The sequence below is a fragment of the Protopterus annectens genome, chromosome 4.part1 (genome assembly GCF_019279795.1).
Source record: "Protopterus annectens isolate FY-2018-M chromosome 4.part1, PAN1.0, whole genome shotgun sequence".
NCBI classification, from domain to species: Eukaryota; Metazoa; Chordata; order Ceratodontiformes; family Protopteridae; genus Protopterus; species Protopterus annectens.
In genome coordinates, this window is record NC_056734.1 from 633987814 (window position 1) to 634131992 (window position 144179).

Sequence of the window (144179 nt, forward strand, 5' to 3'; positions counted from 1 at the left end):
GGCAAGGCCAAAAAGACTACCCACCACCCTAGAAAACATAAGTGGTAGGAAACATAAGGGTAATGCTGACCAATGCCAGATGTGTAAACTGCAATATGCATGCCCCTGAGGCACTTCCCATTATGGAGAACATTGATGTCTGTGCAGTGACAGAAGCCTGCTGCAAGCCTAGTGATAGCACACCAGCACTACTAGGTTATACCACATATCATGTGTTATGGCCCCAACACCTGCACCAAAACATCAAAGGAGGGGGGTATCCATATGCAGCACAGACACCCATATTGCCAGGTAACTGACAATGCACAAAGCAGCGGAGACCACCCATGTGCACATAACTGTAGTCAAAACTGCTGTACAGTCTGTAGCATGCGACAGACCACACTCTCACACACAAGAACTCCACCCAGACATCCTGAAGACACTGGACAGTATGAATGTCCCACCAAATACCAGACAAGGTACACACAAATTACCACATAGGTGTCAAACCATTATGTATGCAAGGAGTAATCAGGGACCTAGGGACACAGGTCAACATTAATCTGTCTTGTGACACCCACAATGCCAATGTGGCTATGAAGATTGTCGATACTGGACACCGTATCATGAAAGGATTTGCATCAACATCAACAGAGGTCACTGTGCTGCTGTACTGTTCCCTTATCAGACCCATAATCTAGTACAATGACTCATATGGGATGTACCGTACATGACACCTGCAGTGGTTCGGAAGACCTCATAGTTACCCCACCAACAGGATAAAGGGTGTGAAATATATGTCATATGCTGCCTGGCTGTAGACACCTCAGCTGACTGCAGTCACAGACTGCCTACACAGAGGCATTGTATGTCTGTTGTACAAGGCCATGTCCAACACAGGAGTAATGGACATGCTCCACCACAGGAAATCAAAGCCATTGGAGCTGTGAGAGTCACAGATGTCAGCCTCAACACATAATGAAATAAGATGTGCTGGAGGGACAGATACATAACCCAGAGGCTCCCCACACCCAGAAACAGGATCCCAATCCATGGTAGGCAGAGCCCCTCATTTACACCCCTCAACAGGAATATTGCCAAGTGGATGGATGACCGTACATGTATACTGGGGGTCCTCACTGTGTCACGACCAGACAGAGGCACAGTGAAGAACTTCATAAATGGCCATAATTGAACATAGCAAGGTGGCGAAAGACACACACACTCTGGCTAGGCTTACTAATGGCCTAGGGTGTATAGCCTAGTATGAACCCATGAACATATGAAGATACAAAATGTACAGGACACTAAGGATAATCACAAGGGTTACCCAACTGATGGTAGGAACCATGTTGGGCATCCACAGATATGCTCTGAATCACACAGATATTACAAACAACATACCAAACACACACACATATTGCTAACATACAACCTGTCAGGTGCAGTGCAAACACCCCCAGAGTGCAAAATCCCCTGACATTGCAGATGCTGAGGTAACAGCCATCATCTGCAAAGCAGAACACACAGCAGCAAAGGTGGTATGTGATGTCCTGTGCTGAGGCCAACATGGACTCCAAGAATAATGGAATGCCAAATCACACTACTGCCCAATGTCAGCCTTACCACAGGATATGTACCCAAAGAGCAGTGTACAACAACAGTGGTCCATCACAACAAAGGTGTTGCCTGAATGGATACTCCAAACTACCACCCCAGGATCCTGACAAGCTTGTTCTGCACAGCTATCGAAAGGATCAGTATGTACCGCAGACAGAAGGCTATTGTGGACCTACTGATACTGGACCCTACACAGTGTGTCTGTCGTAACTGCAGAACCTGCCCCTAAACATGTCTGACCCATTTGAAGCAGTCATTAAGGTCATTGATGAGGGCAATGTGGTCCACACAGTGTAGCTGGACCGTGCACATGCTTCTAGACAATACCGTACGAGTTCAGTATGGATATGTTCACCAGCTTAAATATATACCCCTATGTCAGTAGAGGGGTTGCAAACCAGACCAAGGACAGAACTGACATGGTCAGACATGCTGCATCCATGTCAGACTACAAAGCGGATATGAGTGGCATCCCACAAGGCCTGGTCTTGGCCCCCCACCCCATTCTGTATATATGTCCCATAGGTATAGGCCAACATGGAAGGACTGTGACTGAACATGTATGCAGAGGAGTACAAACAGCCCACCATATCCGACCCCCAGCTGACACAAGCAACCCACAAAAGGGCCACCTACAAACAGACAACTGTAGCCATAGCCATGTCAGCAAACTAATTGCAGAACTGTGTATAGACAACCACCGTGGATATACAGTAAGTGCCCACAAATTACCACACAGGTGTTAACCCATGAGGTACCTAACATGTAATGTGAGACCTGGGTACAAAAGGTGATAGATATCCTGCACTGGACAAACATGTGGCTGTAGTGTTCGCAGAAACATATACTATATACCCACCCAAACATGAAGGTTGGCAGATGTAGATAAGGGGAACTCACTGTGGCTCTGCAGTCATCCTCCATCAGCATCACAAGTGACTACAATAGCCCCTGTGGGATATACCGCAGCAGACACCTCCATCAACTGTAAAGTCCACAACAGTACCCCACCAGGAGTAGCAAAGAGCATGAACAGATGCCATGTGTTGCCTGAGTAAACAAACTGCAGCCCCACACACCGCCATACTTCCCAGCTACAGGAAAGCTGTGCCTGATGTATGAAGCCATGTCCAACCTGGAATGAATGAACATGTTGCACCTTGTACAATCTGAATGGCAGTGAGCTACGCACATGAGAGACCTGAACCCCAGCACTGACATACATAGGACAAGCTGTACAGAATGATCCATAACACAGAAGGCACCCCCACTCTTCATTAAACTCCTGGTACAGGTCAGCCTGAGAGTCACATATCGACACCCCTCAAGAGGAATCCTGATGAGTGGATGGGAGATGGTAGGCTAACCCTGGGTATCACTGTTATGTCAGAGGTAGATGGAGGCACAGTATACTAACCATGGCATATGTCATGGCAAACTCCAGTTACAATGTGTGTCGAAGGACAAACACACCCTGTGACTAGCATCAGAAATGGCCTAGGGAACATCGCTAGTGTTTGCCAATGTCCACCCATGTTGTGGAATACACTAGCAATGTTGGACGAGCCTGGTGTAGGTAGTCCATATCTGAACATATTGCAACATGGTCATATGTGCACAACTGGCCCCTACACAGTCTGTTGTGCTCACTATGAAGATGTCAAGCAGACATAGGACTAAAGCCCAGGATACTGTCCACCACAGTGAAAGTACTGAACCAGTACACTATACGGTACTACAGTGTTAGGTCATTATGAAAGTATTTTGACAACTGTCTGCAAAGTATCCCATGCAATCCCTGCAGGCACAGTATAATCCCTGTTGTGGCAGACACAAAGCAGTTGGCCAGTTAGTACACAACATGACACCCAACACACAACCATAAACGTGAGATATTGTTGAAGTTCACACACACCCAAATATGTGGTGGACTTCAGAGTGCAACATATGGAAATCTCACACTGGGCATGCTCGCACACTTTGATAAATGAGGCATATGTCAGACAACATGCCATGGAAAGGCTGAACTGGGCATGCTCACACACTTAGGCCATATCTCCGTTTAGCAGTTGGCCACACATATCTGGTATTTGTACGTGTCAGTCCAGGAACCAACCACAACACAGCAATCAGCCCAGTGCACACAGTAAATGACTACAGAGACATAAGTGATATAGTGGATCGCCGTCATATGCAAACATCTTCCACAGATACACAAGTTGGTCATAGGAACAGGGAATGCTATGGCAATAAAGACCTGCAAACAGTAGAACAGCACAACAAATATTGTGCATCCGACAATTGAGCATATGGGTGTAGAGGTCAATACTAGGATTGTTGCCCTAGGGAATGACAGCTCAGCCAGAGTGTGCTTGGCATCTGCATCCCCAGGACAGTAGGCTACTGTGCCACTGTAAAGTAGGTCACAGAAGGCAACATGTGAGGCTAGTGAGCTGTGCCTCTGTCAAGCAGGGGCACCGTGGAGGTCCCAGGGATTGAATGTGCTAAGCCACAGCCATGTTGTCGGTGTGTGCTGTGAGAGGGTTGCTGAGGATCTCTGACAGTAGGTGTCCATCAATAACAGACCGAGGGGAGCCCTATCTGCATTATCTGGATGATTTCACTGTCAACACTGTGTTGTAATGAGTATGTGTGAATGAAGTGCCGTGCCGGAACTGTTCACAGATGTCCTCCCTCTGTGGGCTACAGCTCTGCAATGTATTAGGTCACTCTGTCTGTTTTACGATGCATATATGGCTGGTGTACAGCTGACAGGTGTCTTGTTGTGGAGCAGTCATGGGTATATGTGGGATAGCATGACCAATGCAAACTGTACACATTCTCATAGAATGCAATTGTCAAGGATTATGCTGAGTGGCCAGTATAGTCCCCCAGCATGGGTCCTCTGAAGTCGTCCACCCCAGTCTACACAAGTGTAGAGTTTGCTTGTGCTAAATACAGTTTGTGTGCAGTGACAACCTTGCCTGGGGGTGGAGATGGGATATGGATGTCCAGGGAAAGGTGGGTATGGTCAGATATCAACAATGGTGGTCTACCTCTGGTGTGGAACAGTGAGTACCCACGTTGCAGATGGACAGGTGCAATATGTATTCCCCCATGTGGCTGTGGTGTGTGGTTCTGCCATAGCACATGGACCCACAAATTGTAGTGGCTGTAGGGTAAAGTGGTAGAGGCCTGAGTAGTTCTCACACACAATATGCCTGTACCTGATGTTAACAACTGGAATGGTGTATGTGAACACCTGCATATCCTGGCACTGTTCCCAGGGAAGCTAAGTGTGTGTCCTGGATGTGGGTGTGGTGTTCTGGACTGGTTGTGTTGTGTGTTACAGGTCCTGTGGTCCCAAAGCATGGTATAGAACATAACCTGCCAGTGCAATGTGCATATCTGACCCTGACGTAGGTGGCTGCAAATGCATATATATGCTATCCCCCACCTGACAGGTAGTACTACATGTACATACCTCTGTAGAAATAAAGATGTCAGCACCCTGTAAATACTACAGGTGCAGAACAAATGCTCAGTAATTCGTATAGTGCGCTCTGCTAATGCATCTCCCTCAAGTGTCATAATATAGTTAGGTAGGGGTTTGAATTCTGTACATGCTCAGTGTGTGTGGAGGGGGTTAGTGTGTGTTCAAGACTGTTTGAAAGAAGTATCCCTTTTGCCAACTAGGAGAATACACTACAGGATGCACATTCCCCTTTCTAAACACTGATGATGTCAGCACCCTATAAGTACAGCAGGAGAAGAGAAACCTTCCAGTAATGTGAATAGCGTGCTCTGCTAATGTGTCCGTCTCGAGTGTCATAACATAGTTAGGTAGGGGTTTGAATCCTGTACATGCTCAGTGTGTGTGGAGGGGGTTAGTGTGTGTTCAAGACTGTTTGAAAGAAGTATCCCTTTTGCCAACTAGGAGAATACACTACAGGACGCACATTCCCCTTTCTAAACACTGATGATGTCAGCACCCTATAAGTACAGCAGGAGAAAGGATATCTCCCAGTAATGCGAATAGCACACTCTGCTAATGCGTCCGTCTCGAGTGTCATAACATAGTTTGGTAGGGGTTTGAATCCTGTACATGCTTAGTGTGTGTTCAAGACTGTTTGAGAAAAGTATCCCTTTTGCCAACTAGAAGAATACACTACAGGATGCACATTCCCCTATCTAAGCACGGATGATGTCAGCACCCTATAAGTACAGCAGGAGAAGAAAAACCTCCCAGTAATACAAATAGCGCACTCTACTAATGCGTCCGTCTCGAGTATCATAACATAGTTTGGTAGTGGTTTGAATCCTACAAATGGCAAGTGTGTGTGTTTGGATGAGGGGGTTAGTGTGTGTGCGATTTTGTGTGAGGGAAATGTCCCTTTTGGCAACTGGGAGAACACACTACAGGATACACATTCCCCTTTCTAAACACAGATGATGTCAGCACCCTATAAGTACAGCAGGAGAAGGAAAGCCTCCCAGTAATGCGAATAGCGCAGTCTACTAATGCGTCTGACTTGAGTGTCATAACATAGTTAGGTAGTGGCTTGAATCCTTCAAATGGCACGTGTGTGTTTGGATGAGGGGGGTTAGTGTGTGTGCAATTTTGTGTGAGGGAAATGTGTCTTTTGGCAACTGGGAGAACACACTACAGGATGCACATTCCCCTTTCTAAACACTGATGATGTCAGCACCCTATAGGTACAGCAGGAGAAGAGAAGCCTCCCAGTGATGCGAATAGCGCACTCTGCTAATGCGTCTCTCCCGAGTGTCATAATATAGTTAGGTAGGAGTTTGAAACCTGTAAGTGGCATGTTTGGATGTGGAGACTCTGTGTGTGTGTGTGCAATTCTGTATGAAAAACATGTGCTTTTTTGAAATCAGGGGATCACACTACATGATGCACATTACCCTTGCCAAACAGTGATGATGACAGCACCCTATACATACAGCTTGAGAAGAGACATCTGCCGATACTCAGAATAGTGCAACCTGCTACAGCGTCACTCTCAAGTGCCATTACATATTTAGGTAGGGGTTTGAAACCTGCAAGTGTGTGTGTGTTTGGATGTGGGGAGTTTGTGTGTGTGCATTTCCGTATGAAAAACATGTTAGTTTTGGCAATCAGGAGATCACACTACCTGATGCACATTACCCTTTCAAAATACTGATGTTGTCAGCACCCTATAAGTACAGCCAGAGAAAAGGAACTATCTAGTAATCCAAATAGTGTACTTTGCTAATGCATCTCTCTCACGTGTTGTGACCTAGTTAAGTAGGGGAATGAATCCTGCAAATGGCAAGTGTGTGTGTGTGGGGGTAGTAGGGTGTGTGTAAATGCAAGTGTGAGAGAACAGATTCTTTTGGCAAATACTACAATACACCAGATGCTGCATATTTCCCCAGTAAACACAGGGGATGCCACCACACTATCAGCACAGCCAAACAGGGCTAGTTGGCTAGTAATGCCAATAGTGTGCTCTGCTACTGTGTCTATTACCATTGTCAGAGTAGAGATAGGTATGTTTTGGTAACCCACAACTGCCACGTGTGGTTGTGTCACACAGTATGACCTTGTGTGGGTCTTTGTACATAACAATGCATGCCATTGCCTAAACCAGCAATGGCATTGCACACATGATGTATGTGTGTGACACATACACATAAATACCTGTGACCTGCAGTAGTTACCATGTCTGACACATGCCTCGAGTGGATAAATGGTATTTGCAATGTATACCAATATGACTGTGTCTTACTGTGCAGGGTCCACGCAGTATGTGTCTATACAGTGTGGGTGTATATGGTAAAATACCTACAGCAGGGGATACACATCTGGTCTGGGCCATATAGTGTACATGTAGTCGATGAACAGGTGCTGCATGTTCCCACCTGTTGTGGTAGTGGTAACATGTCATTCCACTGCAATTCAGTGACCACATGCTGTGAACCCTTCAACTAGTGTGTTGTAGCTACAGTAATGCTCATGCACAATGTTTGGCTGGATGCAGTCCAGCCATATAAACACAGTTCTTGAGACTGTCATATTGCCAGTGTTGTTATGGAGGATAGGTGGTCTTCCTGTGTATGGGAGGGTTGTGTGTGCCAGGCTATGAACCAGATGGCAGTCCAACACACTGTTAGCTGCACATGATTAGGCCCTGATGCTTTGTGCTGTGCCAACAACCTGGAGGTGTGTGTATCTGTGGTACCTTGGGATACCACCCCCTGTCCATGTGTGTTACATGTGTAGGGGACGACAGGCATGGTATGGGGCATAACCTGTCAGTGATGGGTAACACCTGTGAGCCATGAATCAGGAATCTGGTACTGCACAGACATTGCAGTTCACCGTGCTGAGGACAGTGTCCGGTGCATGCATCTTCCAGTGTACACTGCTGTTGTTGTGTAGCAGCACTGTTAGTGTCCTAACCTGTGAGATACCCATGGAGGTGGCTATGTAAACTGTGTCCTGCAGCATAAGGCAGTATGTGTGTACCAAGGAGCTTTGCTATTATACATCGGGCCATGGGTGTCACGTGCAAGATGACTCTTGCACATCATTGTGGCTTCCCTAGCATGTAAGCACACATTGACAGCCAGCAGATACCCTATGAATGACATTGGAGACTGAGCATAATGTAGACATACAACACCCTTCCCACATATAGTGGTAGCATACCTGGTGAGGGTATGTTGGCAACCAAGATCAGGCTCATACTGGCCTGTGCCACATGCTGAGAGATCCATTCTATGTTCCCTATCATGTAGTCCAGGGAGGTATGTCTCAGGTCAGCCATACTGGCATGGTCAATGAGTGAGTCATATGTGTCCATGCCTCTGACTGACCTGTATGCATGTGTTCTGTGGTGGACCATAGTGCCCCTGAGGCATATCACTGTGACCTTCACCAGATACAGCCTGTTGAGCGGGACCCCAGTGCAGCACCCAAGACAGGTACCTGACACGTCTGTAGCAGGTGTGTTGTGTAGCCCTACAGGCTGTGAGTGTGTGGCACAGGGGATGTGTGTGCCATGTGTGGCATGTGCTCTGTTCTGACGGAACATATGCCTGTGTGCCAGCTGCGGAGGTGTGTGATGCTCAGGCAGGATGCTATTCTGAGTCCCCACATATGCCCCAGTGTGTTCAGCATGCTGTCAGTGCGTGTCAATGTCTGACTTGTATTGTAGTCACTGTAACATATTTTATTTATTTATTTATCCTACATTTGTTGACCGGGATAGTCCGACTGGATGCATGTCCATTTCCAGGGGTGGCCCGGGGAGAAAAGCTACATGGGTAAGCAGATACAGCATTACATAATACCAGCATTACATATTACAAACAGATTATTTACAGAGATTACATAAGTAAGCAAGTTAAACATGTTCCACAGGTTAATGTTAGTCCTGAGCACAAGTCAGGATTAAATTAAATTACACAGTAAACTGGTTAACAGATTTTACACATTCGAGTTAGCCAGGCTTGATACATTGACATAGCCAGTTAAGTGACAAATGTTGTTTGAGTCTAGTGTTAAATTGACCTAAGGTGGAAAGTAAGGTAATATCAGCTGGAAGTGAGTTCCAGGATCTACTTACAGAGTTTGCAAAGAGAGAATCACCGGCTGTGTTATTAAATTTGCTAGTCTGAATTAGTAGTTTGTTAGAGGATCGAAGCGGTCTAGGATTGTTATAGGGGGTGATAATATTTGAAGTGCAGGAGTATTGTCCAGATTATAGTGGATTTTATAGGCCATAATCGGTTAGTTATACTGTATTAGGCTGGGTATTTCAAGCCAACCAAGCTGATTTAGATTGATGCAATGATGTGTCCTAAAAGGCAGCCCAGTGGCAAACCTGGCAATGTGGTTGTAGCGAATTGAGTGTTTGTTAAGGACAGTCTTGTTCATATTCGAGAGTAGAGGAGATGCATACAGAAGGGTTGAAAGAAGGTGTGAGCGAGCTATGGCACCTTTAGCTGGAGGGGTTAGGAAGGCTTTTATTCTGTAAAGTGACCCTAGTTTTTTATTGATGGCTTTGATAATTTGGTTAACATGTAGGTCACATTTGAGATTATTGTCTATGATGACACCTAATAGTTTAGTAGATGGGTCAGGGGAGATTATTGTGCCATCAGTTGATGTTATGGTAAAGGTGAAAGCGGTAGACCTATGTGTTGGTGAAATAACAGCAGTCTAGTTTATTTGGGATTTAGGATCAGATGATGTTCAGAAAGCCAGTTTTCTATTGTATTAAAGGTGGTCTGGGTAGCTGACCATAACTCTACTGGAGATGTGGCTGAGCAGATCAGAGTAGAGTCTTCAGCATATTGGATACAGCTGACTTTTGGGATGACAGTATAAAGGTCGTTAATGAAGATGGAGAACAGCAAGGGCCCTAGTATAGAGCCTTGTGGTACTCTGAGGGTGTTAGGTAGAAGGTTAGAGAGTTTGTTCTGCCAGAGGCCAGCCTGCTGTCGACCATGCAGGTAGGATTGAAACCATTGGAAGGCTCCAGTATCTAGACAGAATGTTTGCAGGGTGTGGATTACAAGTTGGTGATCAACCATATCGTATGCCTTGGAAAGATCCAAAAAGAGGGCTGAGGATATATAATTAGTGTTGCAAGTATGGTTTATGGTGTTAGTAAAGGCTAGGAAGCCTGAAGTAGTGCTGTGATGAGGACGGAAGCCATGCTGAGTGTCTGCCATAAGGCGATTTTGGATTAGGTGGTGCATGAATTGTCTATGAATAAAGTTTCCATAATCTTTGCAAGTGGAGAGAGTATAGCTATTGGCCTATAATTGGAGAATTCAGTAGAGCTGCCTCCTTTGTGAAGTGGGATTACATAGGATATTTTCCAGATGGTGGGAAATTTAGATTCTACCATGGTTCGTTTGATTAGTTTTGAGACGGGGTAAGCAATAGCATCATCTGATTTTTGTAGGTACTCAGCAGGGAGTTGATCAGCAGAAAGTGTAGTGGGTTTCACTTTTTCAATCAAGGTACGGAGAAGTGAAGTGGCTACTGGTTGGCAGCTGAATGCAAGTAGGTTTCTAGGGGTGCTACTTTCAGGACCAGGGCAGCTAGGAGGTAGATGGCTAGCTAGGGCTTGAAATGTCTCAGTAAAGAATTGGTCAAAACTATCAGAAACATCTTCAGGGTTTTATCAATAGTAGCAGCAGGGATTGGGGTTGAAGTTTGTCCAGGATGTAGTATATATGACATGCCACCTGACAGGGTATGGCATTACTGGGTTCAGAGAGCTCAGTCCCCAGATTGGCTGTGTGGTGGCATCCCACACATGTGTTGTACATTCCTGGCCAAGGGTGATGGCTGACTGCATACATGTGGCAGCTGTGACATTGCCACATGACTCACATAAACCACAACTGGACCATAGAGGTGATTCACAGGTTACCTTTGCACATGCTACCCTAGTAGTGTGATTGCCATGGTGAGTACCAACACATAGGGCCAATGGGGAACAACATACTGAAGGTGTGTATGTGTGGGTGTACTGCTAATGTTTCATAGCACTGGCATATATGACTGCACACGTGGGTAAATGCCAGGTAAGACATGTGCAATGTGTCACAGGCAACGACATGCATACAGGACAGACAGTGACGTTCTGTCATGTGTAAAGTTGACATACGTATCGACGCTATGCAGATGTCACTAGGAGTCTACAGAAGCACTGTAACTCTGCATTGCAGGTGTAAGCAGTGTTCCAGGAACCCCAAGCGAACATGCATGCAAACAAAGCTACAGTAAGCAGGGCTGGAAGTAGTGCATTGTACAACAAAGAAGGGGTAACAATAACAGTAAGTAACAATGCAAATATGTAGGCACTATCAACATGTACCCAGGAATACACACAGCGCAGATGCCCATGGTAGAACTGATATTATGTCATAGTTATTTGTGATTTGGATTACATTGGTACTGCACACATATCTACATGGGCGAACATCCACATTGCATAGTCGTTGTGGACAACTTGACACCATTACTGTACATGTCCACCATTGCATATCACTACTTGCATTAGCTTCCCCCCTGTGCTACCCATGTATGCGGCTATCTGTTGACAACCTTACCACCGGCATGCAATTATGTGCAGCTGTTACACTTTGGTATGTACTATGGGTGCAGATAACAATTCAGGACATTCATACAGTTACTGCAGCAGGCATGCTGGGATATACACACAGTCATAGCAGCACACTGTACTGTTACCAACATGATACTACTAATACACTTCTATGTAGTCACCCTGTGCATCAGCAATGTGTTTACCTGTTGCCGCAATGATGTTGGAGATTGCAGGAGGTGGCACAGTGTCATCATATGCACAGGGTGTGAATTAGGTATGCCTGAGTCAGCCACTGATACCACCAATTGACATGTGTGTGCATGTGTGTTGGTGAGGGGCAGCAGTACAGGGTGGGGCAGTGTTGGTGCAGTGTGTGCGTGTATGTGGTCACCCTAGGTGTTAACATTTCGCATGTGTGTATGCACGCACACAGTTCCACCTCATGGCTGCCATATACAGGGGTTTGTGGACAGCCACAGACTGCACCTGGCAGGTCATACTGATCAGTGTCTGTGGGCACGGACACGGTACCTGTGCCTGGCAGGGGTGCTACGGACCATATCCAGTACTAAGCCAGACTGGGTACTGTCATCAGACGCGGGAGTGTGTTGACTGGACACAGGTCCCTGTTGGGACTGTCCAGAGCCACGTGCGTTCCGATGACAGCACAGACCCAGCATTGCTGGGGCTGCTGCTGGCACTATGGGGGCGTGCGCGAGCCTGTTGTCATCCGTGCCGACTGCCAGCTGCTGCTGTTGCCGGCATACGGCCACGTCGACACCGCAAACGCCCACCATTGCCCTGGCTCATGGACATTTGGTTGTGGAACTGTTGTAATATGTCCCCACAACGTCTGTCTATGACATCGGTGAAATTACGGATAGCATCCGCAATGTCACGCATACTGTCTGTCATGGCTGTGCGACATGCTCTCAGCTCCCTCAGACCCTGTCTGGTGTACCTTTCCATACGCGACTGTGCCTGCATGACAGTTCGAAACATAGCTGAGGTTGACAGACCTCTTTGGGCACGTCGGCCAGAGGCAGTATGCCCACGGATGCTCCCACGAGAATCCATAGGCAACTGTCTGTGTGGTACCATCGGAGGACCCTGCCCATGGCTGCTGTGTGGGGACGCATGTGCCACAGGTACCACATTACCCTGGTCTATGCCCACTGTATCCTGTCCATCACCTAGGGACAATGGTGACAAAGGATGTACTGGCAGGATGACTGTGCGCAATGATGGGGTTGACAGCTGTGTACTGTAAATTGGCTGACCAATGGCAGACCCTGACACACCTTCCTGTACCATTACACAAATATCATCATTACCAGTACCCATGGCACAAGATTCAGGTTCCCTGCTGCAGGTCACCAGAGCAGCACCAGAACCTGTGGGAGGAAGACAGGAAACACAGTTTACAGTCTCCAGGCATTGTTACCAGTGATGCACTTCTGCACACATGCACACATGGACACATGCACACATGCACACATGGACAGAGGCACACATGCACACATGGACACAGGCACACATGCAGACATGCACACGTGGACACATGCACACAGGCACACATGCACACATGCACACATGCACACATGCACACATGCAAACATGCACACGTAGACACATCCACATGGACACATGCACACATGCACACATGCACACGTGAACACATGCACACATGGACACATGCACACATGCACACGTGGTCACATGCACACATGGACACATGCACACATGCACACATGCACGTGGTCACGTGTACAGATGCACACATGCACACATGCACACATGGACACAGGCACACATGCACACATGCACACGTGGACACAGGCACACATGCACACATGCACACATGCACACGTGGACACAGGCACACCTGCACCCATGCACACATGGGCACAGGCACACCTGCACACATGCACACCCCGCAGTATACACACAGAGCACTACTGAGTTACACTACTGTTGCTAGCATTATCAGGACTATTATAGATTATGTTAAACACACTCACCAGCATGGATGGCCTGCCTTGCTGTAACCCCGGAGGGACCTGCAGAAATGATGAGATTAATGTCAGTGGGCACAACTGTGCCATTGATATTGCATATGATACAGTGTACAGAACAGTCAAGTGTACATATGGCATATTACCTGCACGCTCCATGTCGTGCTGCTGTGTGGATCCAGCCTCCATCATGATGCAGGTGTACTGCTGTTGCTGTTCTGGGGCTGGAGCCACAACACTTAGGAGTAGCCCCTCCAGTCTGGTGAGGGGGGGATGTGTGGCCACCCCACCTCCTGTGGCAACCTGTTGCCTGTGGATATCTGATGCACGCTGATGGACACTTTGGATTAAATCACTGCAGTGATGTCGCACCTGCTCATATGTCCTGTTATGCGTGCCAATATCATTTACCCTACGGACAAGGTCTTGCCACAGTGCAGCCCTCTCCTGCTGATTCTGACTGGTGCGGGAAAACAGGAAGTCATACTCCCGCACCAGGCTCTGGTGGATCTCCTCGTCTTCCGCTGCAGAGTAGGCGGGATTATGCTGACGCCATCTCCTGGAAGAGAACACAAACAGGATATCAGCAGACTATGTCAGCAATATATGGCACACATACTATACATGATACTCATGTGTAGTGATATACTACTACTCCCATATGTTGCATGTGTGTGTGTCGTGGTGGATACACAGGTACATGGCCAGATATCAGTGCTCAGCCAACACCTGTGCAACAATACCTGCCACATTCCACACAACATAGTAGCATGCCCCATTGGTCAGCACACACTGACAGGTCCAATGCACAACCTCACTCTGGGGGTTCATCCCAAGGTACTGTATGTGAGACGCCATCCACTACTGTGATGTGGACAGAAGTTACTCGGCCTGGATATACATATCCCACCACCACCACCAGCACAGTAGACTACTTTGATATGTATGTGATTAGACAGTTATTCACTTGCTGGGACTGAGATGGTATCCATGCAGCACACTGGGCCAGTGGAAGCCACAACCCACACTGCTGACCCCTTTGCAAATGCTTACCACGGACATGCCACAGATTGCATGGAACTTGCACACACATTTCTAACCCAGACCCTATGCACAAAGGTTAGGCATCCTGTCTGGTGGACCCCAGACAGAGGCAGATTGTATAACAATAGCAGGAGGCTACTGCAGGACAGAGCACATTCATATTAAGGGAAGGCATCTGTGGTCAGCACTGGTACTACGCTATGGTCCATCATAACAACGGCCACGGCCTACTCTGGGAGGGAAATGGCCACAAACACTATGGATGACCACAAGGCCTTCTTCAGTTATGTTACACATATGGACCACATGCATCAGATATGCTCTGTGTTAATACACACCTACTTAACATTCACCAAACACACGGATATTGGCAACAGTCTTGCAGACAGGTTCGGTGCACGTATCCCCCCTCCTTCTCCCCCACCAGTTGAAATATTTATCACAGCTGTATGTAACCTCCCTATAATCTCACATGTCCCGGTGAGGGCCGCCTCAGCAGAGCAGAACACACAGCATCACTGTGACCTCATGGTATCCCTGGATGTGTGCTACCTGCACTCCAAGAGGACATACAACCGCATATAACACTGATAATTTATCTTGGCCATACTACAGGATATGTACCTGGACAGTGGCATACAGCGACAGTGGTCCCACACCACTAAGGAGGCACCTCGACTGACCCTGAGAACTACCACATCATATGCATAACCGGCCTGGTCTGCTAAGCTATGGAATTATGCAGTATGGGATGCATATGCAGTGATATCAGGTACCTGCAGACACTTGTTCCCAGCCAGTGTGCCTTTGTGATGGGCTGATCCTGCCTTTTGAACCTGGCTGACCTTTCAAAGCAGTCACTACAGCCATTGCTGAGGGCAACGCACAGACAACTGCTGCCAGGATCATGGCCTAAAACTGATTGACATGTAATGTATGGTCATCCCCTTTTGGTGGAACTACGTACACACAACATATCACATGGACATGCCTATAGATACAGACCTATGACACATTTGGAGGGTTCACAGTATGCACACTATTAACCTGCTACTTTGCATTACCTGTGTTTGTTGCAGCTGGTTGCATTACCACTGCTTCTGATTGCTGCTGCTACTGTCACTGCTGACAGCTTAGAGTCACAGAGTCACAGTGTGTAGGTTTTTTTTTTTTTGTTCTCTCTCTCTCAGTTTTCTCTCCCTCTGTCTGCTTCCAGACAGTGCAATGAATGTATTGCATGTGTGGAGTGTTAGTACTGGATGCTTTTGTAGGTATCTGCATAGGTCCATGTGATGGCCTCTGCACCAATTGTAAGCCAGCATTTGCTAATTGCATACAGCCAGTTGTGTACTGATTGCAGTTCTCACTGTGATTTCAGGTCAGTGCTATAAAAGGGTATGTGGGATAGGTGTTGCCCTTTCAGATTGTAAGGGCGGGGACCATGCTGGTATGCTGTGGACACTGTTCTGTGAGTGTAAAGGTTAGTATCTCTCTCATGATTCAGGCTGTGTTGTAGACTCACATTTCTCCATTCCTCTCTCCTGTTCCCTGTAGTAAGTGTGTATGCACAATGACACCTACAACTATATATAGATATATATTTATATATATATATATATATATATATATATATATATATATATATATATATATATATGTACATATACATACATTTATATATGTACTTTAACTGACATTATTACCTACAAGCTAACAACTAGCATGGCTGTTTCTGTTCACACACTACTATTATGGGAATCCAGTAGTTTTGACAGTAATTCTACATGACATGCTTTGGGTACTACACATCCTATATTCCCTTTACATTCATCCCTACTATTACATGTTATATTTATTTTAGCACAATGTTCTTGTATAAGAGTCATGGCTTAGTGGTAGGTCATACAGACTAGTGTTTCCAAGGTCCTGGGTTCGGGACTGACAGTGGGATTTTATTTTGCTTTTGAACTGAGTACAGGACCTGTCAATCAAAGTGACTAAGGCACTTTTAAGCAGTTGTAACCGGGTTAGCACTGGTTTGCGCGGAGCTCATGCATGCGCACTGGCGGTTAGCTCCACGCACACACGCGAGCACCCGCTTACAACTGCTTACCAGTGCTTACTCTGGCGCACACCAGCGCTATTTTCTTTGAAAGAAATGAAAATGGGGAGACAGGAAAGTGGTGAAAAAGGGGTCACAAAGAGGGTAAGACAGTAGGGAAACAAGCTTGGGATTTGCAGGAGGGATGTAGGTAAGGCCCATAGCTGCCCATTTCTTCATCAGCAACAGCTGTGCATATGTATGTAATTTGGTGTGACATTTGAAACCTTCCACCCCTGAGAGAGGTGTCAGGACAACAATAATACTTGTTGTACAGCCAATTGTAATTGATAGATTCCATGTCCAGCAGACATGTGTGCGGAATGGGCAGCTATGAATGGGGCGTAATTTTTTTGTGGGTACAGAGTGCCCTTTTTTTTTTTTCAGGTGAGAGTGGTATGTCAGGTGAAGGAAGTCGGTACAGCTGGGGAGGTAGGTTGGGTAGGTAAACAGACAAGACAAACAAGACGCATACAGGGCGTGTATGACATGTGTGGGGGTTACACAATTGACGGGACGGAGGTTTGGATATCCAGAGCCCATGAGCCCACAGATGGCAACAGTGGAACTGATATCTCCACCCATAGGCAGTTGCCACTGTTCCTTCACTGCCCAGGATGGGGCTGTGCTGGGGGCTGTGTAGGCCGGGCAACAGGCATGCCCGTAAGTTGTGCCACCCATGCCTCAAGCTGGCATAGGGGCTCGAGAACAGAGTCCCGAATCTCCCTACGCGCCACAGTCCGGATGCTACGGAGGGTGAGTGGTTGTTCTCCTCCGGCCACACTTGCAGAGGGGGGGCAAGCCCCATCCCCTGCAGTGCTTCCACCCACAGGTGGCACAGGGCCACCGGAGGAGGGTCCAGACTCGGCACTAGTGCCAGGTGCACTCGCCAGCTGAGGTGGGAGAGGTGGGTCCGCTGGAACCCGCCTTCCCTGTCGTCCTATGTTTTGCATTATGTCATGACAGTTTGGGTTAGTGACATATAATACCATTCACAATTAGTTGTAACAGCATGCATTAGTATTCCCATTAACCAAACACCCAGATATTCACACCATTGAACAGCGTGCATAACACATGCATAATTTGAACAGCAATACACAGTCCAACAACATGCAGGGTTAATTGATGGCAACAGGCCATCAGGTTTGGATGTATGAACAGGGCAGATGCATCAACGGACATGCAAATATATATGACCCAACAGGACAAACATCCAGGGGTGTTAATTGTGATTGCACATACCATTTTCACGTGGAATGGGTTATATGTGGTTATAGGGTGGGGTGAAGAAAATAATATTAACACCTTCAAATACCAATACATATGCTGTACATTTCTAATAGCTACAGATATATACACACTACTGTTCTAACTACAGTTTCCTATATGATAACTATTTCAACTTGGTGATAGGACTGTTACTGCAACATCAATATACATTTTATTGTTCTTCATACACATTCATATCTAGCTTTGTTCAGCTATATCATCCTGCTACATTTGCTTTATATAGCTGTAGACAAGTGTGGATGTTTGGTATATCAGACAATCATCCTATCTGCATATTGCAGACTGAGAGCAACATATCCAGATTTTGGGATACACATTCCAGATGCAGCAACACTTTGAACAGATTTCGCTGTTTGGTTTTGATTCTCACATGCATTTCATTCTGTCTTGACTGCAGTATACTTTATTCAGGGGTTATTACTACTGTATTGCTGGATTCATGACACTTTCTCACACTCTCTCACTTGCTTTCATTTTACTATTCAGGATGGTACTTACTTCTAGGCTTTATTGACATGTTTTACCTGTAGTTATTACAGTCCTTTCCAGCAGTCTCACTTCTGTCATGTTTCAGTATTTCAACAGGGATATATTTCACACATGTGATTTCATCATCTTCTGCAGCTATACTTTTCAGCCTGCTGCAGGTTGTGTACTATTTTCTTACAGGTGGGGCATTTTTATTTCAGAATTTATGTCAGACATTTTCATTTTTCTGTTTGGCTTACAGGCTGCAACACACTTTTGTAATCAAGCAATACTTGCAGACACTTTCACACTGTTACTTGCACATTTTATTCCTTAGTGACTACACTGCACTCTTTTGCTGACTGTCATACTTTTATATTTCTTTACAGTTACTGGTAGTGGATTACTGACCTGCCTGGTGGCGCAACTGCACCAGCCTATCTCCATAGGCTCTGCGGTTCACAGAATGGACACCTGCAGCTGTAATATAAATGAAGTAATATTGGAATACACATCTCCATAATATCAGCTAGTTTAATTTCTTACATACATAATTAAATGTAACTTACTCAGTAGTGGGGCGTTGGGCATTTGCCGGGCCTCCTGGATCCAAAGGTTCAGTTGGTCCTGCTTGCGTCTCTTCAGGTCCGCATGGTGGTGATGAACCTGCTCACCAGTCCTTGGAATCCCTGTGGCACTGGTGAGATCATGAGCCAACCGGTCCCACGCCTCAGCCCTGTATGCTCCCCAGAGGACCTGGCCCTGCATGAGTTGGGCCTCATGATTGTGGACTAGGAGCCAGACCATGTACCTGGACTCCTCAATGCCCCACCTCTGTGCTCGAAAGCAACTACCCTCTCCTACTCCTGTCATTCTGCCTGCAGTTCAGCTCTACAATCGTTTATGCTGTGTATTCCCGCCTATGGGGCTTATATAGTCCGTTTTTCCTGCACATATCTGTGATTGGCCATTTTGGAATTGTATCAACTTCAGTAAACCTGCATTGTCATGCTCCAGTTTGTATTCATTCCTATATATTAGCTATTATTGCATTTCTAGGTACTGCTGTCATGGCTTAGTGGTTTGGTACCTTGACTATGGTGTATAGTATCCTGGGTTCGAACCTAGCCACTACTTTTTATTTTTTATGACTGTCTAGACATGCTGAGGGGTGTGTCTGTGTAAAGGCAGTTTTGATACGGCTTGCTCAACGTTGCCCTTCGGTTACCTTGTTTGCGTGGTCCGCAGCTCCGCGCAAATGGGGTACGCTGGTTTAAGCCTCATTTGGCTATCAGCACGCATATTACGCTCAGCTCAGTTAGGGGCACATAGCTTTAGCGTGTTAAACCACTGCTCAGCTACGGGCACTCATTTTGCACCAGTTAAACCACTGCTCACCTACGGGCAGATGCACTCACCCTCTTAAACTGTAGCTCAGCTATGGGCACATCTGGCATTTTTTATTGTTTTGTTACCTCACATTTCTTCAATATAAATGGGCTATTTCATTACATTTTACATAAAATGTGAATTTATGTGTACATATTTGTCAGGGACTTGTTTCGTGCTTATTTTGCTAAAAATAAAAATTGGTGTTGTGGGGGTTCGAACCATGAATGCCTGTTCTTCAGCCAACATCTCTACCACTATGCTATTGCTTCTTGGCTTACTTTGCATATTTAGTTCTTATATGCTTTCCCACTGACTGCTAACTGTAGCTGCGCTACGGGCACGCCCACGCAAACGAGCGCACTCACGGTTAAACATCTTTACAATTTAAAAAAAAATTATGAGATGTTCATTTGTACATTTTATGTTCGTAGTCTGTGGGGGCATGTGTTGTGTTGTGTTTATTCACATTTCCATGGACTCTATCGTGGGTGTTTACTTTGGGCACTTTTCCTCTTCTGGGGGCGTGTCCGCTTACAGGGCTCGGCCTATGGACACGCCCCCTACTGTCTTACACGGACCATGTTAGCCTTAGGTGTGATTCAGCATGCTCTCATGAATATGCAGAGCATGCTGACATCACTCCGTTTAACTGCAGCCTCCGTGTATGAGTTATAACTCTTACACTGAGGCTTCGTGAATCCTGCCCAGAGTCTTTTCTGTTTGCCTGACATTCAGGTATAAAAGCAATTTAAGGAAAACTGGCAAGTGATACTGTACAGCATACAATATTAACAATGAAAATCTTTATTTTTTTTAGTTTTTTGTGATTATTTGAATGTGGTTATATCTAATTTTGCTGCTCATTAGACTGCCAATGTATCATCTGACTTATAATATCAGTACTGTCTTATTGTTTATTGCTGTAAATTCATTTTATAGTTACATGTTGTATTTATTTTTTCAAAATTACTGAAACAATTTCTTTCTGTGACTTGTCTATTCTGTTGTTTGCTATCTTTAGGGAAAGGGAATGCTATCAAAATATTTCTTTACCTAAGTGAATATGACGTTGGAGAGTATAGTCCTCATATGGCAGTGCATGAGGGTTGCCACACACAGAAAAAAAATGCTACCAAAGAGATTTATTTCTTTACACTGTTTATACTTGTAACTTATTCTGCTGTCATATATTTCCAATATGCTGGACTCAACATAATGAGTGAGGCATGATATCTAAAAGTACTTCACAGTATTTATATAATATGGATTCATCTACATCAGAATATATTAAAGAAAGAATGGCATTGACATCTTCAGTAGGAAATTTGTACTAAGCTTCAGTAGGAAATTTGTACTAAGCATTATTTGGAGAAAATAATACACTTACATATTTGTATAGAGCTACTTCCTCTCCCATTCCTTTAATTAGTAAAGAGGGGAGAGACTATTTTATCATTAAATGAAAAGTTAAAAAAAGAGATCCTGGCAGCATTATTAACAAATATATTTTGAATCTATCTTCAGATTTAATAGGCCATCATTATAATATTGTTAATATATCTTTAATGAGTGATACTTTTTTTGAGAAAATGTAACATCATTACTATTTATATGGGGAAAAGGCATCCTCAGTGCAAAAGATAGTTACCAAACTATAAGAAATCTGAGCAATTTTGCCAAATTTATGGAAAGCTGCATTTTTATCAGCTAGAAGAAAATCACCCATTTCTAAAATGGTCAGCTAGAATCAGCAAGTTTTCTTGGAACTTAATTAATTTTCTTTGTTTACGCGGGGAGGCCCAGGGAGAAAAGCTCCGCATATTAGTCCAGTTTATTTAAAGACAAAAAAATGACATTTTGGAAAATACATTGTTTACATGAAAACACAATTATATGAATACACCTGGAACACATTATATATCATACAGTAGCCTCCAAATTTAAGGAACTATATATATATATATATATATATATATATATATATATATATATATATATATATATATATTTTTTTTTTTTCTTGTAAGGTAGTTGGTTATAGAGAAATTGCACATATAGACAGTGGACATATTATGTACTGTGCTTATCAGTTGGAAGTACAGAGAAGGGTAGCAAAGGCAACAAGAGATTTATCAGGAGGTAGAACTTAAGAGGACAACTAGTTATAAAAACATTAGGTAGACTGAAGTAGAGAACTTGTATAGACATGCATTAAAGGAAATACAGATAGTGGTAGGTACCTGGGAAATGGAAGTTTTGTAGGAGAGAAAGCAACTAGAGGATGGAGTAGCAGGCTATAGAACAGTGTAAATGACAGTTGTGGGACAATATACAGTAATATTTCTTAGTGATAAAGATATAAAGTTACATGCTAAGACAAGGGTACTTATTTGATTTTCTGATGGACAGAAAAACTTTGTTGTTGGATTCTAGGGCTCAGTTAGTGTTATATGGTAGAGTATTCCTTTTAGAGCCGGACATTTTTCCAGGTAGTTTATTAGTTTATGGGCTGTAACAAGACAATGGTAGCTGAGGTGATTTTAAGTTCTAGCCAGCTAAGTCTTTTTTGCGCTAGACAATGGTGTTTTTTTAAGATTATTTGTTGCAAATTTTGCAGTTTTGTTATGCGCTTTCTCTAGTTTATTTCTGATGCTTAAGTTAAGATTTGTAAAGATGGATGAAGCACAGAATATGGATAGATGTAGGTATTTTGTGCTATGTTTTTTCTTGAGTTATTAGTGAGAAATTTCTTAGCTCTGTAGAGGGAATCTAGTTTCCAGTTTGATTTTTCGATGGCTAGAAGTAGGGTATTGGTTTTATCTGAGATTATCATCAGGGGTTAGTTCAAGGAGTTTTGCCTGTGTGACATATTCTATGTTTCTTTTGCTGATTGATAGGGTATGAAAAGACTGTTTTTGGATTGAGTAGTTTTTAGGGGTAGAAAACATCAGTTGTGTTTTTTTGCATTTAAGAGCAAGTCTGAGCTATTTACCCAGGATTATATGGCTAGTAAGGCCTTTTGGATGTTTTTTTTTGTAGGGAGACTAGTGTTGGGGTGAGCAGATGAGAGTGGCAATATTTGCATATTATACCAGTTTAGCTTGGTTAGTGGAGGAGTGCAGATTATTGATAAAGATATTGAAAAGTATGGTCCTAGAATTGATCTCTGAAGGGCACCCTGTGTGACTGTGAAGAAATCAATATAGCCTTGTTTCCATTTCACAGCTTATTTTCAAGTAGATAAGTAACTGTGGAACCAGGTAAGTTATGGGGTATTGAGACAGATAGGCTAGTTCCTCAAGGAATTTCTAGTGTGAAACTTTATCGAACACTTTAGATAGATCTAAGAAGACTGCTGAGACTAGGTTACTATTGTTTCAGAGTTGATTAACTGTGTTTGTAAAGTTTAAAAGGGCATTAGTTATGCTATGATTAGGCTGAAAGCCATGATGAGTCAAGGAGAGCAGGCTATGGTTTGTGAGGTATTTCAGCAACAGGGTTTGGATACATTTTTCTAATATCTTGGATAGGGAATGGAGAATGGCTATTGGAAGGTAGTGGGTTAGGGTCGGTAGAAGTTCTGCCTTTAGGCAAAGGTATGGTACATGATATTTTCCAGATGTTGGGACATGATTTTCTTTTATGGATCTATTGATAAGTATGGAGACTGGGAATGCTACAGTTTCTGCTACTTATCTGAGGTACTCTGCTGGTAATTTGTCAAGTGCCAAGGTTATTGGTTTTACTGTTATTTGTTTTTATTGTTGAAGTGGGTACAATAAGAGTACTTTGCTGTTGGTACAGGGATGTGGAATAGTGAGGGGTGAGACTGAGTTTTGCATGGTTAGTGATAAGACAGAATTTTCATAGTGGATGTTGAACTGAGTTACTGTATTACCTGGGTATTTAGAGATTAGGGTGGGTTGGGGGGTAGAGGGCTGCCTGGTTTTGAGCAGTGACTTTAAGGACTCCCAGAGCAATTTGGGGTTATTTCGGTGGTTATTTTGTAGGCTTGTAAAATATTCTTTCTTGTCATAAATTTTTGTTTTACGTGAGATTTCTGAGATAGCTATAATTCTGTAGGGTTAATTGAGATTTATTTTTTGTACATTTTTTCCAGGTCCAGTCTCTATTTAATTGTAGATGCTTAGTAGTCTTTGTTAGCCAAGGTGCTGGAATGGATTTGAGTGGGCCTGCTTATTTAGGATGTTTAGGAAGATATGATTAAAATGAATACCTGCTTCATCTGGTGGTAACGTGTTTAGGCAGTTCCAGTTATGTTGCTTAGAGTTGTTATAAAGTGTTCAGGGTTGAAATTCTGGAGATTACGAATTTGTTTGCATGTTCCTTGCTTCTGAATGTTTAGCTGCTGTCTAATAGTGTAGGTGGGTAAATGGTCACCAGTACTGTCTGGTAAGGTTCTGATGGCATTGATGTTAAGGGGTTTATTTGAAAAAATCCAGTCTAGTGTGGTTTCTTTGCTAGATGTTTTTGGGTCGTGGTAGTGATGTTTAATAGTTGTGAGAATCTGTCAGATGAAGTGTTTGTTATTTGTTTTCAGTTAATGTTTGCATCACCTAAGATTATGGTCTCTTTTTTATATATTGTGATACAGCCACTGAATGACTTCTTCAAGTGTGGTTTGATTATTTCTGGGGGGAATATATAGCATACTAGATAGATTGATTTATTGAGTTTGAGTTGGGTAATGAGAATTTCAGTGTTTTGAAATTTTGAGATAATTTGAAGATGTTGGATTATTTCTAGGGTGTTTTTAAAAATAATGCTACTCCATCTCCTCTTTTTGTCAGTCTGTCTGAACTGATTATATTATATTTGGGGGAGTTTATTGTTAGTAGTTATTTCTGGTTTTAGCCAGGTTTCAGTAGCTATAAGTACATCAGGGTTATAGTGTGAGAAGGTTGTGTGGGGATCAGGAGTCTTTTTGCATTGCGCTTTGAAAATTTATGTTTAGGAGAAATAGGTTGTGAATTGAGTTGCAGTTTGGGAGAGGAGATGTGTACTTTCTGAAGGGGTGTGGTTGGTTCTGACTGTATATTGGTGCTTGGGCCAGGGATAGGGTGGATGTCCCCACTTTGGACCAGCTTAGTTATGGTATACAGATATGTGTAGAAATACCTAGCCTTTTTATGTGTAGGTAGGTAGGCAGAGAATGATGAGTTACTTTGTTCTTTAAAGTGTTTGTGTTTAGTAGTGAATGTGGATATAGTCCAGGAGATATGGCTGAGAAATGTAATGTGTCAGAGTACTGTTGTGGTTGTGGATATGTGGGAGAGAAACTTGGCTGAAGTAAGTGGGATTGTAAGATTGTGTGTGAAAAGGGTGATTAGTGTCATGGTGACTGCAAAAGAAAGTTTTGTTTTGAAAGGAATGCAAGATAGGTCATGTACTTCATGATACTGGGAATAGTGTTTGTTGCAGTGTAGAATGGCTAGGTTATTTTGTAGTGTATGTTTAGGGTGGTTAGGGTGTATTATTGAAGGCTGCAAGAGTATTAGGGTAGAGGTCTTAATAGTAATGGAAGATGGGAGAGGTATTGCGAGAGGCACTTATTAGTTAACTGTGAGAGCAGGGCTTGGGTTGGGAAGTATAACTATAGGTGTAGTCGGGGTGTGTGGGAATTGGGGTCAGGGTAGGGAAGCGTAGTGGAGCCCAAGTGGGGAAAGACTGGAACTGAGTGGGGCTCATGCACAGAGTATTGTAGTCTCAAGAGAAACAATCAGTGGAGCTGCATTTAAAAGAAAGGAGAGCTTATTAAGACAATGTTACAAAGATTACTCTACCACAAGGAAAACGTATTTTGTGCCAACATGTTGATAGTAAAGAAAATAGCAGCAGACAGTATCAGCTAATATAATATATTGTCTTATTAAGCTTGATTTTTGTTAATAGACTGACTTGTCCACAAGTATTTAGGGACTTTAATGCAAGTGTGTATGTATATATATATATATATATATATATATATATATATATATATATATATATATATATATATATATATATATATATATATATATATATAGTACAGTACTAAATACAGTCTGTTTTTCTGAATACACTCACAAAGTAACTTGCACTATTACAATTACTTTACAGGGATAGTTACAAGAAGTATGTATTATAAAAAATAAAAAAACCCAGGTTGACAGCAGCACAGCAGCAGTTAGTAGTATAGTGATAGTAGAGAGAGAGAGAGACCCTAGAAATAACTTTCAACTTAACAACACAGTTGTTGTTCATTTCAGAAAGAAAAATGAAAAAGTCTCTCAGTCTTTAATATATACTCAGTGTACTATAAAGAAAACTTCCATACAACACAATTAAAACATGGTTCATCAGTATCACATCTGAAAGAAGCTATGCCTATGTGTATGTTCGGCAAAAAGCAAGTTAACTTAGAATAGTACAGCCTTTATAATTTCTCCAAGATATTTGGGTTTCTAATACCATGGCAGGAATGGACCCCATTCCTAAGTCCAAGTATGAATAACATTCATGAAATTAGTATTGTTTCAGTCTTTGATATTAGCCAAAAGTGCTCTTCACAGCACCGCAATGTGCTCAGAAATGATACTTCTGCAATTCATATGGAGTTACATGTATCGGTAACATATCTAAATACGACTGTAAATTATTTTTTATAAGACCCGTTGCATCTACTACTATTGGAACTGTTTGGGTATTCTTCTTCCACACGTCTCTCGTTTCTTGCCTGTAAATCCTGGTATTTTATTACTTTGTGTCTCTATGTATGAAGATGCTGTAGTCACTGGGTGTAGCAATTTCAATGATCAGTGCTACTTTTGTCTTCTTTTCATGGACCACTATATTTGGTTTTCTCACATCTATTTTTTGAACTGTTGGCAATGGGTGATCCCGTATGATATAAACTTCATCATTTTCTATAATGCTTTGTGGCTCATGTTTCTGATGATTCTCAGCTTCTTCAATATTATAATGTTTGCACAATCCCCAATGCAACAGTCTTGCCACATTATTATGCATTTCAGTGTACAGGCCTTCTGCCATTAGTGTATCACACCCAGCAACAAGAAATGTGACTATTTCCAATTCTGTTTTACAAAACCTCCATTTGTCTGTTTCTCTGACATGTTCAATGGATTTTGTAAACCAGTGTGTACATAGTCCACTGTCCTGGTCTGCCAATATTAACCTTTCATATTTTGGTTCAAATTCACCTCTCCTTAACCATTCCTGTGTTAGATCCTGATCGACATGAGGTTGTTCCAGGAATTTTCTGGGCTTGCAACTATAGTTATCCATTTTCCACATTTCTTGTATTCTCATCTGATCCTTCAGCTTATATTCTCTTTTGTTTTTGGCACTTTCATTTTCTGTCTGATTTTTATCTACTTCTGGTTTGATTTCTATTCCCGCTTGATACTGATATACTTCTGTTAAACTAAGCAGAGAAGTCATCTTAGACTTGTCCTTCTCATGTTTTAAAACTTTTACTGTGTTTGGATTTTGTGAGGTCAGCAGATATGTATGCAGTACTACAACTCCACATCTACACATGTAATCAATTTTGAGGGGGCCCATACATCTTTCAAAATGGGGAATATATAATCTTGGTGTACACTAATTTTTATAAATCATTTGATAAGCATGAAGCATTTTTCTTGTTTTTCTGTCTGACTGATCCAGTACCTTTTGGGGCCAGTCAAACACCCAAAACTATAAGTTAGAACAGGAGGAGCAAATTGATTTATAGTTTGGACTCTGCTCCTAGATTTCAAGGCTGCTTTAAGGATTAATTTTAGTCTTCTAAAATATTCCTTACTGTTTCATTTGCATTTCTTCATGTTTTATTGCTGATCCTTCATCAGTTCCCAAATATTTATTCACTGCCTCTTGCTCAAGTTCTTTTATATCACATTTCTGTCCCAGACTGATATTTTCTTGGTGCTGTAGCTTTCCTGCTTTAAAGGTTGGTTTTGCACATTTATCAAGACCAACTGATGTTCTTATGCCATCTGGGAATGTTTTGACCACTTGCAGTTGTGCTTTCAATTCCTCAGTTGATGAACTACACAGTTTTAAATCATCCACAAAAAGAAGACGAGACGTCTTTACACTTTGCTGTTTTCTGGGAGACAAATTGCAGCTATGACCTAACCTGTTAAGTAGATAGCTTAATGGGTTAAGTGCCAGACAAAAGAGCAGCGGTGACAGATAGTCACTCTGGAATATCCACCTTTGAATTTTTATCCTTGGAATAATAATTTTTCCTTTATCACAGCTTAACTGCAAAGTGGTTTGCCACTGTTTCATGGTCACTGTAATGTAGCTGATCAGTGTAGGGTGTATCTTATACATTTGTAAGCACTCTTTTATCCACGAATGTGGGATACTGTCAAATGCTTTTTTGTAGTCTATCCATGCCATAGTTAGATTCTTCCCTTTTTACAATTCTCCATTATGATGTTAACAAATGAGTCATTGCTTCATATGACTTTCTTTTGTTATCCTTTTGTTCTATTGCCACAATTGCATTTTCTTCTAAATGACTATAAACTCTGTCAGCATCAATTCCAGTGTATAGTTTATACATTGTTGGAAGGCAAGTTATTGGCCTATAGTTTTTTGGGTATCTTACAGGTTTGAGCTTAAGGAGTAGTATAATTTTTCCTGCTGTTAACTAGGTTGGCATCTATGCGGGGTGCACATATAAATAGTTCTTACTCATTGCTAAATATTTATCTAAAAATGTTAATATTATTAACCAGAAGTTAAGTTCTGCATCTGGGCCTGGGGTTTTCCCGTTAGGAGCTTTTCTTAATTTTGTTTCAATTTATCTGCCAGTTACTTCATCCCATTTCATATCCTGTACATTTAAACTTCATATTCTTTCTTTTACTCTTCTGTCCATTCAGTATCTTTGTTTTGTTCCACAGGATCTTCATAGATATTTCTCTAAAATGTGAGTATTTCTTCTTTTTTTGGTGGTGTTTCTATTCCTTTTGCCTTGCTTCACAATTCTCAATAAAACGTTTTTGGGTCATCAATAAATTGCCTGTTTTGTACTTTTCCTTTATATTTATTTGAATATCTTCTAAGTTTTTCTGCCTGTGCTGATGTCTTTAGTTTATTATTTGCAATAGTGTAGATATATCCTGGTCTGTTCTGATACTATGCTTTGCTTTATCACATCTATCTTTCTGAATATTTTTGTTGAGCTGTTCCCTCTTTTGTACTCTTCTAACAATGACACTTCTTGTATTAATTGCTTTATAGTTCTCTCTATTCGATACTTCCATAATGGCATTTGATTTCTCCCATTCCTTTCCCTTACTGCTTTAAGTTTATATGGTAAGACATTATCTGTTATTAATTTATCTGCACAGTAATATATCCTATTTACTTCTGTTATATCACATACATTTCCATCAACAATCATGATTACTGTGTTCATTTGTTTTATCAATCTTTTAACATTTTGGGTCTTATTAACTTTTTGTAGTCTATGGGGGGGATTCAGTAATCCTCCATGTAGGACGAACAAAGTCCTACTCGGAGACTGCCGTCTAAGAGTTAGATGTCAGCGCGTCATGCATATGCATGAGGGCACGCTGACTCAACTCCCAAGCGTGTAGGAGTGCAGGGGGCGTGTCAGACTGCCGAGCCATCCAAATATCCACGCCCCTGCAAGTGCCTAACTCTGCAAATGTCAGCAGATATGAGCGAGTCTGCTCAAATGTGTATACCCCCAAATACCCCCAACACTACACTCCCCCACATTAAAAAGCTTGTGTAAATGAAATAAAATGTAAAACAATTTTTTTTATTATTCATGATATAGCTGCCTGTATTTGTGTGTGTGTGCGCGGGTGTGCCCATTGCTTAGGTACAGTTAGCAGTTTAGACATCTAAGAGGATAATAAACCACAAATATGCAAATTAAGCCAAATAGCAATAGTGTAGTGGTAGAGCCTTCACTCAAAGAGGAGACATTCCCGGTTTGAGTCCCACCAATACCCTCTCCTTTTTCAGTAGGAAATCTGTGCATAAAAATAAATCCTGACATTTACCTTTTAAATCATATTAAAATGCATCGAAATGGCCTATGAAGTAGTGAACGATATTATAAATATATATAAGAAAGTGAAACGTTCATGCATAATAATGAATGGATAAGTAACCTATCTTAAGCAATGTGAAGCACTGCTAAGCAACATTTACCAGTATTAAGCACATTTAAGCATAATTGCCCATAGCTAAGCACTACTTTAATTAGGGCAATATAATTGCTTATAGCTAAGCACTGCTTTAACTAGCGCAATAGTTTTGTACGGAGCTGCGCATCGTGCCAACTAGCGAAAACCAAGCATGTTTGCGCGGTGGTGTACACCACGCTAACTAGCGCAACATCGGGCAACGTAGGGCAACGTAGAGCAACATCGAGCAATGTTGGGAAAAGCTGAGCAAAGCCAGCTAAACACAGCCACACCCCCTACTGGTCAGGCCAGTAGTAAAATAAAAAAGCAATGACAGGTCTTGAACCCAGGATTGTGTGCACCATAATCACAGTACTAATCCACTAAGCCATGACAGCATTTGATGCTCATGGACTGTCAACACACATATACAAATGAATCAAAGTTTACCCAGTGCTAAGCAGGTGTGCACTCAGTTGAGAACTTTCAAATCCGGCCAATCACAAATAAGTGCAGGAAATGAGGCATATTTAAGCTCTATAGGCAGGAATACTCACCATAACTGGTTGCAGCTCCCATCTGCAGGCAGCAATGGCTGGTGTCGGAGAGGACTCTCGCTTCCAAGTGCAACGATGAGGCATTGAGGAGTCAAAACTGATGGTTTGGCTCCTCGTCCATCGGCATGATGCTAGACTCCTGCAGGGCCAGTTCCAGGGCATGGAATACAAAGCAGAATCCTGGAACCGTCTTGCACATGAACTCACCAGTGCCACAGGTGTCCCTCGGACTGGTGAGCAGGTCAGACATAACCATGCAGACCTGAAGAGACACAAGCAGGACCTACTGAACCAATGGATACAGGAGGCCCGTGGGATGCAAAATGCCCCACTACTGAGTAGGTAGCCATGGACTGAAATATGTAAAAATTGCTAGTGTAGTCGATAGTATGGATAGGTATATGTCTCAATATCACTTCATTTACTTCACAGCTGCAGGTGTCCGTGCTGCGAATCAGCAAGCCTATGCAGATAGGTTGCTAAGGCTGCGCCACCAGGCAGGTTAGTAATTTTTCTGCATGTACTGTTTTATAAAATAAGTGAGAGAGCCTGGCTAAAAGTGTCTCAGCCCAATAATAAAGGCATAATAAGGCTTGAATAACCTCTCTGCATGAACTGTTATGTAAAATAAGTGAGGGAGCCTGAAAAAGAGTGTTTTTGAAAATACATTGTTTACATGAAAACACAATTATATGAATACATCTGGAACACATTATACATCATACAGTAGCCTCCAAATTTAAGGAACTATAACCCATTAATAAAGGTATAATAAGTCCTGAATTATTTCCCTGCATGTACTGTAATATAGAATAAGTGAGAGAGCCAGAAAAAGAGTGTTGTAAACCATAAATGAAGGTATAATACATCCTGAATAAGATGTCTGCATGCCATGCACTGTAATAACAAATAAATGAGAGAGCCACTAGAAAAGTGTGTAATGTAATTAATAAAGGTATAACACCTGTAGTGTGTCCGTGTCACTTTCTTTGAAATGTTGATGTACTCTTGCAGTATAGAAATAGTAGTGTTGCATTAAGCGCTGTCAACTCACACTTCGGTAGGCCCATAGAAAGAGTACGAAGGGAGTGCCGGTATCTCTTAAGCATATATACAGTCCAAAACTGTAGTTTCAAGCCTGGCATGTATAGGTAAATCTGGCACATGAGTAGCTTGTAATTGTGTGCACCGGAAATGTCAGAGTGCTGCTAGAAATGTAGGGGGCTGTTAAAATATAACTGGTAATGTCACCTGAACACATCCAGATATGCAGACATATGAATATAAATAAAATATATAAATACATAGCAGTAACATCTGCATCCTGGACAGTTTGTATATTAGATACAGGTCAGGTACATAATTAACTAGTAAAACACATCCCACAATGTACTGGACATTGCCCAGTGTAATAATACATGTAGTGGATATATACCTGCAGTCAATAGGAATGTAGTGTAAACTATAAGTTCATATAAGTTGTTAATGGAGGTATCTTTTTACACCCTACTGTATGCGCATAAACAATGCAATTCCACACCTCAATGGGTATGTGTAATCTCAAAACATTTGTTGGGACATATGTCCAATTGGTTTATAAATATCTGCATATATTTGATGCATGTGCCCTGTTCAAACTCCACAATCTTGGTGGCCTGTTGCCACCAATCATTCCTGCATGCTGTTGGAATGTCCACTGTCGTTCAATATATGCATGTGTTATGCTTGCTGTTCAACTGTTGGAACTCTGGTGTGTTGGGTTAATGGGAATATTACTGCATGCTGTTACAACTAATTTGGAATGCTGTTGGCTATGTTGTCATTAAATACACCTAAACACAGAACGTATGGGAAGGCCGGTCCCAGCGGACCCACCTGTCCCTCCTCAGCTGGCAATTGCACCTGGCACCAGCAGGTCCGGTGCTCAGCCTGGGACCCCCTATTCCATTGGTCCTGTGCCACCTTCAGGTGGAAGCGCTGCAGGGGATGGGGCTCATTCCCCCATGCAAGCATGGCCGGAGGAGGGCCACCTGTCACCCTCCAAAGGGTCCGGGCTGTGGTGCGTAGGGAGATCCAGTGTTCAGTCGCTGATCCCCTACACCAGCTTGAGGCAAGAGTGTTGCGACTCACGGGTGAGCCTGCCCCTCCTATGCAGCCCCCAGCACAGCCACCTTCCGGGCTGTGAAGGTGCAGTGGTGACTGCCCATGGGTGGGGATCTCAGTTCCACTGTTACCATCTGTGGGCTCATGGGCTTGCGATTTCCAAACATCCTTCCCCGTCAATTGTGTTCACCCACCCCATGTGTCATATTTTGCCCCTGTATGCTTCTTGTTTGTCTTGTCTGTTTACCTCCCCAACCTACCTCCCACAACATACCTACTTCCCCTACCTCACATTCCACTCTCACTTGAAAAAAAAATAAAAATGAGCAATCTGCTCCCACAAAAAAATTACGCCCCATACATAGCTGCCCATTTTACACAAATGTCCGCTGGACACAGACACTGAAATTCAATTGGCAGTACAACATACTTTGTTGTCCTCACCCCTCTCTCAGGGGTGGAAGGCTTCAAAATTCCCTCCAAATTACTAGTATACACACAGATGTTGCTGTTAAAGAAATGGGCAGCTAATAACCTTCCCTACACCCGTCCTGCACATCCCGAGCTGTTTTACCTACTGTCTTTCCCTCTTTGTGCCCCTTTTTCACCACTTTTCTATCTCCCCATTTTCTTTTCTTTCAAAGAAATGAGCATGAGGGTTAGCGAGAGTAAGCATTTGTAAGCAGTTGTAAGCGGGTTTGAGCGAGTGTGCGCATGTGTGCACTTAGCTAAGTATTGCTATGTGTCACGCAAACCCACGCAAACCCACTTACAACTTCTTAAAAGTGCCTTAGTCACCTGCATATGAGTTGCCTTGTTCTCCTCAGCAGCAAAATAAAACACCACTACCACTCTCGAACCCTGGACCTTGGACACACTAGACTGCATGAAGTACCATTAGGCCACAGTAGATATACAGGAAGATGTTGCTGAAATATATATATCATGCATCAGAATGTGTGAATATAAAGGAAAGGTAGGAATGCCATAATACAAAACCTGTTCAGTGGAACTATACCAGCAGTTGTTGTGGAATTGCATTACATGACTGTGATAACAGAACCAGACATTCTAGCAGTAAATACTGTTACAGCAGCACTTCACAACTCCCACACTGTATCATAGCAGGACAATCCCCACACAAATGTACAAAATACTAGTGTGTTCAAGGTACAGCAAGGATGTAGGTAGGCATACTCAGTACTGGAACTGTCCAGTTTCATGAGCATCCTGTGATAATGTCAACAAAATTAAAAGCACAAACACTGCAGAAGTGAGTACATTAATATCCACAGTATAGATGTTCCCAAACAGTTCGTGTGCCAAATGGAAACATCTCAGTAACTACATATGTATGGCAGCTAATTGTAGATGTTGTAAAGAAACTCCATACTCCCATGTATCTTGTGTTAGCATTTCTAGGGGTGAGTACAATACTACACTGTCAACTGTGTACTGGAAGAGGCAACATTCAGGTCTGAGTACAACATACAAATAACTGGCTACACCCTTATCAACATTTGGAAGAAGTATACCAACCTTCTGACTTACACTACGGTGTCCACAGCAAACAAGCATGGGCCCCACTTTGGAAAGCTGAAAGGCCTACACCTACCTGACCTAGCAATTTATAGCATTGGGTTGCTATGACAGTGAGTACTGCAATTACCACACAGCAGGCTGCATGCAATTACCAAATGGTGGCCACCAATTGGTGCAGAGGCCAACACATGCACATGTGCAGATACCTCTAAAAGCAGGCTGTACTTGCTGTCCACACATGCAATCATTTCATTTCAGCCACGGAGAGAGAGAGGCAGAGAGAGAGAGAGAAAGCAAGCAAGAAAGAGAGACACAGAGACACACACAGACAGACATACAGACAGACACCAGCAACAACAACAGCAACAGCCACAGCAACAGCAAATAAAAAATCAGCATAAAAAAATATATATATATTACTATGCACACGGAACTTAATAATACAAACCCATACAAAGTAAAGGTATGTAACTGATATGTATTTACTGGCATGTAGTAGATGTTTTTGAAGAGTACTCTACATACTTTGAATCATCCATATGTGGCAGCAGTATGTATCTATGCACAGATGCCCTGCATAACTACTGCCATGGAGAAATCAGTGTGTAGGTGTGTGCAGTGGGATATGACTGTGATATATGTAGTTCAGCATTAAATGTGAAACATCTGATCCATGTTATCTGTGTTCTGTACAATAGTGTGTACAATGTCTGTTTGGGGGAGTAGCTCATACAGTTATATAAACAAGGATGTGACAGAGTAACAAATGCATGATAGTCATATTAATGTGTAGCTTAGCATTGGCAACAGCTGTACTAGGCTAGTATGCTAATCTAGCATTTTCAGCTATATATACACCCTATAATAATACTGTGTGCTCACATGTGACACCTGTCCATGTTGCAGCAAGGCCCAGCAGGTCAGCTGTGAGGTTCATGGACTTAACAGTGTGGACCTTGTGTGTGTATGGCACACACATACGGAGAGATCTGTCTGTGTCAGATATATTAGCATCTGTACATGTGCATAGAGCAAGGGACATACTGCAATTGTTTGTGAAGGGTGGACATATATATGTTGTTGAAGGTTGTTATGTGCATACTTCTATGTAGGTTGTAGTGTGTGGCAAACAAGACAGCATACAGTGCTGGTATATGACATGTGGTGGTTAAACGCTGTGGGTATGAATTGTCAGGTTTGCAGTGTTGCAGCCAGTGAGGCCTGCTAAAGCTACATGTGCTAAGAACACCTTCAATGCATTCCGCACAACACTGTGCAATATTAGTACATAACAGTATACCTTGCAACCTTCGCATAATTGATATTCCCGCCATGAAAGGTGGGCCTTATATGTGCCTATATGGATATCTATATGTACACCAATGTATGTTTATATTTATGTGTGTGTGTGTGTGTGTGTGTTAGAGAGAGACAGGGTCATATTTACTGCGACAGATGCCTGGTGACAAAGTCATGGACTCAAGCTCAATGTTGAAACTGCATTGGCATCCCTTCTGGCAAAAACTCCATACCCATGACCTACCACATAGGTGGTAGTCTACTTAAGACCGAAAGTGTGATAAGAGACCATGGGACACAGGTGGACTGTAGTCTCCCTTTTGATAATCACAGTGACACACTAGTCATGTAATCTGTCTACCTGCCACACCTCATCACAAAAGGTGTGTCATCCAGGGAAATATAGGTCAGTGTTCCCCTCTACTCATCACACATAAAGCCCATTATAGAGTATAATGCCCCATGTGGTATGTACCTCACAAGACATCCACAGCAACTGGAAATGACAAAGACATACCTCACAAAGAGTAATACCAGCCTCAAACAGATGCCCTATGCAGACCATCTCACAAACCCACAAGTACACTGTGTCGCATACCGCCTACCCAGAGGTGACCTCTGCCTAACATACTAAGCTATGTAAAAAACAGAGCTGTTGGACATGCTGCACGTAAACAGATCACAATCTCTATGTGCTACACACTCTAGGGACTCAAACCTTTTGACCACAATAAACAGCACATGCTGGAGGGATAGATTCCCATCTCAGAGACATCCCATACTCTGGAACAAACCAACTATCCATAGCAAACAAAGCTCCTAATTAGCAGTCATCATAAATAATCATGAAGATTGCATGGGAGATAGTGAATACACCCAGGCAATCACCTCTGTGTCTCTGCTTGACAGGGCCACGTGAAATGCAATGACCTGTGTGTCAAAGGCCAGGGTAGTGTATGGATAAGCTTCTATAGGCCCTAGGGCCAATAGCCTCTTACCTACCTATGAAGTGATACACACCCACATGTACTTGTTGCAATAATTGCTATGTGAGTTTGACTGAGTGTGATGGTGAATGTGTTGGTGAATGTGGCAGAGTTTGGTTTATGTGTGATAGCTTAGTGTGAAACTGTTTCTGTCATGGTATTATGTGTCCTAGCTTGATCCCAGCAAAAGATGTGTAAACAATTGCTAGGCTGAAAAAGCAGTATGCCATACGTTCTGACATAGTCCCTTGTTGTCGACTGGGATGCCCATTGTAGGCTAAAGCAGTACATGAATGCTTATTGAGTGTTACTGCTGGCAAATCCAAACCCTGTATGAACTGTAGTACTACCTGAAGCTGTATGCCTAAACAGCATAGTATGGTGTATGTCCACATTGATTGGAACCACTGTTCCATGTGTTCCCTGTATTCCTCACAGATTACATACCTCAGGCATACGGTCTCGTAACTACCGACACACAGTACTGTAAGGTACACAGGTAAAGGTCACCTGTGTTGCCATACCTATGTGTCTGGTATGTATGTCTGATGTGTGTGTGTGTGTGTGTGTGTGTGTGTGTGTGTGTGTGTGTGTGTGTGTATGCCTGTACCATGGCCTCGGTCATATGTGTGTTACAGGATATAACTGCGTATCTAGCAACATGTATAGTGTAGTACAGCAGTATGCCACCTATATTCACGAATGTGCACATATGTTAGGCAGGGATCTGCCATCAACGACTAGTGTGGTATACCGGTGATACTGTCACTGGACTTTACAATCATTGCAATGGATTACACTTTTCATGATGCATTAGCATGATATATACCTCCTGTGTCTAGGTTATGCATTGTGTCACATACAGTGTGCCATGTACTGTTGTATAGTATTACATACTGTTGTAAGTTTGTTGCTTTGCAAAACGTGGTTTGATATATAGTGTGCCAGGCACTGTCAGGCAGTTGTGGGTTGAGTACTGACATGTGGTATTGAAAGTGTGTATCTTCTGACAGCCAGTAGGTTGCTATATATGGCAGTTAATTGATATCTGTACATTAGAAATATACGTGTGCCTCATGACTTGCTCACACATATTGTTTCATTGTCTTCCAGGGTTATGTCCCACCATCATAATCCCGCCTATAGCACGGCGGAGGAAGAGGTTATAACATCCAGCTTGGTGCAGCAGTATGCCCTGCTGTTCTCTAGAACCAGCCAGGACCAATATGAGCGGACTGCACTGTGACAAGAGCTTGTCCGTCGGGTAAATGACATAGGCATGCATAACCAGACATATGAGCAGGTACGCCATCATTGCAGTGATTTAATTAGACATGTCCAGCAGTGTGCGTCTGATATCCACAGACAGCAGCTTGCCACAGGTGGGGGGTAGCCATCCACCCCCCCCACCAGAGTGGAGGAGCTGCTCCTGAGCCTGGTGGCTTCTGGCCAACAACAACACCAACAACTAACATGTGTCATCATGGAGGCTGGAGTCACCCAGCAAGCTGACATGGAATGTGCAGGTAACATGGCATAGCTGTAGACTACTGTTACCTCTATTGTTAGAGCATGCTTATGTGAGATGTGTACTGTGTAGTTAGACGATGTGGTGCCTAGTGTTGTGCAATAGTAATAATTAGGAATACAATCTGTAGGCCTGTGACTGTCAACCGTTGTACTACTGTACGATTGCAAACACACAGTAGCAATGCCACAGTTGTTGCCACTGACAAAATGTCTCATATCCTTGTAGGTCCCTCTGGTGTTACAGCAAGGCAGCCGACCCATGCTGGTGAGTGTGTTCTACCTTTAATACTGCTAATTAAATGTGCATGTCATAGGTGAGGTGTAGGCCATGTACACGTAACACACATATGCATAATGCATGCTGTGCATGTTTGCTGAGAGACTATGCACATCCCAGTAATGTGGGTAGCTGCCTAAAACACATACAATACACAGAGCATTCCACACAATTGTGGCAACACTGATGTGGACATTGGATAGGCAGAGTCGATACACATGCACACAACATACACAACACTGTCATACACAGTACACATTAACATGCTACACATGGCGTATTCAGACGCCTGCTGTAAGGTCACACTGCAGTATCCCACACTTCATCCACACAGCACACATAATATACCTGAGGGGTAGATGCCTCACATGTGGCTGTGCGACACTCTTCGACACATTACACATTCATGGTAGGCAATGCCCCCTATTGTGCACCTTACAAACCCGTGTAACATCTGGCTGTGAAATGGTGAATGTAGCCATGGTACTGCAGTTCCGGTACAGCATGGTATGTGCCGGTCTGGCACAAATTAGTAACCTTGAGTGACCACATGATGCTGCATGATGATGGCTCATGGTAGTACACCCCATCCAGTTACAGTGACCACAGTACTACACATAGCATTACCTGCTATGCACCTCAGTGTTGTGTGTGTGCAAACATAGGCACCTATACACAATATGCATAGCAATCACCATTTGTACAAAGTGACACATATATGTCTTGTAATGCTATTGTGTGTATAGGTCACATGACACATACTGTGTCTGTGTGATGTTTAATGTTGCAGTTGTGTTGTAGCATGCCATGTCATGTCTGGCACTGGCATGTCCACAATATGTTCTACACTCACCATAACCACTGTACAATGGCCATGTTGAGCAATGGTATTCCATCAGGTAAACATGCACCACTCACCCTGTGTGTATACATAGCATGCATGTGCTAGTCCTGTGTCCACAATTATCTGCTGAAGACACAGATGCTCTAATCAGAAATGGATATCTATGTGACACACAGATACACATCCAGCCATGGTATGTATATCTGTGAGAGATGGTGCACAGAACATTGCAGAGCTTATAATACTTGCACAGCACTGTCACGTCCATGTACACAGTGCATTCCAGGGTGAGGCCAATCACTGAACAACAGCACACATGCATCAACATTTTAGAAAAAACACTGCTGAGGTGGAATTTACCATAAACTCTTTATTAACAAATAAAAATTACTTGATTGAGCGCTTTCTTCCCTTTACATAGGGATTTCATCAGAATCAAAAAAACAATCCCATTGTCCTTCTTTTATACCATATGACTATTACATCATAATAAGTTAATTAATATTTAAAACTTCTTGACCAACAATATAAGACATTTTAAACTCTATTAAAAATGTATAATAACATAAATTACATTAATTATTTAAAATCTTTCTAAAACTATTACAACAATCATATTTACTGCTTTTAAATTCATTTTACATTTAAAACATTCTTATTTAAAATAGGTTTAATGGAAATCACTTCATTCAACCCGGGTGTTTGCCCAGCTTGTAATTTAATTTGCCACCATGTTTCCCTTTCTTCTATGTGGCTTCTGTAATCACCGCCTCTCAGTTGATGTGACACTTTTTCTAAAATGGCAAAATTAAATTCAATGAAATTGTTAAAGCTTAAAGAGTGTTTATATAAGGCATTATTCAAGTTCTTTGTGGCAATCTGATAAGTGTGTTCATAGCCCAATTTACTACTAAATACAAGCCCCTGTTAGGTAATTATGAAGGTATGGAGCAAGTTAAAAATGTAAGAGAACTTGAAAATACTAGATTTGAAAAGGCCATGGTAATACCATATGGGAGTAAAGCACAAGAGGTTGAAAAAATAATAAACAGAAATTGGGCTATTCTCAAAAATTATGGGTTATAGGGGGAAATAAACCCAATTTCATTTACAAAGTGGGGCCTAACTTAAAAAGAAGCTTTGAAAATGTGCAAAGAACAAAAATATATGGTGGTACCAAAAAATGTGGACACTGCTCACAATGTAAATACATTTACATCAAAGAAACTACAACAATAAATACTATTTTATTATCCAAAATTAATTTGGTGAAGGGTAATTGTCAAACTAAAGGAATAGTTTACCTGGCTATCTGTAAATCCTGCCCTGCCTTTTATGTAGGAAAAACGGAGAGAAGGCTTAGGGACAGGATTTACGAACACACTTATCAGATTGCCACAAAGAACTTGAATAATGCCTTATATAAACACTCTTTAAGTTGTAACAATTTCATTGAATTTAATTTTGCCATTTTAGAAAAAGTGGCACATCAACTGAGAGGCGGTGATTACAGAAGCCACATAGAAGAAAGGGAAACATGGTGGCAAATTAAATTACAAGCTGGGCAAACACCCGGGTTGAATGAAGTGATTTCCATTAAACCTATTTTAAATAAGAAGGTTTTAAATGTAAAATGAATTTAAAAGCAGTAAATATGATTGTTGTAATAGTTTTAGAAAGATTTTAAATAATTAATGTAATTTATGTTATTATAGCAATAACCCACGCCTGGGTGTGGGTAATGCAGGATTTACCCATGGTTGGCGTGGTTTGGTCCTGAGGGCGAAGCCCGAGGGACCAAATAAAGACAACCGTGGGTAAATCCCACATTACTCACACCCAGAAGTGGGTTATTGCTATTATACTATGACATTATTTAAGAAAAGAAATAATTACTTTTCTTAAATAATGGCATTGTATAATGCCTCTTTGCTGCCCTTCCGCAGCTGTCTGGCATCCGCGGCAGTTCTGATGTACTGCGTATGCCTACGCAGTACATCAGAGCTGTGGCCAAAAGCAAAGGAGAAAGCAAGATCTCCGTTGCCTTTTACTGTTTTGCTATGCTAAATGGGTTTAACATAGTGAGACAGCTTTAAAATAAGCAACGGAGATGTCTGTTGCTTATTTTAAAGCTGTCTCGCTATGTTAAACCCATTTAACATAGCGAGACAGGTTTAAAAAAAAAGCAACGGAGAAAGCAAGATCTCCGTTGCTTTTTACACACTGTGTCACTATGTTAAAGGAGTTTAACATAGCGAGACAGCTTTAAAAAAAGCAACAGAGGTCTCCATTGCTTTTTTTAAACCTGTGTCGCTATGTTAAACTCTTTTAACATAGTGAGACAGTGTTTTAAAAGAGACTTATAGTAATGGAAAAAGTCCGGGCGACTGGACCTTTTTCCGTTAGTATAAGTCGATTTACAACGTGCACGCTGGCCAATCAGCGTGCACGTTTTGGAATATTAATGGGGGGTCATGGTATAATATACATTTTTAATAGAGTTTAAAATGTCTTATATTGTTGGTCAAGAAGTTTTAAATATTAATTAACTTATTATGATGTCATAGTCATATGGTATAAAAGAAGGACAATGGGATTGTTTTTTTGATTCTGATGAAATCCCCATGTAAAGGGAAGAAAGCGCTCAATCAAGTAATTTTTATCTGTTAATAAAGAGTTTATGGTGAATTCCACCTCAGCAGTGTTTTTTCTAAAATTATAGTGGACTTTGGCACTGTTGGGTTCATTTATTTATTATTACACATGCATCAAAGACATGTATAGTGTTATTGGCAAGGGCTGTCAACACCTGCACTGCATGCTGTTGGGAAACACACATCCTGCATGCTGACACGTGTGATATAACTGTTTGCCTTGTGATACTGTACCCCACCATCACCCGCTATTGAGTATGTTCTGGATTGCTGGTGGTGAGTGTGTGTGTGTGTGTTTTAGTGATGAGTGCATTTGTGTGCATGTGTGCATATGTGCATGTTTGCATGTATGCATGTGTTCATGTGTGCATGTGTGCATGTGTTCATGTGTTCATGTGTGCATGTGTTCATATGTGCATGTGTTCATGTGTTCATGTGTGCATGTGTGCATGTGTTCACATGTTCATGTGTTCATGTGTTCATGTGTTCACGTGTTCATGTGTTCATGTGTGCATGTGTGCATGTGTGCATGTGTGCTGACATCATGTACAAGTCGGAAAGTGTGTTTCCTGTCTTCCTCTCACAGGTGCTGACCTTGGGCTGGTTCACTGCAGCGGGGAAACTGATTTCACTGAGCAAAACAGTGATACTGATGATAGGTGTGTTGAGGCACAGGCATGTTGGCCAGGGTCTGTCGTTGGGCCACCAATCGACAGTACACAGCTGCCCACCCCATCCATGCATACAGTCATACTGCCAATACATCCATCACCAATGCACATAACTGAGGGACAGCGTACAGTTGACATTGGCCAGGACAGTGTGGTATCCATGTCACATGCATCCCAACACAGCAGCCATACCCAGATGTCTGGAAGGGTACCACATAGGCAGATGTCCAGGGGTTCTCATAGGAGCACTGCTGCACATCATACCACTGACAGACATGCCACATGTCTGAGAACGTTACGCATGTTCCAGGCTGTCATGGAGGCACAGGCATGTATGGAATGGTACACCAGACAGGGACTAACAGCACAGAGGGCACATAACACTGCCGTCATTGACAGTATCCATGAACTAGCAGGTGCCATCCATCATTGCACTGAGGTCACTGATAGACATTGGGGAGAGACATTAGATATCCTCTGCAATGTCATGTCCATGTGTCAGGACAGTGCGGGACAGTTGAGTCATCGACGTGGATGTATGCCAGCAACATCAGTAGCTGGCAGTCACAGCAGATGTCCCTCAAGCCACAGCCACTCCCTTAGTGCCAGTACCAGCCCCAGCAATGTTGGGGGTGGGCTGTCCATAGAACATCCTAGAAGACCACATGCACGTGGCTCTGGACAGTCCCAGCAGGAACCTGTGTCCAGGGTACATTCATCCACCTCTGGGGATAGTACCCAGTCTGGCTTAGTACCTGATAGTGTCAGTAGCACCCCTGCCAGGCACAGGTACCGTATCTATGGCCAGAGATGGTGATCTGTGAAACCTCGCAGGTACAGTCTGTGGCTGTCCCACAAATACCCATATATGGCAGCCACATGGTGGAACTGTGTGCATGCAGACACACACATGCATGCAGACACACACACATACTCCAGACACCTAGAGCTAACACATACCCACATACATTACATCAACATTGGCCCATTCCAGTATTCTTGCCCCCCCCCCACACACACACCATGCATGTCAATTGGATGGCTCACTGTAGGCCTCTGGCAAACCAACAACACACCCTGTGCATATGATGAAACCTGTGCCACCTCCTGTCATCTGTAACATCGATGCAGGAACAGCTACCATGGTGCTGATGCACAGGGTGTCTTTATAGCAGTATAGCAATGTTAGCATGTTGTTAGCAGTACAGTGTAATGATACGCTTGAAGGTGTAGCTGAGCAGGCATGATGCATTAATGCTATGATTGTCATTGTAGTGTCGTTTACACCAGTGTTGGTTCCAATTGTGTATTGTCCGGCCACGTGCCACTTGGCTGATGTGTGCAGTATTGGCAGCATGTGTTACAGAGTGGACAGTATGTGTGGGATGTGTGTAGCACAGACTTGCAGGTGTACAGTTGTGAACATGGTGGAGGTGCACTGTCTGCATGTACGTGCATAGTGGACACATGGCCAGGGTGACAGGCTCTGTATTACACAGTAACACTCCATAGTTTCTGTTGGTGGCCAGTATGCATTGTACTACACACATTTCAGAACCTGACTACATATGTGTGTATGACATGGTTTGACACTGTGCTGTGGGTGATACTGTTACTATCTGTCATTGTTTTGCATTCTGGCAGTATACATCACTTCCATAGCCTGACCATAACCAATCGTTAGATGATGTCTTGACAACCGACACACAGATGTAGGACACACAGCAACATTTGGATCCTTCAGGTGCTATACTATGCCAGGAACCACTGGTATTCACCTGCACCAATTACTGACACCACTCCTGTTTGGCATATAGCTCTCTTAGGTACAAGCAATCACAGTAGGGATATGCCCGTCCACGTCTGGTAATGCATACTGTCGCCTATAATGCGTTCTCCAGATGACACACACATCCTGCACAAGGGTATCATGCAGACAGATGCCTGTTGTCAAACCCATGCTGTAAAGCTATAAGCCAAACTAAGCATAGTCATCCACCTTTACGGAACATATTATCCCCACAGTACCACATAGGTAGTAGCCACCAACATGATGAACAGGTACTGACGTGTACATGCAATAAAGTGTTACTTCATCTGTCCTTTGTTAATCACATTTCCAAAGGTATTTTGAAATCCCTCGGTGGATCACATAAGCAATAAGCGGTCTGCATGCATATCAACAAAGGTTGTTCAACACCTGTTATGAATAGTCATCATTGACAGACTTTGCTGCGTTTGAACAGGTCTGACATATACCTCGGCCATAGACCCTCACACACACATTCCAATACGAACTGTAATGACTTTGTGTGACACAGATGACCTAGGCCAGGGATCACTGCAGTGGCTGGGATTGTCACAAGCATACAGATGTCACCTAAGGTCTGGGAAGCAGCAGCACAGTCTGGCAAGGATGACAGCTGTGTTCTTGGAGAAAGCAGGGTTCCCACACATGCATTCATTGAGGTAACATGTACATATATGTATTTGCCACACAGATAGCTCACATGTGCAATGCATAGTGATATGTCATACAGTAGTAAAAGCAAAACCCACAACACATTGACCAACAGTGTCACACACATACAGCACACACACTCACCAAATGCAGGATTCAAACCCCTACCTAACTACTTCATGATACTAGAGGAGCATGCATTAACACGATGCGCTATACATATTACTGGGAGCTCTCTTTTCCACAGGTATATTTGTAGGATGGTGACATCATCAGACTTGACAAAGGTTAGTTTACCACTTTTGAGGTGTTTTACTACTCTCCTAAAAGGTTGCTCCTTCCCAAGGAGACCACACACACACAGTTGTCCAGTGCACGATTCAAACCCCTACCTAACTACTTCATGAGACTACAGGAGTATGCATTAACACGACATGCTATACACTTTAGTGGGAGTTATCCTTTCCACATGTGTATTTGTAGGATGATGACATCATCAGACTATACGAAGTGGGTTACATTAGATGGCCTACATTGAAGGAATGTCTAAACAGTTTGGCCATGTGATCATCAAAGATGAATTTACTATCTACCTGTGTCCCCAGGGCCATAATGACTTTCTCTGTACATGCTGGATTACCACCTATGTGGTAATTTGTGTGCACTTTGTATTACCCAAAGGGGATGACTATGCATTATTTGCCATTCAGCTTGAGGGCATTGTTTTGACTCCAGGTATCTGTCTCTGTAAGACACTTCTGGTGGATGTCTGTGTCAGCTGTACAGTCAATTATGGACCACAGTTACCATTCGTCTGCAAACCTGTTCAGCCATACACCTGCCGTGCTTGCCTGTACCTTTGAGCAGTATCTACTGAACAGATGGGGTCCCAAGACCAAGACCTGTGTGATACTATTTGTGACTGGCTTAGAGTTGGACATGGCACCCGCAACTATGAACGTGTGTTTGATCTGTGAGCTACTTGGCCACCCATCCTGTGACATAGCTGTTAATGTTCAAGCTGGCACACTTGTCCATGATGACAGAGTGGAGAATGGTGTGGTAAGCCCTTAGTGAGGTCCAGGTGGGCTGTGTGGACTACTTTCACCTCCATCTATGTTCATGGTAACTGTTTTAAATAAGTCAACTAGGTTTGGGATCCAGGCTCTGCCTTTAACAAGGCAAAGTTGTGTAGAGTCCAGTGTCTGGAGATCTCCAATGTCTCAGTGTATGGGTTCCATGACAATTTGCTCAATAGCTCTGTAGACCTGGCTGAGTATTCATATTGGGCAATGGTTTCCAGGTTCTGTTTTGGCACACCCTTTGTGGAGCTGGATGACTGTTAGTGTATGCCATTCTTTGGGTACATAGCCTGTGGTACGCTTGAGTCTGGACAGTGAATGTAGGTGAGAGTGTAATTCCTTATGGGCCTAGTGTAAGACGCAGCCTGGGACAACATACAGTCACACTGATGCTATGTTCTTAGCTTTGGTGAGGGCTGTCTTTACCTGCATGTCCATGACGTCTGGGTCTCTGCATCCTTCTGTGATGGACACAGGCCCTTTTGGAGGTGATGGGGGGAGTTTACACTGAACTTGTCCCCCTGGGTGTGGGCAATAAAAGTTGGTTTGGTGTATGTCATTCCTTTTTTCAGTAGCTGACAGCATATTTGGAAGTTGACACCTACACGTCTGGTATAGCTACCAAAGGCTTTGTGGTTGTTATTCTTACATTCTTTGGCTATTTGTCTTTAGAAACCATCCTTGGATTATTTTATGAGTGATCATTGTTTCTTCCTGATAATGATCAGTGATGCCTTTCCTTTAGTGAAGTTGGATCTATCATGTGTTCGTTTCCTCCTTCTCTTACCTAGCTTATTTATGGACAACAAACACCTGCTTGTTGTCCTATTTTTGGAGTGCATCTTGGTTTTATTTGTGATGTCTCATTCCATGCATCCCTGTAGATGCTCATAGGATGAACTTGTAAATGATTCTGCAGATTGCATACCATTATCCTATAGCAAGGGGTGTTCGGAACGTTCCACTTTGATCTTGGGAAGTGTGCAGTTTGCTTTTGCAAATGTCTTCACAGTGGTTTCATTGACTGGGTGTGGGGGCAGGATGTGGATGTCCAGTGTGATTACTTAATGATCTGGTATTACTAGCGGGGGGTTTATCTCTGTTGTGGAACACTGGTACCCCATGTTGGTGATGATCATGTCCAGTATGTTGTCACTTCTAGTGGGTGTGCTGACCAACTGTTCCAGGGTGTTAGAGTTTCTTAACTCTAGGACACATTGGGCAAAGGACATTGTATACGAGTAATTCACCCACTCAATGTTTGGGTAGTTGTAATCTCCTCATATAATGGTGTTTGATAGGACCTTTATATTTGCCATTGTTCTCCAGAATACTGAGTGAGGTTCTTGAGACAAGGTACGTGATCTGTAGCAGGCTACAATCTGATGGGCAGCTTTGCCCAATGTTAGTTGCACTTGCATGATCTCCAAGGCCTCATGCTGTGCCAGTAACCTGAAGGTGTGGATATCTATAAGGTAAATGGCTACACCCCCTTCCTTTTGTATTTCACTCGTGGTCTTGGGTCCAAAGGTCAGAATGATTGTGAGTGTTTTATGTGGATCATATCCAACAGCTCTATGTTTGACATAGCTTTGTATGTTAGGCAGTGAACACCTCTGAGTAGGTGATATGCAAGGGAGTATGGATGGAGCATTTTGCGATGGTCTGTGTATGTCATGTATTTCAGGCCACTAATGCTCTTTGTGAGGTATTGCTCCTGGCTTTCCAGTTGTTGTAGTTGTCTTGTGAGGTACATAGCAGCAGTGGCGTTGTACTCTTTTATAGTTCTAGTGAGTGGTGTGTAGAGGGGAACAATGTCCTCTTCTATTCTGCATGAGACACATTTTGTGATGAGGTGTGCCACATAAGAGGGTTTCCTGACTACTGTGGGAATGTACTTATCACAGTTGTATCCACTGTCCACCTGTGACCCAGGGTCTTTTGTTACAGTGTGAAGTATACTACCACCTATGTTGTAGTTCTTGGCTACAGTGTTTTTAACAAAGGTGCGGATAATGCACCTTTTCACATTGAGCTACAGCCCATGGCTTGGACAACAGCCATCTGTCTCAGTGAGGCCCTTTTGTAGGATGTCCACATCTTTAGTGTTTACAATGATGGCTCCTAGTTTGCAGTCCTCTGGAAACTTCAGTAGCCACAGGCCTTCCATGTTAATGTTTACTTCAGAGAAGTAGATACTATACAGCCTGGGAAGTTATCTAGTCCCATGGCTGCTGTGATAGTGGCTTTGGAGAGTGTTTTTTACCTGTGCAGCCGTGATGACAGCAACTTTGCAGTCTTCCATTATAGACATGTGCCCTTTCATGGGTGAGAGGGGGGGCAAAGTTAACACTGATCCTATCTGCCAGGATGTTGGCAATATCAGTTGGCTCTGTACATTTAGTGCCATTGAGCTGTAACTCAGAACAGATCTGAGTGTAACCATGACATGGACCTGTCTGTTGGGCAGAAATCTCCTGAGTAGACAGTATGCAACAGAGTACAGATTGGGTTACATTTCAGTCTTGTTGCATGAGGCAACTATTTGAGACCAGTAATCCTCTTGTTAAGGTACTTCATTGGTGTTTCTAGCTGCTGAACGTGCCTAGTCAGATTCATCGCAAGTGTGTTGTGGTACTCTCTGACAGGTCTGATGACTGCTGAGTAGCCGCAACCTCCTTTGACCTACATGCACAGACCTTGGCAGTTTGTGTGAACACATAACAGGATTTTCAGACCACTTTGTGAATGTGTTTCTGGAAGTAGAGATGACTATACACATTTGTCCATAGATCCCTTATTATCACATCTGTATTTATCCTAAGTGTGTGAGCATGCCCAGTATGACCTTTCAGTGTGATGCTGAATGAAATCCACTACATTTGTTAGAGTGTGTGAGCACGCACAGTATACACATTTATACTATATGTGTATGGAAAATCAAGTTGTATTCTTACAGTAGGGCTCACCTTTGTGTCATAAATCAACAGGGATCATGCTGTGCCTGCAGGGCTTCCATGAGACACTTTGCATAGACTTATCAACATTTCTACATACAGGGGGGACAGCTATTCTTTGTACATTTCTACCCGTGGGCACACCGGATTGTTACTGTGGGTGTACATAGGATGTGGGTTTCACCTGACACTTATACACATTTGCTGTGCCTGCACTGCTATGTACAGGACACCATTAAAGTCTGTACTGTTGCCTATCGTACTGGCTTGATGCATACTACTGTACTACAGATCTTAGTGTCCAATGTCATGTATATGAGCTTGAGACTTCATAGCCTACACAACCCACAACACAATGCCTGGCCTGATGTTCTCTGTCTGCATAGAAGTGTGGGGAAGGTTACCCATTTGCCTCTTTAGGGGCATGATACAGCATTGCTTTGTGTTTGCATTAGTGTACAATTGTCCTGCTGTGTTTGTGCCATTGAAATGCTATCATGGCTTAGTGGTTCAGTACTGTGACTATAGTGCACAGTATCCTGGGTTCAAGGCCTGTCACTGCTTTTTATTTTCATGCTGGCCAGACCAGACTGCTTAAGGAACAGTAAAGCAGATATGAGCATGTTTAACTGACTTTGCTCAACTTGCCCTGACCTTGCCCAACATTGCACGAGCAATTTTGTTTACATATACTAGATATTGGTGAAAGCTGCTTAGCACTGCTTTATATTGCTTAAAACATGGCAATCATGACTCAGGTGGTGCTGCAGGGCTGCCTATGTTGGATGCACAAACTACACTGCCTATACATGTTTGGAAACAGGTAGTGTCAACTTAGGCATCCCTTTTATTTTATGTGCGAGTCAGAGAGAGGTATAATTTCCATGGTTCCTACTGAGCCAGTGTATGTGCTATGTGTTGCCTCTTTGCCAAGGACAAAGCACACTGAGCATGCCTCCTTCTGCCTACTGGGGCAGGCTCAGGTTGACCCTCCTCCGAGTCATGCTGTGCCTGTGCAGGCCTTGGCAATGGTGGGAGGCTGTTTGGCCCTGCCCCATACTGATCCTGCTGCAGCTGTTTTTGCAGGATCATATTGTGTAGCATGGCACATACCATGACAATTTGGGTACATGTAGTTGGTGAGTATTGCAAGGCTCCACCAGATGTGTCCAGGCACCGGAACTGTGACTTCAGCATCCCAAACACACGCTCGGTTACATTTCATGTTTGTGCGTGTGCCTCATTATGGAGTTCTTGTTCAAGTGTGTGTGCATTTCTGATGGGTGTCATCAGCCATGGCTCCAGTGCATATCCAGCATCCCCTATTAGGTGACCGTCAGGGATGTCCCCATTGGCAAATGTCTGGTACAGCTGTGATAGATGCCAGGTATGGGAATCGTGGTAGCTTCCAGGGCAGCCAGCACACACATTCAGTATTATGCCCTGGGCATCACACACGACCTGGCAGTTGATGGAGTGGAAGCCCTTGCAGTTGATGTAGGCCCTACCCCGCTCACCAGCTGGTGCTTTGATGTGTATGTGTGTGCAGTCAATTGCACCCAATACCTCAGGGTATTCCGCTATTTGCTGGAAGAGAAGCATATTGCTGGCCAATACCTCATGGGAATTGGGGAAATATACATGATCACCGACATGTGCTGACATGGCATTCAGGAACTGGTGCAGTACCCTTGATGCTGATGCCTGTGAAATCCCCATCATATCACCAGTTGGTCTCTGAAAGGTACCTGCTGCTAGTATTCTTAGGCCAACACATACCTTGGTTTCCACTGGGATTGGTTCCCCTCTGTTGGTTCTGTGTGTGAGGCGTGGCCTGCACAGCTCAAAAATTTGCTGCAGGAGGTCTCTGTCCACTCTATAGCACTCCACTATCTCCAGCTCATGTAGCCCCTGGGAGGTTACCCTGGGTCTGTACACTCTTCTCTGTCTCCTCACTGTGGGTTGCTCAGCAGCATTCACAATGGCACCACCCTCAGCATCTTGCACATGTTGCGTTATAACAGCTATGGCAGCCCCTAACATTCTTATGTCTCAGTTTAAGCTTTTTAAGTTTTCACTTCTCTTTGTTGACTGCAGTGTTGCAGCGTTTCTGAGAAAAACATGGGGGAATGTTGTTTGCAGAGTTTTAAGTGCTGGGCTGGGCTAGTGTACTGCCTGTATAATTGGCTGATTCTGATTGATTTCACCTGGCAGCTCTGCTAGTTCTCCTTGGTTAACTTCCTACTACTTCTTTTCCTTCCTTTTCCCTTTCTGTTTCCACAGGGGGCAGCGCCGCGCAAACAAGCACAAACACGCGCACATGAGTGCACATGCGCGCATACAGGCTTACACAAGCTTACAAAGCTTTGGTGGGTGCACATTCGTGTATACAAGCTTAGATGGCCTTACACGGGTGCACACACATGCACACAGGCTTAGTCGGGTTTACACGGGCGCACACACGTGCGCACACAGTGTAAGCCACTTTGCAAGAAACTTTAGTGATAGCCACGGCATACACCTTCGGTTTCTGGATTTCAGTTTAGACAACTGTAGACACACCTCTTTTAGTCCTGAGTAACTCACAGCAAACACATGCCACTCTGCTCCAATAAGCTTACAGTCTTTTTGATACATACCCCCTCTTGATGTCACCCATCTTCTACTCTGTTACTCCCCTTATCCTATTCTTACACTCTAGGGACATGGTTCACATAGCAGGAAAAATTGGGATTTGCTATCCTTATCCTCATTTGCATAGGATTGCCTACTAATGCTTGGTTACATCTCTCAGACTGAGCTTCCCCCCTTAGCAACCTCTACTCAGTAGCCATGTTGTCTTCAGCCTGCCATTCACTTGCATGGCAAATGAATATTTTGAATTATATCCATATTTGTGGCTTTTAAATCTTTGATTTTCTGATTTTTGGTGCGCTGCACATTTGCGCAGCGCTACGCTACGCTTAAACATCAAAAATTGAGGGAAAAAATATTTTTTATTATTTTGCAACACATACAAATGCCAACGGCCATATATTTGCCCTTTGGCATGCTTCATCAACTGGATGCATCCTTTATTTGGAGCTGTCATAGCCCCGTTTTGCTATTTGCAGAATGGAACTCAGTTGCCAACCGAGTACATTTCTGCAAATAACACTACTCTTACTCGGACAGGTTAGTGTTTCCTGGATCACAAATTTACCTAATTTGCATAGTTTTCAGCAGCAAATGAGGTAATTTGCATAAACTAACCCTGTCCGTGCAAGAGTCGTTTTAGGAGCTCTCTTGCATGCCCCTGCCAGCTGTTCCTGGATTGCTCGGCAGACATGTTGGCTGCATGAAGTCTTACTCTATTCTTAGACTCCATACAAGCCTTCGGGAATCCGGCCCTATGTCTTTCATTGATCTCAATATGTCTGTCTATCTCTATTAAATCAAGCAGCTCTTCCCTTAGATCATTTTCTTCTAAACCGAGGGCACATTCCTAGTTCTCCATGTCCTGTGTGCATTCTACAGAAAGTTCCAGAATATCTTCCTGTGCCCTATTTTCTGCAGCTTCATCCTTTGTCAACCATTTTTCTTTTATATGGGAACTCACTGGCCTATCATTCCAAAACATTGACTATCAGAGTTACCACAGTGTTCTGTTCCTTTCCTTGCTGTGCAACTCCAACTGAACGTTTGTACCGGTTTCCTACTGAAGGAACTAAAATATCTTCATATGCAACTGATCAGATGTTTTCCTCTCCACTGGTTTCTCCTTAATTTCAGGATTCATTATTCTAAAAAACACAAATTCACCAGTAGGACTAGTAGTCACAAGTTTATTTTTCAGGTTAAGTGCTTTCATCAAAGTAAAATTGACTTCCTCAGGTTCTGAGGAAGTAAATTTTACTTTGATGAAAGCGCTTAACCTGAAAAATAAACTTGTGTCTACTAGTCCTGCTGGTGAATTTGTGGTTTTTAGTTTTTATTTTCACCAGTTTGCTACAATTATTTGGTTTTAGATTCATTATTCTATCATGTTGTGATGTTATCAGAGTTAGATTTTCTACACTAAATCATTAACTTTGCAGGTAATCCATAACTTCCGTTTCTATTTCTTTAACTTCTTCATTACTAATCCTATTTTCTATTTCCCCCCTTTGTTTTCTTATTTGTTTGTATTGTAAAATTTTCCATATCTGGATGCCTTTGCCTGTATTTCTCTAAAAAATATCTTTGGTGCTGCGCTTTTGTATTGATTAGTTTTGCTTTCTCCTTTGCATAAATATTGCACAATATTAAATCTTTTTTTGTTTCCCATGTCCATATTTCTTCTTCAGATGTCTCCTGGTCCACCTGTTTCTCCTCACTTGGGGGATTCACTCTTCTATCATGCTGTGACAGAACCTGTGTTAGACTTTCTATTCTAAATCCTTCACTTCGCAGGTATTCCATAACTTCAACTTCTATTTTCTAACTTCTACTTTACTAATCTTCTGTTCTGCATTTTCCCTTTGTGATCTTATTTTTTGTATTGTGAAATTTTCCATATCCGGGTGTCTTTGCCTTCATTTCTCTTCAAATATTTTTGCAGTGGCTTTTTTTTTGCATTGATTAATTTGGGTTTATGTTTAATCTTCAAACAGCACGTTCATCGAATGGCTTTTTGTCAAATACTACCTGTCAACATTTCCTTTAATCGAATGGCCATATCATTATAACTATTTTTATTGAAAGATGATAGTTGATCAACATAAAGGAAACACAAACAAATACTTACTTACTGGTAACTGAGCTATAAAGGAAACCTGCCTTTTCATCACCATAGTGTAATCTTGGAGTTAGTATATATAATTAGAGGGGATGGGGGGCATAGCCCCCCCCCACAAAAGGAACATTATGTAAACACTGAACACTTATTATGTGGAGCACTGTGCCCCCATGCCCCCCATGTGGGGGGCTGTGCCCTCCACACCCCCACTAATTATATATACCAAATATGAGTTTACACTACAGTGTGGAATTATTCTCAAGAGTTACTATACAAACACATGAAAGGTTACATAGAGGCTGCTGGACCAACCAGAAGTAAACCAGAAACAAACACTAAAAACAAACCCCAATGGTAAAATCTTCACCTAAAAAGGGTATATAATAAAAGAGGAAAACTCATGGCCAAAATCAGGAATAATAACTCTCTTAAATACAAGTGTTCTCTTATTCAATGAAACAAGAAACTAAGAGGCCTAATTAAGTCCAACAAAGCGAACTATGAGGTCAGGATAGTCCTGCAGGCTAAGAACAATCACAAGACCTTCTTCAGCTATGTTCTGAACCTTAAAGGTAACGCACAGCAGTGTGCTGAACTGGTGGTGAACAGTACCACCTTCACCAGTCAGGATGACAGAGCAATTCTACAGGCTGATAAGTTCACCTCAGACTTCAACCCCCAATCCTCCCCAGCTCCAGCAGGTAAAATCCCCTCCAACATACTATCCCCAACTATTATATCACAACCACCAAAAGTCTTTAAAATAATAAGCAACCAAAATCCGAGTGGAATAAACTTCACAAGAGTCTTGAAAAAACATATAAAAAAGCACAGATTTATTCGAGTGCCTCGGTGTAAAAACACCTACATGGAATACAGATTCAATCATAAATACTATTTAAATACACATTTTGATAATAATTAAACAATAAAACAATAAAATAATTAAATAAATTTAATTACTTCTTAAAGCAAACATCTCCAATTGATTTCACCATTAAGTCCTTTAGGGACCATGGTGTTGCATTTCAAGATGTAAATGCTTTCTTTATATAAAAGTTTATCTTTTAAAATATTGTCGTCTCCACAAAAAGAAATGATTTGTTCTAAAACACATCATTTTAACAATGAATAGTCACTATTATGTTATTCTATAAAATGAGCAGCAATAAGTTTTTCTTTTCTTCTATTTTTAGTGTCTCTAATATGTTCCATAAAACGTGAGCAGAACATCCTCTTTGTTTCCTCCACGTAAAACATATTACAGGGGCAGCTTAAACATACACTACCCCCTTAGTTTCACATGAAAATTTTTTTTAGATGTAAAGGGTACATTATTAATGTATTTGAAACAGTTAACAATATGTGGACACACCGAACATTTACCACATTTAAATGTACCTGTTTGAAATAAACAATTAGGTACTACACAATTCGGCATACTGAAACGTCCCCGTACTAACATATCTTTTATACTTCTACCTCTTTGATATGCTTTAGAAAAGTATTTCAGTAGGACACCAGACAAAAAGTCATCCTTCAACAAAAACTTCCAATAATGAGTTAACATCTCAAATATTTCTGAACTTCTTATGTTATACATAGATACAAAATAAATAGTTTCATAGTTTCATAGTATAGTACTAGGCTATCTGCCCTGGGGCATTTGTAAGCCTAGCCATAGTGATGTGGCTTTTGCCACCCCATGAAATGGTACAAAAATGTACAGAATAAATCTAGAATACTGTGCCTCTGTCTAGTAGTGACACAGTGAAGGTCCCCTTATATAATAGAATTAGTTTACTGTGCCCCTGTCTAGCAGTGACACAGATTTGACCCCTGGGGTAAACTTACAATCTCCAATCCACTCATCAAGATTTCTCTTGAAGAGAGTCAGTGAGGGGCTCTGCCTAATATGAACTGGGATCCTGTTCCAAAGCACGGGAAGCCTCTGGGTTATGAATCTATCCCTCCAGCATGTCCTATTCATATTTGTGCCGAGGTTTAAGTCTTTAGCTCTCGTGGTCCTGATGGATTTGGATTTTTTGAGGTAGAGCATGTCCATCAGATCCTGATTGGACATAGCCTTGTACGTCAGGCAGAGATCACCTCTGAGCAGGTGGTATGCTACTGAATAGAGCTGAAGTTTCTTTAGTCTGGCAGAATAAGACATATGTTGGAGACCCTTGATCCTTTTGGTGAGGTACTTTTGTGGTCTCTCCAGCTGTTGCAAGTGCCGGGTGAGGTACATACCAAATGGGGCATTGTACTCAATCATGGGCCTGATGAGGGAGGAATATAGGGGTACAATGACATCCTTGGATCTGGATGTGAAACCCTTCATGATGAGGTGTGCAAGGTAGAATGTTTTTCTAACCACTTTGGCAACATGGGTGTCAAATGAGAGGTCGCTGTCTACTTGGGTCCCTAGGTCTCTGATTACATTTTCCGTACTCAGTGGGTTGCTGTCTATGTGATAATTTGTGGGTACTTTGTTTTTCCAAAGGGATGACTATACATTTTTTGGCATTTAGTTTAAGGCCGTGACTATGGCACCAGTTGTCCGTTTCAGTGAGGCCTTTTTGCAGGATGTGTGTATCTGCTGGTGTATCGACTATGGCGCCTAGTTTGCAGTCATCTGCGAACTTTGTCAGCCACAGCCCTCCCATGTTTGCTTTAACATCTGAGAAAAAAATGCCGAACAAGAGGGGTCCCAGGACAGATCCCTGTGGGACACCACTTGTGACTGGCTTTGAGTCTGACATTGCTCCAGCGATTTTAACTTTATGGGTTCTGTCCTTTAGCCAGTTTGCAACCCATCTAGTGACATAAGGGTTTACTTTTTAGCTTATCTATGATGCCTGAGTGGGGTATTGTGTCGAAGGCCTTAGCCAAGTCCAGGTATGCTGTATGGACTGCTTTGCCCTCATCAATGGCTCTAGTGACTGTTTCGAAAAAGTCAACCAGGTTTAAAAGGCAGGATCTGCCCTTTACAAAGCCAAACTGGGTGGGGTCAAGCGTCTGTAGGTCCCCTATGTCTCCGTTTATGAGTTCCATAATGATTCTTTCCATAGCTTTGCAGACCAGGCTAGTCAAGCTTATGGGGCGGTAGTTTCCAGGGTCTGTAGAGGCACCCCCTTGTGGAGTGGGACCACTGTTGCTGTACGCCAGTGTTCAGGTACATATCCCGAAGTAAGGCTAAGGTTAAATAGCATTTTTATGTATGGGTTTAGCTCCTCTTGGAGTTCACGTAACACACACCCCGTCAGGTCCCATTGATGCTGTGTTTTTTGCTTTGTTTAGGGCAGTTCTCACTTGGACATCTGAGATGACAGGGAGATTACATTCAGCTGGGATAAGTATTTCTTCTTTTGGGGGTGAAGGAGGCGAGAAATTTGCACTGAACCTGTCGGCCAGAATGTTAGCAATATCTGTAGGTTCAGTGTATTTTTTGTTGTTGTGAACCAATTCTGAGCATATCTGAGGGTTTCCGCCCAGGTTTCTAACATAGCTGAAGAAGGCTTTGTGGTTATCTTTAGTGTCCTTAGCGATTTTTGTCTCAAAGTTTGCCTTGGATGTTTTTATGAGAGAATGTAGTTTTCTGCTAATGTTGATCAGAGATGTCTTCCCTTCATGGGATTTCGCTCTGACGTGCAGTAGCTTCCTTCTTTTGTTATAAAATTTGTTTATGGCTGAGGTCCACCAGACAGGATGCTTACATTTGGTAAAGAGGGACTTGGATTTGTTTGGGATTGCATGATCCATGCATTCTTGGAGATGTCCATAGAAAGCATTTGTGAAGGATTCGGCATTGTGGGATGTGGTATCCACTGGCACAGTGGGCTTAAAGGATACCATCTCAGTCTTAAGAAGAGTGAAGTCTGCTTTTGAGAAGTTTTTCACTGTGGTATTTTGTGCTGGGGGTGGAGGTGGGATATGTATATCCAGGGTGATTAGTTTGTGGTCAGATCTCACTAGTGAGGGGTATACTTCCAGTGTGGAGCATTTTGTCCCCATGTTTGTGATGATCAGGTCTAGTATATTATCTCCTCTAGTGGGAGAGGCGACTAGTTGTTCCAGTGCATTTGAATTTATGAATTCCAGGAACCTTTGGGCTAGGGTATTAGGGCTAGAATAATGTACCCAATCTATGTTTGGGTAGTTGAAGTCTCCCAGTATGATGGTATTTTGTGATACATTCATATCCTCCAATGTCTTCAGGAAGGCTGAGTGGGGTTCTTGAGATTGGGAGAGTGGTCTCTAACATGCTACCAGTTGTATAGCAGTTTTGCCTATGGTTAGTTGCACCTGTATGGTCTCTGATGCTTCATGTGTTGCTACTAACCTGGAGGTGTGGGTGTCCTTTATGAATATGGTCACTCCCCCTCCCTTTGTGGTTTGGCCCGAGCTTTGGGGCCGAAAAGCATGATATGAGGTATAGCCTGGTAGCGCTGGGGTGCTCTCTGGAGCCTTGAACCAGGTTTCAGTTACTGCACAGACGTCGATGTTCTCCATGCTGAGGAGTGCATCAAGTGCCTGCATCTTGAGATTTAGACTTCTGGCGTTGAGCAGCATTACCCTTAGTTTTTTTCCATTTTTGTTTTCTAAGGAGGTGGGTTTGTCTTTTGAGCCTTGCCTAAAAAAGGCACTATGGGGGTGGCAAGAGCCTTAGCCAATATCCGGAAGCCCAGTGGTGACAGGTGTAAGCCATCCCTTGCGTGGCTTGTCCAACATATCATCCCAGGCAGACAGACATTGGATCCCCTTAGAATGACACCAGTACTTGAGCCATTTGTTAAAGCTGATCATCTTGTCTTTGTATTGTGGTATCATTCTTGGTGAGGGCAATCTGTTGAATTCAATCCTGATTCAAACTTCTTCAGCTTTTTTCTTTCTTTATTTTTCCCATTAAAATCTTTATTCTTATTATATACTTTTTGACTAGCCTCCCTTATTCTATTAACATCATACCCTCTCTTTATAAAAATCTCCATAGACTTGCAAATTTCCTTTTCCCAAATCTCTGTTTCATTACAAATCCCGGATAACCTTAAAAACTCATTATAAGGGAGTGCATCTATTGTATAGGGAGGATGGCAACTGGATGCATGTAAAAAATGATTGGCATCCTCAAACTTCCTATGTACCCCTGACACAATTGTGCCATTTATTTTACCTTCTAACTCTAAATCCAAGAAATGAACTTTAGTTCCCTGCTGCAAACCATCAAAACTAAGATCAAAATGGTTTTGATTAATAATGTACCCTTTACATCTAAAGAAAATTTTTCATGTGAAACTAAAGGAGTAGTGTATGTTTTAAGCTGCCCCTGTAATATGTTTTAGGTGGGGGAAACAAAGAGGATGTTCTGCTCACGTTTTATGGAACATATTAGAGACATTAAAAATGGAAGGAAAGAAAAAATGTTTGCTGCTCATTTTATAGAATCACATAATAGTGACTATTCATTGTTAAAAGGATATGTTTTGGAACAAATTATTTATTTTTGTGGAGACGACAATATTTTAAAAGATAAACTTTTATATAAAGAAAGCATTTACATCTTGAAATTCAATACCATGGTCCCTAAAGGACTTAATGGTGAAATCAATTGGAGATGTTTGCTTTAAGAAATAATTAAATTTATTTAATTATTTTATTGTTTAATTATTATTAAAATGTGTATTTAAATAGTATTTGTGATTGAATCTGTATTCCATGAAGGTGTTTTTACACCGAGGCTCTAGAATAAATCTGTGCTTTTTTATATGTTTTTTTCAAGACTCTTGTGAAGTTTATTCCACTCAAATTTTGGTTGTTTATTATCCCCAACTATTAGCAGACACCAGGAGCTGGCAGCACTCAGTAAAGCCCAAAACACTGCCTCCATGGGTCCATACTACTTCCCCTGTTGCTTCCTGAACACTCTATAACATTACTTATCAGGACCACTTGAGGTGCTAATTAACTACAGTCTTGAAACAGGCTACATTCCAAGTGAATGAAGGACCACAACAGTCATTCATGAACTAGGCATAAATCCTTACATAACTCACTGGATTGCTGGATTGCTCACAGTCAGGAACCAAGTAGTCAGGATTGGTGAGACCACCTCCACCAAGAGACTGGTCACCTGTGGAGTACCCCAGGGCTCCATGCTGGGCCCGGTCCTGTTTTCATGTACTTCTAAGAAGTCAAGGCAAAAGATTGAGGCCTCTGGCTCAACAAGTATACAGATGACTGTAAATTAGGAGCCATTATAGATTCCCCCAAGTCATCAACATCTTCCAAGAGGGTTTAACACAGACAAATGGCTAGTGCCAAAGCCATGGCTTAAAATTCATGCCAAAAAAATGCATTATAATGCCTTTTTGGAAACTGTCAACCTAAGTTAATTAATCCATGGTTAAAACACCTCTAAGAGTCGACTCATTAGTAAGGGATCTGGAAGCATAGAGTGGATATAAAAAGTTTGCACACCCCTGTTAAAGTGCCAGGTTTTTGTGATATAAAGAAAAGAGACCACAATAAATCATTCTGAAACTTTTCCCACCTTTAATTTGACCTATAACCTGTGCAATTCAATTGAAAAACAAGCAAATCTGTTAGGGGGAAAATATAAAAAATAAAAAAATGCACAATAAGCTGATTGCATTAGTATGCACACCCTTAAACTAATACTTTGTTGAAGCACCTTTTGATTTAATTACAGCATTCATTCTTCTTGGGTACACACCTGCCTTCAATTAAAGAGACTCTGATTAACCCCAAATAAAGTTCAGCTGTCCTAGTAGGATTTTCTTGACATTTATTCAGTTCCCTACTACAGCAAAATCCATGGTTCACAGAGAGCTTACAAAACATCAAGGAGATCTCACTGTTGAAAGGTATCATCCAGGAGAAGGCTACAAAAAAACTTCCACAGCATTGGATATACCATGGAACACAGTGAAGACAGTCAGCAAAAAGAGGAGAAAATATGGGACAACAGTGACATTGCAAAGAACTGGATGTCCCTCCAAAACTGATGAAGAGACAAGATGAAAACTTGTCAGGGAGGCTGCCAAGAGACCTACGGCATCACTGAAGGAGCTGCAGGAATTTCTGGCAAGTACTGGTTGTGTACTACATGTGACAACAATCTTCCATATTCTCCATATGTCTGGGCTATGGGGTAGGGTTGCAAGGCAGAAGCCTTTTCTTATACACATAAACATCCAGGCCCAGCTAAAATTTTCAAAATAATACATCAAGTCTAAAAACTCAAATCTACAAACAAAATAAAAATGAAAAGGATGTCCAAACAACCACCCACAAGGTACTGCTTTAACGTATAAAAAGTTTATTACAACTAAACATGTTTTCGTCACTCTACTAGAGTAACTTCTTCAGAAACAAACCAACTACAATGTTGCAGTTTATTTAAAGCCGGCCGCACTAAGTTACATGTGATTGTGCTGGCCAATCAATATTCACCATTTAGTGGGAAACAAATTCAAAGCAACAACGCAAATCTTAATAATTGTTTAGGTTGTTCAAACCATCAGCTGAATAAACGTATATTCTAAAAAGTGAAATCACAATATCAAACTGTGTCAATACATTATAAAAAGCTTTGTAAAAGCTACAACTTTAAAAACCATGAGTGTCCGTGCATAAGAAATTGTAGTTACTCACGGGCCATTTAGTGTCAACATTACACATAAGAACCATAAAACGAAAAAACAAAACTCATATTTGGTACTCAGTAGTAGTGTGTTAAAAGTTAAAATATAATAGCAGCATCTCTAAATAATCTTTTATCTCATACAACTCTTAAGTTTCAGTAAGCAAGCTATGTTGCAATTGTCATTGAGACCAGGATGGAAAATGCATTCAATGCCAATTGCCATTCAAGTTCTCGAGTTTCTAAAAGTAATGAAATAGGACCACCCCTAATGTCTTGTGCAAGTAGATCTATCGCTTGAAATTGGAAAGTATGACCTACATTCAAGTTAATATGTTTAACAAGAGCATTATCATTTTTAGTTTTAGAAATACCATATATATGTTCATAAATTCTTTCACGAAATCTTCAGTCCATTTTACCTATGTAAAACGCTGAACAATTTTTACAGCTTGCTAAGTAAATAATACTTTTGGAATTACAATTAAGCTTGTATGAAATATAGTATATTTTATAATCTATTTCAAAGGAGCTCCCTACTTTTATATACTTGCACATCTTGCAAGCTCCACAGGTAAAGCAACCACTGAGCCTTGTGTTAAGTCTAAACTTTTTAGCTTCAAGTAAACTTTTCAAATTGACACCTCTTCTATAAACAATTGTAGGGTGGGGGCCTATTCTCTCCATTAACAAGTTATCCTTGTGTAAAAAGTACCAATTCTTATATAAAATAAGTCTAACTTGATCACTATCAGTACTGAAAGTAGTGATAAAACACGAACTATAAGAGTGACTATGGTCGTGGTGGTTAAACATAACTGTATTGTGTCTCAAAGGTGTCATCTCATTAGTTGCACTTAGAAATTGATAGTCATTGTTAGTTGTGTTAACAATGATCATAGAGTCACCTTCTGAAAGTACCATATGATTGGGAACCGTCGGGGTTAATATTGGAATAAGGGTACCCACACTACGTTTGTGTTTTACTTCCATAGTTAATTCCTCCAACATTTTTGATTGTTTTGCAAACCAAAATGTGTCTTGCGGGTACTTGGCACAATATAATGGCCTTGGCGCAGATAGAAAACAGACTGGTTTGTCGTCTAACTCTGGAATGATACCTGATTCAAATATGATGGACAGAGCTAATCATGCCACCAAAATAATGGTAACTAGCTTATTGCAGAAGTCTTGCTAGATAGCAACTCCAGATGAATACTCCTCTGCTTTCTCTCAAGCATCCAATTTCTTATCTGTGCAGTATTCTAAGAACCAACCCATATTTTAGTTTCTCCACCAATAAACTTAGACATGGTGGTGATGACTACTGGAATGATGTATTTAAGCCTTGGTCCCTTGTCCTGATGTAGCTACAACAGAAGTGAAAAATAAACTGAATATCATCTATTCAAATGATTTTCTAACCATTACATATAACGGCCAAGTCATATATTTTTGCTTTATCTATTTAAGTTTGAGATATATAAACATACTGCCTGATGCCATTGTTAATAAGCTGTATACAGATTATTATAGAGCTAAAGATTTAGAATACATTTCACAAATATAATGTGGAGTTCCAACACAAAATTATGAAAAATAAAGCTAATGACAAGTTAATCTAACTTGACCATGTGCAATATGTACAAAATGTGACATAGTCATTCTAGTAAAATCAGTACCATAACTCTATAATCAAAGTCACTTTATGAAAATCTGTTCATATATATCGTATTGCCATGTAATAATGTACATTTAATAATTCTGGTATCTTTTTTGTTTGAGAATATTCTATCTATTCATATGTTAAATTCTGCTTTTTGTACTGTAATACTATTCTTGGGAGATTTTCTCCCCAAGCATCTGCTGAAAAGAGCTTTTTAACTCAGTCACACTATCCTATTTAAAGCAAATAAATAATAAAATAAACTTCATTTATGCTTTGTTAGCAGGGTTAGTCCTACTCCTACTAGGCCCTTGGTCTTGTTTTAGGGAAGATTTGAAATGGTAGTCATACTGACTGGGAGAAATTATGCCACAACCCCAGAGAAATTCCCTTTTTCCATAGGTAACACTGTGGTAGTGTAGACCAGGTGTAACTGAGAGTTGTATGGAAAGTGTTTCTTTGGATTCTGTGCCTACTGCAATGCTAATAATGTTAATACACTATAAATAATGACATTAAGAAGATAGTTTATTTGGTGAGTACAACTGAAAGTGATGGGCAAAGCAAAAGTTACCAATTCGAATTTTAGAGACTGGAGTGATGTTCTGGAAGCAGTTGGTAAATAAGTCCATTTCCCTGCTAGCCCAGCAGGTTTTTCTTTTCTGAAGAGGGAAGTGATTAAGTGCAGCACAGAGAAGAAACAGTTTAAGTTAAGACTCCTCCAGCCTTTGTAATGGCATCTGCACTTCATTTTTCAGTTGTAGAGTACAGAACGGTAGAAATTGTTCAGAGACAGTATAACAGCAATGCAATTAGATTCTGAAGAATTGTTAGCCTAACACCAGAGTTGTTGTGTGGGACATATTTGTAAAACCAATGGGAATTTTTGTTAGAGTCAAGTGATGTGACCTAAGGGGTAAAAGGTACATTCTGCTTATTTAACTAAAGGTGATTTTTAGTAGAGAATAGAACTTGGAATAAGTGGATGAGTCTTTAATTTCAGGTGAGAGAGGCTCTTAGAATTTATGCCTGAGAATGCATAGTCAAGAGATATGTAGCTTGGATTGCGAGATTTGTGTTTTAGGGCCTCAGTGGTTCAGATTTTCTTAGGTTGTATGTGGGGGCATGTCTTATTAGTTTTGAGGTTAGAAGAGGGATAGTATAGCTATGTAGGAGGTTGAAAAATTCTGATAATAAGAGCAGGTCTGCTCATTGATTAACTGGAAGCTATTTTGCTTTTTTAATGTTATACAGTGGTGTTCATTTCTTGGAAGCTGTGTAATAAATTGACATATTTTGCTTTTAGTGTTGGAATAGTGGCAGAATTTTTAGTAGAGACAGCTGATATAAGAGGGATGCTGCATTTGAGTTGAGGAAGTAAGATATTTCTTTTCCTATTGCAGATCTGGTGGAGCATGAAGAGAAAATGATATTTTTGTGCCCCCAAAAAGCAGGGGGTTATTTTTTTTTATGTGTAATATCAAGATTCAGGTGGAAGTTGAGTGAGGGGGTCTAACCAGAGTCCAAGAGACTTGAAGGAGGAGAAGACTTGTTCTAAGGAATGGTTGTTGTGGTCATAGATTGTCAATGTTTTCTTTGATCTGATGAGTTTGGATGTATTTACTATACAGCTTTTAATGATAATCCACTCACTGAGGTGATTGAAGTCAGATTGTAGATCTTGCTATAAGGTAGTTAGGAAGTGATTAGAGTGGTAGAGTGCCATGTCATCTGTGCAGGACGGGAGAAAGGTAAGAGACATCAAGTGGAAGCTTATTGATGAGAACAGAAGAGAAGGGGGCAAGAATAAATAGTTGAGGTACTCCTTTGAGTAGTAAAGATGAAAGAGAGGTGCAGGAGATATAGTTCACTGAGTGGTGGTTAGTCAGATAACTTTGGAACTAAGGGATGGCATCAGTGCTAATGCTTAGTTATGAAAGACAATTATAAGAGACGAGTAATTGACAGTCTGGTGAGGTCTATAAAAATTGTACAAGAGAATATATAGACATCAAGAAAATGTATACACACACACACACATATACATATATATCTATATCTGTCTATCTATATATATATATATATATATACACACACACACACACACACACACACACACACACACACACACACACACACACACACACACACACACACACACACACACACAGATATATACTCATGCGAACTATGTACAGGCTTTGTTTCTAAATGATGTTTATGTAAGCAACTGCAAAGTTGTTTCTCTCATGTATGTACACTTATATTTTGTATTCTTTCTCCCTGGGCCTTTGTTGAAAAAGTTTTTTTTCCCCAGTCGGACTTGCCCTATAAACAAAGATAAATAAATAAATAAATAAACATACCTTTGTCCACTGACATGAGAATTTAATTGGTCAGAGACAAGATGGCTGTGACCATGCTCCTATCTGATTTCTAAACAAGTTATAATTGCTTGATTACTCTGAAGTTTCAACTGATCTTGTCTTCAGTGCATAATTCTTTTTTCCTGATTCTTTTTAGGATTCTCAACCAGCAGCTTTTTTCTCACAAGTACTAGTTGCCCCTGTGGTCTATTATTTTTCCTTATGGGAGCGAGACATCTTACCCCCTGCATGTAGGGAAATATTGCCAGCCCAGATATCTAGAATTTTGTAAATAATTCTATGTCATTTGTGAATATTGATATGATTTATATAGGACTGTATGTTATGTACTGAGCTAAAATATAACCACAGCATGCCCTGCAGACTTAGAAAAGAAATGCATATAAACTATAGCTGTGCAAATGTATGTCATAACAGTAGAAACTAGATCATAAAAGGGTTAACTTGCAAAACTTCAAGAAAATAAGCTGAAATTAAATTGCTTTACAATTTTTCTATAAAAGTTCTCTCTCAGTTTCAGTGTAGCAGACACAATGTCTAGAGCTAGACGTTTTTGTATTGTCTTGAAAGAGAAGTAATTACTAGGTTTAAAATGTAAAAGTGTTTTATTGTTTTATGACTTCTAAGATCTGCACATCTGAGAGATATGTATTTTTCACACCAAGATGTTAAAATTCTGTTAGTTTCTGTTTTAGTCTGGGAATTTAAGTCAGGTGAAAAAAAAGTGATGTCATCCAAGTTAACCCATCAGTAATTCTTCTTCTTCCGGCTCTTTCCCGATTAGGGGTCGCCACAGTGGATAACCTTGTCCGCACATTGATTGGCAATGGAGTTTTACAGTGTCGAGTTGCCAGCCCAGCGCCCAACCTTCCACAGAAGGCACACACACACGCACACCTAGGGCCAATTTAGAGTGTCCAATCCACCTGCAGCATGTCTTTGGGATGTGGGAGGAAACCAGAGCACCCAGAGGAAACCCACGCGACCACAGGGAGGACATGCAGACTCCGCACAGAAGGCACCCCAGCTGAGGATCGAACCGGAGAACCTCTTGCTAAGAGGCGGCAATGCTAACCACTGCATCACCATGGCCACCTTAACCCATCAGTAATATTTGATATTAATTTAAGAACTCTGTCAGAGAGAGGCTGTGCATTTTGTATTTTGTCTTGGACCTAGCAGGAACATCCACTCATCATCACCATCTGCACTTGTCTTGCTGTAAGAAAGATGTAAGGCATAGTATCTCTTCTAGGTATAGATAGGAATATACTAAAGGTTAGTTTAGATGTTTTCTGTATTTATTTGAGACTGCCCAGCAATGTTGTTTTAAAATATTTCCTGTGAATTTGAACTCTGAAATTACTGTGTTGATTTACTGATTATTGTCTTGTTCTTTTATTATTTATTATTAGATATATTTAGGCCTATCATTGTGGCTATTTGTGAGACATATTTAAGCTCTTAGAGTACTTGCATATGTATTTGGTGACACAGTACGGGCCACCATACCTCTCAAGTGTACCTCATTGTGAGGAATGTACCTCATTTGGGGTCTTAAAAATTTCATGTTCCTAGAAGTTCCATATTGAAAGGCTGTGTCACACATTCAGTGTTAGCAATTTTTTAACTTATATCCATGGAAAATAGAAAAGAATCATATTGATTCATTAAAATACCCTTTTCATAAGTATAAACTAGCATATTTTAACCATCCTATGACCTTCCTAGTTGAAGTTGTTAGTAAGCTATTAGTATGTGTTCCACATTTTGCCCATTTGTTCCACATTATGATGGCTGGTGTTCCTCATTTTGGACATGGAAGGTTGAGAACTATGCAGGCCACTCCAAAATAGCTTTGCAAGTCTTGGTCAGACTACCATTTGGATTAATAGTAACATTACACAGTAGGATTGGGCACCCTTTGTTAAGGGCTTTAAAAGTAGCTGATAAGGAGTAATGGTGGCAGTGATGACTACCTTATAGTCTGGGCAGAAGAGGGCATAGCTAGTAAACCTGTGCCAGTCTTTTCCAGGTGTGTGTGTGTGTGTGTGTGTGTGTGTGTGTGTGTGTGTGTGTGTGTGTGTGTGTGTGTGTGTAAAACAAATCTCCAAGAGTGTGTGTCAGCTACTTGGGCAGGGACATGAAACAGAGAGAGTGTGGGAGGACTTGGCTTGGAATCCTGGCTAAGGACTCAACTTTATAGCTGTGCCAGTGGGGAGTCTTATTGGGGATCTGGAGAAAGAGGGAGAAACCAGCCCCTGATGGACTGTGATCTCTGTGTGCTCTTAAGGGAAATTTCTCTTTACTGTTTGTGTACTTGTCATCCTTCCAAGTGTATGTCCCCCACTGGTGCTAGTGGTGAGGAGTGAGGCTTCTTGATTACTGGGCCAGTGCAGGGATGTCACATATTAATTGGTTGGCAGTGGTGGGATAACTACATCACATATTATTTGGCTTGCAGTGGTGAGGATATTGAATACATTTAGCCTGTGAACAGTAGTCACTGAAGGTGTTTGTACTGTCAATCAGCTATGCAGTGAACATTCAGGGTTTCATATCACAATTGTTTTATTTTTTTTTGTTAGCTTAGATAGTCAGGGAGAGCAGGCAAGCATGTCAGCAGAGGAGTATGGCAAGCTGACAAGGATCCAGTTGGCTGAAATGTGCCAGGCTAAATGACTGGTGCATGCCAACCTGACTAAAGCAGACATGATTGGAGCTTTAGTCACAGCTGCATCACAGAATAGCAACCAGGAGGACAATCAGGCTGGCCTTGGGTATGTACAATGCACAGAAAATGGACAGCTTAACCTTTCCACAGAGGACTTAAAAATCCATTTGGAGATAAAGAGACTTGAGCTGGAGGCAAAGCTTTTGGAAATAGAACCAGCAGAGAGACTGGAGACGTCTGCAGGCTGAGGAAAATGAGAAATTGTGACACCTGAAAGTTGAGGAGAATGAGAGGCAGAGACAACATGAAAAGCAGATGTTGACTCTCAGAGTCATGGAGGTAATGGGGAAGGGAGTAACCAAACTCCAGAAGCAACAAAGGTCAGTAAATTTCTTCCACAATTTACAGAGGAGGATAATTTTGATAGTTTCATTCATATGTTTGAAAGGGTATGTAAATAGTATAATGTTGACCAAGGGCTCTGGGTATGGTTCCTGACCCCCTTACTCCATGGTAAAGCTGTAACTGCTATTTCTAAATTGTCTGATACTGATTGCTTAAATTATAATATTGTAAAAAAACTGCCTTTTAGAATATTTTAAGTTGATACCTGAAGCTTATAGGAAAAAGTTTTGTGAGCATAGACACAAGGCAGATGAAAGTGTGTGTGAATATATTGCTGAACTAAGCACTTGTTTTCATAGGTAGGTGAGTGGATGTCAGGTCATCACTTTTGAAGGGCTGGCAGACCTTTTGGTAAGGGAACAAGCCCTTAGCACTTTGCCTGAGGACATGAGAATATGGTTAGCTGATAGACAATGCAGTACTGCAGATTAGTTTGGGGAAGAAGGGAGACCTATACCTAGCAAGCATGGCATCACTGCACAGGAAAGGGACACCCAGTGCTGCTCATGGGTCTAAGGGAATCCATAGTGGGAAGACCAGACTGACCCAACACAGTCTGCCAGTAGCAGGGGAAGCCACTAGTCCGGGTACACATCCAGGATCAAGGGATTCATGTTTTAAATGCAACCAGTTGGGCCATGTAGCATATAGATGTCCACGGAGACAAGGTGAGGAACAAAACGTGGGAGAGCCAGTAAGTGTGGATGACAAAATGCTAGCAGTAAGTTGTCTTGAGACAACAAGGGTACCAAACTTCCACAAGAGGTTATATCCTATCTTAGTGGATTGGAAAAAGGCCACTGCTAAGAGAGACACAACCTCTGACCTAACCATTGTGAAGCCTGCAATGGTTAAAGAGGATCACTACTTGCTTGCACAGTCTACTCTAGTCAGAGCATTAGGAGGGATTCCATTCCAAATACCTTTGGCTAGGGTTCACCTTGACTGGGAGGGTGGAAATGGGAGCCAACAAGTAGATGTTTTTGAGGATATCCTTGCAGATGTCCTGATAGGGAACGATTTTGATAATGCAGTACCTTGTGTGAATGCAGTTATATGCAGTCAGGCTTGGAAACAAGCATGTGGGTCTAGTAGTCTGGAGGAGACCCAGACAAAACCACACACTTGCAGCCAGGACTGGTGGTGTGGTTAGTTCAGGGAGGGAGCTACCATGTAGCAGTGAGACTGAAGGTGAGCCACAGCTGCTTGTGGGTACTGATGTTCCCTTGGACAGAGTGACTGCAAGGACAGAGGTGAGTAGTAGTAGTCAGCCTGAAAGTGAGGCACCGCTGTCAGAGAATACCAGACTTCCTGTGGAAGGGGAGCTGGCAAGGGCTACAAAGAGAGAGTTGAGACAGGCTCTGCTCTCAGACCCTACATTACAAGGTCTGAGGGAGTTAGCTAATGAGGCACCTGATTCTCAAGGGAAGGGGGATCTGTATACTGGGATAAAGGGTTACTATATGGAGAGTGGGCCCCTGAGAGAGGACTAGATAGTGAGAGAATACAGTAGTTGGTAGTGCCTAGAGCCTACCATCTGGCACTTCTAGTCATAGCCCATGATATTCCCTTTGCAGGTCATATGGGCATAAAACATACAAAGAGACATATTATTGCAGAACTTTAATTGGCCTGGGATTTCCAGAGATATAAGAGGGTACTGCAGGACCTGTGAGCAGTGCCAAAAGGTAGGCAAGGCAGGAGACAAGATGAAAGCTCCTTAGATGCATTTGCCTGTGATTGAGGAGCTATTTTAGAATTTAGCTATGGATATTGTGGGGCCTCTGAGTACCCTAAGTTCCACAGGGAAAAGGTATATCCTAGTGGTAGTAGAGTATGCTACCAGATACCCTGAAGGGGTGGCTCTGTCCTCCATTGAGGCAGAAAAGGTGGCAAAGGCTTTGTTAAGAGATTTTCAGCAGAGTAGGTTTTCCAAAAGAAATACTGATTGTCAGAGGTGCCAATTTCATGTAAGACCTGCTGGCTTGTCTGTGGAAGCACAGTGGGGTGAAGCACATAAAGACCGCCCCCTACCATCCCCAGACTAATGGTCTTGTTGAGAGGTTAAACTCTACACTCAAGTCCATGCTATGGGAATTAGCAGACCAGTTTAACAGGGAGTGGGACAAATATTTGCCCCATCTGTTGTTTGCTTACAGAGAGGTGCCCCAGGAATCCTCAGGTTTTTCACCTTTTGAGTTGTTGTATGGGCATAGGGTGAGGGGACCTCTAGATTTGATTTGAGTTGAGTGGGTGGGTGAGTGTGAATCACACAAGGAGTTTGTTGTGGCATATGTCCTGAACCTCAGGACAAGGCTCAGGGAACTAATGGGCTTGGCCCAGGAAAACCTGGCAGAAGTCCAATAGCAGAAAAAGGTCTGGTATGACAGGAATGCTTGAGCTAGAGAGTATGCTGTAGGGCAGCAGGTAATGTTTCTCATTCCTGTGAGACACAACTAGCTGCAGGCAGCTTGAGAGGGACCCTATAAGGTAGTAAGGAAGGTCAATGATGTTAACTACATTGTAGAACTGCTAGGCAGGAGGCAGGGGCAAAAATTGTACCATGTTAACATGATGAAACCTTACTATGATAGGGAGGCCCTTGTGCTGAGTATTTGCAGTGGATGGCAGGTGGAGTCTGAGGGTCTGCTGAATGATATCCTTAGTGAGGCTCAGACTGACACATCAGTGGAAGGAGTAGCAATGCCCCAGCAGCTATCCCCTATGTAGGTTTGAGAAATCTGAGCAGTGTTACAGGTGTTTGAGGACATGTCCACTGGGAAACCAGGGTGCACCCACCATGTGGATACAGGCCCCCAAAGGCCTATTAAGCATGTCCCTTATAGGATGCCTGAGAGAGTCAAACAGACTCTGAGGGAGGAGATACAGGAAATGTTGGAACTAGGGGTAATTCAGGAGTCTAGTAGTCCCTGGGCCTCCCCAGTAGTGCTGGTACCAAAGAAGGATGGCAACACCAGGTTCTGTGTGGACTACAGGAAAGTCAATAGTCACGCAGAATCAGATGCTTACCCCATGCTTAGGACAGATGAAGCCCTAGAGAAGCTGGGTGGGGCTAAGTATCTTACCGCTGCTGATTTTATCAAGGGTTACTTGCAGGTGCCCTTGACCAGTGGTAGAGAGAGGTTAGCCTTTTGACTCCTTTTGGCTTGTACGAGTTCACAAAGATGCCCTTTGGGATGAAAATGCCCCAGCAACTTTCCAGAGGCTGGTAGATTGTATCCTAGCAGGAGCAGGAGATTTTGCCCTTGCTTACTTAGATGATATTACCATCTACAGCCATTTCTGGCAAGAGCACCTTCAGCATGTCAGGGAGGTGCTGGGCAGACTACAGAGGGCAGGGTTGACCATTAAGCCAACAAATGTCAAGTTGGTATGGCAGAGGTCTCCTACCTTGGACATAGAGTGGGGAGTGGTAAGATCAGGCCAGAATCTGCCAAAGTGGAAGCCATTCAGGGATGGCCTGCACTTGATATCAAAAAGAAGGTGAGGGCATTGTTTTGGGACAGTGGGGAACTACAGAAAATTAGTCCCCAGTTATAGTACCGTAGCTGCTCCCCTCACAGACCTGACAAGGAAAAACAAGCCAGGTAAGGTAGTGTGGACCCCAGTATATGAGCAGGCATTCCAGAAGCTTAAAGGAGCTTTGTGAGTACTCCCCTGTGTTAGCCAGTCCAAATTACAGCAAATAATTTGTTGTGCAGGTGAATGTTTCAAACCCTGGAGTGGGGGCTGTACCTAGCCAGGTTTCCTCAGAAGCAGAAGAGCACCCAGTGGTATATCTCTGTCGTAGGCTCCAACCCAGGGAGGAATGCTATGCAGCTGTAGAAAAGAAATGTCTAGCCATAGTGTGGGCACTGCAGAAACTTCAGCCTTATCTGTATGGAAGTGAAATTCACTGTAGTTACAGACCACAATCCCTTAAAATGGCTACATTGAGCCAGCCAGCAAAATGCCAAGTTACTAAAGTGAAGCCTAGGGTTGCAGGCATAATGATATGACAGTGCAGCACTGCAGTGAGGTTAGAAATGCCAATGCAGATGGGCTCTAAAGATAGGGAATGGGGTAAGGTATTCCCAGATACGCTCAACCCTCTCAAACAACATTTCTCAATGGTCACTTGAAAAACTAGCTTGAGTTTTTTTTGGGGAGGGGGTGTGATATAGGGAAATATTGCCAGCCTAGATAGCTGTAATTTTTTAAATAATTCTATGTCATTTGTGAATATTGATATGATTTATACAAAACTGTATGCTATGTACTGAGCTAAAATGTAACCACAGCATGCCCTGCTGACTTAGAACAGAAATGTATATAAACTATATACATGTGCAAATGTATGTTTTAACAGTAGAAACTAGAACATGAATGGGTTAACTTGCAAAACATCTAGAAAATAAGTTGAAATTAAATTGCTTTAGGATTGCGATATAAAAGTTCTCTCTCAGTTTTAGTTTAGCAGACACAATGTCTAGAGCTAAAAAAAATTGTATTGTCTTGGAAAAGAAGTAATTACTAGGTTTAAAATGTAAAAGTGTTTTATTGTTTTATGACTTCCAAGATCTGCAAACATCTGAGAGGTATGTATTTTTCATACAGAGATGTTAAATTCCGTTAGTTTCTGCTTCAGCCTGGGAACTGAATCAGGTGGCAAAAAGTGATGTCATCCAAGTTAACCCAGCAGTAATATTTGATATTAATTTAAGAACTCTCTCAGAAAGAGACTGTGCATTTTGTATTGTGTCTTGGACCTAGCAAAACATCCACTCATCATCACCATCTGAAGTTGCCTTGCTTAAGTAAGATTTAGGGCATAGTATCTCTTTTAGATATAGATAGAAATATAGTAAAGACTAGTTTAGATGTTTTCTGTATTTATTTGAGACTGTCCTGCAATGTCATTTTAAAATATTTCCTGTGATTTTGAAATCTGAAGTTACTGTGTTGATTTACTGAGTATTGTCTTGTTCTTTTATTATTTATTATTAAATATATTTAAACTTATCTTTGTGGCTTCGATAACTACCTTATAGTCTGGGCAGAAGGGAGCATAGCTAGTAAACCTGTTCCAGCCTTTCCCAGGTGTGTGTGTGTGTGTGTGTGTGTGTGTGTGTGTGTGTGTGTGTGTGTGTGTGTGTGTGTAAAAAACAAATCTCCAAGAGTGTGTGTGTCAGCTACTTGGGCAGGGACATGAAGCACTGGTTGGACAGAGAGAGTCTTGGAGGACTTGGCTTGGAACTCTGGCTAAGGACTCAGTTCTATAGCTGTGCCAGTGGGGAGTCTTATTGAGGATCTGGAGAAAGAGGGAGAAACCAGCCCCAGACTGACTGTGATCTCTGTGTGCTCTTAAGGGAAATTGCACTTTACTGTGTGTGCACTTGTCATCCTCCCAAGTTCTCGTCCTCAACTGGTGCTAGTGGTTAGGATTGAGGCTCCTTGATTACTGGGCCAGTGCAGGGACATCACCCCCCCCCCCCCGAAGGTTGGAAAATTTGTGCCTGAATACAAGGATCTGTGCTCTATAAATATATATATGTATATATATATATATATATATATATATATATATATATATATATATATATATATATATTTTTTTTTTTTTTATATATATAACATATGACATACAGTAACACTTTTACTTGCAAGTCCATTAATTACAGAAACAGCCACAACTTCCAACTTCAAATTGACTCCATTTCTCATTAACAACATTAAGGACCTCCCAAGTTCCTGGTGTATATTTTATTTTAGAGAATGGGTGAACATTCTGCAAAACTGGAAGCAGTACCCTGATTGGAGAACAAATGTTCTTCAGGGGTCTTTATCACTTCATTGAACCATCAGTTCAGTGAACAGCATTTCTTCAGAAATGCCGTTCATCAAATTCTCCTCACGTGGGGGGCTGTGCCCCTCACACCCCCACTAATTATATATACCAAATCTGAGTTTGCACTACAGTGGGCAAAGGGAAAATTTCCCAGTCCTCACTGTATTGCGATCTCAGTATGTATAGTTCGACGAACAGCATGTTCGATGTAAGTGCACTGAAAATGCTGTTCGCTATACTGATTTTTTGCTGAACTGCTGTCTTATCATACTTTTTTGCTGAACTGATAGGGACCTGTTCTGCAACTGGGTATTAATGTATAAGTAATGCCTGCTGAAAAACAGGATATCAAGATGCCATGGAGCTCAGACTGAAAAAAACTAATGGCCACCATTACTTTATGCTTGCTAAGCAGTGCTTTTGCTGTTTAGCGAGTGTAAAATAATAAACAAAAAAATTAAAATAAAAATACGTTTGTTGGTGTTCATGTCTGTGTGTGAGAGTGTATGTGTGTAAGAGAGTGAAAAATTGATTGAGTTGTTATATTACAGTCATTAAGCAACGCTTTTGCTGTTTATCAAGTGTGAATTAAATGAAACCGAAAAAAGTGTGTGTGTGTGTGTGTGTGTGTGTGTGTGTGTGTGTGTGTGTGTGTGTGTGTGTGTGTGTGTGTGTGTGTGTGTGTGTGTGTGTGCATGTGTGTTTATGTTTCTGTGTGCGTGAGTGAATGTGTTCTTGAAAGCAGAACAGACTGTGTGTGTGTGTGTGTGTGTGTGTGTGTGTGTGTGTGTGTGTGTGTGTGTGTGTGTGTGTGAGTATGATAGAGTGAAGAGTGAGACCGATCCCTGGCAGCAACGGCATCAGAGATTTGTGTACCTCTTGACCATACCTCTCAGCACAAGAAATCTGAATAGAGCCACAAGTAATGACGGACAAACAACCAAAAATAAGGAGAGATTTAAAAAATTGCTCTTATAAACTTAGAAAGTTGCTAGAACAACAGGGTTTCTGCTAGCATGCATTATCTGAATGATATGAAGTCTGAAACTCAAATGTCTGTCATTATTTATTGACTTCAATCCCCAGTGATCTGCCAGAAAACTACACATTTTATGAAGATGGGACCAAACATACGAGCCAAAAATCTGGACAGTTGAAAGGTATGCTCTGTTGATTCTTAGCTCAAAATATCTGGATAAACCTAAAATAATCAGGGAACAAATGCTCAAAATAGGAACATATTTTACTTGATTATTAAGATTTGTGTTAGCACACATTTTCTGAAACAGAGGTGCGTGTGAGAGACTGAGTGAGAGCGATAGTAAAGATGTTTGTATACCTCTGGACTCTTCAGCTAAAGAAATCTGGATAAAGCCTAAAATAAAGAGGGAACAAAGGCTCAAAAATAAGAATTAATTTTAATTACTGCTGTTATAAAATTACAAACTTGCTTAATTCAAAGGATTTGTGTTAGTATGATTTTTCTGAAGAAAATAGTCTAAAAGTCAAATTATGGCATTATTTAGTAACTTCAAGCTCCAATGACTGGCAACAAACCAAACATTTTATGAGTAAGGAACCAAAAAATAAAGCAAATTCCTGGATTTTTTTAACATATACTACAGCAAGTTTGAAACATTAGGCAGAGGAACTATTTTACATCAAAAATATATATAAAAAATAATATAGTACTTAAAAAGATAAACAATTAAATAAAACAACAATCTTACAGAGATCCCATTCTCTAAGTGCAATAATGCCCTGCAGGGTGTGTATTCATGTGTAATTAATGCCCTTCCAGGGGTGTAGAGGGCCTGTGCTGTATAACACCCATGGGTGAGCATTAATTACACATTAACACAGACCCTGTCAGGCATTCTTGCTTGCTTATTTTATTTTTCCTTACTATTGCTGGCCATCATACAGAGCTACAGGCATAAGAGACACTGCTGCATTCTACAAATGCTGATAAACATCACAGGGGCTGCTGTAGATGGAAACTACAGAACATCTACCACAATCACTTTTAAATGTACCCTGGAATTTAAGTCAGTTATATGAATGGTTTTAAAGACTGTGGTGGTGGTGCTGCGGTAGCGTTGTCGCCTCACAGTAAGACGTTGTCCTGTTCAATTCTCAGCTAGAGCGTCTTCTGTGTGGAGACATGCGTGAATGGGTATACCTTCATTGAAGGCTGTGTGTCAGAGCTGGCAATATGGTATGTAAAAATCTACTGCCAATCATTAGCGGACTGGAGTTCCGCTGTGGCGACCCCTAACCGAGAAAAGCCGAAAGACGCAACATTTATATGAATGGTTTTAAAATGAAATGCATTTAATATAACAAACACCTTTCTTAAAATACATAACTTTGATTGCTAGGAATACCATGCCAATATGTTGCACTTGGCATGACAGAAAGCATTTTTTATATTACATTAATACACGTGCTTTGAAATGATATATTTGATAGCTATGTATAACATTTTGCAGCTAGTTTGTCAGAATCATTTCACAAAATAACTTTTACATCAGTATACACATTTCAAGAGCAATACCTTTTATAGTTATATCTATATCTCATGCATATAAATGTGATTCATATTTCTTCCCTGTATGTTATAGCACTTTGTGGGTGGGGGGCAGAAAAAGATTTCTTCTTCATTTAGCTGCACAGAAAAAAAGCCCACAAAAATACAAAATAAAAGCAATTATGAGGCAATGAAAACTTGAATAAGAAGTACACAAAAACTAAAAAACAGGGAAGAACTGTGAGATGGGGATCAAGTAAAAAACAAAAATCAATTGGACCATGACAAAATGAGAACTAGGTAACAGTGCAGCAACAGTTTTCAGATGATCGTACATGCAGCTACCACCTTGAAAACATAACTCCAGCACTTTTACTCCATTAACACAGATACTGATAGCATCTGGATACACCATCACCCAAGTAAAAAACTGCATGCATGGAACTAAGAGATCAAGACTGAGGCAAAACAGTACCACATTTAAGTGATGACGGAAAGAAGAAAAAAGCAAATGGCAGGTATCTGTGTTCGTCCAATTAAATAACAAGACCTGTTTCTTCCAGCTTTAGATTGAAAAACTCCACCGGCTCTGACATCAAAAGCTTGCAATAATTGATTTAATTATAGCAATGTAATGACAAGGAGCTTGTTAGTGTTAAAGATGGAAAAGCAATTTGAAATGGGTCTCTGCTCTACTCACAGTCTGTTGGCTTAACCTTCAAGAGACAGAAAAGGTCTACTGTTTCTACTGATTTTTTTTTTCCTTCAAAGGAAGTCCCTTGATAGCCCAAGCTTGCCTTTCATGTGGAAAAGGATGTGTATGCAAATCAAGTTTTAAAGTAGATGTCTGCAAAGTCTAGTCACATCTACCGAAAGAGCCAAACTGAAATCATTTTTGCATGCTAGCATTCACTGCTACCAGTTTTGCAGAATAAGTGACCACATCAGCAAGTCTGCAACTATTCTTTGGCAGTCCGTATTTAGAACAATACAAATCAACTTGCATGTCACATTTACTTCTTTATTTGTTTATAGTCTAATATCTGGTTAGTCCTACTGAGCAGAGCTTCTTTTTAGAGGGGACATATTGAGAAAAGCTCCAGACAGATTGTACAAATCCATGTGACATTGGCAAAAATCAAGTTAAATAAATAGTAACAAACACATACCTAATGGAAATCCTTATTGAAAAACAACATATTTAATGGCAGATTCACAGTTAAAGGCATGAGGTATAGGAAATAAACCAGGCATTATTTATATGAAGACCAGAGCTGCAAAATATAAATGCAGTAAATTAGAATTAAAAATTAAACACTTAGCAAAGTAATAGAAATGGGCACAGATGCGGTAATGACACATTAGCTGCATGTTGATCTAAAACAGAGAACACGGCCTGATTATCATTCAAACTTTAATCATTTACTTATTTAAAACTTCAACCAGTCATGGACTGAAACTGCTCGCATTAGACTGGCGAGACTCATATAATATACTGCCCTCAGAAGCATCCATGCATCATAAGAGAGTCTAGGTGATGTTATTAGTCAGATTAAACTGCCATTAAAGGAATTAAATGGAGTATTCTGGTGCTGTTAATGTATACTATATTAGATAAATGAAATATTCTCCATTGAGCTGAGTGATGTGTTCACTATTTAAGGAATATGGAGGGAATTCTGCGGTTAACAGGCAGCTTACATCTAACAGAAGATGTTTTATGACTTGTTTTCTTCAATGATTCTACAGAGTAGTTCACATTCTTAAATGAACACACACTTATGACAGAACACAGGATTACTAACTCTAGCAGCTTTCATAAACCAAGCCTGAATATTTGTCAAATCCTGAGGGAAGGATCTCCCACCATCTGAGCAAGGCTAGCCTCTGTAACCTGTCTTTTGACGAAGGCATTGGTCTTTAGCTGCCAAAGAGTTGAACGTAGTCTAGAAGGAGGGATATTCTGATGTTGTTCTGGCCATCCCTTTTTGGATCTGACTCAGTATATTTCCTAACTGGACGGCCATTTGAACCTTCAGCCTAATTTCACAACATTTACAGGGTGTTGCAGTTTTTTTTTTGCCCTTCCACTCTGTGTTGCATTAATCAGCACCAAAAAGACCAGCACTACTCTCAAAAGTAAAACAAACCAAAAAAAAAAAAAAAAACAACAAAGCAGCAAAATGGACACAGTGAAATGATATCATTCAAGCTAACAAAGTTCTACTTACTGAATCACTTAAACATGAAAATGTAAGCCCCTTTTCAGGCCTCATATTACAAATGCAGTCAGTTTAGTCCATCCATCTCTATTCATCTGCTGCATTGATGCTTTTGCTGCAGTTTGCATTTGTGATTTTTTTCCTTTTTTAAATAGGGTGGCAGTGCAGCAATGCCATGTTGGTGGTGTCTCAGGAGGGAAGGATCTACTGCTTGCAAGCCCATTCTCCTCCTTATTCTGCATGAATAGTGTAATCACTGTGGCACATTCAGCAGATACACTTTTGCAATAGTATTCTTTTGGCATTTCAACTAGCCAAGGCTGTTTAACATATTTACTTTTTATACATCTACCAGACAGCCTGTTGTATTGACTGCCATTGTTGCAAAATTATTCCAAATTACCCATCTTATTGTGACTGCAACTGCTGCTGTTGTGAAGTTATTCCTGCTTATGTGCATTAGTGTAGTTTCATGTTAATTGTTTTCTTTCTTAACTATCTTTGTTATTATGGTTCCATTGATATTATATTTAAACTATCTATCAGTACTGCCAGGCTTATCTGTTCATTCAGTATGTGTCATTTTTATTCCTGTTGAATGCTGATGTGTTGGCATTCATGCATGTTCATATTCACTTATCTATCAATATTATGGAGCTTGCATACATGCTGCCTTTATGGCTTCCACTATGTATTAGCTTAGTATTATTCTTTCAATGTCATTATTTTACTGGCTCTTTTACACTATACTGTGGTGTAGTGTATACTTCAGCTTAGTAAACAAAGCATTTAGAACATTATTGCCTATCTGCTATTAGGATTTCTTGTCTTGTTCAAACTTCTGAAATATCATTGCTGCAAATGCATTGTTGACTGTTGTTGTCTGCCCTCACCATCTGATCTTTGTGTGATGATATAGTGTGTAATACAGAATGTGGCATGGTGTATCCTAAAAATTTTATCAGCAAGCTCTTAGCTAGAACTGCAGCTGCAGTGTTGTGCTGGAGCTCATTAGTCAGTAAACAAACCTTCCCTATATCACCTTCTTTGTATTGTGGTATATTTGGGACTTTTGTATGTAATACTGTGTGCAAATATCTTAGTGCAGTATAATAAGATAGTTTACAGTGTGGTATATTAGATATCTTGATGTTGTACTGACCTTCAGAGCACACTCATGTCAAAAATATAGTGTAGTTTCATTTGGGGAAACAAGATATTCCAAATGCAGACCAAATCAATGGTGACACTTAAAATTTATCAACACAGTCATCAGAGATCTAGGAATAGTGAGGTAGCCTTTCGCTACCATGTGTCAATCATAATTAGAAAATCATTGCACCTCACTAAGCAAATCACCAAAGGCATATCCTGAAGAATTAGGGAAGTCAGAATCCTCCTATATTTTTCTCTCATTAGACCCATCAGAAAATACAATGCAGCCTTCCATGTATACCTCTCCAAACAACTTTCACATCTTGAAAGATCCCAGTAACTTCTAACTAGGATAAAAAACATCATGTGGCTCAGCTGCCTGAATTACCAAATGAGATTACCCTTCCTTACAGGATTTTGCATGCTGACCTTTGTTTAGCCTTATGTGCACTACAAAGGGTATTGATAATAAGTGACTTTGATAATTTGTTTTTGGGTGATGCCAAATAGCATGCATTTTGTGTTGCATAATTATGTATTAGTTTGAGGTTAATAAGCCAGGAATTGAAGGAGTTATGTATTTTTGTAGCTGTGTTTTAAATATAGAGTGTTTGGTGCTGGACCTAAAGATTACTATGTTATCAGCACAGAAGAAGAGTTGAAGAGCAGGGAGATCATGAGGTAGTTTGTTAATGAAAACAGAGAATAGAAGATTTAGGCTAGAACCATGGGGTGTTCCCTTTGAAAGCAGTGTGGGCTGAGAGAAGGAAGAGGCTATTTAAGAATGAATAATCTGATCGGCAAGAAGTCTTGGAACCAGGTGTTGGATATGCTACTAATGCCAGTGCACTGAAGAGAGACAAAGAGAGGTGTTGGTTGAGATGGAGAAAGGCTTTTGTAAGGTCAACAAATACTGTTCCAGTCAAGTTAACTTTGTCTGTGTTGAGGAAAGTATCCTCAGTTAGCCACCAAAGTGCCATCACTGTACCAGAATCCATGCTGCTTTAAGGTGAGGAGATGATATTGTAGAATGTAACTTGGGAGTTTGATATAGATGAGTTTTTTTAGCATCTTGCCAAGAGTCAGTTGAAGTAGGATGGAAATAGGGCAAATGTGTGAGGTGTTTTGGGGTTTAGGTTGCTTGGGCATGGGGTAATGAGTGCTGTTTTCCAGACAGTTTGCATTATATTTTGTGCTAGTCAAAGGTTAAATAGGTGATGAAGAGGCTGGGTTAGAAATTTCCTACAGTGGTAAATAAACCAGGAAAAGATGTGATCTGTATCAAGGGGAGAATCTGTGGGCATGTCTTCAAACAGATCACTCATTTGTTTGTCTTTAAAGAGATTACTGATTTGCTTATATGATATTTTTGAAGTAGAAAGAGGTGAAGGGGTGCTCTGGGAAAGAGGATAGATAAGTGGATGTGCTGCTGATAGATTGATGGGAGTGGCTAAACTCTGTAACAAAGTCAGAGCAGGTCAGTCGTCCTTGATTAGTCTGGATTGGGTTTAGAGAAGATTTGTTTTCATAGGATTTGTATCCAATGAGCAGACTGATCTCATGCCAGAAATGTTTAGGTTTATTTATGAGAGAAAGTTGCTTGGTTATTAGATAGTTTGCTTTGTGCTTCCACATGGATGTTTAGCTGTGTTCTGGAGTATGGCTAAGTTAGCATTGCTGTCAGGAGTTAATATTGTTTTTCCAAGCTTCATCCCTTAGTTTGGGAAGAGATTTAAGCTCTTTGGTAAGCCATGGTGTTTGTTTTATTTATAAAACTGTTTACTATGGAGAAGAATTTGTCCTGGAGTAGGAGAAGTATTTGAGATAGGATAGCAGTTGCTTTGCTAGGGTTATGGATGTTTAGTATGGTCGGCATTTAAAGGTTGTCAGATGGCTTTACAACTTGGTGATGTTTTGCATAGACTGGGGACAGAAGATGATCAGTTCGAATGAAAATTTTAGAGACAGATCATTGATCTGAAAAATGACTGGTGAGTGATCACTGAAGGTAGGGAAAGAATGAAAATATTCAAGGTAGTTGATGGTTCAGTATGTCAGGATTAGAGTGGTTGTTATAATGCATATTTGGGTGGGTCAGTTCTGTGATTATCTGTAAGATATATCATTTCAGTAGGGACCTGAGAAATTAATGTTGAAATCCCCCATGATAGTCAGATGTTTATTTTTGTCACCAAGTCCTTTTTTTGTTGAAGTTGCTATTTGAGAGATTACGGATATAAATTTGGAAAGAGATGAAGGAGTAGCTTGCTATGCTGCTGTAATAAGTGAGGTTTGTTTTTCCTGGTGTTGTAATTTTATGATGACCCAGTATGGGTCTATGTCTGTTGTAGTGTTGGCTTTGGCTAGTATGGTGGGCTTAAGATGGCTTTTGTATAGTAACAGACAGCCTCCTCCTATCCTATTAACCAGATCTTACATCACACTCATAACTGTATGAGAGTAGTATTTGCTAAAAGTTGGGGCTGCTTGGCTTAATCCAAGATTCAGTGACAGCTGTAATGTTTGGGTTGTATTAGGAATAGAAGGCACTTATTTGTACAAGTTTCCTGGCAATATTTGGGCATTGATGATGGCACATGAGATAGGAAACCTTGCAGTTTGTGAATGGAGTGGAGTAATAAAAAGGTCCGTGGTTAGTTTCAAAGCTGGCACTGATAAGGGTTATTAGAATGGATGGGGGAATGGGGTGAATTTGTTGAGATGCTCAGGTATTTTGATGTAGGTGCCATGTGTATGTTTTATGTAGGGAAGATAGTGAGTTGTGTTGTGCACAGAAGAGTATATATATATATATATATATATATATATATATATATGTGGGAGATTTTATTACATACTGGAATGCAAGATGTGGTAAGTTTGTTACTGAATGGTCATAGCAGAGTGCAGGACAGAATGATAGATTGACAAGAATAATGATAAAAGAGGTGTGGATTATGTATGATGGGTGGGAAACAGACCTTCAGGGGATATATATATATATATATATATATATATATATATATGTATATATATATATATATGTATATATATATGTATATATATATATATATATATATATATATATATATATATATATATATATATATACACCCACATACACGAAGTCACACCCTTACATTAGCATCACAAGTTTTATATATTGCTCAATAAAAATAAAATGAACAGAACAGGCATGGGTGGCCTTTTTTCCTATGTCATTTGCCATGCCCATAGAACCTTTAGATTACTCTAATGAAGGTATAAAGGGACTTAAAATGATAGACAATTAGCATTCAAAAATTGCTTTTTGCAGATTATAGTTTATTGACAGTAGATAATATAATATTTAATTAACTCAGTTATAAATATCCTTACTTTTTAAAACTATCTCAAGATTAAATTTTAACTCTGGAAAAATATAAACCATGCTGTGAAAAAAAACCCAGCATGATTTTAAATTGGGTAATGTGGAAATCAGCAACTTAGAGAAAATTATAACTCAAGATTTGAATGATAAAGCATATGTGAATTATGTTAAAATAGAGAAATTGTAGAAATAACATGGAAATTGAGTAATATATAATTACATTTAAGGATGTTTGATCAGAATGATACTTCTCTTAAATATATTGTGCATAATTTGGTCTAGTTCATTACTGCCAAATAAACAATTGAAAAAACCTAAGTAAATTATTTATGACGTTTCTCTAGTACTCAAATCTTTGGAATATTTTAGTAAACATATCAGAACATGGGAAGAGGTATAAATTATTTTACCTGACACTGAATCTTACTCAGTTACATTGGAATTTAAAATGATAACTTAACAGATAAACTCATCCTGTGAAACAAAATGGAAACTTGTACACAAATACATTTGCAAAGATTCCAAAATAAAGATGTATGTTCATTGACTAAAATTTAGAGATAACAAAATGTTATAGGTTTTGAAAAATTACATGGAGTTATACAAGAAAGACATATAAATCTAATTGCATAAAAGTATGTTTAAAACACTCATAAATTTCATCTATATGATGTTTTAAATTAAAATAATGGCCATTCTTCATATTCCCATTGCTTTTATTCCAGGCTTTGTAGGCAGTGGGAATATAGATAAAATGGTTAATCTAAAATAATTAAGTTCATATACAGGATTAAATGTTTAAAGGGACATATAATTATTTCTACAGACATGTTAACATGCAGTGTTGAATTAGACCAACCGTAATGCTTGGATATTGGTGCAAAATAATAAAAAATTGTAATGTTGGAATTTTTTGGGAAAGACAGAGAAATGAAAAGAATCCTAGCCACTCTTACTGGAGCACGTTATAATGTTCTTACAGGAAAGATGAATTTAAAAACTTGTCTGTCAAGATTATACAGGCTGATTTTAAAGAACAAGCATCGAATAAACTATTATAGTTGATGATGTTGGTGATGTAGCAGTCTTTTATAAACTGATTAGCAAAATATAATTTAAAGTTGTTACATTTTGACTGATTTCTGGACAAAAATTCAATCATTTCTAAAAATGCTGTAGCCTGATAAATCTCATTTGTCCAAGCTCTTAATATTATTTAATGATTCAATCCCTAAATATATGAAAAAAACACAATCTTAAGGATTCATGAACAGACTTAGAATGAGCTCTATGGCTTGCATTAAGGCACCTCTCCCATGATGTGGTATTTTGATATTCAGAGACATGTTAGCCACAATGAAAAAAGTCTTCATTACTGAAGATTTTTCATTTCCCTTAATAGCAGTTAACTGCTGTAATGTACAGCTCAGCACTTCCTGTGGTAGTCACCTGTCACATATGTAGCCTGTAAGCAAGGAGTATTATCCTTGGGTTTCTAGTGGTTCCTCTCCACCCCCTATCCCCACAGAGCTGTTTTTGGTGTTATAGCCTAAGAGTATTATCCCCTGGTGACTAGTCTTCTCGCCACCTCCCCCAATCACTATACAGGTTTAAGTGCCATTATGGCACAAGAATAGTATTGCTGGTTATCTAGTTTTCTCCTCACTCCTTATTCCCCATATTGGTTTAAGTGCCTTTAAGGCAGAAGTCTTATGAAGCAGTCCCTGGTGGCTAGTGGTCCCCCCATCTCAAAGTACAGTAATTCCTGGTAGCTAGTGGTCCTCTGCCCAAGGCTGTAGATTTTTGCTTATTAGTCTACAAGTGTTTGGATGTATGACAGCCACCTCAACCAACACTTTCACACAAAAACACAAACACACACAAACACACAACCCCCTACACACCCAATTGCAATCACCAACTCATCCATCTATTCATTCATTATCACACACACACACACACACACACACACACACACACACACACACACACACACACACACACACACACACACACACACACACACACACACACATGTACATACCCACCTCACCCTCTCACTATACCCTTACACTATCTTCCAGGCAGAAGCGCACACAGAAACACATGCACATCTACCTCACACCCTCATGCACACACACATACACACACACACACACACACACACACACACACACACACACACACACACACACACACACACACACACACATGTACATACCCACCTCACCCTCTCACTATACCCTTACACTATCTTCCAGGCAGAAGCGCACACAGAAACACATGCACATCTACCTCACACCCTCATGCACACACACACACACACACACACACACACACACACACACACACACACACACATACACACATGCACCTACCTCACCCCCTCACTATACCCTTACACTATCTTCCAGGCAGAAGCACACATACACACAAACACGCACACACACACACACACACACACACACACACACACACACACACACACACACACACACACACACACACACACTCATATATGCAAACCTTGCATACATTCACTCACATATCTCCCAACCCTATGTTGCCATTAAAATCCTCAGTAGTTACCTCCTTCACAATGACCGAATGTGGTCATTTGGCCATGCTCACTGCCACTATGAGGAAGTGGTGGCCATGCTAATCTACACACTGGATGAATCACTCTGCATATAGATACCTTACAGGAGTGGTTATGGGGGAGAAAACATATGGCTAATCAGCATATGTCTCTCCCCAGGACTGCCTCTTTGCATGTTGCATGGCCTCAGAGGCAGCCCAACATGATGCTGGACATTTTCATGATAAAGCACCATGTTAGGGCTATCACTGAATTCCAAAAGGTTATTGTGAGGGGTATATGGTTACATTTATGAGTGCCCCTCAGTATCTTTTGTTATGCAGTCTTCTAGCAGTAACTAGAAAGGTTGTCATTAAAACTGGGAAGAAAAAATGTAACCTCATCATTCAAAAAAAAAAATAATAACATAACCTCTATGTTGTTTGAAAAAAAATAGATACTATTTAATTAAGATGTAAATCTTCTAGATTGGATTTCACATGACAAAGATAAAAAATATGACAAAGGTAAATTAGGTTCAGGTTACAATATATGCTATACTATATATAATTTAACTATGTGTTATAGATATAGTGGATAAAAAAGCAAAGACTCTTGTAAATTTACACTAGTTGTTTGAATGTTGATGTTGTTTTATAAATATTATTTTGCTAAAATAGTAAAAAAAACTTGAAAAAAATATTTGCTAACTTAGTCTGATATGTGAGTATTACCCATGCATTTTAGCAGGCATATGCATTTGTTTTATAATTTCCATTCTGTCTGGTTCTCAAGGAATAGAAAGGGAGTCAAAAGTTTCAGAGGGGAGAGGAAAGAAACCATGCTTGAGGCAGAGCAGCAGGTCTGCACGTGCCCCTGCAGATATGCAAGCAGTATGGCTGTCAGTGGGATGCTGTTCACTGCCATCATTGAACGGGTGAGTGAAAGAAAGAGAGGAGGGGAATGTTAACATGCAAAATCACCACAGACAGCTGACTGGTGTCTCTGGCCATATATATTAAGGCACAAGGAATCCACCAGCACCATGTTATGACTGGTGGTAGGGGCAGAGACTAGCAACTCTGTATGAGAAGGAAACACTTTTGCTGCCACAAACACACAAGGAGATGACAGCTTAGAGGTTAGTCTGTCATGGGGCCTGGATGTCACATGTTTCAAGGAGATGACAGCTTACAGGTTAGTCTGTCATGGGGCCTGGATGTCACATGTTGATCCATGTAGTCTAGATAATAAATCATCAGACAATGCAGGTGTGCTGGTTATTCTGCCATAACATCTTCACTGCACTGTGGAGGGGGCTGCCACTTTCAAATACTGTGTACATTCGTGCAAGCACACACATACACACACACACACACACACACACACACACACACACACACATAATAAAACACAGATGAACACACACACACACACACACACACACACACACACACACACACACACACACACACACACACACACACACACACACACACACAATAAAACACAGGTGAATGCATACACACACACACACACACACATGCACACACAAAGACACACACACACATTTTAACAGTTCATGTGCTGCTAATCTATATTTTTGCACATTTAGTAGTACACTTAGTCTTCCTTAAGGTTCACAGACATGCCTTTTTGTGTCTTTGTTATTTCCCACAGTTTTCAGAAGATTTTTTCTTCCCCTCTGTATTTATATTATGCTTCTTTATCTTATGTAGTAACCTCACCTGTACCCCAGTAAATGATCGTGTCTATGCCACCCAATGGTGCTGAAACAGGTATGACAGTATCAGCAGGATACGTTTAGATAGGCATTGGCACATTATAGCTACAGATGCATGGTAGATACCTGGGCTGATCAACCATGTCCAGTAGGCATGGCCCTTCACTCTGTGTGAATGTTTCTATGTCTAAGGTCTCAATTATAAAATGGTGACATCATTGCACTGTGTTTCATAAGATCTTTTGCAAACATATCCATTGTACAACATACTCTAAGTACATGGCAGCACAGTCAGTGCAACATTTTGATGCCACACCTCAAACACTGATCCTTTAACAAGCTCACTATCACTATTTTGTGAGATCATTGCTATTCTGCAGCATAGAAAGATGTCATATTGGCTCTGTCAGTTTTTGACTGCCTGCACCCTGCTTTTCCTGCATGTGCTGTTTGTTGAAGCTTACCACACTCCACAGGTCATCATCTGCATTTCATGTTGCATTGAGTAGTGTTGCTGCAGGCTGCAGATTTTTAATGACTCTCCCTTCTGTTTTCTTTTGCAGCATGCTACAGTGGGAGAAGACATTGCTGGATCTTTTTGGAGTAAACTGATCTTCAGCCGGTCAAAAACATGCTACGCTGTAGTTCTTGCTTACATATGTGTCTGGTTATGCTTATTCTGGATTGCTGTTTGTAGATGACAGATTGCTTTGATCAAATAAATTTGCAGGAGGTGCATAACATATCTAGTGTGGAAAACAGAGACATAATTTGAGTTGTGTGAGCTAGGTGCATACCTACCTGCCTAGCTCAGCTTTTCATGTAATTTTGTGGGTCATATTTACATGCACCAATGAGGTGTCCACATGCCGTTTGCTAAGTGTAAATGTCTGGCACATACTGTGCCAAGTGTCAGTATCATGCATACTGTAAGTTTTTTGGAATGTACATTGGTGATATGTTATTAGCTTTACTGGCTATCTAGACACTGGTTGGCGATACTCTTTTGTGAGTGATGTACAGCCTATCCACAGACCCTCTGTGGCCTTTCTATATATGTGAGGGCATTCTTTTTGCACTTAGCATTGCTGCATGCCAACTATTAAATGGAGTGCTTGCATAGCTTCATGGCAGTTAAAAGGAATGACAAAGATCAACTCAAAAATGAGGGCACAATTAAAATAATAGAAGGTAAACGAGAATTTGCTGTGGAGCATAATATGCATCTGGATGTGCTAGGACCTGCTGTCTAGGGAGGTGTTTAATTTCTTGGACTGGAGCTGCTTGTGACACTCCAGCTGTGTCCTCTGTGAGGCTTTGGAATTTTTCAATGGCTAGTGCACATATAACAGTCTATGCTTTGGCCTCTAAAGCTATGCCGTTTTTCTTATCCCTGTATATGCCATGTGAGGCCATTTAGATTGTATCTTTCAGCTCTATCTTTGTTATTTGAGGTGTTCTACAGTCTGTATGCAGATGACTTGAAATTGGTCAGACTGATTACATGTATTACAGATAAGGCATGTCTGCAAAAGAATTTGACTAAATTGAGCATTTGGGTGCAGGAGAATAATATACGGATACATACATAAAAATAAGCATATGAGATTTGGGAGATATAAACTGAAGGGTGAATATTTAATACAGCACACCACACAGTGATTGAAACTGTAGATTCATTTAAGGACCTGGGTATATGGGTAGAAACAGCTTTGAGTTTCTCTAATCATATCAACAAATTGGTTAATAATAGTTATAGAAGTATAAGTTGTACAAAAATATTTATAAAGTCTAGGAAATCAGAAATGATGAAGTCATTGTTTTTAGTTATATTAGACACAAATTTGAGTTATGTAATAACAAAATAGAAACCTTATAAGAAAACAGGTATAATAAATCTGGAAAGAGTACTATGAAAATATACCAAGGGCATCCATTGATTTGAAAATTTAAGTTATGAAAGACTAAAATATCTGAACTTGTACAGTGTCTCATACAGATATTTAAGAGGGGCACTTATTCAAGTATATAGGGCATTTAGATACAGCTACCTCTGGGAATGTTTGGGTTTATCAAAAAGTAGTAGAGAATCATTAGACAATCCATGTAGAAGATTCTATCGCAATGAGAAGTGTGCTGACTGGCTCTCTGAGAGAACAGCTGATGCATGGCATAGACTACCAAATTACATTAAAGCAAGCAGTAGTTTAGATATCTTTAAGAACAGCCTGGACACTTATTATGGGAACAACTGTTTTGGTATATTGGCAGGCTAGAAGGGCATTAATGCCTCTGCTTGAAATATTTGTATGTATTTATGTATGTATAGTAGCAAGTGTATTCCTCTGCACTCTGTACCAATCCAGTATTGTCTGTTCAGTGTTGGAATCATAGATTGCCTTGGATCTTAAGTGCTTCCATTGTTATTATCACAGAGACTGATTGTTACTGAGATAAAAATGGATCTCATCTGTCTGTGTACCTCATGCATTCCTTGCAGTTGCATTTGTAGCAGTTTGTTAGCTACCATTTAACAAAATAACTTAGAATGTCTTCCAGTGAATGCCTTCCTATATTTGAATGGACTATAATATTTTCCAGCATCACTTAATTATTGGCATACGACAATTGCCGTTTATTTTACATAGCAGTGCATACCTTGATTGCCTATGGCATGCAACATTAAGTTATATGTCAAGTCACATAATGATTTATGTGTTTACATATCACGGTATGTATTGCATAATATGCAATAATGTGCTCATCTGAATGTTGTGTCTTTCGGCTTATGGGGGTTAGGGGTCGCCACAGCGGAACTCCGGTCTGCTAATGTTTGGTAGTGGATTTTTACGTGCTGAGTTACCAGCCCTGATATACAACCCTTCAACGAAGGCACGCCCATTCACACATGCCTCCACACAGAAGACGCTCTAGCTGAGAATCGAATGCGACGTCTTGCTGTGAGGTGACACCACTACTGCAGCACCATTACCGCGGGTAATGTGCTCATCTGAATAATGACAAAAAATATCACCATAACAAAAATGTGATGTGATAGTCTTCAGCAGTAAAATGTACAATAACTAACACAGATATCCAAATATGAAACTTTTCAAACACTTTGTAAGCATTTTCTCATGCCCATGATGGGGTGGTTTTGACATAATGGTTAAGGCCTTTACCTCATAAACCAAAGGTACAATGCTGGATTCTGAGCTTGAGTTATTGGCTAGACTTAAAATGGCCCTTCAGGGCAGTTAGCCTAATATTCATCCATGACCCTGATGCCCCTGCTACTTCTATATACTTAATCTGAGATTGCCATACCTTGGAGTAAGAGGAATTATTTGTGACACCTCAGTCTAGTATATGAACCACAGTGAACACACTTCAGAGTGTTAATCTATTGTGCATGGTATTTCATTCTGGCACCTTATTTTTATTTATCCTGTGTTGCCCACATTAGTCCCACTAGGCTAGTGGCACCTTTTCTGGGGGGGACCCACAGTGCCATTTATGCTACTAGTGGAAATTTGGCCAGTGCAATTGGGAACTTCCTGTCCTCTTTGGAACTGCCAGATGTTGCCTGAGGGCTCTTACAGCAGCAAAGAAGAGGCCTGAGAGAAGCAGTATTGAGGAGGAGCGAAAAGTTATGGAGAATTTGGAGGTAGGAAATGAGAATTTATTCAATATGGAGTATCAGAATGCAGATAAAGACTTCATTGTGTTGGATGATACAGATAGGTTCATATATTCATAGGAGGTTACTAGGCCTTTATATGCCTGGCCATGTTGTTCCCTTATTGAACAAGTTGCATGGTATATATTTGCAGTCCGAGTCTATGATCAGCACTAACTGCCCTTATCCATACAAGCAGTGTTTAGCTGTTTCAGAGGAGAATGCAGTAAGTGAGTTCATTGGAGTGGTGCAGATAACAGAACTGGTGTCAGGGACTTGCTCCTGCTGTTCTGTTGAAAATAATCAAACAGGTGTCAGGTGATAGTTCTGCTGTTTTGTGGGGTGAAATGGCAGATAACTTTTTGGAAGTACTGTGGATGGTAATGTGGAGCAAGAACCAGGTGATGTGACAGCAGAGAATGCATCAGTGACAGAAAACAAAAGAAGAAAGCATCAAACGGAGAACAAGTATGGTTTTGTGGTAGCAGAAATGCAGTAGTTAAAATGTATGCAGTAGTGACATAAGGTAAAACAGGACACCAGTAAAAAAATTGTAAATAAATATGTTTTTTAAAAAGAAGAGAAGGCCAACTGTGAGAATAAGATAAAAAATGTGACTGTAATAGATATTATGTAGGGGATAATTTGGCAAAGTTTCTGGCATTTAAAGTTCAAGAAATTTAGTCTAGGGATAGAGACTTTTTATGACTTAACACTTGAAACTGAGGGACTGATGATGACATTTCTAGAACTGTGTAATAAAAAGAAGGGCATTTATCCACAGAACAATACTTTGTTTTCTAGTAATAACGTAAATGTGAAAAAAAAATGTGGTTTGGAACTGACGAACTGAAAGAAGAAGATGTTAAAAAAATGCATGCACTGCTTGAGAGAAACCGTTGAGAGCACTGTGAAAGTTACGAGATGAGAGAAATTTGTGAAATGGAGGGTGGCGGTTGGAAGCTGTTCTGAAATGTAAAAAACAAAACAAATAAAAAAACAAAAAATATGGTGAAACATTTGCCAAGTGTTATCTTTGTGGCAGGTCATAGATGGGCATAAAGATATCCTGGCCAGCCTAAATCATGTTTTTTGTTTGGGGACTTTTTTCTTTTAAATAATGATCCTGTCAAGATACAATGTAACCAGTATAGGGAAGAAAGGACATACAACAAGAAGGTATGTGGCTGAATGAAAGTTGTGTAAAAAAGTTATTTTTGTATGGACTGATAAGATCAAACAGTAAATAAACAGGAAATGTCAAAACAAAAAAGTACATTAATTTAGCCAATCACACCCCACCAAATCCATGCCTCTTCAGGTCTCAACACACACACACACACACACACACACACACACACACACACACACACACACACACACACACACACAAAACTCTCATCGAATTACAATAAGAAACCAATCAGCTTTCTGCAGTAATGCAGTCAGTTTCAATTATGGCTCCCCCAATCTACATCTTCACAGCCCTAAAAATGATTACTCTAGCTCTTTAAGTGAAGAGCAAAAAAAAAAAAAAAACCCAAAAAACAAAACAAAAAATGGCTTCAGAGTATTGTAGGAAGCTTACTGAAAAAAAAAATGGCAAACTCAAGTGACTTTCTGGAATAGCATTTTGGTTCAGAAAAAAAAGTGCAAGACTGCCACTTGATCATATCCCCTAATACTGTGCACCCAGGAAAATTGCCCCCTTCTTTCCACACTTGCTATGCCACTGGAACTTAGGAAGTGAAAACTGTGTTCAGTGGCTGTGTTCTGTAAAAAAACAGTGAAATACTAGATGCAATATTGGTAAGGATAAGGATGTTAACTGTTGCGATGTGAGGTGGAGAGAACATGTTTATATGATTATAGCATTGTGTGCCTATATAACAAGGAAGGAAAGAGAGAATCTGTTTCATAAAATATTTGAATATGTGGCTGTTAACATGAAAATTATAATTGCAGGAGGCTTGAACTGTAATTTAAGGGGGAGACATAAAAAGAAAGGGAAAGATGTAAAAATATAGGAAGTGATAAAATGTGGTAAATTAGCTATGAGTAACAAATGTCAAATGACGTATAGAGGGGGGGGGTCAGTTGGATTTGAAATCGATTATTTTGTGTTGCTGGAAGCTTTGAGGGTAGCAGGTAATGATATAGTTGTGACAGGTTTATCAGACCATTTATCAATATGGATGGAGGTGATGTAAGACTGGGAATATATTAAAATATGAAAGGGAATATAAAGAACAAACAGAAATTATGGGATGAATTTGAAGAGTAGGAAGCACTGCAGTTATGGAAAGATCATATATCATGAAGGACTTTTAAAAAAAAATATTTGAGTGGTTGACTGAATTTAAAAAAAAGTATAATTTTAGTGGCAGGATGATGTAAGAAAATAAGAGACAGTGAAGTATGGAAAATTTGGGGAATAATAAAAGAGACTATTATAATATGGAAAAAGAAATATAGAAAAGAATTCAAGAACATTTAAGGCATTACTGTTTAGGCAGAGATTATTTATAAGGTAGAAGTGGGGAGGTGTCTGCATATTTGGGTGAAACAGTAAAGGAGGCTATTAGCATAATGAGAGAAATAAACATGTAAATGGAGAGGTGAAAAAACATATGAGCAAATTACATGTATAGTAGTGTTATGTGAAAAACATGTATAAGAGTATATGGATGGAAATAAGAGAGAACAGAAAGTAAAAAGGTTTACAGAATGAGTTAAGAGAGTTTGAAGAACAAATTGCTAGTAGTGAATTGGATGAAGTACTTAAGAAAGTAAATTTTAATTCAGTATCAGCCTCAGGTGATAGATCGAATTTTCACTAATTTGAACTAGTCCATGGAATGCTCACTGCAGTGAAAGGGCACTTAATCGAAAGTGCACTTACGCAAAGTTCAGTACAATGAACGGGTGTTGTACTGAACTTCCGTGCAGTACTCACGGACCTTAGGGTTAGGGCACGGGTCATAGTAAGGGGATAGCCCATAGGGCTATCCCCTTACCATGACCCGTGCCCTAACCCTAAGGTCTGTGACGACTGCAGCGCAGTGAAGGACATAGCAATGTCCTCCACTATGGTGCAATAGTCACGAACCTTAGGGTTAGGGCATGGGTTAGGGTAAGGGGATAGCCTTACCCTAATCAGTGCCCTAACCCTAAGGTCTGTGACTATCGCACCATAGTGGAGGACATAGCTTGTTTTTTATGTCCTCCACTGTGCTGTGGTGTTTTTGGTGAAGTGCACTTACGCAAAAGTTCACTTTCATTAAAGTGAACTTTCACAGAAGTGAGGCTTCCTATTACAAGTTCGAAGTAGTGAACTTTCGTTCTTGTAATAGGAATCCATGAAATATATATATGAATATCTTTCAAGCTGTTGGAGCATGAAATCTGGACAAAGCCATAAACAACGGGGGTATAAAGGTTCAAAATTAGGGACAAGTTTTAAATATTGCTATTACAAACTTAGAAAGTTGGTAGAATAACAGGTTTTAAATTAGCATGAATTTTCTGAAGGATATGAAGCCTGAAACTCAAACATCTTTCATTGTACTCTTACTTGAATCCACAATGATTTGCCAATGGTTTGCTTAAAAAAACACAATTTTATGACAAACTGACCAGAAATTTGAGGCAAAAATCTGGACATTCTGGGAAATTCTGGACAGTTGAAAGGTGAAATTGGAGATCCGTCATACTAAATAATACAGATTATATTTTTTATGGGAATAATATATAGAAGAATGAAAGGGAGGACAAGGGATATTATGGAAGAAAGTATAAACTGTATGGTACAAAAGGGAAGGGATATCAAAACTTGTTACTGGTTGTGAGGGAAATTGCAGATGATGCTATAAGTAAAAAGGTGGATGTGCAACTTATGGTAAGTGATATTAAGAGGGCATTTGGCATCGTAGGACATGATGCTTTGTGGGATTTTATGCCAGAATATTGAATAGGTAATAGAATTAGGAGAGAGTGTATGTCAGCATACGAGAATAATAGAGTGACAGTGTTAGTTAATGGGTGGCTGAGTACAGAAATATACATGAAGTGTGCTGTAACCCAAGGATGTCACATGACTAGAATATCATTTGCACTGGTGATAAATGTGATAGTGAATGAAGTCAGCATATAAAATAAAAGATGCTAGATATGTGATGTAAAAAGAGGTGGTAATACCAGTAATTTTGACATCCACAGACAATGTAGTTGCTAAGAACAAAATATGGATAAGGGAAATGTTGTTGTGGCTTAATGGATGCTTAAAGGAAATTAGAATGGCCTTGAATAAAGATAAAAGTAAGGATTTGGGTGATGTGGGGATTAAAAATTACCAAGAAAAAAAAAAACTAGCATAGAAAATAAAAATTGATGATGCAGAGAAAGATATGAGGATATGGTATAATAATGTGTTGAAAAGATATTACTATCTAAATCCTTGGGAAAATTTACCTGAATAAGTGATTATATCCTTTAAAGTAAAGATAAATTATGTGTACCAAAATAGTACAGTGTCAGGATTTCCTGTGGAGGGTTAATAAATAACTTACCAGTAAAGGGGAATGTACAGTACCAAAAGGAAGTTGAAAGAGAGGAGACAATAGAGCATGTGCTTTGAAATGTAAAAGAGTAATGAAACTCTGGAGAAAGTTGTGTGAAGAACATTTTTTGAGAATTTTAATAGCATAAAGAAAATAGATATGATTATGCTTATGTATGGATATTATAAAAACAAGAAAAAAGAATATATGAGAATGGTAGATAAGAAATAATTTAATGTAATATTTTTTTGGAATAGAAGACTGAATGAAATTCTATTTAATGGAAAATGGATTTGGGCAGATATATTATGAAAATTTAGATTATGGTTGTAGAAGTTGGAAAGGGGGTTAAATATAGAAGAATAGCAATGAAGATGTTGTAAGAAAAATGATAAATATAAGAAATAGAAATGTGCACATATCTGCCTTTAAATTTTGTAAATATGTAAACACTTTTTTTATGTTTTATTAAATAAAGGACCCCTATTCTTTTTATGGGATCTTTTTCATCCACCTGAGCTACTACCAACTCAAGCAGATGGGACCTTAGTTTAACATCTTATAAAAAGGATGACACACTCAGGAGTACACCACTGCCCTTATGCCCCACTTCTTTGGCAGCAGTCTGTCTGTCGGGTGAGGGAATAGAACTCAGAGCCTTCTGCACGAAAGTAATTCGGTGAATTGTCACATTCTGGGTGCAAAGAACTACTTCTTAACTATCTGTTTAGGTATGACATCTTTTTAGCAGTTTATATATACATTACAGACATCTATTACATTAGGAGATTACTGCACACACCTGGCTTTTTTGTTTCTAATGCTTCCCTACTAGTTTAGAAGTTCTTTTGGCTTTAATAGGCTCACTTTCATTGGCTGCCTATGTGATATTACTGTGCAACATTCTCAAAAGTGGAAAAGTAAAGTTTTATTATGCAGAGTTCTTTATCTTTGATTATTTATTTCTGCCTTTTATCTGAGTGTTTTATGGATTTCATAAGGCAGTTTTCTTTCTGAAACTATTTAGACTTCCCCTCATTAATAATGTTTAATGTCAATGGGTACAGTCTGAGACTGAGAGGTCCATGTCTCTTTCTTTCTGCTCATCTATCTCATATTTTTTTACTCAGCATACACTCTGCAGTGTACATTTCTGGCAGTGGAGACTTCTATTGCTAAGTAACTTGTAACTAAGATACAGTCTTATTGTTGACTTGTAACTAATATATATATTGTATGGTCAATATTCTTTTAAGACACAGACTGTACAGTAATACATCAACAAAAAATTAAGCAAATGTTTAAATTAAATATTTGTAGCATGCTCTCAGGGGGAAAATGAGATGCTCTGAAGTGCAAAATTTTGTGATTTGTGTTTGAACTGCTGACAGACAAACCCACAGTTTCAGTTCTACAGATTTCAGACCAGACTGCAGTTTACGGAATGTAAGTTAGACAGAAAAATCTAATACATAGGTAAGTGGTGACAAATAACAGCAGATTATTAACAACTTGTTGATAAATATTGGCATATTTCTGGCCAGTTATCAACAGTGCAGTGTATGATCCAATTTTAACTCAATCTGTTATGCTAGGTTAAGGTCCAAGTAGGTGTCACCTATTACAGTACAGTGGTTGAAAGGATTTCATACCAAGTCATACTGAACAAAGGCAATACTTGGAAAGTTAAAGGCAAACTTTTGATGAAGAGTTTTCAAATGACTGTGAACTGTCTTTGTTAAAAGCTTTTCATAATAAACAACAGCAGCTGCTGAAAGAGGAAACATTACCAACAGTTCATGCACAGCCTTAGTATATCTAGAAGGCACAGTTCTTGTCAGTAATGGGCATTACAGTTGCATTGTTACACTCTATCATGTTTTATTTATTTAATTGTCTGAAAATATCTGACAAATATACCTGTTTTGCTACAACATTTCATCACAAAGAGAAAGACAAAAACAAAATGCAGAACTCGACTGTTCTCTGTGTTTGTATATGCATGACAAAATTTGTCCACGTACTTCAATATGTAGAAACAAAGCTTTATCAGCTCCTATCTCCTCACATAATACTTAAAACAGCTGTGAAATTAACAAATGGAACTTAATGAAGCTCTGACCATTTTATAACTGTATCAATTATTGCCTTAGGTTCTTCTGCTAGATTTTTGCAAGCAGTGCTTCATAACATAAAAACAAAGGCTCACTTACATTTTGGGGATTCTACTTCTTTACCTTGTCCAGAAATTCCTTTTATTTTTTTCAGTCATGGGAGCTGCATTATTTGTGAAAACATTAACACAATCATTCCATTGCAAACCTTTCTTGAAAAAGGCGCCATTCATTTTAAAAATATCTTCTCATCATCAAATTGGAGATTCAGCTGCAAAACAGTAACTGTTCCCCTTGTACAATCATTATAAACTTATCTGATGCTGGCTACATGCTGGACATTCCCTTTGATATCAGTTGGTTCCAACACTTGCATAAGTCTTTACTTGAAAACATTTTTTTTCTTGCAGTTGTGCTAAAATGTCAAATTACATTTTTATCAATGCAACAACTGAGTGCACTGTCAGACAGATGCATTTCTGCAGTAACTCTAGCTACTATAATTTAATTTCCTGATCCCGTGCCATATTTAGACTTTTAGATATTGTGTTTGGACTTTGCAGTAAGTTGTACAACCATATATCTGGCTTATAGGGTTTTATAACAGCACTCACGTTAAATTATGCTTACTGACATGAAAGATGCTTGTCTTTATTATCTACTGATGAATGTTTAGCATAATGATGTATTTTTAGTTTACTTGGCACCATGGTATGATTTGATAGTGTCTTATCATGCACAAGACATAGCAAAAGCAATGTTGAATCACTCATGACGGAGACTGAACTGTAATAATTATTATATTGCCTATTTACAGTCTTAGCTTTCCATGCCTTATGTTCTCTTTCTCAAGGATGAAGATGTGGATGGGGTTTGTCTGTTCACCGAATACTTATCCATTTTGCAAGAGCAAATTGTTGGAATTGATAAAAAAATGATTCAGTTGTAATGATGACAATGTTAAATTTTATTTCTGAAGGGTGGTATCGATAACAGGCTGATAATGCATCCTAGAGCTAACAGTTTGTATTTAGCCCAAGTGAGTTAAATTTGTTAACAAAGCACATCTGGATGGAACTGTTCATCAGGGGGGCAGCCCTGCACTTGGTTTCATTTTGCGAACCAAACATCTGTAGGGAGTATAAAAAAAAAAACCCGTAACAACTTGCTGGAAGCCAGCTGGCTTAAAAAAAATGTATATCTATACTTCTTAAATGACGCTGGGTTTAGCTCTGACATTAGCTTTATCCTTCCTATAATGCCTAATCCTACTAGCATTCTCCCTTAGTGGTACTGATATTTATAAAGTGTGCTGGTTTTGTAGTAGATTTTTCAGGTATCTATTATAGAGCTATATGGAGATGTTTGAGAGACACATTTATGGAATGCAAAAGATGCACATAATGAGAATATTCATATTCTGGGAAAAAGAAAAACAAAACAAATGGCTTACAATGCTGAATACTATTTGAAAAGCTCTACATTTCCCCAAAACTGGTAAATTTAATCCAAAGGAATGCTGGTCATGCTACTTTCTAAATTTAGTCAGGATAGATATCATGCAAGAAATCATAGTCTAATTTCATTGATTAATTTAGATGCTAGAATTTTAGAATCTTTTTTAGGAGAACTGCTTGAGGCTTTTATGCTAACTTTAATGAACACAGATAAAACATGCTTTGTTAGGGAGATAGCAGAAGAGAGATTGTGGCAGTTATGGCAATTTGTTGAGAGGGCACAGAGGAAAGTGTGGGAACAGGCATGTGTTATTTTTTTTTTGGTAACAAGAAGGCTTTTGAATCATTTTAATGGCCTTTTATGCTCAAAATTTTGAAGAAATTATGATTGGGATCTGAGGTTTGAAACTGCATTTTAGCACTGTTTAATAATAATCTGATGATAAATACTGAGTTGTCTCATGACATAGTAGTTGCCAGGGGTATGAGACAGAGTTACCTATTGTTCCCATATGTATTTATTTTGGTAATTAATGTTTCAGCTCAAGGGATCAGAAAGATATTGACTAGAATGGAAAGTTACCTATTTGTTGATAATTGTATGTTACCTGCAGACAGGTTAGATTTGATTATGCCACAGGTGTGGATATTCTTTGAAGAATATTAAATAGATCTAAGGTTAGAGTGTAATAGGTTTAAGACCTTTCAGGTGTGGATGGGTAATATAAGAAATGTTACTGAGGATCTGATAGCTAGGAAAGCAACTGTTAAATACACTGGGTTAAAAGTGGAACAAAAATGGGGAGAAGTTGACACACATCAGTTATGACGGTTTATTGAACATGGTTAACATTTTATTGGGAAAACGGCCAAGGAAGGTTTTACATTTATGGGAAGAAACAATTTAATTCAAATGATGATTTTTCTTGGGGTACTTTATATACTTGGATAGATCTCTCCGTTAGGCAGGGACAGAAAATTGATTGATCAAATTCAATCACTCTGTGAGAAGCTTGTATGGAGAGGTCAGGGGAGTAGCATAGTGAAAGGGAGTTTGTGACTTTTGAAAAGGCAGGGGGGGGGTGGGGGAGCCTGGATTTCTACCTACACATGGTAGCAGCTTCTTCTGCCTTTGTCTTATCTAGTTTTAAATAAAGCCATTCAGGTGCAGCTGACCTAAGCTGGTTATAATGTAGGGCTCATGAGATCTTATGGTTATATGCTCAGAAACTGAAAGGATGTTCCTGAAATTTTGATAGAGTTGTACAACGTAGGATTATGGAATAATTCTGAGAAGTCAGTTCTAGGACAGATATCTTATTGGAAGGATTGGCGAAGTAGAGGTATTATTTGTACAAAGGATTTGTTAAATAAGGGCAGTACTTATAATGGTAGATTCCTGGAGTGGAAGTCTTTTCTGATGGCACTTGCCTTTCAAGGTGAACAGCTGAAAAAGGTTATCATGGAGTGAATGACAATGAAAACACTTAGTAAGGCAGAGGAACTGATAGGGATGGAGGCACAGATGAGTTTCTGGGTGGATCAGGGAAGTGGTAAGGAAATGTTCAGATACAGTGGCACTTTATGCACTGTTATAGAAACTCTAGTATGGCAAGAAGATGAAGAGGTTAATAGTGAGATGGAGGTAGGTGTAAGCTGCAGGTTTGAAAAGACTGGTCTGAGGGCTGTCTGCAGACTTTATTTATTTATTATTTGTTGACATTTGTTAACCGGATTGGTCCAGCTGGGCTAGTGGCCATTTTCAGTGGAGACCCAAGGAAAAAAGCTCCATTACAGAGAAAACAATATATTCACATATTTACATAAGAATTTTATCCATCAGCATTAATTGATTGAGTTTAGGGTACTAGATGAAAAGGGAGGGATTATTTAGATGTGTATATCGGGTATAGGGAGCTTAGGATGGGTCTTGACAAGGGCAAGTTTTGGAGTTAAGTAGATGAAGTTTGAGTTCATTTTTAAAGTGTGATGGGTGGGTGATGGAACGTATGTCTAGGGGAAGTTTTTTCCAGGCATGGGCAACATATATAGAAGTTTGCCTATTGTTTTCTTGGGTTGGTAGGTGTCTAGTAGTTGCTGATTAGAGGTATGGTGGGTCCGAGGTAGAGAATAGATAGAGACAAAGGAAGATAGAGCTGGACAGGATGAAGGTTTATAAAGAATGAAGTGTAACATTTGAATTGTGACAGCAGCAGTTGTTGGAGGAGTTCAAGCTACTGGAGAGAGTTTAGGGCGAGGCAGTGGTGTGCATTGTATGGAGAGTTTGTGATACATTTAGCTATCTTATGGTAAGTTTGTTGATGTTTATTGAAGGTTGTGGCCTGAATGTTGGTAAGAACTGGGGCAGCATATAGTAGGGAGGGGAGGAGGAGTGCCTGTGCAAGGGAGAGTCTAGCATTAGGGGTTAGAATTTTTTTGTTGCAATACAGTAAACCTGGTTTCTGGTGTGCCTTTTTTATGCATTGGAGTATAAGCAGATTGAATTTGAGTTCATCATCAATGATGACTCCAAGGAGTTTCATGTGGGTTTCAGGTTGGATTATGGTATCGTTAGAGGATGTAATAGCAAAGGTGGATTTATGGTGAGTAAGAGAATGGTAAGGATTTGGTCTTCTTAGGGTTAAGGATGAGTAGAATATCAGACAACCACTGTTCAGTGGATAGAAAGGCATGTTGGATTAGGGTATGGAGCTCAGAGATATTGTTAGAGATGAAGATGAGAGTTGAGTCATCAGTGTACTGGATGAGGGAGGATTGTTGACAAGATGTATAGAGATCATTGGTGAAGACATTAAACAGATGTGGACCCAAGATGGAACCTTGTGGTACTCCAGTTGGGACAGGAATGAATGGAGGAAAGGATGAGAGTCATTTAACAGCTTGCTGTCTTGACAGTTGAAAATGCAGCAAACTGGAGCAGTTGGCATTGCAGTGGCTCTGAATGTAATGCACTGGTTGAGCTACAGTGATACATGATGCCTTATTGTAGGATATAGGAATTCAGCTTTAGTTAGGAAAAGAAAATGGCTGCTAGGTGTGACAGATGACCTATAGCTTTCTTTTCACTGTGTTGGCATTATAGAGAGTCAAAATTTGATGGGACACTCTGCCTTTCCAATAGCTCACTGTTTGAGAACCAAGGATCTAGAAGGTTACTACCTATACTTATTAATAAAAAAGGGAGGTACACTTCTCCACTTCTGTCCTTGCCTCAGTATAGAACTATTATTTGAAATGTCTTATCTCACTATAGAACTGGTATTTGAAATATCTGAAAATACACAGCTTTGTGTGCAATATTAACTAACCTCAGGTAAGTCAAACAGGCAGATGACAGTGATTTTCAATGGGACAATTTCACAATTTATCAATCCAGATCCCCTTTATACTGCATTTTTGAAATGGACTCCAGGAGTCATACTCCATTGAAAGTAGGAAGAATTTATAAAGATATAGAAGTCAATACCAGATACAAAGTACATGGTCAACTCAGATTATCTTAACCTTATGCAATACAGTATAAAGTAACACTAACCATAAATCATCCTTGACTTTCTTTTTTCTTTGTTGTTATGAGAGCATTCTAATATCAGACATAGCTAGTACTGAACTGTAATGCTATTTCTGATATTTTGTGTTTTTATTAATTCATAATTTTCTTATTTATTTGGCTGTTTATTAATCAAGTTAGAAGGTTATTCCATAGGAAATTTTACAGCTCTTATTTGTTACTATTGTTAGCAAGAAAGAGATCAAGTTTATTTTACTTCTTTACTTAACTATTTCAGCCAATTTGGCTGTACCAATGGCCCTTTCTCAACTACTACTCATTACACAAAGGTAAATGTAAAATGTCGTCAGTAAACACACCATTTTAAATCAATAACAAATAATGTACATTCATCTGCATTCCATACCCATCTTAGCTGGAGTTAATAACACTGAACAAGTGACACACCTTGAGATAAAAAAGCAGCGAGTAACACTATAAAATATAATTAGTTGGTTTCATCAAACAAAAAGACCTTTAACTGAGATAAACAGATCTTCAAATGTTTAGGTTCCATAATGGACAGAGAGCAAATTTTCAGATTTCTGGACCATTTAGAGTAAAGTAATTACAAATGTTAGCAAGATATCTTGTAGGCTCTTCAAAGCTTAGAGCGGATAAAAGTTTACATGTTTCTTTGTATAGTTTTTGAATGGAAGTATCCTGTGATGGGTAGGACCAGGATTTAAATGCAATACTTTAGAAACAAAACAGGTCACCATATCCCTTCTACTGTCAAGGAAATGGTGAGTGTTTCACAGTGAAATTTTTACAGTTTTAGAAAATACTTTACTGATCTGTTCAGAGACAGTCAATGTTGGATCAAATAGTACCCTTAAATATTTAAATAACTAGACTGTTGATTTTTTTTTTCATTATTTCTGGGGTATTCATCAGGTTTCCAATAGTGCTAAGTCATCGGTGCACATAAGCAAATTAATGTTAAATAGTGACAGAGAAATAGAGTTAATAAAGATGGTAAATAATAACAGGCCCAGTACAGATGTCTGAGAAATCATGGTTTCATAAGACGAGATTCAGAATGGGCATTATCAATGTGAATCACTGTATCATACTATTGACAGTTCATTTTGTGGACACAGGTAAGTGGGTCAGTATTAGGGATGGAAGTGTGTGAATGTTTGCAGATTAGGGTTAGAGTAAGATAAGGGGATAGATCTTAGGTGTGCTTGTACTAGTGTTTGCCTGTTAGGGTTAGAGTAATGGTTATGCTAAGGATATATTGTAGGTGTGTTTGTGCAACTGTTTGTGGGTTAGGGTTAGAGTAAGGCTTAGGTAAGCCGATAACTTTAGTGATGTGGACATTTGATGATGCCTAGTTGTGTTTCTAAGCCTGTCTTGTGTAGTGGTAGTGTTACAGAAATGTTTTTTCTAAGGTAAGGTGTAGGATTAAAGTTAGGGTTGAGGGCAGGATTAGGGTTAGGTATGTCATGCATTACTAAGGTGGGCAGAATGTTGGCAGCAAAAGAAAGAAAGAAAGAAATTTATTGCATGGAGTCCTGGAACACAACTTTGACAGCTGATCATCCAGAATCGAGGCAAGAATGTCTACTTTAGGAACTCCCCATAGACAGATCAAATCTTGGAAGACACCATGATCTAGTTTCCATCATGAGGGTCTGCCTTTGTCCTGCTCACCTTGTCTGCCACACCATTTTGATCTGACTGCAGAATGAGATTATGCTGTAAGGCTATATCCAACCTAACATGGCTAGTGTGCATAGGGGGTAAGACCTTGATCCCCCTTGCTTCTTTATATACCACACCATTGTGGTATTGTCAGTTGAAACTCGAAGAGTTACTAGGGAACAAAAGTGATTCAGAAAGCATATCGCCTTGACAAGAACAAGCATATCTTTTCTATTAATGTGTTTGTGTCTATCTTTGTTGTCCCAGATACCTTGCATTCTATCCCCCTTGACATTGTTCCCCAAGCAAAGTCTGAGATGTCTGCAGTGACTGACCACTTTGGCGTGGGTGGGGGGAGGCCTAGATTCAGGGATATTTGATGTCTCCAATAAGTGATTTCTCTTCTGACAAATCCCAGAACTGGAATCTGAAAAAAAATAATGGGTGTTAGTTCTGGGATCAAACAGACTTCAGATACCATTGTATCTTTCTCATGAGGAATCTTGCCAGGGGTGTTATGAGAATGATAGACTCCTGAGGTGTTCCCTCACAGACGTCTGAGTGGAAATCCCTTGAAATAAAACTAAACAGAAATCTATTTTTTCCTGTGGAAGAAAAGCTCTTTATATTAACTAAGGTGTTGAGCAGACACCCCAGGAACACAATCCTGTGTGAAGCAGTCAAAATAGACTTTTGAGTATTCTCTTGGAATTTCAGCTTGTGTAGAAGATTTTTCACCCAAGTGAGAGACTCCTGACACTTTGAAAAAGACTGCAAAAATATGCATGTCATGTAATCATGGAAAACTGTGGATACCCTCTAGCATGCATTGAACTATAACAGGGGCTAGATACTTTGTGACCACTCTTGAAGCAGTGAATAGCCCAAAGGGTAAGGCAGAGAACTGATAATGCTATCAAGACACATAAAACCGTAAAAACATCTGAAGTCTAAATGAATAGGAATGTGATGCTAAACATTTTTTTTTAAATCTGAGGTTACCAAATTGTGAAGTGAAAGCAGTTTGAACTTGGGCACTCTCACATACTGGTTTAGGAAAGAAAGGTCCAGAACTGGTCTCCAGGCATCTTCTTTCTTTGACATTAAAACATTCTTGAATAAAATCCTTTTCCCAATTGGAAAGGGGAAACAGTTTATTTTACCCCGTGTGGCAGTATGCAGTATAGGATTAGTGGAAACTGAGGGGTTTGGTCTGGTGGATGTGGAATAATTCCCTGTAAATGATGGATTTCTTCCTATTGTCATCTGCAATCTTGCTGTATCAGTCTTGGAACCCATTTGTCCTAAACAATCTGTTGCCAATGAGAGAGATGGAGATTCAGACTTTCTGGAAGTGATAAGGGATTGCCAGGGTGGCAGCGGGGAAAAGGTCCTTTATATAGTCAAGGAAGGGAGTGTCCTGATTTTTTTTTTTGGAGCCTCCTTGACATTTTTTTGTTAAATGCTTGTTTATCAGCATTTTGATGAGATGACTTATTTTGTTTCTCAGCAAAACTGGATGAGGGAGCAGAAAATCCCTTGGAAAATTTGGAGAAGGAGGGATAAACAATGTGCGATTCCCTGTATCCGCTTACCTCTCTCATATTTTTTTCATTACCACTGTAGCAGAGGGTCTGAAAAATAAATCTCTATCCAAAAGGGAATATAAAATTTTAACTCTATGCATCTTCTGAGAGGTTGTGACAGAGCAGGCAGGGAAACCTCCTCAGTACAGTGACAACTGTCCTGTGTGTAGCATCTACAAAGTTATATAAATACTTTATGCAATGAGTTGTGATGTGAGAAATTGAAGAAACTAATCCACACAAATAAGATTTTTCCTCACAAAAGGGAACTGCAGATATAACATTCCTAATACTACATACAAGTCTGGCAATTCATTTTCTCTCCAAATGGATTTGTTTTTATGCCATCCTTTTAGAAGTGAAAGGGTTAGAATTAACAAAATGCTTGGCAGTAGCTGGATTAACTAAAGGAATAGCTGTTGTGTCAGGTCTGCGATGACTGTATAAAAATCTGAAATACTGAAGAACTGTGTATATCCTATCTGCTTTCTAAGGAGCAACAGGCTGGCTGTCAGGAAAACCACAGGTTGCCAGAAGTGCATTCTCCAGTGTTGACAGCAAATGAGGAATGAGAGGAGGGTCTGCATATCCCAGTTGCTACAGCTCAGAGTATGTTATGAGAGACTGAGAAACCTCAATATTTTCCCACTGAAAACACCGGCACATTCTGGAAATAGCCTCAGAGAAAGAGGATCCCATGCCATGGAGATTCAGATACCATACTCTCCTGTGAGTCTGAATCAGAAATCTGAGAACAAAAAATACATTTATCCAATCACATTCCTCTACAGATTACATGTCTTAAATCTCTTCAGGAAAAGTGGAATCCATTTTTCTTTAACCTGGATCCATTGTATAAGAAGGAACAAAGCCTGTACAATACCCCAAGACAGACATTATACACTACTCCTGTCTAGTAGAACAGGTGCTGGAGAAGGTGAATGTTTAGTTTTCTGTTTCTTTTTGACAGGAATATTGGGAAAAGTAGGTTTGTTAATGGCAGCACTAGCTTCCTCAGGGATGGGCACAACATTTCTGGCTAAGCAGGGACACTTTCCCTGCCCCTTCTCTCAAGACCAACAACAGTAACCTCTTCCTTGCACACGGAGGAGACTCTAACAGCTACAGAGGATGTGGCTATCCCCAGTCCCTAATGGCTGCATGAACTAGAACAGAGGGATCTGGGGGAAAATGAATGGACTAAGAAGCCATCTTTGGCCATAGCAGAGTCATCCACTTGTGGCTGGGACAAATTACCATACTGCTATGATGGCAAAGGCTATTTAGTTAACTTTTTCTTTATGTGATTAGAAGAAGGACAACCTATGGGACCTGTAGTCTGTTCCATGGTCAAGCTGAAAACCGTGCTACTTTCCCTAACTAAGTAGTACAAGCTGGTAAACATTTAGAAGTAATTTTTCCCAGTAAAAATCACTCTAATACACTTTATCAGCCTCAAAAGTAAATTAAACAGAAGAATTTTTAAATTAACTTTTAAACTTTCAAAGACAAAAGTACACTAAAATTGTGTAACAGCCAACAAAAGCACATTCTCCTAATTTAAAATATAATTTCCTCAAGAGGGAAGTAAATTTAAACAAAGAGAATAATGTGTATAAGGGTTTTCCTGAAAGGTAATTTATCTGCCAAGCAGTGGAATAGCACAAACTGACTGCCAATTCTCGAACGCCTGCAGAGGAGCATTCTCTTTGGTGGCTGGAAGGCTCAGAAGGGCTCGGTGACTAAACCTGTCTTTTAATTAGACCAGCTTGAGCTGACTGAAGGTTTGGGCACATAGAATGTGCCTTGAAGCTGGAAAGCTATTATATCCTTAACTGGATATAACCCATATAACGTAGGCTATTGCAGCAGTGAGCAAAATGAAGAACATATACCATCAGATAGAAAGGACAGAGCAATAAAAAGGCTAGTCATCATATATGATTCATAAAGGATGTCAGTCACAGCCCACTCACTAGTCCAGAGGACCTCAAAGGCCAATGGAAAGGGTATTTCCAGTAGCTTCCGAATAATGAAAACCAAACAGAAGCTGTACTGCCCATTATATAGCCTATGATGAAAGATGAAGAAGAGCCCACCCTAGAAGAATGAACAGCACTAAGGAAAATGAAGTCAAGGGAAACAGCAGGGTCAGATGAGGTCACAGCATATCTGATCAAGACATTAGGTGAGTTAGACAAGTAAGGGCATCTGAGGGTACTCATTAGCAATCTGGAGAGAAAGGCATATCTCAGATGACGGGAGAACAAGCATTCTAATTTCAGTATACAAGAGCAAAGGGGGCATTCACAGCTGTGGGCAGTATGGAGGTATTAAACTCCTGTCACACTGCATGAAAGTACTGGAGAGGGTGATCAGCAAATGAATACATAGACTCATAGAAAGTAAAATGGAATTTGAGCAGTTGGAATTCAGATCAGGATGCAACACAAGTGACCAATGCTTGAAGTGATACAGATAGTGAAGAAGAAGTTAGAGACAAGGAAAGAGTCCAACTGTGCAGTCCAAGTGTTGAAGAAAGCATATAATAAGGTCTCAAGTAAGCTGATTTGGGCAGTTGTGTAATGGTTCAAAGTCACAGAACCATAGGTAGAATTAGTGTAGGCTATGCACAAGTATCCAGTGAAACAAGCCCAACCGTGTTCTGATTCATAGAGGGGTTCCCAGCAGGAGTCAGGATTCATCAGGTTTCAGCTTTGATTGTGCTGCTATTTGTACTAGTGATGGACTATACTAACACACAGGTCAGAGGGCCAGGCCAACAAGTTGTTGTATGCAGACAATGAGGCATTGCAAGCAGACTAAACAGGAACTTCAGCAAATGATAAGGGAATAGAATGCAAAACTAAAGGCATGTGGGATGAAACTGAGTACAGCAAAGATAGTTGTCTTGGCAGCAAATGTGGGATTTCAGGAAAAAGTTACAGTAGTATGAACAAAATATTTAAATAGCATTAGCAATCACATAGTTTCCCATGAACAAAATAACAAAGGAAAATTCTAGAAAAGGAATATCTCTAAAAGTTTGTTGCACCTGATTCACTAGAGCAGACAAAAGCTTCATCAGTCTTTCTTGCTAATAATATGGCTTTAAAGGGGCTTGAAGATAAAAAACAGTGAAGTGGACAGCAATCCAAGTTAACTTAATCTTCACAACAGCATCACCTTTGATGCAGGAGTTGCTATTCAGCCACTGGACAAGAAAAATAATAATTTCTATAAAGGGGGTTAGCATGTTCTTCCTGATTGGCTTATAAACAGACATGCTGATTAAAGGAAGACAATTCAGCCACTGGACAAGATAAATAATAATTTCTATAAAGGGGGTTAGCATGTTCTTCCTGATTGGCTTATAAACAGACATGCTGATTAAAGGCAGACAATCAAGCTTGGTAATATGGACTGCATTATAAAAGGAAATATCTCCAAGTTAGCGATTCTCCTCACTGGGAAGTTACGCCCTTCAAATTATTGCATTAAATATAATAAAACATTTGGTATTTATATTTTGTAAGAAATCTAAGCATCACTTTTTAACAGAACCTTTATTTAAGCTTTTATATTGAAAAAAAATACAAGAATCCTGAAATGCACATAAAGATGGAAGCATATTCATGCTTATTTGATGCGTATGTGAGTCATGGCTACTCCACTGCAAATTATTTATTGTAACAGTTGTTATTAAAATGTTGCTTTTAAAAGGTAGTTTAGTTAAAAGACATTTATCAACAAAATGTATTTAAAATATTGATATTTATCCACCAACCACCATTGAAAATGAAAGAAAATCTGTGAAGTTAATCATTTTTGCAAGCATGGCACTACAGCATCAGTTATAGCTGCAACTATAAACATAGCCGAATGCAGAGACAGAACACAGTAAATGATGCTAAATATGACTAACCCAAGTAGAAAAAAAAGAAACCTGACATAACAATACAGAAAATGGATCCAGCTAGTACAACTTGTACTACATAGGCCTTAACTTTACTGAAGGGCAGAAGGACACCACTATAACATAAAGAGATGAGAGTATACTGTGCTAAGCTAACAATGGACTGAAAGATAAATGTTTTAGGAGAAAGCTTAGACAGACTTCAATACAATGGCAGCAAAGTGGAGTACATGGACTACACTTACTGCAAGCCTAGAGATAAAGAATTCAAGCAGGAAAACTGAAAAACAGGATATATCAACTATGACAGTGTATTAGGTCTTGACTGAAAACAGACTATGTGTGTTCCTTTAAGAGAGTGAGTTGGCATTTACATTCCATGTAAGATGTAGTTTTGCAGGAATTAGCATTTGTAACCAGATTCCTTTTTAAATAAGAAATTTACAGAAAATAGTTTCCTTTGATCAAGTTTAAATTATGAGGGAATGTACTGGGTGAACTTTTAACTGGAAATAGTTGAAGGAGAAATCTGTTTTTTTTTTCTTTCCCTGAGTGTAGTACTTTCATGGTATCTTGAAAATTCAAGTTTTATGCAAATCACTATTGGAGGTCAGAAGAAGGATTTACTCTGAGGACTCAATGAGTTCTATTATCATTGCATCTTTTGATTTTGTTCCTCTGTTAAAAGAAACAAAATGCTGCAAATAGTTTCCAATAAACTGATTGCATTTTACTTCTCTGATAAACCATGAAGCAGAATATTATTTCTGCAGCTCTACGCTTCCAAATATACCATCTTCTTTTTTATCTGAGCAAGTTCTTGTTCATGAGATTGAATTTCAATTTTGTTAAGCAGAGTATTGTCTTCACAAAAGTAAATCCTCTGTTTCTTCAGTTCTTTTGAATAAATCAGAACAGAATAAATATTTGTAAGCTGAACAGGCATTTTTTTTCTGCAGCCATTTGCATAGCCGACAATGCTTCTTTCAGTTCAGTGAATGGAAGGCTTATTTCGGCTTCTGATTTGGATAAAGTTGATTTTCTTTCATCTTTATAAGCAAACTTGTCCTTTATATATCTAAGTTATTTTTCTAGAGAACAAATGAAAGAAAACTTTGATTTAATATTTTGAAAATCCATTTCTTTATTACTCTTCCTACCCATACCATAAAATCATCATGGAAAAGCCATAGCATATACAAAAATAGGTAAACTTGTCAAAAAGTAAAAATTACTAACACATAAGGGGGCTATACCAACACAGTTCAAACTAAAAGTTGTAGGAATGCTTAATCTAAATATTTTTAGTCAAAGTTTTCATTCTTTGAAGCTACTGCAGGCAGAATAATGTAAGAAGTCTATAGGAAGAAAAACAAGATTCTCACAGGCTTGTACCCATCTTAGAAATCCTCTAAGGTTTGCTGACATTAATCTGAAGTTCTTTGTCATGACTCATTTATGATTATGTTGGACATTGATTTAAAGAGGATTACTGAAATGTTATTTACCACTTCATACATTTGCATTCCATCAGAAAGTACCTGTAAATAGACTGTAGCTGGCCAGTGTATGTAACTCATAACCAAAAAAAAAAAAAAAAAAATGGCTACATCAGTCAGATCAAGAGCCTAATAGTTACATGAGCACATCTGTGCTTGAGAAGCATATCCAGGCATGTTAATGAGGTCTGTTAGCCAAGAGCTGCTATCACTTGCGATCACTGTCCACATGATAGTCACCCAGGTGTACCTACAATGAATTCATTCAATCAGGTACCATGTACTCAAAAGGCTGCCTCATATTCACTACCAAAGGTTTCCTCATATACATGACTAACTCCCACGGCAATGTTGATAATCTCTGATATCAAACAACTTTTACTAGCTACCCTTGACAATATGCACACCACCATATTGTATCTATAGGGAATTAGATCAGAGGTTATGTATTGAATTAAAAGTGACTTCATGTGCCACCATTAGCACCAGATTCTGCCACTGGAGATTTAGAATAGAAACCCCATTTTGCATCCGAAGAAACCATTTCTGATTGACAAACAGGCCAGCATTCACTAGTGTTGCCTACCATCATCACTACTGAGATTCTCAGAAACATATATAACTATGGTAATCAGTGTGTATGGTCTGTGCTAAAGAAGCCCCATACCCAGCCCATTGCAAAGTGCTGGTATGGATAACAAACACATTCATACGATGTATGTGACCCAAAAGATTACCATACTTGCAAGTTCTCATATGGGATAAATGCTATAGCCTTGATGCTCTCAATTTTAATACCTGGGCTAAAGAAATATTTTCATTTAAGCCCAGAGTCTCATTGGCTTGCAAAATTAATTGCCAATATATTTCCATGTACCCTATCTTTTCTTCCCAAAGCCCTCCTATGTTTTTGAGCCATTTGTGATCACTATAGATCTAATAGGTGGGTCCTCTATGTTCTTATGCACTTTTGGGACTCCAAATAAAGAATGAATGATGGGCTTCTCTGTTTTTAAATAATTATACGTTTCTATGTCTATCATATCATCCATTTAACATGTCTCTTGAAATACAATCTATTTTAATGTAAGCTATATTAATTTCATTTCTAGATACTCTTTCATATTTGCTAGTATTTCCTAATAATTCCATCACTTTCCCTAAATATATATATATATATATATATATATATATATATATATATATGTATATATATATATATATATATGTATATATAGTCTGATCCATAATAACCATCCATCCTCCTTTATCTGGCCTCATGATTCTTATATTATTGTAATTCTTTAATTTGTATAATAGTTCTCTTTTGTTATAAGACAGGTTATGCCCCTTCTTATTATTACCTACTACTTTAATTAACTCTTTTTCTACTACTGTTTCAAAAATTTTCATGCAATAATGGGTTATGTGTGCTTTTTCTTTTCAAAAATATGTCATTGTCAAACTCCATATTATTCTCAGTTTTGGAAAACATATATTCTAGATTTTTCTTCCTAGTAAACATTTTGAGGTCTATAATCATCTCACTGACATCACCCTTCTTATTAGGTATAAATTTAAAACCTTTTATAAATAAATCAAAGTAAACTGGATTTAAACTAATATTGCTATAATTGAAACTCTTACAATTTTTGTAAATATGTGTACAACTATCCAATTTTTTTAATATCCCCATTTTCCCCTATTCCTTTTGCTGCTTCTTATCTGACATTTTCCTTTTGTCCTACTGTTTTCTCTGCCTGTGGGAGTTGTGTGTAAAAACATGTTTTTGTCTTTTTTTTATTTTTTCTGACCTTCTCTGGGGAGGGTACTCTCCCATATCATTTAATCTTAAATCTTCGTTATTTCTCTCTAGTATTCATATTCTTTATACTTTCCTTCATTTGCTCTTCTATAATCCTAAGCCTCTTCACCTTGTCTCTCACTATAAATTTGAAACATCACCACTTCCTATACCCATTACCATATCTTGGCTTAGGATAGCTTCTATGCTCTTTATATTCTATGGTGTCTCTTTCAAATTTCCTGCTTTTTCTTTTAATTAGGTATTTTACCTTTTCATCTGTCTTTTGTCTTATATTAAAATATTTTTTATTTTCTTCTTCTATCCTGAATAATAGATCATTAGCAATTAACTGATTAATATGATCTGTTTCTTTGTATATTTTTTCCATCTCTACGTCATTATTTTTTATAATAGCTTTCATTATTGGAAATCCACACTGATCAAATTTTTTTAATAGTTCAGAGTGAAATGCTGATCCTTCTACAGCATTATTAGGGTATTTACATATTCTTAACCATTTAGGAACCATTTTCTTCTTCAGGCACTCTTTCAAATACCAAGTGTCTGTAATGGTTTATATTTAAACAATAAATCATACATTAACTTGATTTGGTACTGATAAGAACCATTAACTTCAACAATTTCTTTGTCTTTTTGAAAAAAATGAGAAATCTTTATTTAACCACATATATCATTCTCCTTGGTTACAGTGTTCGTTTCTGCTATTCATGGTTAACACTACCCCCCCAGGATTCATTAAACTCCTTGCAGGAATAGTGCTACTCCTGTACAGAGTGGTTTTGTGTCCGTGTAGAACAGCAGCATGCCTTGCATTGGCATGAAGGCATGCTGCTGTTTAACCCACATGGTCACAAATCGTGTATGAGTGCAGGGGGCATGCCCGAGCAGTGCGCAGACACTAAACATGCCCCCTGCACTCAGAAAGTGCTGTACGGCACTTTCTAAGCTGCACTGGCATAATGTTTATAATATATTTTTGGGCCTTTGTTCCACTTTTATTTGTGGGTATGTCCGGATTTCTTGTTCTAAGAAGTTGAAAGGTATGCACACATAACGGGATAAATCCCCCAAACGTAAATAAGCACAAACACAGCCCCACAAAAACAAGAAAGTCCATAGAGAACATGTCATGATCAGCATGAAACACGCACAGAATCCTGAAAGCCCAATCACTGCCATTATGTCACAAACACAGTCCCAAGTAATTGTCAGGACACCACAATACACACCCATAAAGCCTACATAAGTAATGATAATATATCCCTGTTTGTAATGCCCTAAGGAATGTTTAAGTGTAGCTGACTGAGTGTGTACATTACAGCTTAAACATCCCATAGGAGCTAAATGAAAACAGAGAGGTAAAACTTCCAGGTGAAGGTATTGTAGTGGTTAGAGTTCCAGCTTTACATGCAGGTGTTCTTGGTTCAAATCCCAAAACAAACAACTGATTTTCTCATGTGAAAGTAGTGTTAAAATTATTTTAGTAAACTTAAGTTATGTAACAACTATTTTTGTCAAACAGGTTAGTGTAGCAGTTCCAAAAGTGAGATATCAGTGTAAAACAGATGTGAATCCCCCATATAAACACACATGCCCCATACAGTATAGTCACACAAGAATATAATGTAATGAAAGCACATAGGGGAATGTCATGGAAGCTAAACGTAAAATTATAATGTGTATGTAAATATTTATTTTATAATATACAATAACTGGCCATTAACATACAAAAATGCGTACACTAATTGGCCAGCCCAAACAGAGTGCCCGTTGTAAATCAGAGAGTATGCTAATGGAAAAAGGTTTGCCTGGACATTTTCCATTTGTATATCTCCTGTTTTTTTTTTTTGTCTGCAGAGATAGCAATGGAGAAATGAAGATCTCTGTTGTCTTTTTTAACATGTCTTGCTATGTGTTATGAGTTGAAGAACTCATACAACATAGCAAGATATCATAAAAAAATGCAATGGCAATCTTCCTTTCAACAGTGAAAGGAAGATCTCTGTTGCTTTTTTAATATATCTCACTATCTTATATGAGTTCTTCAACTCGTATAACATACTGAGATATGTTAACAAAAGCAATGGAGATCTCCCTATCTCCATTGCTACCTCTGCGTAAATGTGGGAACATGTCCCTTATGCATGCACAGTACATCAGAAATGCCCCAGGATACCAAAAAACCGCGGAAGGGTAGCACGGAGGCATGCTACAATGACATTATATAAGAAAGGTAAGTAATTGTTTTTCTTAAATAATGTCATTGTATAATAGCAATAACCCATGGCTGGGTGTGGGCAATGCTGGATTTACCCATGGATGGCTTTGTTTGGTCACTCGGACTTCGCCCTTGTGACTAAACCACACCATCCGTGGGTAAATCCAGCATTACCCACACCCAGCTGTGGGTTATTGATTAAATATAACATTATAAGTATAATATGCTTAAACGTGCCTTAATCAGTCTGTATCCATCAGACCTTGTTCTGCCCAGCAACAAAATAGTCAACGCTGCCAAGTCTCGAACCTGGGATACTGTTCTTTATAACCATAGCAAGATCCCACTACCCCATACAAGGTTGTGAGGGCTTGTAGTGCTTTAACAAACATATTCTGCATTTAGGTCATTTAACATTAATAAAGAAAACAGCTGTCTCAAGTGTTGGACCCATGACCCTGAACACTGAAGTCACAGGAATGTGCTCCTACACCATCTGAGCTATAAGAATTAATGCTGCATTTTCAAACATATCATGCAATAGAGGCATACAACGTTAGGGAGAAAGCTTTGTGGAACCTTTTGTGTTGTGTATATATATATATATATATATATATATATATATATATATATATATATATATGATAAAAGATATATATAGAAAAGTAGAGTCATAATATAGATATACATATATAAAAATATAAAGGAAGAAAAAAATATATATATATATATATATATATATATATATATATATATATATATATATATATATATATATATATGTATGTATATAACATGCAGTGCAGTTATACCTCAGAACCATCCCTCTCAACCTGTTAGTGCAAGGAACCTGTACAAAGGCTGTAAAAGGAGGGGGATGGGCCACATATACGGGCATATTGCAAAAATCGCTGTTACAAATGAAAACGTGTTACAGCAGCAGAGTGTGTTTCAGCACACAATCACTGAAGTATATGAGGATGGAAACTAAAATGTCATGTCATTTATTTACTGAGATAAATCCTTGGATCATCACTGTGATTTATCAGGCAAATAGAAATACATTGTGGAACTAAACAAAAGTATGGTCCAAACATCTGGACATTTTGTGGAAATTCTGGCAGTGGAGAGGTTAGTACAATTAATTTGGACCAAGCCTGACAAAGTAGGGGAAAAAGGTCTGAAAATAGGGACATGTCCAAAATATGTCAGTAGATAAGCTGAGAAAGTTCATGTAATAACAGTGTATGTCCTAACATATATCAACTGAAATATCACAATTCCAGGACTCAGTTGCTTCTCATTAGTTACTGACCTCAATCCACACATCATCACATTGATGTGTCATGCATACATAACAGTCATGGGGACCAGGCCAAAGATATTGGCCACACAACTGGGCATCCTATGAATATGTGGACATAACACAGCATTCAAAAAACTACACTGAGCTACTGAGCAATGTCCAGACTACAATCAGACTGACATAACACTACCCATGTCCAGCTCTGGGGCTGTACACATGTATTAGCAAATATAACAGGCACTACAGGGATGTAACACTGGTGGAAAACAGACACTGGTATGCAAGTGCATACCCCCAAACAAGTGCACCATAGTCACAGTGACATACCAGTAAGCAAACTGAACATGACAGTATAATACTGTGTGAGCAACCACATACCCTTTGCCACTCACACATTACCCCTACATATACTGCCCCAAGTTACAGTGTACTGGGAATCCTGAGGTGTTACGGGACAAGTCACAGTCAGCCCCACAAGCATACAGACCTGATAGACCATCAGCAGCTGTAGCAGCATGCAGAGTCAGATAGGTAAAGCATGTATGGCACTCACATCTGCTACTCTCCCTTCCCAGCCCAACAAACATATGCACACAACACTGCTACACAATCTTGGCAGTCTGTTCACAATGGCCAGACATACATAACTGTCATATGTGCAGATTTCCACAGAATTACCAGGGTGTGGACCCATAACCCTGACCACTGCTGTATACCATGGCCAGGAGTCTGTCAGGTCATTGGCATGATAACTGGAGTGCAGTTGGTAATTAATGATATACCATACCTCTGCACCTCATAGTGCAGGACATCTGGACAACGCATGGCATACTTGTGGGACAGGGGGATGAAAAGAGGGACATATCACACATAATGGTGTTACAAACTGAAACAGTAGCTGGTGTTACACGTGTTATTGTAACAGAACATCCCTGAAGGATATGATGTCAGGAACACCAATGGATGGCAACACTTACTGACTACAATCCTCTCATTATCCTACCAACCCATAAAAACAGATGTTGTTTGAGGAACAGACCAAGCATAATAGGCAAACATCTGGCTAGTCTGTGGATAACATGACAGTTGAGAGGCATGTCAGAGGCATATCACTGTCAGATGTCAAGTCACCCAGTAAATGCATGTCCAGACAAAGCCTGTCAATGTAGCAACCCTCCATGTGTATAACAGCACTAATGACATACAATCTGTACCAAAATCTGGAGCTTTGTCCCCCATGCTGTTGGGCTGTCTCCACATGTCCTGTCCTGTGAGGTATTTCCACCTACTATCTGTGAATCTGTAGCCCCCACACTTTTGTAATGTACCCCATACAGGCAAGGGAAATGGCCAAGACCCACATGAAGGGCATCCCGTATGTTGGAACTAGTAGCTGTGTCCAAGCCCACAACACAATACTATGTGGGCACCTACATAGCTTTATGACCTTAGCAATACCAGACAGCTCATCAGCCTCCTCAAGGTAGGCTGAACGCCTGTGGTGGACAGCAGCAATACACAAACCACAGACTTGGTCCCTATATTGGCTGTACAGGACAAATTAGGAGCACACACCAACTTGGCATCAAGTCAGCCTTTGTCTGATCAAGCATATAAGGCCACAGGTGGAGTACTGTAAGGATAACTATGAGTACAAATTGGACACATCCACCAATGCCAATCACAAGGCCATCTTCACATATGTCTGCAATCTCTGAGGCAACAAACCAACCCACCCTATAATGGTGGCCAGTCAGACCACATACACACACAACATAGCTATAGCCAACCTGCTCCAGATAGGTTTAAAGCAAACATCACTCCCTGGCTCAGCATCATTATAGGTGGATATGCACAGCACCCACACCCCTCCCCTCATTACCAGTTAGCAGGTACATATTGCCTACTAAAAAGCAACAAATGTAAGTATCCATGGGACCTGATAATATCCCTGTCTGCATCCTACATGAACTCAGGCATGTTCTCCCAGCTCCATTACACACTGTAGTCACACCAAGTGTTAACACCATCCACACCCCATCCACACGGAAGATGGCCAATGTCATCTCTCCACACAGACATGAATGAGGAGTACAGGATTACAAAATCGACTAGCTTTCATTGGGGGGAATATGACACTCCAGGACCAGCAGTGCAATGCAAGCAGATACAGTGCTGATACATTACAGGGGTATGGTGTGGTTGTGAGTGGTGGCTACTGGTATGCAATGTAGCTGTGCAGGTTTTGTACATACTGTTGCCAAATGTATGAGGTCCTGTGATGTATCTCCCTTTTTTATGTCTTCCAGGTGCAATGTTGCATCAGCAAAGGTCACCTTTCTCAGTGGCTGAGACAAATATAATCAGAAGCCATAATACAGAACCTGCCATAATGTTTGGCTGGAGCCAGAAACATCTGCCGGAGTTGACCAGCCTTTGGGATGACCTTGTCCACAGGGTAAATGATGTCGGCCTGCACGCATGTACATACAAGCAGGTCCGACATCCTTAAAGTGACCTCATACACCATGCCTGGCAAAGGGCTGCTGCAGTGGCCAGGGACCAGACAGCCACAGGTGTGGGTCTGGCCATGCAGCCCCACTGACAACCACCAGGGAGATCCTCGGGTACCTTGAGGCACCCATCCCAGTACAACATCAGAGTACAGGCCCCCCACATACTGGTAGTGGGTGGCACCCAGACAATGGACGAGGAGTGTGCAGGTAAGGCCTTAGTGTAAATTACTAGACTAGTGTAGCATGTATACTTCTAATTGTAGAGTACCTATGTGCATGTGTCAGGTCAGATTGCAGTTGTGGATGGGGTTTCCTAATGCACAGATGTGCACATCTATGGTGAAGGACAGCAAATTGTGTAGTATTGGGGGTTGTACTGTAAATGAGCAGACATGCTGCATCCATCCTGTACCAATGCCACATGTGGGTCTGCTGACAATACTTCCCTCCCACAAATACCTAGGTCCCTTTGGTCTGCATGTGGGATGGCATCCTGCAGCTGGTGAGTATGCAATTGTTTTGTTGTGGTTTGCCAATACCCCAGGCATGTGAAGGCCATGCAATGTACCAGGTACACAACTGTCACTCTTAGCCATATTGCTTTATGTGCATGTTCACTTGTGTTGGGGTTAACTGCATTGCATCACAGTGGTCACCACAGGGGCCTATCTGATGAGAATGTAACATCCCTGTAACATACCTTATGACCTGTCAGTGCAAGACTTCTGGACAGGGACCAACAAAATGGGGGGACAAACGGCCTAAGGTAGGGACATGTGTGAAACATTACTGTCATATAGTGGATATAAACAGTGTACACACCCCTGTTATGATGCCAGGTGTTTGTGATATATTTACAAATTGAGACCACAATATGTCAGTCCACACCTTTTCCAAACTGTAATGTGACCTATGACATGAACAATTCACCTGTAAAACCAATCAATCTTTTGGGCACCAAATATGGAGTATACAAACCTGACAGTAAGCTGGATGCATATGTGTGCACACTCTTCAAATAATATGTTATTGCAGCAGCTTGTGATTTACTGACAGCATACAGTCTGCTTGGGTACACACCCACCACCAAATAACTGTCTGCTGTCCAAGTGGGATAATCATGACATTTGCTCAGTTGCCTGCACTAGCAACAGCCATGGATTGCAGACAGCTGACAAAGCAGCAAAGGGATCTCATATTTGAAAGGTATCAGTCAAGAGTAGGGTACAACAACATTACCATGGCATTGCATACACCATGGAACATAGTGGAGACAGTTGTCAAAAGGTGGACTGAATATGGGACAACAGTTCTGTTGAAAAGAACTTGACATCCCTTCAAAAATGATGAAAGACATGCCAAGACCTGGTCAGGGAGGCTGCCAGGGGACATACAGCAACACTTAGGGAGTTGTAAGAATCTCTTGCTAGTAGTGGTGTTGTGTACTACCTGTGGAAACACTCTTCCATATTCTGCATATGTCTGGCTCATGGGGAAGGGTTAGAAGATGGAAGCATTTCCCCCACCAGAAAACATCTAGGAGTGGATACAAATTGCAATACAGAACATCAAATCTCCCAAAGGCATGTGTGAAAATGTCTCATGGTGTAATGAGACTATGGATCGGCCTCACAGCCACAATACCAAAAGGTATGTGTGGTGCACAAGCAGCAACTCTCATAACCTGAAGACCAACAACCCCATGGTGAATCACACTGGTGGCAGTGGCCCACTGTGAAGATGGTGTTTCAAAGCCAGAACAGGATCCGTAGTCACGGTGATGGAAATTCTGGACATTTCCAAATAACACCCATGTCTGCCCAAAATCCATCAGGTGTCTGCAAGAAGGCTGAGGATGGGGAGGTGTGTCAGCCTTCAACATGACAAAGACCTGAAGCATACATCCTAAGAATGGCTCCATCTGAACACACTCATGGTTATGGATTGGCCCAGCCAGAGCCTACAACTACACCAGATAGTAAAACACCAGTGTGACCTGACAAAGACTGTGCACATGATCTACCCATGCAATCTGACAGAGTTGGGTGACCTGTGCACGGAAGAGTGGCCAAATAATTCCAAGTCAAGATATGCCATACTGATAGACACCTTCACAAGAAGAATGAATGCTGTAAGTCACTTACAAGCTGCTCCATCTAAGTATCATTTTAAGGGTGTGCACAATTATGCAATCACCATATTGTACATATTGCAGTTATTATATTTTACAAGTAACACACGTATTTGTCTATCAATTAAATTGCACAGGTCATACGTCACATGAACAGTGGGTAACATATTTGAATGCATTACTGCAGTCTCATCTTGTATATTACAAGAACATGGCATGTTAACAGGGTTGTGTACACTTATCATATCCACTGTAAGGTTAGAAGGTTGGTGGTGTAACAGGAATTGTGTGACTGTATATTCACTGCTAGTTTGGAGATCTGACACTCAAATGTGTGCCATTAATCAGTGATGTCACTCCTCAGGTCATTCCACTTATGTATCAGAGAAACACAGGGGTTATGAGAAATAGAGCAAACATATAAGCCAGACTTCTACAGATCCTGTGAGGATCTGTACAGTTGTGAGGAATGTGCTCTAGTACTTACCACTGTGCTATACAGGTGAACAGCAATGATGTGTATATGGGTGCAGTCTGTGCTGGTGAATGGCCATCACATACTAACACTAATCACTTATCCCAGAGCTTTGTAATGTTAGTTACATGTAGTAAAACTAGCTGCAATACATGATGTTGAGGGCCATGCGTCATGCATTTCACCATTTGGGCAATGTGTGGTCTGTGTAACAGATTTGTGCCACCTCACCTGTAAGTGTGTGTGTGTGTGTGTGTGTGTGTGTGTGTGTGTGTGTGTGTGTGTGTGTGTACCAGCCAACATCAAAGTGCAGGTATTAACATACATATGTTGTTTTCCCCTCACAGGTGGCAATGGGGTTTGGGCTCCCCCCTTTTGGAAACTGATGTCATTATCTCTGCAGACTCTGACAATGATGATAGGAATAGTGAGGTACAGGTGGAGTTGTCAGGGGCTGAATCTATGCCATTGGTTAGCATCCCACTCCTGTCCACACCATCCCTGCACACAGTGACAATGCCCACACATACCCCGTCACCAGTGGCCTCAGATGATGGACAGTTGGTAGGTGGTGGCATTGAACAGGCTAATGTGGTGACTATGGCAGGTGTGAGTGTAGACACTGGCCATTGCCAAAGTGCAAGAGATGTCTCACACAGGCGGATGGACAGGGGTGCTTTCAGGAAGAATGCTGCCTGTCAGGCCACTGCTGCAAGTGCCACAGAAGGAGTCACCAGATGCATGTTCCAGGATGTCATGGATGCACAGGCACATAGTAAACACCACAACACACAAATACTCAGGGTGGTGGATGCAACTCTCCCTGATTTACGTGGTGACATACATGACCTTGTTGAGGCCACACATCAAAATACTGAGGTCATGAATAGTCAGTGGGGTGAGACCTTGGCAATCCTCGACCATGGCATGTCTGTGCTATAGCATGTTGTGGGAGATGGGCATTGGCCATGTGGATGTAGTTCATAACCAACAACAGCTGAGATTCTATGAGGCCATGCACTTTCACACTCCCTTAGTGGCAGTGACACCAGCACTACCGAAGGGGGGTTGCTGTCCACATCTTACCGGAGCAGGCCATGGCCACATGGTACTGTCCAGTCCTGTCAGGGACACAGATCCAGCAGACAGCAGTCACTATCAGAAAGGAGTACTGCATCTTGCCTTGGGCCTGGTGGTGCCAGTGATACCCCTGGCATGCCCATTTCCCATGTCCATGTCTGAAGACAGCGACCTGGACACCCTGCTATATACAGTACACAGCTGTCTCATGTACCCCTGTGTAGGCCAGCCACATGGCATGACTGTGTGCATCCATACACACACACACATCTGTATCACAGGCAGGTCACTTCCAGACACACATTACACCTCTGCACAGCCCATCTATTAGATATCCCTCCAAACACCCACACATGATGTCAACCGTATTGCCCAGCCTAGGCCTCTGGCAAACTCACACCACACCCTGTGCATATAATGATACCTGTGCCAGATCCCTGTCATCCATACCATTGATGCAGGGACATGCTAATATGGGTCTGATGCACAGGGTGAATATAGTACAGTGTAGCTATGTAATACTATATAAGGTGCTGTCTGCTTGCATTTGTTATAGGTACACATACAGCTGTATGTTCCATAATAGCCAGGAGGCATTATTGTTGTTAGTACCACTGACTGAATGTAGTCTGACATGCTGTATTCTGTTAGTGTTCCAGGTGTCTGTGTGTCTGCAGGCTGTGGCCCTGCAGACATTCCTAAGAGAGAGTATGGCAGACTGGGAATACACTGACCATGTCATTGGCAAGGTACAGCTTTATATGTACATGTACCAGGTGTGTATGCATGCAACAATGTGGAGGGGCACTGTTGTCAGACAGTGTGACCTTGCATACATACCCCTTGTCACAGACAGGTAGCCTTCAAACATGTCAGCTCAGTGTTGTGTACTACCACAGGCTCATACATAAAGAACATGTTACTGCAGTACTGTCAGCAGGACCCTCACTAGCCTAGCCATTACATTAACTGCAACAGATTCACCTGTCAATACCTGTTGGCTCTGTCATTTCTTTCCCATACACTCAACCCTGATGCAGTTGATGAAGGCATGCATGATACTGTGTATGACAGGTCTGTGGTATGTATTGCTGAGTCCACTGGGTGGAACAGGGAGATAAAATTGTATATTGTTTGCATACACACAGTAAGGACTGACACACGGGATGTGCACACAGTAACATAAACAGTTGGCAATACACACATTAGTAAACTTACATTTCCACCATTATGTACTGTACTACTACATGCACATGACATGTCCCACATAGATTATGTGCATGGGACATAACACACTACCTCTTACAACACGTAATGTTCTGAGTGGCTCCATGGATGGTGAGATAATCCACCAGACATAAGATGTGGAGTCATGTAGTGCTCCTACAAGCCTAGACAAGTGATAGTGTAGCAGATGCTGTATCAGCATGATGTTTCAGGCAGGTATGATGCATGATGCTGACATGTGTGTCACTACCCTCACTGTGGCCAATTTGGCAACAATATCAAAAACATGGGCATTGTTAAGGGACACAGACCGCATATAGTTTGCCAAAAATAGGTCTAAGCGTGATTTCTGCCTTTCCTGTAACTAGTCTAGTCCAGATACAGCTTTGATGCATCCAGGACTATTTGTAAGCATCTGAGCAGTGCCACAAAGTCTGCTCTTCAATTGTTCCCTTAGATCTGCTAGTTCTCTCTTCTCCTGCACTTTTACTAGCTTATTAGACTACCACTTTAGCAGTCTTTTTGTAGCAATTATTGTAGCACACAAAAGTGTAACCAGCACTAAATATTCTACAAGGAAATAGCTCCAGTACTTATTATTAATGCTCACCTCTCTAGGCATGTCTAAAGGTCAGTTCCTTGTGGTTTCTCCTATTAACCTGGTGAACTTGGGCATCCTGAGGCAATATAGCAACTGCTTCATGTACAGTGACAACCCTCTCCTCTTACCTCCCAACACTGAGACTTGTGAGAAATGCACATATATGCAAATTGGAAGCCATGCACTCTCCAGCCAAGACCAGAATAGCTGGTCAAGAGGAGAAGGTCAACGCTTGCACCACACCACATGGAGCATATAGCCCTCCAAAACACATACCAGCACTACCTTCACATAAAAACACAAACCACACACCCACCTTTGCGGATGCTCTGATTACAAATATACCCAAACAGCAGAGGCCTCCAAGATAGAAATGCACTCAACCACCACAACACAACACCAATCACGAGACACATAACTATCCTAAACAGTGTGCCACTCAACCAAAGCCCCTACAGAAAAACAGCATGCTCAACACACTAGTCATAGGTGACTCGGTAGTGAGGCACACTGATGTCCCACTCACTAGGCTGAATAAGGAGAAAGTAACAGTCAGCTGCCTGTCAGGTGCCAGAATCCACCACATAACGCATGCACTCAGGTCCCTCAACAACAGGTACAAATATGACTCTGTCATTGTACATGTGGGTGTGAATGACCTGAGACATACCTCCTTGGACTACATGAAAAGAGACATGGAGCAGCACTTGGAATATGTAGCCCAGGTGGGTATGACCATAGCCCTGAGCAGCATCCTACCATCACCCAGAATGATACCACAGTGCAAGCAAGGTGATTCAACATTGCTGTGATTTGTGGAGCTTTTCCAGACATTTCTCTCTGATTTTCTACAGCTGACTTGTTGTGTGGGTCTGAGGGGTGGGTATGGGACCCCACACTGACATCCATGGCTGTGAGCTATAACCCCCCAGTTAGCTGGCCCCCCAAATACACTGCAGTGGGATTTTCCACCTTGGGTACTACTGCATAGTGTTGGGAGGCCAGTATTGGGCAGACATTTCCTAGTGTCCCACATAGCTGTCAGTTGTCTGCTGCTATCCCAGTAGTCCACCCCATTCCCCTTGCATACAAGCAATAATACCATACATATGCTAGCAGAACATTCTGATACATTATTTTACCTCTAAGGCAACTGACTTACCTTGTGCCTGTGGCAGTTGTGTATACGGAGCTTGAGGGCTGACTATATTAGATGCACACAGTACACTGCCTATACATGGTAAGTTACAGGTAGTGTGATGTGTATGTCATCCCTTTTTACTGTATGTGTGAGTAGAGAGAGGTGTCAGTCCCTGGGTGCCTACAGTGTCAGTGTGAGTGCTATGCGTTGCCTCTTTGCCAAGGCCAGGCCATACTGGGCATGCCTCTGTCTGCCTACAGGGGCTGGCTCAGGGGGTTCCTCGTCCGAGTCTCTCTGTGCCTGTGGGGACCTTGGCAATGGTGGGGGGGGGGCTGTGTGGTCCTTCCCCATCTTGTTCCTGCTGCAGCTGTTTCTGCAGGATCACATTGTGTAGAATGGCACATACTATGAACATGTGTGCACATGTGAGTGGAGAGTACTGCAAGGCTCCACCAGATATACCCAGGCAGCGAAACCATAACTTGAGCTTCCCAAACACAGGCTCTATAATGATCATGGTTTGTGTGTGTGCCTCATTATGGCATTCTTGCATGGGTGTGTGTGCATTTCTGATGGGTGTCATCATCCGTGGCTCCAGTGCATAGTCAGCATCCCCCACCAGATGGCCATACAGGATGTCCTCATGGCAAATCCCTGATACAGCTGTGAGGAATGCCAGCTGTGGGAGTCATGATAGCTTCCAGGGCTGCCGGTCCTGGACATTGCACATGACCTGACATTTGATGGAGGGGAAGCCTTTGCTCACTGGGTGGTGCTTTGATGTGGATATGCGTGCAGTCTGTGGCACCCAGTACCGCTGGGTATTCAGCTACATGGTGGGAGAGGCACATATTGCTGGTCAATTCCTTACAGGTGTTGGGAAAGTATATGTGGTCACGGGCATTTGGTAGCATAGGTTCATAGGTTCATAGGTTAATACTAGGCTATCTGCCCGAGGGCATTTACAAGCCTAGCCCATCGTTTTGTGGCTTACGCGACCCCTTTAGTATGGGGAACTATACCCATTATTTTGCTGTGCCTCTGTCGAGCAGTGACACTGAGGTAAAGGTTGCTCCTCTACAAGGAGATACACACACACACAAACACTTGTCAAGTGCAGGATTCAAACCCCTACCTAGCTACTTTATGATACTAGAGGAGTACGCATTTACACAACGCGCTATACACATTACACATGGCATCCAGGAACAGGTGGAGTACTCTGGATGCAGATGCCAGTGACACCCCCATGATATCCCCAGTAGGTCTTTGAAAAGTACCTGTAGCTAGTATTATTAAGACTACACATACCTTAGTATTCACTGGGATGGGTTCCCCTCTGTTTGTTCTGGATGTCAGGCAAGGCCAGCACAGCTCCACAATTTGCTGAAGCATGTCCCTGTCCACCCTGTAGTGCTCTATTATCTCCAGGTCATGTAGCCCCTGGTAGGTTACCCTTGGTCTGAACACTCTTCTCCTCCTCCTGAGTCTGAGGCAGTTGTCAGCATTATCCTCCACTATGCTCTCAGCCTTTGGCACATACTGATGGATCAAAGCAATGGCAGCCCCTAACATTTTTCCAGTTAAAATTCCCCCGCATGTATACAGAAATGGTGTAGAGTTTGTGGGACAAACCAGACTGTAAGGTGTTTCCATACTTTATACTGTGGTGCTACAGATGCTGCCTGTATGATTGGCTCATTATGATACATTCCAACTGCCACCTGTATTACTCATGGCTTTGATTTGGCCACTGTGAGTGTTAGAGGCATTACTGGTAATTTGTGCATGATTGTCTTTATTCTACTGTTCTCTTTTTTTAATTATTTTTTACTTACATCTCCTCCCACTTTCAGCTATGCAGCCACCTGCCAGCTGTATTATTATGTGCTTTGCCTGCCCATTGTAAGTTGCAAGGGTCCCATATTACTGATTTCTACTTCATATTTCTCCTTTATTGTGCTGTTGCCCTTTAATTTTGTTTTTACATCTCGTCCCATTTTCAGCTATGCAGCCACCTGCCAGCTGTATTATTGTGTGCTTTACCTGGCCCATTGTGAGTTGCAGGAGTCCCTTATTAGTGATTTCTACTGCATGTCTCCTTTATTGTGCTGTTGCCCTTTATTTATTTACTTTTTACATCTCCTCCCATTTTCAGCTATGCAGCCACCTGCATTCATATTAATGAATGCTTTCAATGGTGCATTTTATGTTGTACTATCCCATATTGCTGTTGCACTGCATTTCCCTTGTTCTGCTATTTTCTTTTACTTTCCCTATGTCCTTCCTGTTTAATCCCCGGCACGCCACCCAGACCCATTTAGCTACTGTAAACAGCAGGAAATGGCCCTCCCCTGGCCACAAACAAGCTCCTCAGTTCATGGAATTAGAGTAAACAGCCTCAGACACACCCCACTCGCTTAGCTGGTCTTAGCTAAGCAGAAACCAGCCAACAGAGCTCCAATGTTCTTTCAGCAAGAATGACACACCCCCTTTTCATGTTACTTGTTCCTCCTGCCTACACAATCATGTTAGAACACCTACATGGTTAGGTGCAGTCTGACACGTAGAAGAAATTTGTAATTCAGTGTAAGTCCCCTCATTAACATACCCCACTGCCTTAAGCCCTAGTTACTGCACATATTTATATACTGATAGTGATGAAATATTGGTAGGAAAAACAGTAGTTCATGTCCCAGGGAGGTTTACAAGTAAATCAAAAAATTTTATTTATTTATTAATGTGTTTAGAATGTAGATCATTTTATGTGGGGAAACAAAAAGAGAACTATACAAAAGAATTTATGAGCATAATTATTCTATTAGTAATGGAGACACAAAAAATGCTATCAGCAAACATTATGCTGATAAGAAATGCAAAATCAATTTCAAATGTATAGTTCTGGACACAGTGTACCCTAATGTTAAGATAGTAAATGTTGAAGAAGAATTAGGTTGGTTAGAATATTGTTGGCAGGTCAGACTAAATGCCTGTTTCCCTCCAGGATTAAATAACAGGGACGAATTTAAAATGTATTTCAAAAGGAAGGGGTTGAAACATTAGAAAAGTTTTTATAAGCATAGTTGTATATTTTATGTTACTGTGTTTTTAAATGTTAATTGATGCTTTTAATTGATGATTAATGAAATATTTAAAGTCTGTGTTTTTTATGGTAAAGCCATTATTCTGAAGAAGCCTCTACTTCGAGAGATGAAAGCGTTTACTACTGGCTTGGATTATATTACTGGCTTGCATTAAATTCGATCTTGAAATTCTTCTTGCTGACACAATGTTTTGTTTTTTATTCTGTTTTTGAGTTATTTGCTTGCTGCCGCTTTTGGATTGTTAGTATATATAAGGATTATTTATGAAAGTGGTTTTAGGAAAGTTTTTAGGGAGTTTTAAATTCTTCAGGTCAATTTATTTTAGCAATGCATTTAGTATAATAACAATTGTAACTGTGACGCCCATGCACTGGCCCAGTAATCAAGGAACCTCAATCCTCACCACTTACACCAGTGAGAGGCATCCACATTGGGAAGGATAACAAGTACACATATAGTAAAGTACAATTTCCCTTAAGAGCACACAGAGATCACAGTCAGTCTGGGGCTGGTTTCTCCCTTTCTCTCCAGATCCCCAATAAGACTCCCCACTGGCACAGCTATAGTGTAAAGATGTCAGCCTAGTGGTCAAGCTAAAACCTCCAGCACCCTCTCTGCCCAACAAGTGCTTCATGTCCCTGCACAAGTAGCAGACACACACACACACACACACTTTAAGATATGAGTTATACACAAACACACAGACACTCCTGGGGAAGGCTGGCACAGGTTCTCCAGCTATGCCCCTTCCTGCCAGTTTACAATGTAGTACCAGCTGCCACCAACCACTAATATCAGCTACCAAAAAGGCCCTTACCAAAGGGTGCCCAATTATTACTGTGCAATATTATTACCTAATTAGTAAATCTGACCAGAACTTTTTAAGGCTTATTGGAGTGGCTCTGTACAGTATCACTATATACACGCCATTTTTCAGTGGATAAAAAGGCATTTTGGGTTAGGGTATGACTGAGCTCCATACCCTAACCCAAAATGCCTTTTTATCCACTGAAAAATGGCTGTCTGATAATTTACTCATCCTTAACCCTAAAAAGACCAAACTCTTATTCTTCATCCCTCAATCTCTTACTGACCACAAATTTACCTTTGCTATTAAATCTTCTAACAACACAATTATCCAACCCGATACCTACACAAAACGCCTTGGAGGCATAATCGATGATGAACTTGATGAACTGAAATTTAACCTGCACTTACTCCAATGTATAAAAAAAACACACCAGCAATTGGGGCTACTGTATCGTAATAAACATTTTTTAACCCACAATGCTAGACTCACACTGGCACAAGCATTCCTCCTTCCCTCCCTCCTATATGCTGCCACAGTACTCACCAACATCCAATCTACAGCCCTAAACAACCTTCAACAAATGTACCACAAAATTGCTAAATTTATGGCAAACTCTCCTTACAGTGCTCATCACTGTATTGCTCTAAACACTCTCCAATAGCTTGAGCTCCCCCAACACCTCCAGCTATTTCTATTTCAAATGCAGCACAACATGCTTTATAAACCTTCATCCTGCCCATCGCTTTCATCCTTTATCCCTACCTATACTCCACCTCAGACCCTCTGTACCTCTAACCAGCAACTACATGACATATACCAACCTAAGAAAACAGTTGGTAAACTACTATATAAATATTCTGTTGCCTTCACTTGGAACACACTTCCCTTAAGCATACGTACCATCATCCACCCATTACACTTTAAAAATGAACTAAAACACCATATGCTCAATTCCAAGACTTGTCACAGCCACGATCCAACATAAACAACTGCTTCTTAGCAATTAAAATACAAAATTGTCTTATATAAATACATGACTGCTTTGTATAAAAGTACTGATTTCATGTAATTGCTCTTTTTGGAGCTTTTGTCCTCGGGTCTCCACTGAAAAGTAGCCTCAAGCCCAGTTGGATTATCCCGGTTAACAAATGAAAGTAAAATAAAAAAAAAATAAAAATAATACTCTAGAGCTTAAATTATCTCTACACAAAACAGCCACAGTTGAAAGGTTTAAAAATATTTAATAATAAATAATAAAAACACAAGACAATACTTCTTACTACACAGTGCTAGTCAAGAATTCAGACATCACAGGAAAATGCTGAAAATAATACTATACAATAGTTCTGACATAAATATAGAAAACAGCTAGACTAAACTTACAATTTTCTATCTTTTTCTAAGAGCAATCACAGTTCTAAATAAACTTTGGGCAAAAGCAGAGTACTGGTAAGTTGTTGTCAGCTTTAGACAAAATCCAAAATGCTCTCTCTCTCTGTGACACTCTTTTAAATTGATAATACATCACTGCTGACTCATTTTAGATTACATCATTCTTCTCTGGTTCCAAGGCTAACAGAAACTCAGAGTTTAACATATATTTGATCTTGTACCTGGTCAGGAAACCACACAATTAAAAGCATTATATATGTAAAATCTAGCAGTTAACTCTCGTCTCAAAACAATACAAAGAATCTGCTCGTCCAGACATCACGGCTCAGAGTTTGAGATCAAACAGTCATACAGTGCTTGACTTATTAGTTTTTGCCCAGCAGAGTGCACTGTTGTTACATTTTTGACATTCAAAATTTAACGCGATTTTCTTACATTTAAAAGAACAAGCCTGTGCCTTATATTAATATTTACAAATGACAGCATTATCTACAAAAGTCTATCTAGCTAGGCTGGCAGCCTTCACATATCTTCCTCCCTGGAGAACTCAAGCTAGTTTTTCAAGTGACCCTTGAGAAATGTTGCTTGAGAGGGTTAGGTTTATCTGAGTATACCTTACCCCATTCCCTGTCTTAAAGACACATCTGCATTGGCGTTGCAAACCCCACTGTGGTGCTGCACTGACATATATGCTTGCAACCCTAGGCTCCATCTTAGCAACTTGGCATTTTGCTGGCTGACTTGGTGTAACCATGTTAGGGGATTGTGATCTGTTACTACAGTGAATTTTCTTCCATAAAGATAAGGCTGAAGTTTCTGTGGTGCCCACACTATGGCTAGACATTCCTTTTCTACAGCTGCATAGCATTCCCACCTGGGTTGGAGCGTACAACAGAGATAAACCACTGGGTGCTCTTCTCCCTCTGAAGAAATCTGGCTAAGTACAGCCCCCACCCCATGGTTTGTAGCATCCATCTGCATAACAAATTATTTGCTGTAATCTGGACTGGCTAACACAGGGGGTCCTCCCAAAGTTTCTTTAAGCTTCTGAAATGCCTGCTCACATGCTGAGGTACACACTACCTTATCTGGCCTGGTTTTCCTTGTCAGGTCTGTGAGGGGAGCAGCTATGGTACTTTAACTGGGAACTAACATTCTGTAGTACCCTGCTGTTCTTAAGAATGTCCTCACCTGCTTTTGTGTAACAGGTGCAGGCCATGCCTGAATGGCTTCCACTTTGGCAGGTTCTGGCCTGATCTTACCATTCCCCACTCTATGTCCCAGGTAAGAGACCCCTGCCATACCCACCTGACATTTGCTGGGCTTAATGGTCAACCCTGCCCTCTGTAGTCTGTCCAGCACCTCCCTGACTTGCTGAAGGTGCTCTTGCCAGGAATGGCTGTATATGGCAATATCATCTAGGTTAGCAAAGGCAAAGCCTCCTGCTCCTGCTAGGATATGATCTACCAGCCTCTGGAAAGTTGCTGGGGAATTTTTCATCCCAAAGGGTATCTTCTTGAACTCATACAAGCCAAAAGGATTCACAAAGGCTGACCTCTCTCTAGCACTGGGAGTCAAGGACACCTGCCAGTAACCTTTGGTAAGATCAATGGTGGTAAGATACTTAGCCCCACCCAGCTGCTCTAGGGCCTCATCTGTCCTAGGCATGGGGTAAGCATCTGACTCTGTGTGACTATTTAATTTCCTGTAATCTACACAGAACCTGGTGCTGCCATCCTTCCTTGGCACCAGCACCATTGGGGAGGCCCAGGGACTGTTGGACTCTTGAATTACCCCTAGTTCCAACATATCCTGTATCTTGTCCCTCAGAGTCTGTTTGACTCTCTCAGGCATGCTATAAGGGGCCTGCATAATAGGCCTTTGGGGTCCTGTATCCACCTGGTGCTGCACCAGGTGGGTACACCTGGGTTTCCCAGTGAACATGTTCTCAAACTCCTGTAACACTGCTTGGATTTCTTGAACCTGGGTAGGAGATAGCTGCTGGGACATTGCTATCCCTTCCACTGAGGTATCAATCCAAGCCTCACTGAGGAGATCAATCACCAGATCTCCCTCAGACACCTCCTGTAGTCCATTGCAAATAGTCAGCACAAGGGCCTCCCTATCACGGTAAGGTTTCATCATGTTAACATGGTACAATTTGCGCCCCTTTCTCCTGCCTAGTGGTTCTACCATATAGGTAACATCACTTACCTTCCTTACCACCTTGTAGGGTCCCTCCCAAGCTGCTTGCAGCTTGTTGTGTCTGACAGGAATGAGAACCATTACCTGCTGACCTACAGCATACTCTCCGGCTCGAACATTCCTGTCATACCTGACCTTTTTCTGCTGTTGGGCTTCTGCCAGGTTCTCCTAGGCAAAGCCCATGAGTTCACTGAGCCTTGCCCTCAGGTTTAGGACATATGCTACAGCAGACTCCTTGTGAGATTCATACTCACCTTGTCACTTATCTCAAATTAAATCTAGAGGTCCCCTCACCCTATGCTCATACAGCAACTCAAAGGGTGAAAAACCTGTGGATTCCTGGGGAACCCCTCTGTAAGCAAACAACAGATGGGGCAAATATTTGTCCCACTCCCTCTTAAACTTGTCTGCAAATACCTGTAGCATGGACTTGATTGTAGAGTTTAACCTCTCAACAAGACCATTAGTCGGGGGATGGTAGGGGGATGGTCTTCAGGTGCTTCACCCCACAGTACTACCGCAGACAAGCTAGGAGATCTGATATGAAATTGGCACCTCTGTCAGTCAGTATTTCTTTTGGGAAACCTACCTTGTTATTGGAGGCGCAGTTGGCGCTTTTGGGCACTAGGTTTCATTTAGTTACAAAATGGCCACATCCAACCACAAAACATCAGGTTAAGCCTTTTTGGATTTTTTAAGATACTATAAAAATGTATGGCAAATACTACTTCAATGACATACCTATTGGTGGGTCTTGCAGAATCAGGCAGGTGTTTCTTTTTTTAAGTGGATCATCCTCCCCTTAAATAGTTATACCAACAAAGGGACACATGCTAAATTGACATATTGGTTCATTTCTTTACACTCCTATCATTTCACTCTGGAACTTTGGTCACTTCCTTAGCAGAGAAGTGCACACTGTCTTTCTAGGGAGTATTCTTTGTCTGCTACAGCCTTTTAGACCAGTTAAGAAGGCCAAATAATGCCCTGGCAGGTTCTAATAGCCAATGGCATATATTTTAGTTCAATGGTATTAAATGCTCTGTGGTCTCATCTACCACACTGCCTTTGTTTGCTCAAAGGTTAACCTGTAACTTCTCTGAAGGAGAGTGTGTTAGACACATTCACTTTAAAATGGGTTGTGACCAGAATGGAATCAGAGAGACAGAGAGGGAGAGAGAAAGAAAGTGAGAGAGAGAGAGAGAGATAGAGAGATAGAGAGAGAATAAGAAAGAAAGAGTGAATAGTGAGTTTTGAATGGAAAACAAAGTCCTAATGTATGATATGCTGCTGTTGTTTAAAGCCAGAAGCTTGCTGAAATGAATAGACATTTTTTTCTTACTAATTTGCTACTTGCCAGAGACTGTTTGTTGGAATACTTTTAAAGAGCGCTATCATGTAAGCTAGAAAAAGTGAGTGAGAGCAAGCTGAAAGAGTTGTTGGTATCTTAGATGCTCAAAAAGATGAAAGAAGATACTTTTTCTGCAAATGGTAAAGAAACTCTTGAGTTATGTTTGATCATTTTATGTTTGCATTGTACTAAAAAGCAACTGCCCTTAGTGTCTGTGTGTAAAGGTGTCATCCCATATTACTGAAATTAACCTGAACTGTTTTCTGGTTTTAGCTCATGGACTGAAAAGCTCAAAAAGGTAAAAAAAAAACTGTGCAAGGTGCATAGCTAATTTTATGTTGTTTTTTTTTTCTAATGTACTAAAGGAAGTGTTTTATGAATGCTTAATTAAGCAGACTAGGTTTATTTTCCTCGGTGTTCATACAAGACAAACTACCATAGATTGTGTTCTGTTCCTCATAGTCTACTCACTTGCCTTTGTTTTAGAAAAGACAAATCACCACAGGTTGTTAAAGATCACGCAAACATTTGGTAAGGGCATATTTCCCAACCCTGGGAACTGTGCGAGCTTGCACACCTGTCAATCAGCTGCTTAGTTATCATATGTGGTCAGCTAAATAGTTGAATACTTACAGTACCGAAGACCGGAATCCCGAGACCAGATACTTGAAAGTCGAGAATTTTTTTTCAAAATTTAGGAGACTTCATTTATTATCTTCTTTTATTTTTGTTTTACTTATCCTTATTGAATTATGATTAAGATTGTGCCAGATGAAAAATGTATTATAACAAAATAAACTGTCAGGCATAAATGAAAGAATAGCAAAGAAAAGCGACATAAGGCTTTCCAACATTAACAACATAAGCACTTGTACAATAATTATAATTATTCTAAGATGTTGAAAGGCATCCCAGCAAGATAACACTCAGTCTGTTACATGCCTAGTAAGTTAATTTCCACAATTTCTGTTACTATGAAAAGAATTTTCAACAGCCACTAATCAAGTAACCCAACAACCTAGTTACAGCATTTGTAACTCTTGATTTCTCAGTTACATTAAAGATACCTTTTTATTACAAATGAAGTTCAGGAAAGCTGACAACATCTAATGTAATATAATACATCTTCAACTAGCCATGGTAACTCATAACATATACCTTTGCATTAAAGGCACTCCCTCTGGAATAAGTATTTTCAAAAACTTTGAAGAAATATCCAGCTCTAACTCTCTGTGCCATAGTATGCCATAGTGAGACAATGCTTGTTGTGTACCATGCCAGAGCATTTGAAGCTTTGGGCACAAGGGAAAATTATGCACCAAAGATCTTAATTATGGTCTAGGACAGAAATGAAGAAGTGGCTAGGTATATGTTACTTATAAGGCATATGGAAGGAAGTGTGTTATACTCTCTGTGCAGATACTTGCTAATATAGCAGTAGAAGAGATAGAAATACCCGGGGATTCAATAAACTCTGTGTGGTCTCTTCATGCTCATTGTGTTTACACAAATGCAAGCAATGTTTCATGGCCAGCAACAGTGGTACCAGCAAGGAAACTGTGCAGAGCAGTAGGAGCACAGAAACATGAAGCATTTAAGTTTGTTTACAAGCAAAGCTGATCTGCAAGATCATGCCGCCAGCCATAGTGGCTACTGGGGTAAAAATGCTGTAATAACACAGCAAAGAAAAGTGTACTGAGTGCAGTCTACATTGAAACAATTATTTGCAGAAGAAAATAATGGAGGGGTGGGTAAACAGCAAGGGCAACTACAAGGTAATGTACACTGGTCAGGGAAAGTGTGCTGATGAAAATGTGCACATACATGAATGCCAGAAATGAATAAAGAGGATTGGGCATAGTAGATATTGAAATGACTCCAAGATAGTGTAACATTATACACATATGTTGATAGCACAGTATGTACTGTTGTTTGCACCTCCTGTGCAAGTAGATTATGATATAAACACACATTATAGTATGTGTGTGATGGTCACACAAGGTTACATGTCAATGTAGATGAATGGTTGTGATATAAACATCACTCATGCCCACTGGAGAGGACACTTAGCAAGTACAGTATATAAAATATGCATACTCTGAAGCTATGGAAAATGACTTGCTTTAATATGACTGACATGTCACCACAGCTCTCAAACAATCAGGGACACGTAACAACAAAGTCCTGGACAAGTGTAAAAATAAACAGGCAAAATCATGGATATATTAAAAGTATTATGACCATTAACCTGCAGCATTGACAGAATATGTGATTGTAAGTTATTATAAAGTTCTGCACTAACAGACATGTACAGCTGTAATGATTGTCAGTATTTTATAAGGGGGAATTCACCACCGGTTCCCCAAAAGTGACCACTTTTTGGAGGGGTTAAGAGGGACATTGTTAAACCTGGAGTTGAAATCAGGAGCAATCCTGGTGATTTGAGAGGCTTGCATGACACATAAGCCACAACCCCCCCCCCCGCAATCATCAAACCCATGCCATCAATGTTGTCACTGAACTGTGTATTTACTGGGTGCAACTTATAAAACCATGGACCTTATTAACAAGGACATAGGTAATCTCCAAAGTTCGGGTTTGTTAACAGTAGATCATGCCTGTTAAACATATCTGACTTCTTCAGTAAAGTCACCAAGTCCCTGAATGAGGGAAAGACAGTGTATACCACCTGTCTTGACCTAGCCAAGGCATTTGACACAATCCCCAACTCAGACATTATAGAGAAACTCTCCCAATTGGGAATTAACCCCAATATTACCATATGGATAGCCAACTTACTCACTGACAGGACACATGCTATCAGAGTGGATGATTTCACCTCTAGCAAAAGACTAATCACCAGTGGCGTACCACAAGGTTCTGTGCCAGACCCCTTAGTGTTTGAGATTTATTTCTCAGAAGTCCAGGCAAACATAGACTGCCTATGGCTGACCAAGTTTGCTGGTGATTGCAAGGGAGCAATCACTGAGTCCCCCAACAATGTTAATATACTGCAGACAGGGTTAACACAGACAAATGTTTGATGCCAAATTCATGGATTAAAGCTAAATGCAAAAAAAAAATGCATTATAATTCCCTTTGGGAAAGCTGACATCCCTGCTAATTACATTATAGACAGCACCCCCCAAGTGTAGACTCAGTGGTATGTGATCTGGGTACTTAGCTTGAAAGCAATTGGAACTTTGACAACCACGTTTCCACAATAGTAAGGAAATCCTTCTATGTGGCATATTTTATACATAAAGGCATCTCATCTACATCTAATGATGCTATAATTCCATTATACTCAGTCCTCATCAAGCCAATAATTGAGTACAATGCTCCCTTTTGCATGTACCTCACCAGACACCTGCAACTATTGGAGAGACCACAGAGGTTCCTCACCAAGAAATTACACAAAACAAGCTTTATGGTGAAAGAATGAAAGCACTGTCACTGTACACTGTCTCCTACAGATTGCTAAGGGGTGACTTGTGCCTGGCTTACAGGGCAATCTCTGACCAGACCCTGATGGAAATGCTACACATTCATAAATCAAACTGCAGGAGGGCCACTCACTCAAGGGATCTTAACCTAACCTCTGACATGAACAGGTCATGCTGGAGAGACAGATACAACTCCCAGAGACTGCCACTTCTCTGGAACAAGCTTCCAATTCACGTGAAACAGAGCCCCTCCCTGACCCTCCTCAGGCGCAACCTACATCAATGGATAGGTGACCATACATCCCCTCCTGGAGTGGTGGCCATGTTCCTCCTGGACAGAGGAAGCTGGTATTAACTACCATAGACCCTTGCCTCTGTAAACTTCAGTCACTTAACCACTGACAATTGGGGCAACTCAGGATAAATATGGCTAGGCTTGTAAGGGCTCTAGGGACATTAGCTTAGTAACCTCCTATGAAGCTATGAACATATGCATCTAGTAGAACACCATGAAGGGAAGTCTGCACTGTCAAATCCTAATGGGCTAATGGGTATGATTCCCAGAGAATAATTCTGTTTAGCCTACCAGATGTGTGAGACCTCACTCATAGGCGCCTGAATCTGTTAAAGACTGGGGGCGGGGAGGGTGACAGGGGCACTTAGTGAACTAAAAAGAGTAATTTATTTTATAACTGTTTACTACCACAGCATAGGTTCACTTGGAGGACATTTTAAGCTTAGCCAATTCCCTTTTGGTGCTTAAATTAACATTTTCTGATTGGTCTTAGCTATCCCCATGGCTGATAATTGTATATTAGCCCTAGTGAGAACAACTGTGATCATACCATAGATCATCTGAGGGGGACATGTAAGGGATGCAGCCTTTAGGAACTGCCTCTATCCATTACTGGCATGAGGGGAAGTCCTGGAGTACATTTTCTATTACCCATCCTTAGATCCAAGTTGCATTTGAATATGGATGGATGAGCTTTGCTTTATTTGTATGGATAGTCTGTTCTGGAACAGTGGTAGCCTCTGTGATATATATCCATCTCTCCACAACATTCAGTTTAGATACATGGATGATGCCATTTGACTTGCTGATGTTCAGTAGGTCCATCTGTATTGTGTCAGAGGATGCTTTGCATGCCAGACATGTCACCTCTAAGCACTCTGTAGGATACTGAGTAAAGTAATAAATCTTTGAGGTGGTCCATGCAAGACCTATTGTTTAGGACTTGTATCCTTTTAGTAAGGTATCTCTGAAAGTATTCTAATTGTTGCATGGGGCTGGACAGACACATGCCAAAGTGGGCATTATACAAAATTATTGACATAATGAGAGCTTTGTAAAGGGGGACAACAACATCTTTAGATCTATTCACAATCAATTTGTTTATAAGCTGTGCAATACAGAAAGGCTTTCTTATGACTCTGAACACATGTTGGTCAAAAGTTAGGTCACTGTACACACAAGTTCCCAAATGCCAAACAATTGGATCAGTTCTCAGAGGGCATTGTTATGATTTTGACACCAGTTATTATTTGGGACAAACCTTCCTGCATGATGGTTGAGTCATTTGGGGATTCAGTAACTTCTCCTAGCTTGCAGTCATCTCAAATTTAGCTGGCCAAAGCTCTTTGGCATTTCCGTTTACTTTTGAAATGTATATGCCAAACAGAAAAAGTCTCAGCATCGAACCCTTGGGGACTCTATTGGTGACTGGTCTCTTCCCCTGTTTTGATCTCCTGCATCCTGTGAGCATGTTGGCAATGCAGCTGGTGATGTAAGTGTTTGCTACAACATTATTCATCTTTTGTACCACACCTGAGTAGGGGATTGTGTCAAAAGGCTTAGCCAAATCAAGGTAATGTGGTGTGAACTGTTTTACCTTCATCCATTGCTTTGGTAACAAGAGTAAAGCTTAAAATTTGCCCATGATTTTCAGCCTTTCACACTTTCCTCTGGGCTGTTTTCACCTTCCTGACTGTATTAAATTTTATTCCTTGTATAATACAGCACACTTGTTAGACATAAATTAGAGTGCATTTTAAATTGTATGCATTCCTTGATTCACCTTCCTGACTGTATTAAATTGTATTCCTTGTATAATACAGCACACTTGTTAGACATAAGTTAGAGTGCATTTTAAATTTATTGTTTAAACATTTTTCCAGTAGGCAATGAAACAAAAATGCATTAACCAATAATGACAAAACTGCCCTATTCAGAACATTTCCATCATAAAGATCTACTTCCACAGACAACTGTATTTTTAATTTATTGTTTGAACATTTTTCCAGTAGGCAGTGAAGCAAAATGCATGCACCAATAATGACAAAACTGCCCTACTCAGAACATTTCCATAATAACAGTCTACTTCTACACACAATTTATAAATACAGAATCACAGTACTGTAAGCCATAGGCATGTTGCACAGCTTCTTGAACTTATTTTCAATTGGGGGGGCAAAAGGCCAAAAACCAGGGACACATTTTAAACATTGCTTGTATAATTTTGGAAAGTTGCTTGCATAAAATGTGTTACTACCATGCATTTCACTGCCAAGTCTTGGCCCCAAAACCCTGTGCATTACAGTCAGAGCAACATACCACTAAGCTAAACCAGCACTTTCTTGAAAGACAGGAAGACAAACTTAAATGGCTATCATATCATTTAGTGAATTCAGTTCTCAATTCTCACAATAACTCTCAACCTCTTAGCACATAAGTACAGAACAAAGCCAATAATGGGGGAATACAGCCCCAAAATAGGGACCCATTTCAAATACTTATTTTATAACCTTAGAAAATTGCTAGAATAAGAGGTTTTGCTTTACCATTCCTGAAAACCAGAGGAACAGAACAAAAATGTATAAATTCACAAGTGATGGTGGCTAGGGACTTTAGACTCTTTTTACCTGTACCGAAGGTACAGGGTTTCAGCCTGAGTACCTCTAGCCACCAAATGTATTCTGTTGGGGGCATTTTCTCTCTCTCTCTCTCTCACACACACACACACACACACACACACACACACACACACACACACACACACACACACACAAAGACACACACAAAGACACACACACACACACACACACACACACACACACACACACACACACACACACACACACACACACACACACATCCCAAGCCAGCCAATATGAGCTCAAATTGCTACCACAAACCTAACTCTCCCTTGGCCTTCAAAAATTATTGTTAATCATTTTGACACCCTGCAAGTATAAAATTTATTTAGTTGTATTTTGTTACTGAAAAGGTCTTACTGGGTCATGCAAGACCCTTTTCAGAGGAAGCCTGGGGAATAAAGCAAAAAAAAAACATATTTAGGGAGATATAAACATACAAAGAGATTACAATAGACCGTTTGTGAGTACATGCAATATCCGAAGCACAGTAACTACAGATTCAGCAAAGACTAACAGTTGTCAAAGAATGTAAATTACAAAAAAAACCAGGAGATTCCAAGGAAGAAGGTAGTAGTTAGGCTATGCCAGTTGCAGAAGAGTGAGAAAACAGTACAAAAAGAGAAAGATATCAAGAGTTAAATGTCGATAGAGATCCAAAAATACTAAAATAAGTAAATCTCAAGGGATTGAGTGCAAAACGTAGGTGGGAGATTGCATTAATCAATGCTACAGAAAAGAAGAAGAATTTAACTGATTGAGTATAAACATGGATTGGGGATTGCTTTAATCAAGATTGCAGCAAAGAAAAGGTTAAGTGATAGAGTGTTAAAAGTGGGTGATTGACTGCATTAATCAAAGTTACAGAAAAGATGTGATTAAGCATTCACATGAACATTTACGAAAAGAGCAAACATAAGGCCATAATCACTTATTTAAACTGCCTGATTATTTCACATATATGAAGTTTTTCAACTCTTCACATTTTCACTGGAACATATTCTTTTTACTCAAAAGTACCTGACCTCTCTGCATTCCACTAATACAGGTGATTTTATAGGTCTTCAAGTTTAATTGCCTCGTCTTATATCTAGTCCCTCTTTACAGTTTGTAGTTACTGCTGTGTCATGCTAATTCATTCCCACATTTGTAGTTCTGCTGCCTGATCTTACTATATTTGCATATTTGGGGATTGGAGATCCTCGTTGTATTTTATTTCTGTCAAATTGCTGGAATAGTTCTGTAGTTACTTACATTTTAGTCTCTTACTGTCCTGTTTTATTTATTAATATATAGTGGAGCTTTTCTCCTCGGGCCTCTGCTGAAAATGGACATGTATCCAGCCAGACTAGCCCGGTCAACAAATGTAAAATAAAATAAAAATAAATAAAATTTGCACTGTATAAATTACTTTAGTGTCAGTCTATTTCATATTACAAGTCTACAGTTAATTTGCATGACTTTATTTTTGCATTCAGCTAACAATTTATGATTACTTTGACTACTACACCATGTGCCATAGTCAAAATATAACCAGTCTTTACATTTAAGTGGCAATTTCTGTTGTATCATAACTTGATTGTGGGAAGGATTATCAAAGGTGTGAACAGTAGCCACCTAGGCAGGTATGCATAACTTGTAGGTTCAATGCATTGTTAAACAAAGCAGCAGCAATTTACACTGTGCAGAAGGGCAGAAGGGTTAAATGGCTACAGATACTATAATGTAGTCAGTGATGTAACAGTCATAGCATTGGAAGAAACTAGATGGACTACATAAAATGGTGCTCCTGACCAACAAGCGGAATGAAGTATGTGCACTGTCTTTCTGCTGTCTGAACAATTAGTAGAGCCATTTACAATCTTCAGGTTGTCCTATGCGACCAAAGTTAATGGTTCAAATTTCTAGTATGTAAGAAAGAAACTGTAATCTGTTATCTTTGATATTAATGTAAGGCATAAGTGGACATGTTTTTTTATAATCACACACATACACACACACACACACACACACACACACACACACACACACACACACACACACACACACACACCTACCTTACTCACTCTGAAAATAGTCTCTCTCCCAGTAAATCCCATCAGCCAGTCCAGACTCCGTCCTCCAATTTTCAAGCAGGCAGCTTCCGAAACGAAATTAAATCCTTCAGCAGCATTTCACCCAGGCAG